General features: G+C 37.6%; 3 protein-coding genes and 2 pseudogenes across 3 annotated transcripts; 1 reads left to right on the top strand and 4 right to left on the bottom strand.

The window, feature by feature from the left end:
- Positions 1 to 15,723: 15,723 nt before the first annotated feature.
- On the bottom strand, positions 15,724 to 17,106 carry LOC116108265 (annotated as a pseudogene).
- Positions 17,107 to 43,171: 26,065 nt separating this feature from the next.
- LOC116108266 lies at positions 43,172 to 44,778 on the bottom strand (annotated as a pseudogene).
- Positions 44,779 to 44,876: 98 nt separating this feature from the next.
- LOC116108278 (UDP-glycosyltransferase 73C3-like) lies at positions 44,877 to 46,783 on the bottom strand. Its single transcript, XM_031394532.1, has one exon. It carries the CDS (start codon positions 46,593 to 46,595, stop codon positions 45,111 to 45,113), a length of 1,485 nt encoding a protein of 494 aa, XP_031250392.1. The 5' UTR covers positions 46,596 to 46,783; the 3' UTR covers positions 44,877 to 45,110.
- A 16,910-nt stretch (positions 46,784 to 63,693) lies between these two features.
- LOC116108267 (protein SHOOT GRAVITROPISM 6-like) lies at positions 63,694 to 105,246 on the bottom strand. Its single transcript, XM_031394521.1, is given in 53 exon segments — positions 63,694 to 64,310; positions 64,399 to 64,506; positions 64,779 to 64,872; positions 64,965 to 65,050; positions 65,126 to 65,197; positions 65,977 to 66,075; positions 67,274 to 67,348; positions 67,480 to 67,593; positions 67,945 to 68,050; positions 69,369 to 69,469; positions 69,593 to 69,688; positions 69,786 to 69,846; positions 69,995 to 70,117; positions 70,204 to 70,385; positions 70,953 to 71,084; positions 71,222 to 71,294; positions 71,412 to 71,545; positions 71,627 to 71,701; positions 71,788 to 71,916; positions 72,046 to 72,155; positions 72,267 to 72,505; positions 73,319 to 73,419; positions 73,519 to 73,599; positions 73,710 to 73,855; positions 79,759 to 79,840; positions 80,884 to 81,019; positions 81,516 to 81,595; positions 81,675 to 81,804; positions 83,848 to 83,857; positions 83,860 to 83,968; positions 84,131 to 84,204; positions 84,207 to 84,219; positions 89,890 to 89,949; positions 90,533 to 90,607; positions 96,250 to 96,296; positions 96,299 to 96,316; positions 96,319 to 96,345; positions 96,619 to 96,659; positions 96,820 to 96,932; positions 98,511 to 98,633; positions 98,732 to 98,831; positions 98,914 to 98,981; positions 99,175 to 99,252; positions 99,403 to 99,492; positions 100,646 to 100,751; positions 101,145 to 101,248; positions 101,678 to 101,741; positions 101,828 to 101,906; positions 102,059 to 102,154; positions 102,270 to 102,360; positions 103,480 to 103,551; positions 105,082 to 105,131; positions 105,219 to 105,246. Coding segments are annotated over 53 exon segments (4,851 nt in total). The 3' UTR covers positions 63,694 to 64,160.
- A 29,902-nt stretch (positions 105,247 to 135,148) lies between these two features.
- Positions 135,149 to 135,944, top strand: LOC116108269 (probable F-box protein At5g04010). The gene has a single exon (XM_031394522.1). The coding sequence runs from the start codon at positions 135,153 to 135,155 to the stop codon at positions 135,942 to 135,944; it is 792 nt and encodes a 263-aa protein (XP_031250382.1). The 5' UTR covers positions 135,149 to 135,152.
- Positions 135,945 to 144,179: the final 8,235 nt, after the last annotated feature.

A 144,179-nucleotide genomic window follows, 5' to 3' on the forward strand; every position in this document is an offset into this window, starting at 1 on the left:
GCGATGCTTCCTAAACGAGTCTCTGTCGCTTAAGCGATATAGGATCGCTTAAGCGATCTTTATCAAGGCAGAATGAACATCTGCCCAGATGGGTATGTATCGCTTAAGCGATGCTTCGTAATAGACTCTTAGTCGTTTAAGCGATTTGAGATCGCTTAAGCGATCATATCTGGAAAAGTCTTGGTCATTTGGGAAACATTTGTACATCACTCATTTCCCTCCCAAATCTGAAAAGAATTTGTATCGCAAAATTAAGTAATTAATATCAATCTAATTCATCACAAATCAAAATATAAGAGACATCAATGTAACCTGTTTATCGAAACACAAAATAAAAAATAGGCATGGGATGCAGCAAATATCGAAATATATGGACAAGCTAACCATTAGCCCTAATTGTGGTGAATCAAATAATCACACCAATACATCACATGTTGAAGTGATACACAAAATGAAACAAAACGCTAAAAAACCATTATCCAACTTGGGTGAAGCAAATGATCACACCATACATAGTAAATTCAAACTGCTAATGAGATATCTTATATGGACAAAAAAAAATATCTCCTAAATATCAGATCCAATTCTTTACAATGATTCTGCAAGCACAAGGCTTTTGGCTGCCGCAAGAAGAGCTACAGCATAAGAATTTTCTATACACTGCCTTTAATTTACTTTTTGATGCCAAAGAGTTTAATGTCACTAACACCTTTTCACAATCCCTTTATTGCAGATGCCTCCTCCTGCCAACCAGCCTTTGAGAAGTTTTCGAATTCTGTTTGCCGGCAACCTCTCTGAGATCATTGTTTGGTACCATGCTTTCCCAGTAGCCTTTATTGTAGATGCCTTCTCTTGCCAACCAGCCTTTGAGAAGTTTCCTCTCATTGTTTGCCAGGAACCTGCAAAATTATCCTGCATACACCTGCAGACACGTAGCTTTTGTAAATAAAAAAAAACACGTAAAAAAGTTACACAGTGGGTAGGTGATGGGAATGCAAAATGTCATATTTACCCCCCTTAATGTTTAGTCTTTTATACGTATTTGTTGCCTAAATGTACTCATTATTATTCTATTTTGATTTAGGATGCAAATGGAGGCGTTAATTGCAAAACGGAACTAATTAAGTGAATTCGGACAGTTTCAACGTTGTTTCGTAATCTGGGCATAACTCTCTCATCCGAGCTTCGATTGAGATGATTCAAAATGATGTGGAACGCTAAGAAATATATCTACAACTTTCATGTTTTGAGTTTGGAGAGATACTCACTGCATCAAGGTTGTATCGAGCTTGAAGTTGACGTATCTGCACTGGACGTCCTGGAGCATTCTGCCTTGTCATGCAAATCAATTGGGCAGTTTATTATTGGAAGATTTGAGGACATGTGGCACGCAAGTTACAGCTCAGAATCACCACTTTCCTATTTTATTTTAGTATTTTATTTTAGGATTTTATCTTATTTTAAATTAATTAAGTCAAATTAGGATTAATGTTATTTTAGGATATTAGAATATCTTTTAGGAGATTGAGTGGGATCAAATACTGAACGGATTTTTGCTAAAGGGATCAGATTAGGTTTTGGGGGGGACGGACGCCTCTCTCTTCTCTCTCTGCAATTTTTCTTTCTTTTTGAGTTTTTGTTATGGCATGAGCGGCTAAACTTTGTAAATTTGGTCGAAGGAAACGGAGAAACTCTGGAATCAACCAACTGTGAGGTTAATCTATTTTATTTTAGTGTTCAATTTTCTGTTTGAGTATTGATGGTATTCTGTGCATATCTTCATGATTGTGCATTTAATTACTAGGAGCCTACTAGTGGATGATTTGTTGCAATCATACTGCTAAGTTTATTCAAATCCGTAATTGTGTTGATCCTCTAATTGTGAACAATTAGCGTTAATAATTGCTGCGCCAGGAGATCTAGTAATCTTATAAGAGAACCATTCAATCTAAATAAATACAAACCGCTTGTGTTTGGTTGTTAGCTTCATCGATTTCTCTAATTTTAAGGTGCCATTAAGATTAAATCTTCAGCGGTCTAGGGTTGTGTTAATGGTAGATTAATTAAGATCGCTTGGTACCAATAATTACCATTAAGGAGAGATAGGAAAATAAGTTCACGGTGAATAATTTACACAAGAATTGGGTGATTTTTGCATCAAGATTAGTTGCTAAGATTCCGATGGTGGAGTTGTTGACGGAGACCAAGTTCGTTATATAATTGATTTTGATTTAAATTGATTTTGATTTAAATGATTTTGTTTTGATTTTTGCCAAGATGTTTTCTGTTTAGCTCAAAAACCACCAGCTGTGTTGCACATTCAGCGAAAAAGTGGCTACGACGCTCTTAGTGGTAGCGAACCTGGCTTATCCTATTTACAGTTTAGTAGTTAGGTTAGAAAAGGTTATTAATCTTGGTACTATGACAAGCACACCCAGTAGGCAGAAAGTTCACTCAAGTCTGTGTTGGTTGGTAAGCTCATTAATGCTGACACCTGCAGCACGCACCATAACCCAAGTATTAGCATCACACACATAAAATAAAAAATTCAAAGTCCAACGTTTCAAACCTTTTATTGGGTTCTGCTCACTCAAAATGGATCCATCTGCCCATGGAAAGCAGTCTATAGCCCAGCCCTCCCGACAGTCTCTCATTGTTCGTCATTCAACCGTCCATCGGGGTGTTGGTCATGTGAACTCAATAAATTTCAGGGCATATGCCCCACCTTCAGCACTACAATAGGAAGAGACATTAGCCTTAGAATAAACTTATAGACAATTGTATATGTAAGTTAGTTTTATACAAAATTACTTGACTCATTTATGGGTGGTTAGAAGCGCTTAATGGCCACTCTTCCGTGTACTGATCACCCAAGTGCCCAAACATCCGCCTGTCACGAACAGCAGCGGAACAACCGGACGTGGCCTCCAACGACCTCCAACTGCTTGTCTCGACAAATAGTGGGGTTGCAGTCAAGGATCTTCAAAACCCTCTTCTCGATTGCAACGACTGCTATCCAGTGCATCTTTGACAAGAGGATGCAGTACACTTTTTAACAAAGGGCCAACCGGGGCCATATTGGGCGATCCCCCGTATATTACGGCATATTTTGTCATCAAAATGAAAATAATCGGGAGGTAGTCCAACTATACTGGGCCAATCTTTTTCGCTTCGGTCCTTTTCTGCACCACTAGCAACGACATTTTTAATTAAAGTGAATATGCCGAAACAGCGTTTTGGCCAAACGAATCGGTGATGCACAATAAGGATACAACAGATCACCATCTGTGTCTGTCGTAGCCTCATCAGTGCCAATATCTATCGATGTGCTGCACACAAATAAAAACACAAGATAAGTATGGAAACATAGGGAAAATAAGGAAAATTAAGCGAAAAAACTCACCGAGTCCTCAAGCCACGTGCCCATCGTCAACAATTCTCAAACCCATTCCCGGATAATCCCCTGTTCTTACACTTTAGATGGCATTACTTCCTGATCCATTGTAATAGGCATAGAAGAGTTTTTTTTTCCTCATTGGCCTATACAAATTGACTTGAGTCAATTTCCCTTGCCCATTCCTCCCCATTCCTCCATTTTTACATCCTCGACCTTGCCCTCCTCCATTATCACCGCCCCACTTCCTCCACCAACCTCCTCTATTTCTGGTTCTTGCTCCATTTGTTTCTTAATTTTCTTATTCTTTCCCCGTGTCACTACCATGTAAGGCGATTTCACAAACTTGCTCTTTTGGCTCTCTCTTTTCAAGCCAGTCTGCACTTCAACCGCCTTTAATTCTCTACCAACTTTCTCCTCCACTGTACCAACTTTCTCTCGTAGCTTATACACTTTCTCCTCTAGCCTTTTCAGGCACTCTTCCATCTTGTCAAACCTTGCATAAACGCTTGTTGTAAAACTCTCAAACCTTGCTTCAATGGCTGTTGTAAAACTCTCAAACAAGCCGTTTATGAGGTCAACAACCTCATTCTCCCGACGCCGATGTCTCGACAAAGCGGTACTTGTTGTACCGGTTTGCTGAGGCATACGAACCTCTTTCTCCATCCCCTCCTCCTCCCTCCCACCGATTGCGCCTTCATCCTCCTCGGCGTCAACCAAATTCTAAAGCAGTGGCCCCGCAACTGCCATCACATGCGTGACCCCTTCTAGGTCCCGCATCAGGCGTTCTATCCCTTCATCGCTTGCATCCTCCAGTGCCTTGAAAGTTTTGACATAGTCCTCTTCCGCTTCAGCCCCAGTAGCGGTGAGAAAGGGACGGACGAGTCCCTGCAATAAGAAACTAAATCAATCAGATTAAAGCGAAATTTTAAAGCAATTGCATATGCAAAAGATTAGTCCTTCAATCTTACCCTAGCTGCTTGAATGTCAACGTCTATTTGGTCGTAATCCAAATGGGTGTACCTCTGGACATGCCACTACAACATCCTAGGAAATTGCTGTTGCACAGCCAAACTGTTGCTCCTCCCCCCCTCTCCCCCTGGTCAGCGAAGACAAGGATGGCCTCATACATCCAAGCCTACATTGAAAAAAAAAAAAAACAGTCCATATCATAATTCAAACACATATGTTACAAAAAATATAATAAAAAGCTATTAATATTTACTGCATTGCCCATGGGAAGCCAAAACAAATTGTACGTGCTTGTTTTATCCTTCCCATCCCATTGGGACTGCTTCAACACCATGTCTAGTTTTGTCAGGCTGCTAATGGTTCACTCATATGATTTCAGTCCCCATGGATAAGAATTAACGAACTTCAAGTTGCTTGCAAACAACAACCAATCTTTCTCAACAACTTTTGTTGAGTCACCAGCCAATAAGATCGAATGTAAAAACAAAACCAAGCACACTTTTATCTTCTCTTTAACAGTATATTCAATTGTTTCTAGACTCTTCTCTAAACCCTGTGCTGTAATAGAGTTAGCCCCCTGCAAAACTTTAGTAAGAAACTGTATGGCTCCCCGACTATTCTTTACTCTCTCTGCCTTCTTTTCTGGCACTTCCCTACATCCTAAGCCTATCACGAGGGCATATTCCATCATGCCAAAACGTAGTGGCTTTCCGCCCACACAAACCACATTTTTTTTTTTTTTCATCTTACTGAGTGCAGCAACATGTAATGCACTCCCTGCCCCCAAAATGCCTTTTTCCAATGATTTCCAAGTCGTAAAAACTGACCGAAACAAGTTTCACTGAAATCTCGTTTACCATTCTTAATTCCATCCAAAATGTCCTGTATTCTGTCAAAAACTTTCCAACTGGACCTGACCGTCACCCTTGCAGGGAAGTAGGGCACCTTATCGCTTATAAGGTCCAACTCGTAGTCTTTGATGTTTACGGCCCGCACAATCTGCACAATCGATATAAACAAAATGTGAGCAACAGAAATAAACTAAACAACTAATAAACAAGATATCAGCAACAAAAGATTACGACTGTGGTCCGTTAAGCGATGTCAGATCAGTTAAGAGATCTTGACTCTGCCTTGTGCAAGATCGCTTAAGCGATTTTTTATATATGATTCTGACTCCAAATGATCGCCTAAGCGATCTTTAATCGCTTAAGCGACCAAGAGTCAACTTAATCAATCGCTTAAGTGATATAAAGGATCGCTTAGCCGATCATGCACCTGGGCAGATGGAGTAACAGAGGTTAATCGCTTAAGCGATACAAATGATCGCTTAAGCGACAGTTAAGAACGTACCCTTTCTTCGGTGGCCTACTCGTTCTCGTCGGCCTCATCCTCGTCGCCTGAATCCTCGGAAGACTCCTCCTCCCCTGAATTGTCGTCGGAATCCTCCTCCTGGCCTGAATGATCACCCGAGTCCTCGTCTTCAGAACTGTTTGACGATTCTTCCCTCTGTTCTTGTGCCGCCGGTGTCTCCTCTCCCTGTCGACTACGTTCACTGATCGGATGATCCACCAGAGCAACCATTGAACTGCTTGTGCCACCGGAATCTAGGATTCGAAGTGGCGTTGGGTTGTCGTCATCATTGTGAGTGTCAGCCATGGTTTTGGATTGAATTTGGTGTGAAAATTTGTAGTTTGGATCGGAAATATGGGCTGTATCACCGAAAATCGCACAGATTCTGTTTACGGTTGAAGAAATCGATTTTAGGGTTCAAGAAATCGATTTTAGGGTTCAAGAAATCGATAGAAAATCGTGAGTTATCACTGGAAATCGCGTCTATATTCCGTTTAGGGTTCAAGAAATTGAGTTTACGATTGAATATGGTGTGGAAATTTGCGAGGTTGGATCGGAAATCGCCTGTCTCCGTTTGCTTCAAGAAATCGATTTTTGCCCCAATGAATTTTGATTAAGCGAGGTGAACAGTTAGTGGGGCTTGTTTTGACCCAAATATGTTTCAATCCTTTCAGTTTAACCCATTTTACGTGTTTAGTTTGTGGGTTGAGCGATCTTTTCCAAGGAAGAACAAAATCTGCCCAGACAGATGATCGCATAAGCGATCCTTTGGTATTGCTTAAGCGATTCGTCGCTTTTACTCTTGGTCGCTTAAGCGATTTAGGATCTCTTAAGCGATCTCTTCCTAGGCAGAATAAAATCTGCCCAGATCTATGATCGCTTAAGCGATTCCTCACTTTGACTCTTGGTCACTTAAGCGATTTAGGATCTCTTAATCAGAATAAAATATGGCCAGATCTATGATCGCTAAAGCGATCTTCTTGTATCGCTCAAGCGATTCCTCGCTTTGACTCTTGGTCGCTTAAGCGATTTAGGATCGATTAAGCGATCTCAACAGAGGCAGAATAAAATATGCACAGATCTATGATCGCTTAATCGATCCTTTTGTATCGTTGAAGCGATTCGTCGCGTTTACTCTTGGTCGCTTAAGAGATTTAAGATAGATTAAGCGATCTCATCCGAGGCAGAATAAAATTTGCCCAGATCTATGATCGCATAAGCGATCCTCTTGTATCGCTTAGGCGATTCGTCGCTTTTACTCTTGGTCGCTTAAGCGATTTAGGATCTCTTAAGCGATCTCTTCAGAGGCAGAATAAAATCGTCCCAGATCTATGATCGCTTAAGTGATCCTTTGGTATCTCATGTGATTCTTTGCTTTTACTCTTGGATCATTTGAGAAAAAATCTTGGTCGCTTAAGAGATATCTGTGGTCGCTCATATATCGCTTAAGCGATCATGAAAAAAAAAAAAAAAGAATCCTACATTTCTCCCGTATTATGTAATAATCTGTCATTTATAACATATTTTACTCCCAAATACGAAAAAAATAAGCAGCAAAATGAAGTCATTTATATCAATCTAATCCATCACAGATCAAAATATAAGAGACATCAATGTAATTGAAAGTTTAAACTTAATATCATTCATAATAGTGCCAAAAATGAATAAATCCTAAGCCAGTTTAACAAGTTTTGGAATTCGGTATAATCACTGTCTGAGATCATTCTTTGGTACCATGGCTTGCCAGTAGCCTTGATTGCAGATGCCACCACTATGAGAAGTTTTCAAATTCGGTATAATCACTGTCTGAGATCATTTCATGGTACCATGGCTTACCAGCAGCCTTGATTGCACATGCCTCCTCCTGGCCACCAGCCTTGATTGCAGATGCCTCCTCCTGGCCACCAGCCTTGATTGCAGATGCCTTACCGGTAGCCTACTCTGATAGCCCAAGCCAGTTTGAGGAGTTCCCTCTCATTGTTTGTCAGCAACCTGCAAAATTATCTGGCACACTTGCAGCCACGTCAGCTTTTCTAAATAAAACACCAAAAAACAAAAAGTTTTTCAGGGCCAATTTGTTAAATAGAAAGTTGGGATGTCCGGACAGTAAAATGTTCTCTCCTCACGAACCGAAGTTATGGAGTGCAAGATTTAAAAGTTCATTGAGTCCGTCTATTTCGGTAAAGCTGTGTATAAGCATGACACCTGTAGCATCAGCACCATAACACAAGTATCAACATCAACATCACATAAACTACAAAATTAAAAGTACAAGTTCCAAACATTTTGATTAGGTTGTGGTCAGTCAAAACGGTTCCATTTCCCCATGGAAGCACTCAACAGCCCAGTGCTCCCGAAAGATGGTCATTGTTTCGTCATTCAATCCATCCATTGGGCTGTTGGTCATGTCGAACTGAATAAATTTCAGGGCATATGCCCCACAATCAGCACTACAATAGGAAGATGCCATTAGCATTAGAATCAGTTTATAGAACAATTGTATTATGTAAGTTAGTTTTATACAAAATTTACCTTGACTCATTTGTTGGGACGGGAATGCGCTTGAGTGGCCACTTTCCCGTCAATGCTTCATCACCGAGGTGCTCAAACATCTCGCTCTCACGCAACAGCCGCGGGAACAACATGGCTAAACCCTCTAACTCGGCCTCCAACTGCTTGTCTCGACAAATTGTTGGGTTGCAGTCAAGGATCTTCAGCAACCTCTCCTCTACGAGCGCGACGACTGCTATCCAGTGCATTTCCTTGACCAGGATGATGCAGTAGACAATTTTAACCTTTGCCCAACTATGGCCATATTTGGGCCTGTCCCCCATTACATACTACATCATCCTATCATCAAACTTAAAATCATTAGGGACGCAGTCCAAGTCTTTTGTGCCCGATCGTTTTCGCTTGGCTCATTTTGCTACAGATGTACCAATGGCCTTTTTCAATAAATTGCGATATGTCGATGCCAGTGTTTGGCCAAAGGCCACATTGGTGATGGCACAATCGAGATACAGTAGATCACCATTGCTGGTTTGTCGTAGCCTCATCAATGCCAATACCTCATCGATGTGCTGCATCAAATAAAAACAACATGATAAGTATACAATACCTCATGGAAAATATAAGCAAAAATAAGAAAAATTAAGCGAAATAACTCACCGAGTCATGAAGCCAGCTGCCCATCGTCAAAATCTTTTCAAACTAATCCCGAGAATAATCCCCAGTCTTACACTTTACAAGGGCATCACTTCCAGATTCATTGTAATAGGCATAGAAGTGTTTTTTCTTTTCCTCCTCTATTGGCCTATACAAATCGACAGTGAACTAATAAACAAGATATCAGCAACAAAAGATTACGACTGTGGTCGGTTAAGCAATGTCAGATCGGTTAAGAGATCTTGACTCTACCTTGTGCAAGATCACTTAAGTGATTTTATATCTATGATTCTGACTCCAAATGATCGCCTTGATCGCCTTAAGCGATCTTAAATCGCTTAAGCGACCAAGAGTCAACTTAATCAATCGCTTAACCGATATAAAGGATTGCTTAGCCGATCTTAAATCTGGGCAGATGGAGTAAAAGAGGTTAATCGCTTAAGCGATACAAATGATCGCTTAAGTGACAGTTAAGAATTTACCTTTCTTCGGCGGCCTGCTCGTTCTCGCCGGCCTCATCCTCGTCGCCTGAATCCTCGGAAGACTCCTTCTGCCCTGAATTATCACCGAAATCCTCCTCCTGGCCTGAATGATTGCCCGACTCCTCGTCTTCAGAACCGTTTGATGATTCTTCCCTCTGTTCTTGTGCTGCCGGCATCTCCTCTCCCTGTCAACCATGTTCACTGATCGGATGATCCACCGGAGCAGCCATTGAACTACTTGCGCCACCGGAATCTAGGATTGGAAGTGGCGTTGGGTTGTCGTCGTCATTGTGAGTGTCAGCCATGGTTTTGGATTGAATTTGGTGTGAAAATTTGTAGTTTGGATCGAAAGAATGGGTTGTATCGTCAAAAATCACGCAGATTCCGTTTACGGTTGAAGAAATCGATTTTAGGGTTCAAGAAATCGATAGAAAATCGTGACTTATCATCGGAAATCGCGTCTATATTCCGTTCAGGGTTCAAGAAATTGAGTTTACGATTGAATATGGTGTGGAAATTTGCGGGGTTGGATCAGAAATCGCCTGTCTCCCTTTGGTTCAAGAAATCGATTTTTGCCCTAATGAATTTCGATTAAGTGAGGTGAACAGTTAGTGGGGCTTGTTTTGAGAATTTTCAAATTTAAAAAAAAAAAAAAATTTGTCTATTCGACCCAAATCTGTTTTAATCCTTTCATTTTAACCCATTTTACGTGTTTAGTTAGTCACGTTTGGTCGGTTGAGCGATCTCTTCCAAGGAAGAACAAAATCTGCCCAGACAGATGATCTCTTAAGCGATCCTTTGGTATCGCTTAAGCGATTCGTCGCTTTTACTCTTGGTTGCTTAAGCGATTTTGGATCTCTTAAGCGATATCTTCCGAGGCAGAATAAAATCTGCCCAGATCTATGATCGCTTAAGCAATTCCTCGCTTTGACTCTTGGTTGCTTAAGTGATTTAGGATCTCTTAATCAGAATAAAATATGGCCAAATCTATGATCGCTAAAGCGATCCTCTTGTATCGCTCAAGCGATTCCTCGCTTTGACTCTTGGTCGCTTAAGTGATTTAGGATCAATTAAGCGATCTCAGCAGAGGCAGAATAAAATCTGCGCAGATCTATGATCACTTAAGCGATCCTTTTGTATCGCTGAAGCGATTCGTCGCTTTTACTCTTGGTCGCTTAAGAGATTTAAGATCGATTAAGCGATCTCATCCGAGGCAGAATAAAATCTGCCCAGATCTATGATCGCTTAAGCGATCCTCTTGTATCGCTTAAGCGATTCCTCGCTTTTACTCTTGGTCACTTAAGCGATTTAGGATCTCTTAAGCGATCTCTTCCGAGGCAGAATAAAATCTGCCCAGATCTATGATCGCTTAAGCGATCCTCTTGTATTGCTTAAGCGATTCCTCACTTTTACTCTTGGTTGCTCAAGCGATTTAGGATCTCTTAAGCGATCTCTTCCGAGGCAGAATAAAATCATCCCAGATCTATGATTGCTTAAGCGATCCTCTGGTATCTCATGCGATTCTTCGCTTTCACTCTTGGTTGCTTAAGCGATCGTAGATCGCTTAAGCGATCATTTGAGAAAAAATCTTGGTCGCTTAAGAGATATCTATGGTCGCTCATATATCGCTTAAGCGATCATGAAAAAAAAAAGAATCCTACATTTCTCCCGTATTATGTAATGATCTGTCATTTATAACACATTTTTCTCCTAAATACGAAAAAAATAAGCAGCAAAATGAAGTCATTTATATCAATCTAATCCATCACAGATCAAAATATAAGAGACATCAATGTAATTGAAAGTTTATACTTAATATCATTTATAATAGTTCCAAAAATGAATAAATCCTAAGCCATTTTGACAAGTTTTGGAATTCGGTATAATCACTGTCTGAGATCATTCTTTGGTACCATGGCTTGCTAGCAGCCTTGATTGCAGATGCCGCCACTATGAGAAGTTTTCAAATTCAGTATAATCACTGTCTGAGATCATTCCATGGTACCATGGCTTGCCAGCAGCCTTGATTGCACATGCCTCCTCCTGGCCACCAGCCTTGATTGCAGATGCCTTGCCGGCAGCCTATTCTGACAGCCCAAGCCAATTTGAGGAGTTCCCTCTCATTGTTTGCCAGCAACCTGCAAAATTATCTGGCACACCTGCAGCCACGTCAGCTTTTCTAAATAAAACACAAAAAAACAAAAAGTTTTTCAGGGCCAATTTGTTAAATGGAAAGTTGGGATGTCCGGACAGTAAAATGTTCTCTCCTCACAAACCGAAGTTATGGAGTGCAAGATTTAAAAGTTCACTGAGTCCGTCTATTTCGGTAAAGCTATGTATAAGCATGACACCTGCAGCATCAGCACCATAACCCAAGTATCAACATCAACATCACATAAACTACAAAATTAAAAGTACAAGTTCCAAACCTTTTGATTGGGTTGTGGTCACTCAAAACAGATCCATTTCCCCATGGAAGCACTCAACAGCCCAACGCTCCCGAAAGATGGTCATTGTTTCGTCATTCAATCCGTCCATTGGGCTGTTGGTCATGTCGAACTGAATAAATTTCAGGGCATATGCCCCACAATCAGCACTGCAATAGGAAGATGCTATTAGCATTAGAATCAGCTTATAGAACAATTGTATTATGTAAGTTAGTTTTATACAAAATTTACCTTGACTCATTTGTTGGGATGGGAACACGCTTGAGTGGCCACTTTCTCATCATTGCTTCATCACCGAGGTGCTCAAACATCCCGCTCTCACGCAACAGCCGCGAGAACAACACGGACAGTGCCTCCAACTCGGCCTCCAACTGCTTGTCAAGACAAATTGTTGGGTTGCAGTCAAAGATCTTCAGCAACCTCTCCTCTAAGAGCGCGATGACTGCTATCCAGTGTATTTCCTTGACTAGGATGATGCAGTAGACACCTTTAACCTTTGCCCAACTGTGGCCATATTTGGGCCTGTCCCCCATTACATATTGCATCATCATGTCATCAAACTTAAAATCATTAAGGACGCAGTCCAAGTCTTCTGTGCCCGATCGTTTTCGCTTGGCTCCTTTTGCTACAGATGTACCAATGGCCTTTTTCAATAAATTGCGATATGTCGATGCCAGTGTTTGGCCAAAGGCCACATCAGTGATGGCACAATCGGGATACAGTAGATCATCATTGCTGGTTTGTCGCAGCCTCATCAGTGCCAATACCTCATCGATGTGCTGCATCAAATAAAAACAACATATAAGTATACAATACCTCATGGAAAATATAAGCAAAAATAAGGAAAATTAAGCGAAAATAACTCACCGAGTCGTGAAGCCAGCTGACCATCGTCAAAATCTTTTCAAACCAATCCCGAGAATAATCTGCAGTCTTACACTTTACAAGGGCATCACTTCTGGATTCATTGTAATAGGCATAGAAGGGCTTTTTCTTTTCCTCCTCTATTGGCCTATACAAATCGACAGTGGACTCCATTTTTGCTTGCCCGCTTCCTCCCCCTTCCTCCATTTGTATATCCCTGCTTCCTTCGCCTCCCACCTCAACCTCCTCCATTATAACTGCCCCACTTCCTCTAGAAACCTCTTTAACCCCCTTAATTTTGGCTTCTTCCTCAATTTGTTTCTTTGTTTTCCTCTTAATTCCACGTGTTAGTACGGTGTAAGGCGATTTCACAAACCTGCTCTTTCGGCTCCCTCTTTTCAACCCAGGTTGCACTTTAACCGCCTTCAATACTCCACCAACTTCCTCCTGCACCCTACCAATTTCCTCCTCCACCCTAACAACTTTCTCTGCCACCTTATCCACTTTCTCCTCCACCCTTTTCAACTGCTCTTCCATCTTATCAAACAAACTCTTTATGAGGTCAACCACCTCACTCTCCCGACCCCGATGCCTCGGCAAAACGGTACTTGTTGTACTGGTTTGCTGAGGCATACGAACCTCTTCCTCCCTCCCCTCCTCCTTCCTCCCACCGATTGCGCCTTCATCCTCCTCGGCGTCCAACACATTCTCAAGCAGTGGCCCTGCAACTGCCCTCACATATGTGACCCCTTCTAGGTCCCGCGTCAGGCGGTCTATCCTTCATCCCTTTGATCCTCTAGTGCTCGGAAAGATGTGACATAGTGTTGTTGTGCTTCACCCCCAGTAGCGGTGAGGAATGGACAGACAACCCCGTGCAATAAGAAACAAAATCAATAAGAAACAAAATCAATCAGAATTAATCGACATTTTAAAGCAAGTTCATGTTCAAGCTTAATCCTTTAATCTTACCCGAGCTGATTGAATTTCAATCTCTATTTGCTCATAATCCGAATAGGTACACTTCTGGTCGTGTCACCACAACATCCTAGGAAATGTCTGTTGCACAACCGAAGCCCTAATCCTCCCCCCTGCCTTAGCCAGGATAGGGATGGCCTCATACATCCAAGCCTACATTTTAAAAAAACAGTCCATATCATAATTCAAACACATATATTAAAAAAAATATAACAAAAAGCTATTAATATTTACCTGCATTGCCCATGGGAAGCCAAACAAATTGTACGTCACCGGTCTTTTCTTCTCGGCCCATTAGGAGTGCTTTAACGCCAGGTCTTTTGCTTGTAGGGACTCCATGGTTCGCTTAAATGATACCTGTCCCCACGGATAAGCATTAAGGAAGTTCAAGTTGCTTACAAACTTCACCCAATCAATATCAATGGCTTTTGTTGAGTCACTAGCCATTAGGATCGAATGTAAGAACAATACCAAGCACAGTTTGAATGTCTTTGAATCGTTAAACTCACCATCTTTTAACCTATCCTCTAATTCCTGTGCCTTAATAGACTTCTTCCCCGCCAAAACCTTGTTAGCCAACCTTTTTGGCTCCCGTACTGTCCGTTATTCTTTTTTCCTCAATCTCATCTGGCAATTCCCCACATCTTAAGCTAGTCACCAACGCATATTCCATCATCCCAAAACGTACTGGCTTTCCATCCACCATGAACCACATTTCATGCTTTTTGTTGCTTTTTGTTGCTTTTTATTGAGTGCAGCAACATATAATGCACTCCCGACACCCAGAATGTCTTTTTCATTTTGTGTCCATATCCCAAAAATGACTGAAACAAGTCTCTTTGAATCTCCTTTAACCATTCCACACTATCCCTAAAATCCCCGTTATTCTCGTTAAAACATCCCAACTTGACCTCACTGTCACCCTCACAGGGAAGTATGGTACCGTATCGCTTACAACCTCCAATCCGTACTCTCTATAGTTTACGCTCTGGAAAATCTGCACAATCTATATAAACAAAATATCAGCAAAAAAATTCAACCAAATCAAATATAAACAAAATACGCTCCGGAAGAATCGCTTAAGTGATGGGCAGATGATTCTGCCTCATACAAGATCTCTTAAGCGATCTGAAATCGCTAAAGCGATACAAAGGATCGCTTAAGAGATTATAGATCTGGGCAGATTTGGTTCTGCCTCGGAAGAGATCGCTTAAGCGATTACAGATCTTGTACGAAACAGAATCAACATCTGCCAGATCTAAGATCGCTTAAGCGATCTTTTATATTGCTTAAGCAATTCATCGATTTTACTCTTAAGCAATCCAAAATAGCTTAAGCGACCAAGAGTAAAAGCCATCAATCGCTTAAGCGATACAAAGGATCGCTTAAGCGATACAAAGGATCGCTTAAGCGATCTTAGGTCTCGGCAAGTACAAATACATTTTCTTCGGCGGCCTCCTCCTTCTCCTCTGAACTCTCGCCGGACTCCTTTTCCTGGCCTGAATTCTGCCCGGCCTCCTCTTCCCCTTCAGAACTGTTTTGCTCCTCTTCTCTCTCTTGTTGTGCCACCATCGTCTCCGCTGCTGGAACACCTTCACTGATCGGAGGATCCACCGGAGCAGCCATTGAACTGCTTGCGCAGCCGGAGTCTACGATTCGAAGAGGCGTTGGGTTTTCCTCCTCATTGTTAAAGTCAGCCATAGTTTTAAGAAAGGAAGAAGCTTTAGGATTGAATTTGGGTGTGAAAATTTGCCGGAATGTGGACTGTTATCGTCGGAATGTGGACTGATATCGCCAAAAATTGCTCAGATGCGTTTAGGGATTGAAGATATCGATTTTTGCCTTAATTGGTTTCGATTAAGCGATTTGAATATTTGGGGCTCTTTTGTAAATTTCAAATTTTAAAAACTTTCATTAATTATGATTTTGTCCTTATATGTTTTAATCATTTCATTTTAACCCATTTTACATGTTTAATGGCTCTTAACTGTGCCACGTCAGCTTCTCTAAATAAAAAAAAATGGTAAACAGTTTAAGGCCATTTTTTTAAATCCAAACTTGGGATAGCCGGTCAGTTAAATTTTCTCATCTCTCCACATTCACTAGCTCTTCTTTTTCCCTCATTTCTTTCCTCCCCTTCATCCATGAGTATGTTTACAGCCTTTTCAATATCTTCTTTCTTTACCAGCACTCCAATCTCCTCTTCCTTCCCCAAGGTTAGTGGAACTTCCACCCCAATCCTCACACCAATCTTCAGAACTTGCACAATTAACTTCTCATTGCAAAACTGCTATGCAAAAATTGGCCACGTAAGCATTGGTACCCCCGCAGATAACCCTTCCGTTAAAGAATTCCAGCCACAATGTGTTAAGAACCCTCCAATTTCAGGATGTGACAATATTAGTATTTGGGGAGCCCAACCTCTTATCAGAAGGCCTCTCCCTTTTATTCTTTCCTCAAACTTCTCTTCTAAAAGCCACTTCTTTAACCCTCTTGATTTGATTACGCCCCTTATAATCCAAATGAAGGGTTTCTTGGAAACTTCTAAGCCCAAGCCAAGTTCTATCAGTTGTGAAGTTGTTAAGTTGCAAATACTTCCAAGACAAATATAAACTACAGAGCTCGGTTGCCGACAATCAAGCCACTTTAAACATTCAGATTCATCAACTGACGCCTTTTTGCCTCTCTCAACTTTGTCGATGTTGTCTTTATTACATACTACAACAGGGCCAATACACCAGACCTTTCCATTTTTGGCTTTCTTGTATTCTTTAACATATGCTGGCTCTAACTCCTCAAATGTATTTATAACAACCCCGTACGATGCCATTTCAGCTGCAAAAAGTTTGTCCCTAAAATCTTTCCCATGTACTGATTGTGGTAGTTGAGCTTTAGTAATTTCAATTCTATCAGGCAAGCCAGGCACGACAAAGTATTCTGAGTCAGAGGAAATATTCTCATCAATCTTGGAGATGCGCAAGTTGTACAAGCACAAGAGTGAACAGCAAGAAAACCCATGGAAAGTAATCCTCGGAATATTGAACTTGCTGGCGGTGCTGGCAGTCCATGGAAAGCAGAAGTCAGAGATTATGCAGCTTGGGCGAGGCTTTAGCTCTTTGAACAAATTTTCAAATGGGAATTCAAGCATGGCAATTGCATTAAAGAAGTTGACGGCCAAGTCAATCGAAGGAACTAATTCAAAACTCTCACAATCTTCTGGTAATCCAACTTCTTGACATGGAAACGGGAGTTCAATCAAGTGTATTTGTAGCCCCGATTGTATGGCACGAGCAAGAAATGTTTGGAATCGAGCTGCATTATTTGGTGTGGTGACAATTGTAACAATTGCACCTTCCCGTGCCAACAATTTAGCAATGCCTACCATGGGAATCATATGGCCCTGAGCAAGAAAAGGTAACAAGATAAAGTGAAGGTGGCTTGGTTGGGAAGCCATGGTAGTATTTGGGAGAAAAGAGAAGAGGAGTGATCAATATAAGAAGCCTGAGAGTTTCAAGTGATGAAACTTGAAAGAGTCGACAAAAGCATGTTTGATTTTATAGAGATAATGTAACGTGGCTCAGATTCAGAGGCAGAACTGTTAACTTGTGGATAATATTTTTCCACAGACGACTGAGACTCAGAGTCAGAGGCAACTGTATTACACTTGTGGAAAATGTTCTGTCACACTGTTTGACAGCAGAATACTTGTCTATTTCTTCCGATTTCTCTTTCTTACATGAGTTTCACTTGCAAATTACTAAACTAAACCAGAGAGCAGAATATTTAGACTAGTCTAAATTCAACTAGAGCAGAAGGTTTAAGGGATACTATTATTATTATGGTGTGAAGTTTAAACTTTAATGTAAGTTATGGATATAAAGAGATTATATATACGCTACAGAATTGTTAAGCATTTATATTTTTGGTGGTTAGATGATGTAAACATTACATGTGAACACTGCAAAATTTAAAGTTGTAGGAGAAGCTTAGATATGCGTGACATATATAGTTATCGGAAATTCAGGGTTTGAAGAGGTTTTAAAAAAATAAAAATAAAAATGATTCCTCGCAAATTGGCAAGTTTTCTGAGCATTATCTTCAGGCAACTAGGCAAATTGCCTTGCAACTCGTTTTGAGTTAAAAGGTCTTATTATAATATATATTTAGTAACTTTATAAATTTATTTTTTTCTTAAATTAAAAAAAATATATTTATAATTCTTTTAAAATAAAATAATGTCTGTCTAATCATAATCACCCTAAAGGTTTAGTGTAAGTTACACTTATATCTAAAGGTTCAAAAATGTGACATTACGAATTCAAATGTTACAAGATAGTCACAATTTCACCCAAAACTAACCGTGTTAGCCCAATTAGTTAAATTCAACAGTAAAATTTGATATTTACAAAAAATTAACCCAACATCACAATCAAAAATAAATAAATAAATAAATAAGAGATATAAAACTAAACACAGTATTTCAAGCCAAAAACTTAAAAACAAAGCCAAAATAATCATGTAACACCGTAAAATAGTAACGTTAAATCAATACAATAGATCACGAAATCCAAAATCACCGCCACCAAGCCTTCTGAAACAACCAACCATGACAACCAACCACCACCAAACCTTACAAACAACCAACCATCGGCAACCAACCACCACCAAATTACAAGAAAAAAAAATTACAACGCCAACCATACCTACCATATAATATAGGGGTTTGTAAAAGAACCAGTTGGACCCGGCCCTCGTAAGGTACATTCCATTTCTAGAAATTAGGAACCGATCGATTCTAGTTTCGGTTCAATCCCTGTAGAAACCGGAATCGGAACCGATCGGTTCCAATTTCGGTTCAATCCTTGTAGGAATTGGGAATCGAAACCGAAACCTATGTTTCAAGTTCCGATTCTTGGCTTCTAAGAACCGGAACCTGTTCTGGTTCCAGTTCGGGTTCTAGTTCCAGTTTCTTTGAATTTGGGAGGGTACCTGGACATGTCCACCCCTATGAGAAAGCTTTTAGTGTTTTCTTTCAATGGCTATATCCTAGCTATCATAGAAACCGGATCACATGGGGTAGTCTCTTTAGTGCATACCCTAAAACCACGAATATTTCCATGCTTAAGGAAAAAACCTTGAAAATAGAAAACAAAAGCCAACCAAACTCTTTGAAGGTTGAGGAACTTGTTAAATCCTTTGAAGAAGAACTTTCTCCATGCTTTGATGATCAACCCTATTATAATATGTCGGGTCCCACCAATGATTCAAAAAGAAAAAACCACCGCAACATTGAAAACCGAAGTTAACTCGTGGAGGGACAACCCTTAATGGGTGGTTAGGGAGGGAGTAAGGCTGCAAACGAACTGAGTTGTTCGTGAACAGGTTGATGTTTGTTCGATAACAACTCAATTCGATTCGATAACAAACAGTTCGCGAACAGTTCAATGTTCATTCGATAAGGTGTTTGATTCGAGTTCGAACAAGGGGTGCTCGTTTGATTATGTTCGCGAACATAATTCTGTTCGAGTGATCCATCCATTCGCGAACACCTTGTTCGCTTATTCGTTCGTTTATGTTCGAAAACATAGTATACAATATTATATATATGTATATGGTGCTAAGTTTATCTATGATTTTCTATAGCTTAGTGTTAAAAACGCAATTCTTTTGACTTTAAGGTCCTTAGTTCAAGTTACATTAATATCATATTTATATTTTTTTCTTTTTTATATTATGTTTGGTTTAGTTTGGATGAATTTTTTTAATGGTAATCAATAATAAAATATCATGATGCTTTATATATATATATAATATGTTTGGATTTTTTTTTTCCGAATATCATCAATAATTAAATATATAAGTATATAGCATTTCAATGAATAAATAATAAATTACTATGATATATAGCATGACAAATTTAACAACATAATAGATTGTATAATAAGGTGATATACAACATAGCAAATCTAATAACATAATAGCTTCATATTTTTCCAAATGTAATCAATAATTAAATATTATAATATAGTATTTCAAGGCTGTTTGGATGGGGTTAATAATAGATAACTGGGGTAATATTTTTTAAATTGAGCAGATGATGATGTTTTGGCTGGTTTGTAAAAAATTAGTCCCAGAATATTTTATGACAAATAGTAGCATTTGGGGGGTATATTACAAGGAATCTTAATACTTGGGGGGGTGGGGGGTTGGCGTTATTAAAACTTACCCCTAGTAATACAATTTTGTTTCCCATGTTGCCCTTAAACAATTGAGTATTTGGTCCAAATTAGCCTTATATTTGTTAACATGTACAGAACATCCAATTCACTCATGCAGAAACTTTTGTCCTCGTTTTTTAAATTTTTCAGATGACATTGCCCTTATTATTGTCATTATTTACAGAAATGTCATTATACCTAGAACTAGCCACCACTGCTAGCCACCGTCAACCGCCGTCGAAGGTTGCCAAAAGTCTCCATAATGGCGTACGACCAGCTATATTGTTGGTCGTGCTCTGGTAAGGCTTATTCTGACCATGGATCTGTGATCCATGGTCGGAAAAGGCCAAATCTGGTTGTTTCAAGGCCAAATCTATGGTTGTTTCACGACTAAAGACCTGGCCATTTCACAGCCATAGATCTGGCCGTGAAACGACCAAATTTGTGGCACTGCCCGTGTCACAGCTAGATCTTTGGCACTACCAACGGCCGCCAACGGTGGTGGTTGGCTACCAGTAGTGGCTTGGGGTGGATAGGGGTGTTTTTGTTAAGTTTAAAACATTTTTGGGTTCTAGGGTGTTTTTGCTAAATCTGAAAAGTAGGGGTTAAAAGAAATTATTCAAAAAAAAAATTTGTTATATTAATATTTAAAAAAGAGGACAATTTAGTAATTTATATGACATACCCACCCATTTATTCTCCCAACCAAACATATTATTCACCAATTTATTCGAACCAACCAAACACATTTTCTAAACATTCACAATGATCTTCAAGGTGATCTTTTATTCCGTTAATATAATATTCCCCTATAATAAAACATTATATTATCCAAACGTCTCCTTCAATTAATAAATAATAAATATAATATGGAAAATTGATGAAGATAACATATTGTATGATCAAGTGATATATAGCATGACAAATTTAATAACATAATAGTTTAATTAAATATAGTATGAAAAATTTATGAACATAACATATTGTATAATCAAGTAATATATAGCATGACAAATTTAATAATATAATAGTTTAATTAAATATAGTTTGGAAAATTTATGAACATAACATATTGTATAATCAAGTGATATATAGCATGACAAATTTAATAATATAATAGTTTAATTAAATATAGTTTGGAAAATTTATGAACATCACTATGGTATATCAAGTGATATATAGCATGACAAATTATTAACATATAGTTTAATTAAAATTATATATAACAAATTAATCATACATATGTATTGATCATATATTACAATAGACTCTCATTTGACTAGAACTTATGGCTGTGATACAAAATACATATATAGACATTTAACATATTTATGATAATTATGTATGATATTAATATATATAATATATTATATATTATATATATATATATATATATATATATATATATATTTGATACTAGAAGGGACACAGGATCGTTGCACACAAAGAGGAGATATGCAGAGATTAACAAAACTTAAATAAACTTAAATAAATAAAACTTAAATAAACTTAAAATAAACTTAAATAAACATTAATTAAATAATCTTACAACTTAATAAGACAACAGCGGCAGAGCCGCAAAGAAACATATTAGAAGTGGAGATTAACACTTAACTAGGTAACGGCGGCAATGCCGTACGGAACCAGATTAAGTGATGAACAAAAATTTAAAGAAACAAAGAACACAAATAAAAACTTAAATAAACATTAATAAAAATTAAATAAACATTAAAATCAAACATGATGAATGATTATTAAAAGAACTAGAACTTGAAAGATTAAAGAGACGATTATTGAAAGAAATTAACTTACAATGAAAGCTTTCTTTTGGAGAGCTTTTGGGAAGTTTACATCAAAAGAAAGTGAAAGAGAAAGTTTAGAAATGGCTTGGCAAAAGCTTGGTCCTAATACACGAATCCTTCTAATTTATAGAAAACCTTATCCACTATAGCATCACATGAATACTATTGAGTGAATATTTAATAATTTTTTTTTTTTAAAGAGCATTAAATGTCTCTTTTGCAGGGAATCTCTGACTCTTAATATTATGCCAGATATTCTCTAAAGCTGATGTCGGTTTTTTGGCCAGTCTTCTTTTTTAGAGAAGCGGTAATTTCGAACTTTGGAATAAGTTAGATGATTCCATAACAGTCATCTCATTGTTGGGCGAGGTTGACCGAGGCACAAGAGCTCTGGTAAGATTCGTCTCCGTCTTCCTATTCTGCTTCCTTTCTTCATCTTGGAGTTGTGAAAGATAGTCTTGAGGTGGTCTTTGAGTTTGTTTTGTCTTGGCTCTGATAGGATACTGATGCCACAGTTTTTTTCTGTAAAAAATTGGCAATTTCAGGGGTAATTGCTGAGTTTGATGAGGTGAACTTGAGAGACAAAGTCGAATTTTTCTTTGGACACGTGGGATGCATCAAATTTATCCCACCACTTGACTTTAAATTTTCGGACAAATTAGGGAGATTGCCAATATTTGGACGATTTCATATTCCCATTGTAAAATCCACGAGAGGTGGAACTTTGCTGAGAAATGAAGTGATGGGGGGAAGTTTGAATTGCTTCGGAAACTTTGAAATTGAGTTTGAACCATTGAATCTTCATGGACAGTTGGGGGTAGGATTCGGGAATTAATCCAAAATGATCCCACCATTGGGAAAACCAATTGGGAAATTGAATAAAGTGTGTCTTTTGAAGTAATAATCCAGGAGTGCCTGTGATGACTATTTTGGAGAAAGAGTGATCTGTTCCAGGCTCTTTGATAGTCCCAGTAATTATACCAGGGGGGTCAAAATTTTGGGAAAATTTTCTGAATTGGTTTGGGTTGGATCCCCAATCAGAAGGACTAAGGATTTTCATAATATGAAAGGTTGAATGAGTGATAAATCCGGTTGGTTTTTATCCTCATAGTGTTTAAACTCACAAGAGTCAGAATCAACAAGAAGAAATTCATAAATTTTTTAGTTTTCCTTCAATTTCAGGGATAAAATGAAAGTTTTTGGAAAAATTGTTGAACTAATTGTTTAGGGTTTTCAAAATCAAACTTCTTCGAAAACCAAAAGATTAGTTGCAATTCCTTTTTGAATATTTTTTGTCCTGGTTTAAGGGCTTTTAAAGGTGTAGCAGCCGAACAAGTTCTTTGTTTTTTGAAAGACAATTTGAGCTGCCTTTTGCAATGTGCTTAGTGAAATTTTTCCATTGGGAAAATTCTTGGGAATTTTTTGGAAGAGTTTGAAGTTCTTTAAATTTCAAAATCTCATTTTTTGGTAAATTTGGTGTTAACCCAATCATAGCAAGGGCTGCTTCTGGACTTTGCTGAAAAGAGCTGATCCAATTCTGGATTTGTTCTATATTTGTTGGGCTCTGAGAAGAGTTTGTTGAGGCTATGCCTTTGCCTTTTGATTGTTGGGCCTTTTCTTGGGCTTCTTCTTCACATACGAGTTCATACCATGATTTGGTGTTTGTGGGCTTTTGGGCATAAGAAGCCTTTGATTGTTTTTGAGTGATTGGAGGGTTGGTCTTTTTGGGAGGCATGATGGTTATCTCCCCTGAAGGAATTCCCTGGTGAGGAAGTCAGGCAGGGAATTAGCTTCTCCTTTGATGTATTAAATGTCAAAATCAAACACACAAAAATTTGATATATAATCTATTATTTTGATAATTTAATAACATATTAAACACATTTATTCTATGATTAATATATGTATGAAAATAGTTTTGTATATACACAATTATACATTTATATATATATATATATATAACAAATTAATCATACTTATGTATTGATCATATATTACAATAGACCCTCATTCTATTATGAATTTATGGGTGTTGATACAAAATATATATGTAGATGACAGGTTGTTTGCAAGTGTATGAAATCGTGCAAGTAACAAAGCTCGAGTAAATGAGTATCGAATCCCAAGAGAACTACCTATCAAGTACCAAACTAGTCTATTTTGTTGCTATTTGATGAAACAGAATTTTAAGAATGAATTTAATGAAAAAGAAAACAAACTAAAAAAACTAAAAAAAAAAAAGCAAAATTTTGTTAATACTTTGGTAAACAGATCAATATGACTAAACCTAGGGCACAAATTTCACACCAATTTAATCATATGCATTGACAATTATTGCTAAACTAATTAAGCTTATTCTAAAGGCCAAATTCCCTAATATTCCACTAACTTTTTCTCGAACAATTAGCGAATTAACCCTTAAGCAACAACCCAAAATATCTCTAAGTTAGATTTAGGAGTTAAGAGATCATTACGTTCTATAGAATTTACCAAAGCCTCATGGATCGCGGTAACCTATCTCTAGCATTCACTCAATATATGGTTTTATTACCTTAGCCAAATTAGGTTTCATCTCTCGATCTCAACCCAACCCATGATATCATTCAACTCTTGGATCCTTAAGAATTGAAAGCATTATACACAATAATAAAACTTAGAATTAATGCTCAATAAGAATTAACAATAATAAAGTCAACACATATTCATAAATTAGGCTACATCTTTAGCCCTAGAAAAGAGATTTAGTTCATAATTGCAGTAATAAAAACAACCATTGTATTCAATAACATGAGTTCAAGAAAGAAAAATATAAAAACTTCTCTAATTGGCGAGCGAGAACTGCAAGAATTCCGATCTCCAAAATAGTAGCCGTCCTTTCTCCTTCTCCAATCTCCCCAAAAACTGCTTAAAGACCCTTATTTATAATGCTAGAGTTTGGAGGTTACTTAGGAAAGAACTAAATGCTTAACCTATTCAGATTCAGACTAGGAGAATGCAATAACCCAAACAGGCCCGTGACCCATCGCTGCGGCGATAAGAATAGTCGTTGTGGCGATCATTCTTTCGATCCAATGAATCTGTGATCTCCATAATTTGGTAAAGTCATCATGAACTTTGTATCTCTCTGAATAAGCTTTCCAACGCCATAAGAATGGTCAAATTCTGATTTCTATAGCTCAAGTTATAATCAAAACATCGAAGCATGCTCATCTTGAAGGATTTCCAGATTTTACGTTATATCTTCGACGCGTCACAACTTTCTCGTTTCAACTCCGATTCTTGTCCCGTTTGTTCCTACACGTCATGAATTCCATTGACATCATTCTTTTTCCTTCAAATATCGGTTTGAACCTGAAAATACTCACAATACACCCGTGATCCCGTAAAAGGTATTTATCAAAGAATTAATTCAAATTCCACAATTTAAATACATTTTTCCATAAATAATTCAATTAAATCACTAACAAAATATATACTTTCAAGCTCTTATCAAAACCCACAACCAGCTTTTTGCTAATCCTAGCAAACTAAGCGATAAAATAAGTCTCTAAGCTCGAAAATAAAACAACCAATTAAAACTTATATCTAACTATCCTAAATCATTTTCGTAGATTGACACGATTACATTTAGCGTATGCAACAAGCCTTTAAACCCCTAGGCGGCCCTAGTTGGATGACTTATAGTCTTGTGAGGGTTTCCAGCAATGATACCCATAAACATCCACAATAAACTTACCCTAAACTCCAAAAATAAAAATAAACATAAAAAGAGCAAAAGCTAACAAAATTTCTTGGATCAATTCATAAAGGTATCTCAAAAATAGCCTATGCACAAAATAGAATAATTAAAAATCACCTAAACTCACAGACAATGCAAACATCCACCCTAGAACATCCATACAACCACAATCCATTAGTCTACAAACCCAGATGATTTTATGCATAACATTCACGAATAGAATTTTGATCTCAGTATTCAAATTATGACTTATATGTGAATCATGGAATCAAACTCCATAGACTCACTTTTCAAACCACTCTCCACTAATGTAGAATTTCACATTACCTTGGATCAATAGGTCTTTGTAAAGGTTGTGACGTTAGGCTAGGGTATGAGTTCATGAAGGAACGAAAAGGGAAATTAGCAAAAATCAAATTGAGAGACTTAATTTTCATTCATTCTTATTACTATCATACAAAAACACTTCCCTTTTTCACTCAGTAGCTTCCCAACCTTTATCGAGCTCTTTTTTTTTTTTGGTTGTTTTTTTTGTTCGACAATTATAAACCCATTTGCATATTTCCAAATCTTCACATGCTTTTCAATGCCCACTTCTCTTTTTTTTTTTTTTTTTTTTTTTTTTTTTTTTTTTTTTTTTTTTTTTTACAACAATAATAAGAAGAAAGTAGAAAACACACACACACACAACCCCACTGATCTGACAAACACTCCACAACCCCCAACCAATTTCTTCGCATAAACCTAGGTTGTGGCAAAACTACACTTCATCACTAATACTCGTACTAAGCTTGAATAATAATTAAGTCTCTTAATGATAAAATGGGTAGGATTTTGTTTTAGGCTCATAATCAGGGTAGGGTAAAAATTAAGTTCAAAGAAAGAAAAACAAGGTTAAGTTGTGTTTAAAAGGCTCAAAGGGTTAACTAGCGATGACAATAAAAAGGGTCAGCTTGAAAGGCTCAATAGTCCAAAAACAGCCTAAATCATTTCCTAAGTGATGTGAACTCTAGGATTTCGCCTTGAGTGGTTGTCAAATGAGTTCTAGAGTTTGTTGAAATCGCAACAATGTTCATAGAAAATTCACACATAAAATGTCTCTAAGTAGGTAAACTAAACCACTTCCAATCCACAAATCACTAGGGTCTCAAACTAAATGTCATTAACATTGACTAACATCCGTAATTAAAGGTAAAAATTAATGCCCTCTACTTGCTAAATGTTATTGCAATCACATTCCTATCATAGACATATAAATTAATCCAATAGAAAAACTCACAAAATAAAACAAAAAAACTTCTCTCTAAATCCATATCCATAAAAATGAATTTTGCTCAAATTAAATTCCTACCCCCAACCATAAAGTCGACATTGTCCTCAATGTTAAGAGTAGGAAAAAAGAAATAAAATGTTGCCTCATTCCTCAATGTAATAAGGTTGTCCAGTTCGTATGCGCCAAATTTGTTCTACAAAAAAAATAAACACACTAAACAGACCTTGTTGGCCATCATTGTTATGTAGAAAAAAAAAATAGCGAATATAAGGAGCATCAACAAACCAGAAATAAAGATGAAATAACAATTCATAGGGACTTAATGAACAAACAATAACAAAATGCAAGTACATAAACACAAAAAAATAAAAATAAAAAAAAAAATAAACTACACTAACAATAGCAAAGAAAACACAACTGAAAATTTTAGGGCTCTAGTAATGGCACACTCCCTACTCCTCCATACTCTCCTCAGAATCATCATCAGGAGCATCGCCATCCTCCTCATCCGATGGGTACACAAAATCAGTCTATTCACACCCCGGCACTGCTATTCCAGCATGAACAAGTTCCAATTTTTGCTTCTTATATTGCACCCTCATTTGCCCACTCATCCACGTCATCTAGGCTTCTTGACGATTCTGTTGCTTTCTCAACTTATCCATATCTTCATTCAACTTCGTCAATTGATCTTTTTGGGATAGCTTCTTCGATGAAAAGGCTTTGGTCTTGGATACTTCCACTCTGCCTCCACTAGTGGAGATTTTGCATAAATTGCATTGTAAGACATACTCCTTGTGGGATTAAAACTTCTTCAGAATTCAAAGGCACCTGAGCTTGCTTACGTAATTCAGTAATCAGTTGAGAGAAGTAAAAACCAGTCTTGTTACGCTTTGCCGAATGGATAATCTCATGAAAAATAATCTCACCCACATTCATCCTCATCTTATGGTGGATAGCATACATCAAAATCGCCCTAACTTTTCTAACAGTGCTCATGTGCTTTGAGGGCATCAATCTAGAGCAAAAAATATATAACCACGTGTGCGAAATTGAGTCCAAGAACTTACTTTCAAAACGAATGTGCTCCCCAGCCGCAATAAACCATGTAGCTTTCCCTTCCATCAGAAAATTAATCACTGCATCATAACTCACTTCTCACTTGTATGCGGCATAGGCATCCTCATCTATCTCAACTTGCGGCAGCCCATAAAACTCATTAATAACGGCTGTAGTAAATACTACTTCCTTGCCTCTTACCATTGTCCTTCCGTCAACGCTATCAAGAACGTTGGCATAAAACTCTTTTACTGCAGAGGCAACAGCAGGAGCCAGGGATTCTTTGCAAAATGTTTGCCAACCCAAAGCTTGAATTACATCAGTGATCCCCCCCAACATCTTCTGTAAACACCAGCCCTCTTTCTTCAATAAATCCACTAGGTTTCTTTGCAAAATTTTAATATCTCTCCTTGGTAGCCTGACTAACAAATCGGACATCATTGGAGGCCTGCCCTTTTCCTTTTTCTCTCCTATCGCTTCCTAGCTTTCTTTTGGGTGCCATTATAACACTTTCCCAATCAACCAATACAATCAATTAAACACAAGTTCAATACCACGAAAATCACCACAAACTCCCTGCTTCAATTTCAATTTCTCTTATTCAATCAACGCAACCAATAAACATCAACAGCACCCAATCTCAATCACAAAGCTCTTCAATCATAACATAATCTCCCACAAAATTCTAATCAAGTTCTCCCAATCTTCAACCACCAAAATCACAATGCAAAATGGGTGAGAAACACTTACTTGAACCTGATTCAGTGCAAATGTGCCTTGAATTGGTATGGATTAGCTCAATTTTGAAAACCCCCAATCTTGGAACCCTAACTTTGATTTTGTGAGAATCCCAAGTTGCCTCCTTAATCTGCGAAATGTGAGTTGAAATTGTGTGTGTTAGTGAGCAATTGAAGAAAATAATGAAGATGGGTTGAAGGAATTAGGAATGGAAATGATGGTTAGAGATTTGTATTGATAGGAAGAGAAAATGGTGGGGAAAAGTTTGTAGAAAGATAAAGAGAAATGTGATGAGAGTGTGGGTTAAAGGAAAAAAAAATTGATATAAATGCGATATCGCGTTGGACTTGTGCACTCGTTGCGGCGATGGTATTTGTCGCTGCGGTGAGCATGCTTTTCGTCATGGGTGTGCGCGACAGTAACGCTCACTGCAGCAATGATGTGTGTTGCTACAACGAGCGTGATGATTTTTCTATTCGTGCGCGAAAATGACGCTCACTGCAGCGATAGTTATGTATTGTCGCGGCGAGCGTGATGATGAAACGGCTGGGTGTCCCCTTAATGAGTTTTGCTAATTAATGACCTGACAAGAAGAACATCAAAACATCTGAATTAATGAAATACGAATAACACAAAAAAAATAAGAATACTAAAAAATAAAAACCAAAACGTAATCAAAATCTTGGGTTGCCTCCCAAAGAGCGCTTGTTTGAAGTCTTAAACTCGACTCCTTTCTGTCGTCAATGAGGATTTTGAAGAAAGATTGAATCCCTCTCGTCTTCATTCCCATTCTCAATATAAGGTTTCAATCTTTCGCCATTGACTTTTGAATGTTGCCTTCGTCGGGTGGTGAACCCATGCGGAAACACGCGATGAATTATGAATGGGCCAGACCATCTTGAGCGCAATTTTCCCGGCAACGATGCCAAAAACTTGACAGGCTGTTCGCAAGTGTACAAAATCGCGCAAGTAATAAAGCTCAAGTAAATGAGTGTCGAATCCCAAAAGAACTACCTACCAAGTACCAAACTAGTCTATTTTGTTGCTATTTGATGAAATATAATTTTAAGAATGAATTTAATGAAAAAGAAAACAAACTAAACAAAAGCAGAATTTTATTAATACTTTGGTAAACATATCAATATGACTAAACCTAGGGCACAAATTTCATACCAATTTAATCCTATGCATTGACAATTATTGCTAATCTAATTAAGCTTATTCTAAAGGCCAAATTCCCTGATATTCCACTAACTTTCTCTCGAACAATTAGTGAATTAACCCTTAAGCAACAACCCAAAATATCTCTAAGTTGGATTTAGGAGTTAAGAGATCATTACATTCTATAGAATTTACTAGAGCCTCATAGATCACGGTAACCTATCTCTAGCGTTCACTCAATCTATGGTTTTATTACCTTAGACAAATCAGGTTTCATCTCTCGATCTCAACCCAACCCATGATATCATTCAACTCTCGGATCCTTAAGAATTAAAAGCATTATACACAATAATAAAACTTAGAATTAATGCTCAATAAGAATTAACAACAATAAAGTCAACACATATTCATAAATTGGGCTACATCTTTAGCCCTAGAAAAAAGATTTAGTTCATAATTGCAGTAATAAAAACAACCATTGTATTCAATAACATGAGTTCAAGAAAGAAAAATATAAAAACTTCTCTAATTGGCGAACGAGAACTGCAAGAATTGCGATCTCCAAAATAGTAGTCGTCCTTTCTCCTTCTCCAATCTCCCCAAAAACTACTTAAAGACCCTTATTTATAGTGCTAGGGTTTGGAGGTTACTTAAGAAATAATTAAATGCTTAACCTATTCAGATTCGGACTAGGAGAATGCAATAACCTAAACAGGCTCGTGACCCATCTCTGCGGCGATAAGAATAGTCACTGTGGTGATCGTTCTTTGTATCAAATGAGTCTGTGATCTCCAGAATTTGGTAAAGTCATCAACACAAACTTTATAGCTCTCTGAATAAGCTTTCCAATGCCATAAGAATCGTTGAATTAGAATTTCTACATCTCAAGTTATGATCAAAACATCGAAGCATGCTCATCCTGAAGGATTTCCAGATTTTACGTTGTATTTTTGACGCGTCACAACTTTCTCGTTTCAACTCCAATTATTGCCCCGTTTGTTCCTGCGGGTCATGAATTCCATCGACATCAGTCTTGTTCCTTCAAATATCGGTTTAAACCTGAAAATACTCACAATATACCCGTGATCCCGTAAAAGGTATTTATGAAGAATTAATTCAAATTCCACAATTTAAACACATTTTTCCATAAATAATCCAATTAAATCACTAACAAAATATATAATTTCAAGCTCTTATCAGTAGACATTTAAAATATTTATGATAATCTATGTAATGATAATATATACATGATAATATATTATTTTGATAATTTAATAACATATTAAACACATTTAATATATGATTAATATATGTATGATAATAATTTTGTACATACACAATTACACATTTATATTGACCTTGACGAAATCGGAACTGATGTGTGCATGATTAAAACAATAAAGAAAATGACAGAAGAGAGTTTTAAAGTGGTTCGGCTAGTTATTATCTTGAGCCTATATCCACTGTTCATTGTATTTGTTGTGAGAGCTTACAAGAGTATTCTTAGAACAATTTGCTGACCCCTTTTCCATCGTTGGAAGGAGTTTATATACAAGTTTTGTACAAAGGAAAGAGCAAAAATAAAGGGATTACAATTAGGACTGAAATGCAACTCCGATATTCTCGCGATTAAGCTCTGAGATTGTGTGATAATTATTGTTGATCTTATCCCTGCTGAAATATCCGAGATCTGAGGTTATCTGTGAGCTGCTTGAACAATCGTTGAGATTGGTCGTGACTAGCTTGTGTTGGGTCAAGCAATATCTCAACGAGCTTATGTTGGGTCAGATAATCGTTTGAACCGAGCTGATTCTGGATAAAGCTATAACCTCGCAGAACTCTAACTTCTCCGAGCTTGATTGGAAAAATCACACATAACATCTGCCCCCTAGTGTTTGGCGCTCATTTCAAGCTTTGAAGACTAATTGCTCGATTTGATGTCAAGCTCTGACTTCGTCGATTGTGTGTTGAATGCAAATTTGGTCGGGCTTCATTAGTCGGGCTCATTTCTAGTCGACATAATCAACACTTGGTCTTTTCTCTGTTGTGATATTCTCAACAAACTCAAAATTTGAAATGAAGGGCATGCAAGTAATTTCCACGTGGTTATGTCTCACTAAATGTAGCAGCCTTTGGCAGTTACTTTTCATCATGCATGGGTAACTACACTATCCACACATGAAGTTGAGGCGACGTGTGGTAACGGTTATGATTACAGTAGTCAATGGTTAATCAACGTTCATGGATGATTGACACGTGACCACGTCAAATGGTCAAGATTGTTTGACGAATGAGGGGCTAAAATTCACTTTAGATCGATGGTTACAGTTGAATCCCGCCTCTTCGTCTCCCATGCACACCACTATAAAAGTGGGCAACTTCATCAGAAACCTACACACTTTGCAAAAATTCTCAGACCTTTTTTGCTTTTGTTCAGTCGATATTCTCTCAACTTCATGGCATTTTTTCGGTGAATATCTTCCACTTTTACACTTCGGTAAGGATTCCTTTTCCTCATTTACTTGTTTTTACGTCTTTTGCTGTTGAGGGTGGCCATTCTTGTGGCCACATTAAGCTTTTTTAGTGTTTTCGTCGATTTTGGGTTTAAGGAGGGTTTATGGTGATGGTCGTTGGAATCCTGGTAGCTCGCTTGTGTCTAATGATCGATGCGAGCTACCCTAGGTGCATAAACTAAAAGCAAAGTGTGGATAGGTTGCCGAATTTTCAAGCTCTGACACTTGGTCGCTTTTGTTTCAGGTATCCAAATGTGAGCTTTCACCATGTCTTCGTCAAGCAGCCACAGTATAGACTGCATGTTTGATTCCCCTGCAACCTCAGCTGTTCATAGGGAAATAATCCCTAAGGTTTCTGAGGACCTCATTGTGTAGAGCTTGGACCTCGATGCAGCAAGCTCTTCTGACCATGCTTTTGTGAAGACTCCTCCACTAAAGAAGTCTCCGATTCATAGGCACCAAAAGAAACCAAGTTCCTCGATTGGGGCCACGGATAGTGAGCACATAAAGGACGTTTATGTGACTCAGCTTCCCTGATAGTCCTAGGAACTTCTCCCAGAAGAATCCCCCATTGGTTAGGCAGCAATTTTAGACACCTCTTGAGGTGTGGGATGTCTATTCCCCCTCACTTTTTCATTGCCAAAGTCCTGATTAAGTGTGACATAGCTCTCCTCAATTAACGGGGAACTCATACATAATTATAGTAGGTATGTAAATAGCTTATATGATTGCTAACTTAGGCGAGTTGTCTGTAGAAGAGCTCGTCCACTTGTATAGGCTGAAGAAAAGTCAAGACCAAATTTATTATCTCTCGACAGCGAGGAAAGTACATTTCAATGGTTGACTAAAGTCCTAAAAAAGATCCCGTACTAGGACTCATAGTATCTTTTCTACAAGTCTGGGGTGACTAACACTTTTGCCTTGGAAGCTAGTAAGACATTGAACTTTATACAAGCTAAAGAATATTTCCTAGTCTAACAAGCGAACTAACTTTACATTCCTTTTTACAGTAAACGTCGAGCAAAACTTCCTCCCCGAGGCGTGCTTATAGAGGCTTCAATGTTTTAGCACTCTTCCTGACAATGAGCACGGCATTACCCAGCTTATCACGCTCTCTCAGTTGACGACGTACCACTTCTGTGTCAACGAAGCAAAGTTTTACACCATCTTCGAAAAAGTAATTGCTTAGTAGCTCATAATTTTTGTTCTTCCTTTGTTAGGTCACTAACCACTTGCTCTTCCTTTGCAAGTATGTGGGCCAAAAAATCCAAAGGCTTAACGAAGAAGGCACCTGCCAGCAGTGCTGCCAAAAAGTAGTCAATTGCTCCAACAAAGAAATAGCTCGCGAGCACTGCCGGGGTGGCTAGGCAAGGCACCTCGCACCCGGTCTTAAAGCATAACAGCGATGAACTTGGGGAAAGCCCAAGCTCTAAGAAGCTTGCACTTGCCTCCAAGGTAGTCAGGGAGAAAAGTGCCTCTGAGCCACCAAGCAAGCTAGAGGCTTAGGGAAGAAGAAAATGTCCGAGCAGCAAGATGGCTCAGGCAAGAAGAAGATGCGAGTAGCAGGAAAGCTTGGGCAAGAAAAAATCGATCGAACCATAGGGAGCTCAGGAAAGCAAAAAGTTGCTGAGCATTAGGACGGCTTAGGCAAGAAGCTTGTTCTACAAGCTGGTGGCCTAAAGAAAACTGCGACCAAAGACTTGGCTAAAAAGAAGTCCATGCCCGTGGGTGAGACCGTCATCCTGGGAAGCAAATCAAGCTCACCTCTGCTAGGAGGCAAAGCGAAGGCGAACGAGGCAGCTTGAGCTATGCTCAACGCAATGATCGATGGGCTCCCAGAGCAAATCAGAATTGGAGCTTTGGCAACCAGGGAGGCCATCTCACCGGGGACTTATGTGGGGCTCAGAGATGTGTCTCCTCATGAGCAACTTGCATGGGCATGTAGCTACGTCACTAAGGTATGAACAGCTCGCCCTTCTTCCTTTCTTAGAGGCTTCTCTCTTACTTTTTGCTAACTTTTTCTTTCTTTATAGGCTTGCATGGCGACCAAGCTTCTCCTCGATGAGAGCTATCCCACATTGGAGGATACCCATCCAGGGTGACAAGAGGCAAAAAATTTGAAGGAGGATGCCTTGGCTAAGGCCCAATTGGTGGAAAATGAGAAAGACTTAAAGCAAACTGAGCTTGAGTGGCTGAAGAAAGAGGTCGAGGCTTTCAAGATCAAAGAAAGGGAGTTCCTTGACAAAACCAAGGTGAGCGAGGCCACTTAAGAAAAGGTTGAGGCAAAGTCAACGAAGTCTAAGAAGAGTCTGGAACCACAGTAAGGTGCCAATAACAAGCTCCAATCTGAACTTACCACAGCTCAAAAGGATGCCTTGGACTGGGAGGCCAAATATGAGAGGGCTTCACACGACCTTTCTACGGAGGTGGAAGACCGCAAAAAGACCAAGTCAAAGGTTGTCTGGCTCCAACTCAATATTAAAGAGCTGAATTCGACCATCAAGAGCCATGCTTGGGACACCTCGATCTTCCTTGTGCAAAAGTTGTGAAAGGCTCATCCTTCACTCGATTTCTCCTTCCATCCAAGGACTTATCAAAAGGAGGTCAATAGGACGAAGACTAAGGCCTAGGGCATAGAGTATGTTTATTCGAACAGTTCCGAGTCTGACGGCGAAGATGAGGAAAAGGTCGAGAGGGAAGAGGAGGAAGTTGAGGTTAAGCAAGAGGTTGAAGATCCGCCTCCTCTAGCTAAACTCCCACCTATCACTGTTGACCTTCCCCCTGTTGAGCCTCAAAAAGATGTCTCAGCTCTTGCCTTCAAAAAAGCTACCAAGAATCCTACCGCCAATGATGCCTCTACTCCTGATATCTAGATTTTTTCCTACTTTTTTTTTTTTTTTTTTTTTTTTGTTTTTCCTCGATCAATGGAAATTTTTTTTTCTCATTTTTTGTCGAGTAATGTTTTCATTTTGCAGAGTCATTTAAGTCGTTCTGATCGAACTTAACATAAAAAATTTGAACTTACTCCAAGTTATGTGTAGCCCGCTTCTTTGGGAACAAAATATTTCTAAGTTATGTATGGCTTGTTTCTTGGGAAACTTTACGAACATATAAGAAGATTAAAACTCCAAGTTTAGACTAGTTGTCCATTTCAAGTTTTAGTCATCGATTTATGAACGATTTTTCTTTGATGTGATTTACTCGAGTTTTCCCCAAGTTTTAACTTCATCGATGCAAGGAGTTTCTCCCTTAATGAGTTGAATTTTGGCCGTAAAAGACCTTACTCCAAATAAGAAAGAAAAACAAGCATAATTGTAACCCGAGCTCTTATTGGTAAAACCTTCGCAAATGCTCGGTGTTCCATGCTCACGACGTAACTTCACCATTAAGGTGTTCCACGTAGAAAGTTCCTGGTGCGAGCTTTTCAGATATCCTAAAAAGACCTTCTCGTTTAGGCCTGAGTGCCTCCAAGTTCAGGTTTTGTGTACCCAAGTTGACTTTTCTAAGTACTAGGCCGCCCATTCCGAAGTTTCTATTTTTGACTTTTGTAACACCTGCTTTCTACTACTATTCAGATAATGCATACTATGCAAATTATAGATATGTATATCATATGAAAGATAGTGGGCTCAAATTTTTCTTTACTCATAAAATATAATTCTTTACAAATACAAAATACTATGTATTAAAAACTTTCTAATTAATACAAAATATCATAGCTGGTGGACAGTAGTGCCAATACTCTCCGCTCCTCAACGTCCATCCGACCGCTGCTCCTTTTTCCTGCAAAACAGAGAAGAACAACGGGGTGAGCACAACAATGCTTAGTAAGTAAATCCTCTACTACCTGTCCCCGCAACTCACTCTTTGGTTCTTTTCTTACTCTACCGTTCTTCTATTTCTATTTCTCACTGTTTTTCTCTTTCTTTCTAATACTTTTATTCTCCTTTAACTCTGTTCTGTTCTTTTTTTTTTTTTTCTCTCTGTTCTTTTTCTCTTATTCTTACTCACCATGAAGGACAATCATGGTTTTCTCTTATTCTCATCATACTTATTGTGAAGGAAAATCATGACTCTCGCCTGTATAAGCTCTACATGCAATTAATACAAAAGAACTACATGTTTCTTTCTTCTACTCTCTATTCTCATTAGCTCAACTTTCTCATTCTTTCTTATACTCTCTCTCTCTCTTTATCTCATTCTTTCTCAAGCTTTCTCAACCTTTCTCATTCTTTAATTCTCTCTATTATCTCATTCTCATTTCTGTTTCTCTTTCTCATAACTCTTTTCTACTAACTCTCTTTAGTAGTCACGGCCTCCTCTTACCGGAGGCACGGCCGGGACTCGCTCCCGCTTTACGTGACTTCTCCTCATTTTAGCCGATCAGACTTGGTTATGCATGGATTCGGAACCTTTGGCCATGTGAGTATACAATCTCTCTCTCGGGTACTCGGGGTATAGCCCTCATCCGCATGCACTCTCATGGGCTACACCACTTCTCTTTCTCATACTCATGCCGCTCTCTCAATGCGGCGTACATGCGGGAATACTCTACCCATTACTCACGGGTTCCCCATCGCATAAGCTACTCTATGCTCTTATCTCTCTCTTATTCTTTCTCATGTTTGCTCATCTCTTTCTCAAGCTAGTACTCATAATATAGCTTAACTCTTAGCTTTTCTCATCTCTGTTCTTTCTCATTCTTACTCATTGGAATGTCACGACCTCATCTGACCGGAGGCACGGCTGGGCGCTACCACTCTACGTGACTTCCGCTCATTTCTCTACCGATCGGATTTAGTCATGCATGGATTCGAAACCTTTGGCCATGTGAGTGTACATGCTTTCTCTCTAGCTCTCTCAAATGTCACGACCCCTTCTTACCGGGGGCACGGTTGGAACCTCATGTTCTACTCTACGTGACGGTCATGGCCTCATCTAACCAGAGACACAGCTGGGGATCACAAAGCACCCACTCTCATGACTTTACTCATCACTCACAGGTTCCCCATCGCACAACTTACTCTATTCTCTTCTTTAACTCTTGTGCACAAGATCTCTACTCTTTCTCTAGCTACTCATTTTAATGTATCTTAACTCTTAGAGTACTTCTCTACTCTTCCTCAACTTTTTCTCAAGTTCTTTCTCAATGCACACTTAATGCATAAGGATGGTTCATGCTCATTAATGTACTTAAGAAATGCCAATATGCAATGTTGCAATAGTTAAGGTTCATAACTCATTCTCATGCTTCTCTTACGCATTTCATCAAACAACTCATGTGCATATAAAAACTCTTCTCTAACTACAACTCTATTTCTCTCTTTAACCATCCAAAATTGGAAGTAAACTCTCTTCCATGGGCATAATCCCTACCATAGAAAACATTCCAAAAATACATACTCAATCTCATCTAACTTCATCTCAAATCATCACACATCTACACTCCTTATAAAGGAGAAGTATCCAACAACTCAACATGAATACTCATCTCAATTTACTTCCTCAACAAGTAAGCATATATCTCTACACAATTTCTCAACAACATACATGTTTATCTCTACTCAATCTCTCAAATACTTACATAAAACATGCATACATCATTTCTACTAAATCTCTACTCAAAAGAATTCTCAAATCTCAACTTGGGTTGGGATTTACTTACCTCATACTTGAGTAATCTCCACTAAAGCTCTTTACTCTTGTTGGATCATAGCTTTCCCTTATTTCCTAAGCATAAACTTAGTAAGAACTTAACCCTTACATAAATAAAACTCATATCTAGAGTAGGGATTCTTACCTCTTCTTGCTTAGGATCACTTCTTTGTCAAATTCCAACTCAAAACTCTCAAAAATCCCTTGGAAGATTGAATGAGAAATTGAGAGAAAATTAGGGATGAAGCGGCGGTGGAAATGGGTGAAATGAATGGGTTTAGAGAACTCAACCCTTATTAGCTCATATAATATACACTCTTTCCCATTTTGCCCTTACTCTTACTTGAAAATTTCACCTTTATCCTTTAATTCTTTATAAATTCACCCCCATTTTACACTATTCTCCATGAAATTTCCTTACATTTTACTCCCCACTTTTCCTGCTAATTAGGGGTAGAAAGGTCATTTTACCCCTATAGAGAATTCTCTAGAAACCTCAAGGAACTTTTCTGCCATCCCGTCGCCGCGGCAAAGAACTTTCTGTCGCCCCAGCGAAACAGTCCAGAACCAACACCGCCAACACAGAACCAACGTCGCCGCGGCGAAGCTTCTCCCTCGCCCTGGCGAAGACTGCAACTCCAAAATCTGCTAAGTCTTGATCAATTCCATGATAAATACTCAACCAAACCCAAAACATAAACTCAACCAAAGGCTAACCAAACAACATGAACAATATGCAAACTCATTTAGGGGCAATTCAGTAACCCTTTAGGCCATACCATAAACAATGGCTACGTATCTCAAGTGGGGCGTTACAACTTTAGAGTTGAAGTATCGTTTGGCTCGCTGTTGATAGGAAGTGAGCCCTAGCTAAGACTTGGCTCAATGTTCTTCGATTAGATCCAGCCTCAGGTAGAGAAGATCTTCGTTTGCTTCTTCACTAAAGACCTCTCTTCGAAACGAACGAATCCCTACTTCAACTAGGGCCATTGTCTTGCATCCATATGAAAGCAAGAATGGGGTTTCTCTTGTCGAGCTTCTAGCAAATGTTCTGTAAAAACCTAGGGCCTTGGGCAATTCCTTAACCCATTTCCCCTTGAGAGCATTGAGCTTTTTTTTTATGATATGCTTGATCACTTTATTTATAGCTTTTACTTGACCATTGGCTTGAGGCCAGTAAATAGCAAAGAAGCTTTTCTTGATCCCAAGCCTTTCACAGAATGATTGGAAGTCATCACAATCGAACTGTTTCCCATTATCCATTATTCTGGTATGGGGGATTCTGAATCTACAAATGATGTTCTTGTAGACAAAATCCTTCAGCTTATTCGAAGTGATGGTAGCCAAAGGCTTGGCTTCTGCCCACTTGGTAAAGTAATCCACTGCGATCATTGCGAATTTAACACCCCTTTTCCTTGAGGCAAAAGGCGAATCAGATCGATCCCCTGGGTTACAAAAGGCCAAGGACTTGTTAGAGTCATCAATTCTTGGGGTGGAGCTCGCGGAACATTTGCGAATCTATGACATTAGTCGCGCTTATGTATGAAGTCTGCCGTATCGTCGAAGACTGTTGGCCAATAATACCCTTGACAGAGTACTTTGTATGCCAGATATCTACCCCTTGCATGTTTTCCAAAAATTCCATCATGGATTTCCTTTAAGACATACTTTGTGTCTTCATGAACAATACACCGCAACAGCAACGAGTTATATCCACGCTTATATAGTTTGTCATTGATAAGCATGTATTGAGCTGACTTTTCTCAAAGATTCTTGGCTTCATTTCTTCCCTCGGGCACTGTCCCATCTCTCAAGTATGTGATTATTGCATCCATCCAGCTATATCTTTGTCTTGTTACCAAAACTAACTCCGAAGAATGCGAGGATGCTAGGACTTCGAAGAAATCTGACTGAAATGGAATCAGTCGCTTCTTTACTCATCATCGAAGCTAGGCAAGCTAGATCGTCGATCACTAAGTTCTTCTCTCTCGGGATCTGAAGAATAGTGGGAAGTTTTTAACTACTCGAGCTCAGATTTTACCTGCCAGAGATAGGACGCCATTATATCCTCCTTTGTTGATATTCCCTAGATATCTGGTGGACCACAAGCTGAGAGTCACTATAGATCTTTATTGACTCTGCCCCCATTTCTTTGGTGAGGCAAATCCCTATGAGCATTGCTGCATACTCTATCTTGTTGTTCAAGGTAGCAAAATCTTACTGTAGCTCGGATTGGGTTCCCTTCAAGACTTTCGAGCAAGAGCCCAACTCTTACCCCTTTTTCATTTGAAGACCCGTCTACATAGAAGGTCCACTACCATAATGTAGTGGACTACTTATAATGCAAAAACCTACATCCACTATTATGTTATAGAGTGCATAATATCAGCATTCTGATTTATAAAGAGTTATCCAATTGATTTTCTCTTTTTTGAGTTCTCTCTCTCGAATCCCCTCAAAACAAATTATAGTTGGTTTATATATTACCCATTACAAGGTTCAGTTGGAGATAAACTCAAATTCGCTTAATCGATAAGTTGCTCGATCATCAGTCTTGATTATGGGATCCATGCCAACTGGGGATATATCCACTCTGGATTTCCCGTACAACAATATTGAATCCCATTATTAATAAAATTGTCTAAAACCATGAGAATAAAAAATTATGATGGACAGAGAAAATATTGCAAAATCATAATTAATTAACTGAGGTAAAGAAATTGGTTGTTTATACCATGAGGTAAAAATAAAGATATGAGATTGAAGGCATAATTTGATTTTTTTTTTTTTTTTTTTTTCATATATAGATTCTAACAAACCAAAAACTCAAAAGATCAAAGGAATTTGCTTGGTTCGGGTAGGGTGCTTTTTTTAAATTATAACAAAATTTATTTGCATAGGATGTTATTTAGAATGATAGGTTTGAAAGTTAAGATAACTGAGGAAGAAGATAAGGTTAACATTGGAATAAAGTGTATATTAAATTTTATTTGACTAATTTAATTTAATATGGGGCTTAGAAAAAAGTTTTGATGGGAGATGGGACTCAAATAACAGATTACTTTTTAAAAAATTCTTAGAATTTTTATTTACTAAGGGGTGCTTGTCTTTCATCTTTGAACATAATTTATAACTTAATCATATTTTTAGTCTTGATTATTAAGGCTTGATTATAAGTGTTAAATTTTTTTTTTTTTTTGAAATAAAAATGAAAAATATTTAAAATCAACCCTTATATAGAGAGAGATGGCTTTCATTTTATAACTTTTGATTTACTCATTTGGTTTAATGTATGTAAACAAAAGTAAGTATAAAACTCAATTTCAAATTTTCTAGCTTTTTAGGAATGTAATTGATTCCGAAACTTAAGTTATAAAACCAAAGAATCAGTAAATGTCCGAATGTAAAATATTCATTTTATTATAAGTCTTCAAATGTGAAAATAAATAGATTTATTCAAGATCGTCCAGAATCAGAGCGTGACAGGTGTTTCTCATAGGAACCTAACTCATTAAATTGGCTTAGACTTCGCGGTAAATATAAATTGCACTATAGATCAAATTGCTCTAAAAAGATTTCCCATCATTTTCATAAACGTTAAACATGGAAAATTCGTATTCAGAATTAGAAAATAAAGTTTACTAACAAAATTTTTATGTGTGAATTCACGCCTCGATTATCATAAATAAGAATCTGATAGGATTTGAACAAATCATTTTTTCTTTCTCTTAACTTGATTAAGAAAAAAAAATTACAACTCTTTCCTTCAATAACTTAACCCATTACTCTTAAATTTGAGGTGTGAATTTAAAAAAAAATAATAATAATAAGAACATTGAAAAAAATAACTATGATATACACTACAAGAAATTTGATGTCTCCCAACATAAGAAATCCGTTAAGATACCATTGTGTCATGTCATTGTGCAGGGGACGTAGCCAAAGTGTACTCAATGGGATCACTTGACCCCACTGAAATTCTGAAATTATTAAAAATAGGTATATATTTTGCAACTAAAATTATATTGACCCGACAATACCTATATTTTATTGGTGCTACGGTGATATTTTCATTGTTTATTGATTCTGGGATTCAAAAATACCCATATTTTTTTTCACGTTTTCTCTCTTCCTCAATTCCTTTCCTCTTCTCTCCTACTTTCTTCTTCCTTTAAAAAATCATTGAAGATAATTATAGAATTGATAATATAACTTTTAAAATTAAATTTTCAGATTACTTTTTTTATATGCTTATTACTTAGCATATATTTTATTATAAATTTATCACCACACTGACTAAAAATTCATGGCTATGCCCCTGACTGTCCCTATGGTATAATGTAATATTCATTGATGCTAAATTGTCGTTTTACTTGCATCATGGAACTACTATTCCAATGCGACCAAAAATTGTAGATACATCCACATTAATCATTGTCAATTATGATGTCGTCTAATTTGACACGCCAAAATTTCACAAGAATATCTGCAATGTTTTAAAACTCGGCCTAACCCAACCACCAGACCCGAGGCCTTCACCAGGGCAGGTTAGCAATTTTACTATCCACAAAAACCCTAGAAATTGGGACGGTGGTCGGCGAATAATTGAAAGCTGATATGTTGAAGCTTTTGAAAAGGAAGGGTCAGTGAGTGCAATGGTGGCGACGGAGGTGATTTCTAGTGAGTGAATCGACTAGAAATCGAAAAAAACCTGCGGCGACAATAGCCTGCTTTTACTGACAATTGGCGAGGCGAACGAGGGTGGGGTGAGATGGGTTTTGGTCAAGAGGTTGAGGGTAGTATTTTTGTGGTGATGGGGAGGGTTGTCACGCCAGCATTGGTGAGATCTAGTCTAGGTTGTCGACGCTGGTGGTGGTGAGATCTGGTCGAAATAGAACCGATTTCGGCTAGATCTTGTGTAGATTTTCTAGGGAATGGCTCAAGGGATGATTAGGATTGCATTTGGTGTATTGCCATCACCAAACAGTCAACCGCCGATTTATATTTGAGGTGTGTTTGCTAAATTTCAAACCTGTAGGAACTTAACGAATTTTAAGGGATGTATTTACTAAATTTTAAACTTTTGGTCATCTAGTTTGACAGGCCGGTTAAACTGGTCAACCCGGGACCCAATAACTTTGTCGGGTTTCACCCCGAATTGGTTATTAAAACATTGTATATCTGAATTACTCTTACGCGTATCGTTGTCATTTAGCATTTTAAAATAGTCGGTACATACCTTTCACATTACTCCTAAATTTGAGGTATGAATTTTAGAAAAATAAGAACACGCCAAAGAATAACTGACATACAAATGTTGGAAGAAGATGCATAATGGAAGTTGCATCTCAATCTCCTATGTTATGTTGGATGCCACAATTTACTTGTTGCGTAATATCTTGGAATAACAATTTGATCCCCTTCTTTTATAGCTCTTTTTGCCATCTCAGCAAATTCTTTTACTCTTATTCTTCTCTCATCTCTTTCCTCTCCTTCATCCATTAGTATGCTTATAGCCTTTTTAATGTCTTCCTTCTTCACCAGCACCCCAATCTTTTCTTCCTGCCCCAAATTCGCTGGAATCTCCACCCCAATATTAACACCAAGTTGTAACACTTGGACAATTAACTTTTCGTCACAAAATTGGTCTCCGAAAAGTGGCCATGTAACCATTGGTACACCGGCAGATATTCCTTCTTGTATTGAATTCCAGCCACAATGTGTTAAGAATCCTCCAATTGCAGGGTGTGACAATATCAGTACTTGGGGAGCCCAACCCTTGATCAAAAGTCCTCTCCCTTTGATCCTTTGCTCATACTTTTCTAACCAATATCAAACTCTGCTGATTTATTTTTTCCATCCTTTATGACCCAAATGAATGGTTTAATTGATGCTTCTAAGCCTAAACCAAGTTCCATCAGTTGTGAAGATGCTAAATTACAAAGGCTGCCGAGACAAACATATAGTACAGAACTCGGTTGACAAATATCAAGCCACTTTAAGCATTGAAATTCATCAATTGAGGCCTTTTTACCTCTCTTACCTTATCTTTGTTGTCATTGCTGCATAATGAAACAGGGCCAATTCACCAGACTTTTCCTCTTTTGGCTTTCTTGAGTTCTTTGACATATGTTGACTCTATCTCTTCAAAGTTATTTATAATAACCCTTATGATGCCATTTCTGCAGCTATCATTTGATCACCAAAACCTCTATTTTCTGGAGGCATCGGTCCTGGTAGTTGAGCTTTTGTAATAGCAATTTTATCAGGCAAGTCAGGCACCAAAAATTATTCTGATTCTGAAGTGACATTCTCAAGAACCTTTTATGTACGCAAGTTGTGCATGCACAAGAGATAGAAGCAAGAAAATACAGGAAAAATAATCCTAGGAGGCAGTGTGGATAGTCCATGGAAAACAAATGTTGGAGATAATGCAACTTGCCCTAATTGTTAATTCTTCCAACAAATTTTCAACTGGGAATTGCAGCATGCTAATTGCATTGAAGAAGTTGTAGGCCAAGTCCATTGAAGGAAGCATGTCAAAATTCTCACAACCTTCTGCTAGTCCTGCTTCTTGACAAGGAAACTTGATCTCAGCTAACTGAATCTGCAGCCTGAATCGCGCAGCGTGAGCAAGAACTGTTTGCAACCGAGCTGCATTAAGCGGTGTGGTGACTATAGCGATGATAGCACCATTAAAGGAAACAAGATAAAGTGAAGATTTCTTACGTGGGAACTCATGGTTCAATTTGAGGAGACTCAACTATTGCCTATGGTGGAGAAATGAGAACATCTGAAATAGCACTTTTTATGTCCATTTATCAGTTTGCAGAACATTGGTTTATCCGTCTCCGTCCAATGATGTGGCTTTGTTATTAGATTTGTCTGTTTCTTCATAACTCGGTTTCTTAAATAAGGATTAGGCAAATAGGCATGCGGCAGACCCTTGTTTCTTTCGCAAGCAACATTTGCTAAAGTTCGAGATGCGGGAAATCATTAATCTACAACTCTTGGTAAATGCATTAACTATAACCAATAAAATAAATAAAACGAAAATGCTTGCCTTTACACATAGAATACTATAATTAATCCTCCTTCGCCGTTGTCATATTCTAGGTGGGTTTCTCTCATTCATTCCATATATAGTCCTCGGTTGGTGGTTGGAGATCACAGATTAATGACTGCCAGATGGCACAGCATATATATAGTTGTTGAAGATTTCTTTGAACAAACAATGAACATTTCGATAAAATGCTAAAAAAAAAATTATTAAGCAAAGTAAATCAATCAATCATTGGAATTACATCGATGGGCTGGGGTTAATTTGTTGTAACACAAATTGGATTAACATTTCCATGTTGAGGTAAGAAGATCCACCTTTTTCAATAGCATTTCTTGCCACCTCCCCAAGCTCTCTTGCTTTATTTCTTCTCTTTTCTCCTTCTTCACCTTTATCCATTACCCTTTCTATAGCTTCTTTTACTTTGTCCCTTTTCATCACTAACCCACTCTTGTCTTCAAGTCCCCATGTCACAGCAACCTCAACTCCCGCACACACCCCAATCCCCAGTACCTGCACAACCAACTTCTCATTATAAAACTGTTCGGCAAACAATGGGCAAGTCACTAATGGCACCCCCGCAGACACGCCTTCTAGTGTCGAATTCCAACCGCAGTGTGTTAAGAATCCTCCAATTGCTGGATGAGATAAGATCAATACTTGAGGGGCCCAACCTCGAACCAAAAGTCCTCTCTCTTTTGTCCTCTCTTCAAATCCTTCCTGTAGGATCCATCTTTCTAACTCTTCTGATTTTTCTCCCCCTCTTATCACCCAAATGAATCCATGATTTGATGCTTCTATGCCTAACCCAAGTTCAATAAGTTGCCAACCAGTGAGGCCACATATGCTGCCAAGGCATGCGTAAATAACTGAGCCACGTTCACACGAGTCAAGCCACTGCAAACATTTTTTCTCATTCATGGAGGCCTTTTCACCTCTCTCAGCCTGATCTAACTTCAACTTGTTGCAGGCTGAAACAGGGCCAATACACCAGACTTTATCACCTTTAACCTTTTTATATTCTTTGACATATTCCGTTTCCAGCTCTTCAAAAGTATTAATCACAATCCCGTCGGCCGTATTGTCAGCTGCTCGGAGTTTGTCACGAACTTCTGTCAAGTCCTCCGAACCCGGATTCAGATTTTCAGGTAACTGCGCTTTGGTTAATTCAATACGATGAGGCAACCCAGGTATCACAAAGGACTCACACTTGGAGACAGTTTCATGTACTTTAGAAACCTCCAATTTGTGTGTGCAGGAAAAAGAAAAGCAACCCATTCCATCGAAAAAAATCCTTGGAATCTTAAACTTGCAAGCAGTATTAACGGTCCATGGAAGATTCTTACCGGATATTATGCAGCTCGGACGGGGCTGTAATTTGTCAAACAACTCCTCAAAAGGTTTTTGCAACAAGTTAGCGGCGTGATAAAAGTTCTTGATCAAGTTACGTGAAGGAAGTTTGTCCATATTTTCACATCCAGGAGGCAAACCAGCCTCAAGTGATGGAAAATCAAGCTGCAGAAGGTGGATGGAGAGGCCAGATTCAACAGCACGTTGGATGATGGAGTTGAAACGAACGGTGTTCAAGGGAGTGCTGACAATTGTAACGATGATGCCATGTTGAGCCAGAAGTTTAGCCATGTCAATCACGGGAATAAGGTGGCCGGGAGACATTAGAGGTATGAGAATAAAATGAAGTTGATGATGGAATGATTGTGAAGCCATGTCAAATGGGTTGAAGTTGAAGGAGAAATTGTGATAAATTATAAGTTATTTGAGGTTTGGATAGTTGTAGTCAAGTTGCTGATCTTCCAAGGATTACCATTCAATTTGATTTTTTTATAAAAATAAAAATAGGGAATTTATGGGCTGGCGACTGCACGCTGGTTGTACCATGCATATACTTAAATTATTTTGCATAATAGTTTGTATGCAGAAAAGAGTTTGGTGCAACTGCCTACTGCTCTTCATTTATAATATTTACTAACTTTTTTAACCATATAATTTTCTTAAAAATTGCCCTTATGATAAACGGATTTTATTTCTGATTCTATAATTCAACAATATCTCTTTATATTAATACTTTTATGATTCAAAAATATATTTTATTTTTTAAAGAAAAATAACTTTTGAAATTGTATTTAAAATACTTCACGTAAGAGTAATTTAATAAATTTCTTGTTTGTCCACAAGAAACCAAGCCATGTGTTTTCACTTGGAAATATGCAAAGCAACAAATTCCCACTGTGCACATATTCTAAATTAACTTTTTTCAACCAATTAAGTGGGTGATGCCAATTTAATTATCATTAAACCAGCACCGCCCTTTTGAATATATATATATATATATATATATATAATAGATGTTTGGGATTATTTGGCATGTGATTGTGATGTGTTAAATAATTTAATAGATGTTTGGGATTATTTGGCATATGATTGTGATGTGTTAAATAATTTAACTCACCAATAGTTAAATAAAGAACATCAACAAGTAAGAGACAAACTCATATGGAAGGAGGGATGAATTCTTTTTATGCTGATGCTCTTTTCATGGTGATATCTTCTTTTCTTTATGTTTAGATTTTTATTTTTATTTTTCATTAATTATATTCTGCACTTGGATGGTCAACTCTAGAGGTGGAAAAAATGGGTGGGTTAGGCGGGTCAACCCTAACCCGGCCCGTAATGAAGAGGGTTCAGCTCAACCCGCTAATGGCGTCGGGTTGTGCCCAACCCGCCAGAACCCCGGGCGGGCCGAGTTGCAAAATGGCAACCCGCGGCCCGCGAGTTGCATTTTGTCCTCTCTGCAGGAGGACCGCAACCCGGTGCGTGGGTATGCCAACCGCCAGGTGGCCAAAAAAAAATTAAGAAAAAAATGCAAATTTTTAGTGTTTTAAATTATACTTTTACCCTTGAAATATAGCCGTTGGAGGGGTCTTTTTCGTCATTTTCTTTCCCCATTTTTTTCTATAAATTGGCCCTAAACTCTCATATTTTTTCACAACTCAAATTCTCTCATTCTATACTCTATCTCTATTCTCTCAATATTCATTTATTCTCTTAATCTTTTTGTTATCAATTTGCTCTATTTTAATTTTTATAGTTTTTGCAATTTTCAATTCATTTCAATTTTCCAAAACTAATTTCCATATTTCAATTCTCTTTCTTTAATTTTTATTTTCTACATCAATTTTTTTTTAAACTACAATGGATAGATATTTCTCTCCCTCAATTTCAATGATGAGAAAACTACTATCCTAGTTAGTCCCGCTGATTTACTATGAATGCAGGAGATTAAATAGTCCCGTTGTCCTAATCCCAGTCTCAGAATCCGATACACCTCCAATATGCCGTCGATTCCCACAGCTCCGGTGGTTCTAAAAGCGTCCTCGTATCGTCGTCCTCGTCCAACTTCATCTCAAGCTGAGGCGGGATCATCAACTGCCGTCGAAAGCGAAGACAGACACACATCAGACGTTTGGGGCATTTCGACAAGTTTTACGAGACAGAAAATGGCGTTCAAGTCAAGAAAGCAAGATGTAAATATTGTGCAAATGTTTAAAAGCTGATTCAGGTAATGGTACTAGTACTTAAAAAGGCATGCTAATAACACTATTAATCAACATGGAAATAGAGAAAGCAATCAAACTCAAATAACTAATATGAATAAACTTGGCGTTATAATTCTGATGTTATAAGGAACAGTTAGCTTTATATATTGCTGCAGTGATCAACCTATTAATATGGCTGAAGATAAATATTTTGAAAGATTTGTTCAAAATTCATTTTTTCCAGGATTTAAAGTTATTCTAAAACTACAACTAGAAATGATTTAATAAAATTGTTTAAAAAATGAAATTAGAATTAAAAAATAAATTTCATGCTTATCATATTAGTGTGGCTCTAACTGCCGATATTTGGAGTGGTAAAGAAACAAGATTTTTGTGTTACTAGTCATTATTTTGATAATGAATTTAAATTAAATAAATCTTTATTGGATTTAGATTAATGGATGTGGATCATAGTGGTTTAGAAATCTATAATAAAATGTTGAAGTTTTAAAGATTATGATTATTGTAAAGTGAAAGTTTAACTAGATAATGCAAGGTAATAGTAAAGTATAGATTTTTTTCAAACTAATTATCCTTTAATAACAATTGAAGTTTTTTCACCAACGTTGGGTCATGTATGATTAATTTAATTGTGAAAAGTGGTATGAAAACAATTAAAAAAAAATATTGATAGAATTAGGGAATCTTTAGCTTGGGTTACTGGTAGTAATAAAAGAAATGCTGAGATTCAAGAAGTTTGTATAAAATCAAATATGTCTCCTAGAACTTTTGCATTAGATATGTCTGTTAGATGGAATGTACTATTTAATGCTTGATTCATGTTTACCTTGCTAATATATTAGTTATTTTGTAGCAAATAATAGAGGTCCTCATTATTTGGTTGAAAATGATTGGAAGATAGCTAAAGTATTTCATTCTTTTCTCAAAGTTTTTATCAATCCACTTTACAACTTTTGGTGTGTATTATCCTAGTTATTGGTATAAATATAATATAAAAATTTCCGAGTTATTTACAAAAAACAGAGACAATGAAATTTTAAATGCACCAATAAAGGCAATGGAAAAAGATTTTTGAAATATTAGAAACCCATTCCTTTTCTTTAGTTGGTGTTATATTTGATCCTAGAATTAAATTAGCACGTTAGAAAATGGTTTTGACAATTTAAGTGAAAATTTACAAACCGAATCATTTGTCAATCAAATAGGAGAGGTAAAAAATAGTCTTTTCGAAGTATATTTCCAATATGAAAACAGGTATGGGAACCCGCAGTCGCAAAGAAGCGAAATATCCAGAGAAGTTGTAGCAGAGAAACAACAATGAGACATTATACTCTTAGAATGCACTGAATAGGCCGAAGAGGACCCAAATCCGAAGCACAGCCGCAACCTCCTCTTCAGAAGCAACCAACAAGAACAACAACAACAACAACTAATATACTGTCCTCCATGGAGGCCAGAGTAATGAACTTCAACAATATTTGGAACCCCCGAAATGTTTTCAACAGGTCACTTTGATATCTTAGAGTATTGGAGAGCCAGAAAATGATTTTTCCGGTATTATCAAGACTTGCCTTGGTGTTTTCGCTATTCGTCTCACCGTCTCATCCGAACAAACATTTAGTGCAAGTGGAAGGATTTTAAATGAAAGGAGGACTAAACTTGCTCCAAAAATGATTGAAGCCTCACAGTCTTCGAGATTGGGAACGATGTGCCATCAAGATCAATATGAGGTTATCGACAATACTTAGTAGAATCGTTTCAATTTTGTATATAGATGAGGGGGAGGGGTTTTTTTTTTTTTTTGGGGGGGTTTTTTTGGGGGGGGGGGGGGGGGGGGGGGGGGGGGGGGGGGGGGGGGGGGGGGGGGGGGTGGGGGGGGGGGGGGGGGGGGGGGGGGGGGGGGGGCAGGGTTACAGATGAGGGAGGTCCTAGTGAACCACCCCCAAATTAGTTGTTTTGTAAAATGTAATTTGTAAATTAATTGTCAATTATTGCACTCTTTTTTCTTTACCAAGTTTTTCTCCCATTGAGTTTTTCTTGGTGAGGTTTTTAACAAGGCAATAATTGTTGTAATTTCTTATTTTATTTTTTTATAAATGAATAATTTTTCTTATATTATAATTTTATTGTATCAAAATTGAATTAATATTTGAAATGTTAACAAACAAAAAAATTGAATTGAATTATTGATATTTGAAAAGTTAATTAAAAACAATTATATTTATAATTATTTATTTGAAAAGTTAAATAAAAACCAAAAAACAAAAAAAAAAGTAAAATCGGGCTAACCCGGTCCAGCCCGCCACCTAACCCGGCGGGTTAGGGCTGGCGGGCCGGGCTGGGCAAGCCATTTTGGAGAAAATGGCGGGCCTAACCCGGCCTGCCTTTGCTGGTGAGCGGGTTAGGCTCGACCCGCCAAACAAAGTAACCTGCCGCGGGACGGGCCGAGCGGATTACTTTTCCACCTTTAGTCAACTCTTATGTCTCTTTCCTGGTAATATTGTAACTTCTCATATTCACAAACCTGGTCGGTGGTAATATTCTATTATATATTTTAAGCATGACTTATTTAATTACCAAATATTTGGATAATGATCTGCCGTACCACTTACATTTATTGCAAATTCTTACTTTCGGCATGTCTATGAGATATGATCGTATTCCATTGAAAATAACTTTCAAAATGTAATAAATATTCATTACATTTAAACTAAAGAGGCATTTTCATATCGAGATTATTGGATTATAGTTTATGTTGTTGTCAAATTTTGCACCAAACACGAGATTATTGTTCCTTTGTAACATATTGCCTTCACATGTCCTTGGAGTTTTAGAAGAATAAATGATTGTTTTCCCTTTTTAGACCGTATCTACTCCTTATTTATCAACTTAACTCACTTTCCTCTCTTCGTAGATTCTTTATTTAATTTAAATTTTGTTTCCTATTTTGGAGTGATATCCATTAGATTGCTTACTTAGTGGGCAAACAAATCAATTTGGAATTTTATTATTTTGGCCCTAGAGAATTACGGATAATACAATTCATATTATTTAATTAATTAAATTGATAGACATACAAATTCTAAATTTTAATAATATCTGATTTCAATAGATTTCATATTTATGCCATTCAATAATTTAATTTTGTTTCTTATATAGTAAAAACACACACAAGAAGCGCATGGAAACGACCTAATCAATGAAACAAATGAATTATAAATGTTGTCATTTGGTGAATTATTATTATTTGATAACTAACGATTAAGAGTTAGGTTGGGATTGTTGCAGCTTTAAATTTAATCAGTTTTTTTTTTTTTTTTTTCTAACTTTGGAAATCATCAGCTTTGAATTTCAAAAGAGTGATGTTATTGGCCCCCATGTTTTATCTTTTTAGATCCCAATTTTTATTAAATTTTTAATTACAATTTTATCCCACTTAAATTTACTAAACAGATATAAAAGAATTACACGTATCTAAACATTTTTCTTTCTCTTTCAATTATTAACCCCAATTCAATAAACACTAATTTTATTTTCATACAACGGAGACAAAATAAATGCAATTGAAGGAGTTTGATCCAAAAATTTATTAGTTTTGTTGATGCTTGATTTTGACACCAACGACTCGCACGTGAGAAACGCTGAGTTGACTCAGGAGACACACGTGAATGGGGAGTTGAAAGTGTAAGAGTAGACAACGTTTAAAGTGGTTTGGATGCTCAAAAGCGAATCCTACGTCCACTTATATAATATTTATATTTTGGGGGGTCAGGTCGCGGCTAGCGAGCTGACTTTACAGTTGTGAATACAAATGTGAGAGAGAGAGAGAGAGAGAGAGAGAGAGAGAGAGAGAGAGAGAGAGAGAGAGAGAATGACTATTACAGAGTAAATTGAGCTAATAAAGAGTAGAATGAGCGAATCCCACAAACGGGAGTGAAGCTCCCTATTTATAGTGGGATACATTGAGGTAATGATTACTGAATCCGTAGAAAGGGGGACTGATACCGTGCAGATCTTTCCCTGTGTCCCATCGTTTACCTACTTCGAGGGATTTATGCGACGTGTGCAGGGATTTTGACAAGTGGGCATCTTTCAGCCTTCCATCAGTCTGGCGCGCACCCACTACACTGGCAAGAGTGTACTGCTCACGTCACCACACGATGTGGCTGCACCAAAACGTCAGTGGGACCTGCCCGAGGTTTGACTACTTGCGCTAATAGGACACTATGTCAGCCCTATTTTCCCAGGCATAATAGAAGTCCCCGAGTTTTTAAGATTTAAGAATCGAACCTTGGAAACTATAAATGCCTTGATCTGACGTGTTTGAAGAGGTGATGGCCAAACCGACCTGATTGCAAAGGAAAGACGTTCTCTCACAAGCGACCTGGGATAGTTTGCGACCTCTGGGTCAGTGACCCAGTCACAGGTGCCCAGTGCTAGTGATGATTCCGACTTGAGTGGAATCATCGACTTGTTTACACTAGCTTTCAAGAGGACAGATGGTCACGCTGCTTCGCAGCCGATGTCACATCGCTTCGCAACTAATGCGAGATGAGGTCGAATAATCACGTCGTTTTGCGATCGATGAAAAGTTCGAAGAGTAATGTCTTTGCACGACTGATGGTGAAGAGTGTTTTGGGTAACAACCTCTTCAGATGTTATCCATTGCACTTTTTACAGCAGGTGCATTAAATGAAATGCCTTTTGCTCTGACAGACATGTCTTATGCACAATAAGTGCCAGCCATGTGCATTAAATGCGAGCCACGCTGAAACGACATTCCCTATTAGATCATTAAATGCGGGTGTGGGCACATTAAATGTGGAGGGAAAACGTGTCGTTGCTTGAGCGTTTCAACGGAGGGGGGTGACGATCTGGTTTCTCGGGGCGTGACGGTCACTATTCCTCATTGATTCATGACACGTGGTCGCGACCAACGGTCAGATGCGTTTTCTGCCCAAATGTCGTTTGATTTCGGGAAACTAAAGCGTCACTTCCTTCACTATAAAACCCCAAGTTCTCTTTAGGCAAAGTCATAGTATTTTCATTCTGAGAGAGCAAGAAACTTTTGCAAGCCTTGATTCTTAGCCTTCCATAGTGGTGTTTGTTCGATATTCGGAGTAGAAGAGTCAATCTTTCTCATTCCCAGAGGTAAAGACGATTCCCTTCTCTTATCTTCAATGTTTTTTGCTTTCGACAGTCACCATGCGATGACTGTCCGTCGGTAGCTCGTCGGAGAAGAAATACTCTCCGTTGGGTCAGAGCCATCGATGGTGGCTCGTTAAGTATTCTGTTAGGGTTTTTCTAGGGTTTAAGGGAGGAAATATTTCTCCTCCACGTCATCATATGAAACAATGTACGAAGACTGAATGGTACCCTGCTTGTCGCTTTTGCATACTGCAGAATGGACCCCCCAACGACCAGAACTGAGGAAGAGGCCGGTTCACCCGCACAGGATGCCCCTGTGGGTCCCCCTCGAGAGATTTACTCGGTGCTCACTAACAACGAGCTGCAAAAGGTGGTAAACCAGTACGTTATCAGCATTGAGGTCTTCCGTGATAGGGTGCATACAGCTCAAAATCTGCGATGTGGGTTGGCCGTGATTTCCAAAGATATTTTCAAGGGTGGGGGGTTGATCCCTTTCCACCCTTTCACTAGGTCAGTCCTCGATCATTTCGGGATCGCACCAATGCAGCTCACTCCGAATGCGTACATGATCGCCATTGCCATGTACATCGCGTGTCGTGAGAATGGAATGGGCAAGCTGATCGCAGTGGAACTCGGTTGCTCATACGTTATGAAGAAAAGTAAGGAAAAAGATTCTTACTACCTTTCTAGGTGGACCACCATCGAAGCGGGTATACATAGTTACCCGAGCAATGTGGGGGCGTATGAGACAAAATTCTTCTTCTGTCACCACGACGGCATCTGCCGCTTCCAGGAGCTGAGTAGGTTCTCCTTTCTTTTGAATTCGTTTAACTTGATTCTTGCTTTTTTTCTAACGAGCTGTTTTTTTTTTTTTTTTTTTTTTTTTTGGCAATTAACAAAACGACCAACTTAAACCTACTCGTGGACCCGAACAGGATTACAGCCTTCGGTTTCCTACCCGAACAAGCCGAGACACGAGACTGCTCGTGACAGCCGCAAATTTGCGAAAGTACGGCTTCTTTAACTCTCGCGCAGCCTTAGAAACCCTAACAAGTAAGTTTTCCAACCTATTTTTTAGACTTTTCGCGCAGCCAACTATTTTACTAGCGGTGTTCACGTGCAGCGACCATGTCACCTAGAATACCCCGAGTGTCGCGACCGAGGCAATTCTCTTTCCCAAGGGTCACCCCCGCCCGCCCGACCGACAGGGGCTACTTCTAGCGGTTCTTCCAAGGGAATGACTCCGGCGGGTCCCCAAGCATAGCCTGTTGGGGTTCTTCAACCTCCGACTGCTCGACCGAAGCAGAAGACCAGGGCCTAAAAGTCCAAGAAGCGGAAGCAAATTCTGGTCGAAGAGTCAAAGTCCGAGCCGGAGGTCTTGGTTGTCCAGCCAGGAGGGTCGCAGATGAGGCCACAGACGATTGCAGTCCCCGAGAGGAAGTCGGCTAAAGCACCCGTGGGGGAAGCTCTACCTACCGAAGGCACTGGCACACCAGTGCTGGACACGATGGGCCAACTCCTGAAACATTTGTAGCACTGGTACTGGCCCTACTAGAATGCAACCTCGCTGGAACATTTGATGAGTTCATGGCCTCTGAGTCTGTGGAACTGATGACCACGTCCATTCAGCATTTAAGCAAGGTAGAACAAACTGTCCTCAGCGAGGGTTGTTTATATGTAGAAACAAAAACTAACTTTACTTTCCTTGTTGGCAGGCCCTGCTTTTCATGCACTTATCCCTGCAAAAGGTTCAGTTGAAAGCTGACGTGGGATCAGTAGAGCTGAGAAAGGAAAACGCATGACTCAAACGGGACTTGTCAGCCGTCGAAGCAAAGAGAGACTTGTCTATCTCCTCGATGAATCAGTACCTGAATAAGAGGAACGCCTCTCTTCGCACAGTGGACTTTCAGAAGGCCGGGCTAGAGAGGCAGGGGGAGGAGATGAATGAGCTCCAAAGGACAGCGGCCCGTCTCATCAGGGAGGCCGGTGAGAAAGATCAAGAGTTGGCGACGGCTACCCAGCGGGCCTTGCAAGCGGAATGGGGAAGGAGCGAGCTGTGGGAGGCCTCCGAGAGGCAAAAGCAGGCACTCGAGGCCGAACTCCACACTACTCAAGGAAGGGTCGCTGCTCTGACCGAAGAATGCAACGACAAGAAACGGAGATCGAGAGCAAGGTCGCTGAATGGGCAATTCAGTCCATTTATGCCCTTAGGCCAAGGAATCCTGAGATGGATATATCCGACCTTCTGCTAGACTACTAGGACATCCTTGAACGTATGGCCCAGCTCAAAGAACAGGATGCAGCGACAGCCGCCCAAGGTTCAGGTCCAGGGGAGATTTCAGGACATGTCTCGGAAGAGCCTACGCCTGACCAGGAGATCAGCGATCAGCGATCAACCCGGGGGTGATGAGGCCGAGCCTTCGGGAACTGGGGGCGAAGGCCATTGATCTCCTTTTGTTGTCTTTTTCCTTTCCTGCATATGTACCCTTTTTTTATTATAAATAAAGACATTGCTTTCTTAATCTTTCGAGTATTTACAATTTTCGCATTATATTTACATGGGATCGCATTCTAATTGTACAGTTACATTGGAACAAGCCTGTACGAATAGGATTTTACATTCTATGCAAACAGAATCATAAATGTAAAATGATTACAAAAGAATTGAATTACATTCATTATTTACAAAGGTTACGAAAAATAAAAGTTTTACAAGGAAAAATTGAGTTCGGAATTACTGATAGTAAGGTCGGAGATGTTCAGCATTCTAAGCTCGCGGTACTACTGAACCATTCAGCCTTTTGAGGTGGTAAGTCCCCAGTCTTATCATTTTGGCGATGCGGTATGGGCCCTCCTAGTTTGGTCCCAAAACTCCCGCACTTGGTTCTCTAGCACCGAGAAGAACTTCCTTTAAAACGAGGTCGCCGACCTAGAAGTCTCTTCGTCTGACCTTAAAGTCGAAGAACTTTTTCGCGCGTTGCTGATAGGCTGCTATTCTTAGCTGAGTCTTGCTGCGATGTTCTTCAACAATATCCAGACTTGCGCGCATAAGCACTTCATTGTCGGCTTCATTGTGCAAGTCCCTCCGAAGTGAACTAGTTCCTACCTCCACAGGGATCATCGCTTGCTAGCGAAAAAGGAGTTTCTAAGGTAGAGGTTCTTGGAGTTGTCCTGTATGCCCATAGGACTTCGGGAAGGTCGTCGGCCCAACTCCCTTTGGCTGCTCCAAGTTTGGCCTTCAGAGTGTACTTGATGGTTTTGTTAACAGCTTCAACTTGACCATTTGCTTGTGGTCTCGCGACTGAGGCAAATTTTTTATGAATACCCAGCTCGTCGCAAAATTGTTTGAACTCCTCGTTATCGAACTGTTTACCATTATTTGAGATGAGGGTATGAGGAATCCCGTAGCGGCACACAATGTTCTTGAAAACGAAGTCCTCGAGCTTTTTGGTCATGATCGCGGCTAATGGCCCGGCTTCTACCCATTTGGTGAAGTAATCTACTGCGATCACAGCATACTTGACTCCACCTTTACCAACTGGCATGGGACCAATGAGATCAATTCCCCATATGGAGAATGGCCAGGGGCTGATCATAGTTATCAGCTGGTGGAAAGGAGCTCGCGGTATATTCGTGAACCGTTGGTACTTGTCACACCTTTTGACAAAGTTGTAGGTGGCTTCTTGGATTAAGGGCCAGTAGTACCCTTGACGAACATTTTTGTTGGTGAGGGACCGTGCAGGGTGTGATTACCACAGGTCCCTTCATGTATCTCTCTCATAATGTAATCTACTTCTTCATCTGTTACACATTGGAGGAGAGAGGCGTTGAACCCTCACTTGTATAGTTGGTCCCTGATGAATTTGTAACGAGCTGCTCTTGTTCGTAGGATCCTTGCTTCGACCTTGTCGTTGGGCAAGGTCCCATCTTGGAGATACTGAATGATAAGGGTCATCCAGGAGACTGATTTTGTTACATTCACGGCCTGTTCGATTAGGCTAATACTAGGGGTCTCGATGAATCGAACAGGAATGCTTTCCGGTGTATCCGAATCCAACGATGAGGCTATCCTTGCCAAGGCATCTGCCACAGAGTTGCTATCTTTAGGAATCTGTGTGATCGTGAAGTGCTTGAACGGCTCGAGTGCAGCCTTAGCTTTCTTCATATAGCTGATCATATTTTCTTCTTTGGCCTGGTATTCCCCCAAGATCTAGTTAACAACCAACATGAAGTCGCTATGGACGTTGATCAAGGTCGAACCCATTTTCTGGGCCAATCGCAATCTAACGAGCAGAGCTTCATACTCGGCCTCATTGTTGGTTGCCTTGAAACCAAACCGAAGGATGCCATGAATGCGAGTCCCTTCGGGACTCAAAAAGAGAAGACATGTCCCTGCCCTCTTCTTGTTCGATGATCCATCGACGTAGAGGCTCCAAGTCGATAGGTTTTAGGCAGTTTCCTGAATGACTTTGCTGGGCTGTTGCTCTGACTCAGTCGGATGGTATGAGAATTCTGATATGAAGTCGGCAACAGCTTGCCCTTTGATGGTTGCTTTTGGTCTGTACTTCAGATCAAACTGACTTAGTTCCATGGCCCATTTAAGTAATTTACCTGATGCCTTCAGCTTCTGAAGGACCTGTGTGAGCGGGTAATTGGTCATTACATGGATTGTATGGGCGTGGAAGTAAGGTTGCAACCTTCTGGAGCAATCAGCAAGGCATAAGCTAATCATTCTATTTTCGGATACCGCATCTCGGCATCCAACAGACGCTTGCTCGTGTAATACACTGGCCATTGGACCCTGTTCTCTTCCCAAACTAAGGCTGCATTGACCGCGAATTGAGAGACGGATAGATATAAGAGAAGGATCTCTTGTGGGAGAGGTTTGGACAGAAGATACGGCTTTTTGAGGTGTTCTTTAATGCTCTGGAATGCATGTTCACACTCGAAAGTCCACTCAAACCTTTTATTGGCCCTTAGCACATTGAAGAACGGTAAGTAACGATCTGTAGCTCTTGATATGAAGCGACTTAGTGTCGCGATTCGCCCATTGAGGCTCTGAACCTGTTTCTTGGTGGTCGAGCTCTTCATATCGAGGAGAGCTTGGATTTTCTCGGGGTTAATCTCTATTCCTCTCTGGTTAACCATATACCCCAAAAATTTCCCTAACGAAACCCCGAAAGAACATTTAAGGGGATTGAGCTTCATTATCTACTGTTGGAGGATCTCGAACATCCCAGCGAGATGCGCTATGTGATCTGAAACGATATGCGACTTGACCAGCATGTCATCTACATAGACCTCTATCGATTTTCCAATCTGTTCGGAAAACATACGGTTAACCAACCGCTGGTAGATTGCACCAGCATTCCTTAGGCCGAAGGGCATAACTCTGTAGCAATATAGCCCCCGATCTGTAACAAATGAGGTATGTTCTTCGTCTAGCGCATACATCAGAATTTGATTATATCCCGAGTATGCGTCCATAAAACTCAGTAGCTCGTGCCTAGAAGTGGTATCCACGAGCTGGTCGATTCTTGGTAGGGGAAAACTATCCTTTGGGTATGCTTTGTTGAGGTCGGTGAAGTCGACGTAGGTCCGCCACTTGCCATTGGGTTTCTTTACCAGAACCGGGTTAGCAACCTAGCTCGGGTAGAGCACTTCCCCGACGGACCCGTTTCAAAAGAGGTTATCCACCTCGGCTTTTAAGGCAGCATATCGCTCCAAATCCATTGCTCTTCTCTTTTAGTGGACTGGCTTGGCTTCACTGTCGATGTTTAAGGTATGGCAAATCACATTCGGGCTGATCCCGACCATGTCTGTGTGCGACCATGCGAACACATCGACATTCTCTTTGAGGAAGCTGGTCAGTTCGATGGCGAGCTGGGGGTTGAGATTGCTCCCAATCCTCAATCCTCAACACTTGGCTTGGCTCGGCTCGTTCTGGTCGACTGACACTTCGGATAAGTCCTCAACTAGCCCATTGGAAGGGCATTCCTAAATACGGGGATCTAAGTTGTTCTAGGCCAGGTCAGGCTGTGGTTCGATCCGACTGATTGCCATTGCTTGCTCGGGAATACCCCGCGAGATGCCCTTTCCTTTGCACGCCATCTGCACTGCTCTTACATAGCAATCGCGAGATGCGCGCTGAGATCCGCTCATTTCCCCTATCCCCGTCGGGATGGGGAACTTCATCTTCAGATGGTAAATCGAGGTGACCGCTTTGAAGTTTCTTAGTAGAGGTCTCCCCAGGATGCCATTGAATGTCGAGGGGCAATCTGCCACCAAGAATTCAATAACCTTGGTCACCTCGTCAAAGTCACCCAACATGATCGGAAGCAAGATCGTTCCTTTGGGGATAAAATGATCCCCGGTAAAGCCGTACAAAGGGATGGAGGCAGGCTTCAGGTCAGCCTCATCCAATTTCATTCTATCGAAAGCTTGCTGGAACAGGATGTTCACAACGCTTCCGTTGTCCACCAACACTCTGTGGAGGTTGTAGCGCCCGATCAAAGGCGTGATGATGAGAGCATCATCATGAGTGTAATGCAATCACGCTACATCTTTCTCGAAGAAGGAAATTTCCTCCTCTTTGCAAATCTTAGGTGGTCGTTGCGTCATGTTTATCACACGGATTGGGTCGTGATAAGCTGCGCAAGCATATCTTTCCTGGGTACCTCGCGAATTCCCTGTGAGGTGCGGTCCTCCAAATATGACTCTGACGCTATAAATACCCTTGCGATCACGATGCTTCTTACTCGGTTCTCCATGTTCATTCTCCCGCATGGGAGTGGAGTCATCAATATACTCCTTGAAATGCCCCTACTTGATGAGGTCTTCGATTGCCTGTTTAAGAGCTCGGCACTCATCGGTGTGATGCCCATTATCCCGATGAAAGTAGCAGTATTTCTTGCTATTTTTAGCTGATGGGGGGTTTTTCATGGGCTCAGGCTCTCTGAGCAGGCCAGCCTCTTCTAACTTGTCAAGAATAGCCGATACAAATGCATTCAAAGGTGTATATTGATTCCTATCACGATCGTGACAAGGAACCGGATCATAAGACTTGGGCTCAAACCGTGGTTTCTTTCCTTTTCGCTGATCATCATTAGCCCAGCAACGATCAGTCCTCCTGTTCTCCCCTCGACCAGGTGCACTGCCTGAAGGGCCAGGGTTGTGGCGGTGGAGTGCTGCCACGGAGTTTTCAATACGGAGATATTTCTCCGTGAGGCTGTAGAAGCGGGTGAGGAAAACATCATCCTCAGCCTGTAGCTCTTTCCATAAATCGGTTTGTGGGCAAACTCCCGTGATGATGAGAGTCCGAATAGACTCTTCGGGAGTATGAGCTACTTTATGGAGCTCTCTGTGGAATTTGTTGATGTAAGATTGGAGAGACTCGTCCCTTCCTTGCCTTATGTTGCTGAGATAACTCAAAGGCATTTAGAACTTTTTGTTTGCTTGGAAATGTCTCAGGAATTTCGAGCTCATCTAATTCCACGAGCTGATCGATCCTGGTGGAAGTGATCTAAACTATCGCTTAGCATGTGAGGTTAGAGTTACTGCCAAACAACGGCACTTTGCCAGGTTTGAAACCTGGTGAAGTTCCATCAAGTCGTTGAATTCATACAAGTTATCCTCCGGATCAGAATTTCCATCGAACGCCCGCATATCAGGCATTCTAAATCTTAATGGAAGAGAGGCAGCTAACACCGCCGGAGAAAAGAGGGACGACTCTGCGACCTGCCCTTACTCATTTTGCTGAGCCTTTAATTGATCAAGAGCTCGTTACAGCTCTTCGATTTGAGGTAGCAGTGCTACCTGGGGATTACTTTTCGCAACATGGGTTTGACCCTCACAGTTACGATTGAGGAATGATCATAGGTCAGATTCCTCCTCACCTCTGCCGGCTGTCCCGGCTAATCTTAACACACGTTGGCTAGCGCCATCTGATGGCGTTGTCTGATTCGGGGAATTTTCACGACCTCCATGGTGGTGCGAACCGACCCGCGGAGTGTGGTAGCTTCCCGTATGACTATTAAAGTCGTCATTTCGGCGGTGATGAAAATCGCCCCGCCTCGCGCTTTTGTGGGAGTGCTCGTGCGATGTCGCATGGGATAGCTCTGGTAGCACATGTCACCGAGCCGCAACTTCATGGGTATTCTACCCGGGGCACGGTCGGTGTTCGCTGGCCCTTCGGAGCCTCTAGGCCTATTGTTCGCCACTTGTTTTCCCTTCCTTTGAAGCACTGTAGTGCTCGTGGAACGGGCTATTGCCTGTCTTTGCGCTTTCACTCGACTTGCAGGCGTTTTTTGCAGTGGCACCGCATCATTTACTTCAAGTGGTGTAACCCGATCTAATCGGTCCAACCTGCGGTTGACCGTTTGAAGAGTATTGTTGAACCTCTTCAGGTAACTCATGACGGCTGGGTCAAGCCGTGAGCTTGAAGGGATGTCCCCCACAGTATTTGGTGGGATTGAGGGCACCTCGGGAGAAGTGTCCTCTTGTACCTGGGGGGTCTCTTCATTCTCATTGTTGGTTCGCTCAGATTCGAATCTGCGAGCCATTTGCTGTTGTAGGACCGTTTAGACAGAGATTCTCTTGATGAAGGACGAATACTAAATCAGGCCCTCCTTCTAGCGCCAAACTGTTGATGCTTGACTTTGACACCAATGACTCACACGTGGGAAACGCTGAGTTGACTCAGGAGACACATGTGAATGGAGAGTTGAAAGTGTAAGAGTAGACAACGTTTAAAGTGGTTCGGATACTCAAAAGCAAATCCTACGTTCACTGATATAATATTTATATTTTGGGGGGTCAGGTCGCGGCTAGCGAGCTGACTTTACAGTTGTGAATACAAATGAGAGAGAGAGAGAGAGAGAGAATGAACTATTACAGAGTAAATTGAGCTAATAAAGAGTAGAATGAGCGAATCCCACAAACGGGAGTGAAGCTCCCTATTTATGTGGGATACATTGAGGTAATGATTACTGAATCCGTAGAAAGGGGGACTGATACCGTGCAGATCTTTCCCTGTGTCCCGTCGTTTACCTACTTCGAGGGATTTATGCGATGTGTGCAGGGATTTTGACAAGTGGGCATCTTCCAGCCTTCCATCAGTCTGGCGCGCACCCACTGCACTGGCAGGAGTGTACTGCTCATGTCACCACACGATGTGGATGCGCCAGAACGTCAGCGAGACCTGCCCGAGGTTTGACTACTTGCGCTAACAAGGCACTGTGTCAGCCCTATTTTCCCAGGCATAACAAGTTTGATGTGTTTAAATATCTTAATTATCATTCTTACAATTTTGGAAGTAAAAAGAAAATGTATATGGATTTCATTTCTAAATATTACAATCAAAACAAAAAAGCATAAAAAAAATTAAAAACATATATAAAATAGTATTTTTTATAGTAGATGGGGTTCATAAAGACATTTGCAAATGTTAAAAACATTTTAATAGGGTAAACTTAGAAGTGGGGTCTCGAAAGATAAAATACGGAGTGCCCGTATAGCTCACTCTTTTCAAACTCTATAATCTTGTTTTTGGCAAAATAAAATTTAAAATTGTTCGTGTACTTATAATGACTAAAATAGGCATTTTATTTTATTTCTTCAAGCATCTAATAAAAATGTAATAAAAATTGTCAAATAAATTATTAATTAAAGAATTAAAAAAGATTGGATCTGTCCAACCGTTGGTCAACGATGGAGCATTAACATTTAACAGCATAGCTGGTCTTGTCCAGATCAGCTCATGCGATTCTGATAAGACCGACGATGAGAAGCAACTCGCGTCACTGGCATCCGATTCCGACTGCCTCCGTTGACATCCACTGTCAATCTGTCACTAGTCATTTCAATTTTATTAATTTCATTAAAAAAGGATATATTTAATAAATTAAATTTTTTATTTAAATTCTTTGTAAATAAAACTATAATGTAAATGTGTGTATATCATTGTAAAATCAGCTTTGAGAATAATAATTGTTAAAACTGATTTTTATTGTTAATTGATTATTTCTAAAGCAAATACACCCTTAGACCGTTGAAATGAAACATTTTTTCCAATATAATAAATTTTAGTGAAAACAAAAGTGGAAGTGAAGTGCGCTTTATATTATAACAAAGAAAGAAGAAATTACATACAAAATTAATGTACAACATAGTTATTATTACAAGCTTTACAACAAATAACTCAACCCGGCCATCTGTATCAGAAACTGTAACTGTACATCTTTCATTGTTACATACACCACCATCAAACTTCATCAAGATATGTAGCAGATCGACGCAATTTTTTACCAGAGATTCACCAAATTGTTTCTGTTCAATTAGCATCAAAGAAAGGGTCATAAAACACCATCAACAAAACTTTTTCTACCCTGATTCGCCATTTTGTTCTGTTCAAATACCATCAAAGAAAGGGCCATAGATCACCATCAACACAATTTTTCCCTGTTTCACCAATCAAAGAAAGGGTCATAGATCAGAGCTTAGTGATCAACACTGTCACATTCACATCTCATTCACGTTGCTACTTCTTAGTAGGGTCAGAATCATAAACTCAGCAATATGAGTCCACACGATCAAGTGTAGCTGTTCTCCATGAAGCTGAGTTAGTTGATTTAAGTAGCAAGCCCAGTGATGAAGAACATGTTGCTCTAACAATTGCCTCCGTTGAGCGACTCATCTTACTAACCAACATCCCAAACACCTAAATGAAGATAAAACTTTTTCTTTTTAATATATTACATTTAAATATAACATCCAACTGACAGTAAGTAAGAACATCAGAGATTGACCTGTGTATAATACATAGCTAATATGCGTTGATCATCAGAAAAAGAGACCATGCTACTGGAGAAGTAAACAGCATTTGCCTGAATCGTAGGCCATGGTGCTTCAAAAGCCTGATTCATCAAGAATGTAACCAAGATTTGTCATCATTTTTATAGTATTTGAAAGTGATGTAATGTCAATAATACTTAGAGAGAAGATGGCAATGCTTTGGTCGAACAGAAAATATGAAATAGAGCAGAGCAGCAAAAAAGGATTTAGGGTTGCCAACCCAATGCAAAAGGGCTGGTTGCATAGGCTTCTAAACTGCATCGCAATCAATTAAGAAGTATACAACAAGGAGCAGTTCCCAATCAAAATCTAAATTGATCAGTAAAATTAACACCTGTATTGTTGATGCAACACAATTATCAACTCTGGAGGAAGCATGCAGCAATAACAGCCTAGAGAGATCTCTTAAAAATCCTTCATAGTCACCACTGAAAATATCCAAAGAAATATTTGCCACGATGAGGGACATGAAACCATAAAGTTTATCATAATTTGCTCATTTAAGATTCATAATGCATACCGATGGTCAGAACTAAAACCATGTAAGTTGAACAAGCCAATCAATCCTTCCATTTCCATCAAAGGGGCGATTCGTTTGAGGGTATTCTATTCATTAAACATGTCAAAATTTTGTCAAATAAGTCTCATGCAGAGAAGTAAAAGAGGGTAAGAATCACTTACTCGACAAGCCTGTCTAACACTAAGATCGTCATCATAAAGGTGCAGAATCACGTGTGGGAAGGCACCATGAATCTGAGAAAAATCAGGTTGTATTAGCTAACTTGTTATATTGTCCACTGCACCATAAATTATTAAACAATAAAAATCAAAAAACACATAAATTACAATGACATTTTACTTGTAAGAAAGGGGGAGAGAAGAGGGGAAGCAAAATGAAGAATAACGAATGAAATTTAGGCATGTTATGTTAACAATCTTAAAAACTTAAACATATATGAAATGTTGATTGAGAACTTATCATGTCTGTTAATTGTTTTAACTAAAAGTTAAAGCTACGAGGTAGAACCCCACAATATTATTTCAGCTCTAACATGCCCCCACTCACATGCACTTGCACATGTATTTAGCAGAGCAGCAACCATGAATTCAACCATAACTACAAATGCAACTTATGATAATTTAATTAATAGGCCAATTCCAACACAAGACTATCTGGTCATACAGGCTTTATACCACGTTAAGGAACCATTTTGACTAAAAAGCTTTAAGTTAATAGATAAAGGCTCAATAGTAGTAATCAAACCATAACAGTGCTCACAATTTTTTAAAACCATGTGAATCCAAACACAAGGCTCTCTTGCTCTTTATAGCAATTTAACTAACTGAATGAGAGAATTTTTCAAGATCTAAATACAAGATCTCTAGGTGAAACATGTTTTAATACAATACTGTATAACTGTCAATCCCAAAATTAAACTAGTAAGACAAGAGTCACTCAAATCCCAAAATTATAAACAAAAACACTGATGTGCTAAATGACTCCCATAGGAAAATAGGAGTAAACAAAGGACCTGTTCAAGAAATGCCTCCCGTTGTTCCCCAACGCCAAAGTTGCTTAGAATCCCAAATGCTGCAAAGGCGTTTGCTCGTATTTTCGCATTCATACACGCCTTTTCCAAATAAGAACATTAAATAATGTATTAGCTCAATTAAATGAGCACCATCAAAAAGAATACGCAGCTTTATATCCAGAACAAAGTAATCTAAAAACCTCATATATGCTTGAATATTCAGCACTATATTCTTACTAAGCGTAGTCTTAACACCTCATTGAAGCATGAATATAAAACTTATTAATTACCGAAGTACAGACCAACTCTGAGGTCTGGAGCTGGATGCAAAGACACACAGATCATCACAGAGAAAAGGGTGTTTCATTTGTTTTATACAGATTCTGCCATGACTCTAATTAGTCAAGGAAGTAACCGTACAAAAATCAGGTTCTAATCAATCGCATGAATAATTAATCCACACTCACAATAAAATATTTCCATTTTATGTCAAATTATCATTCACATAAATGTTATATGCCACTCTTACATATATGACTGAAAAATTTTAGAGCTATGATCAAGATTACAACATTTTCTTTCATTAACCTTACAAAAATCAGGTTGTAATCAGTCACATGAATAATGGATCCACTCTCACAATAAAATATTTCCATTTTATTTCAAATTATCATTAAGATAAGCATTATATGCCTACTCTTACATGTCTGACTGAAAAATTTTAAAGCTATGACCAAGATTATAACATTTTCTTTGATTATGTACTTTTCCACCAGGTCTTTTGATTGGGTGACGAAATTTCTTTGGCAAGCAGTTTTCTCATGATAAGAGGTACAGTGCTGTGATTAAGCATCATAAACTGATTTTTGAAGTCAGCGCCTGTTATTAGTTAGCCAACTGCAGTATTCTTGAAAAATTATGAGTTTGCAGCTAACAGGTTGAATAATTTCACCTCAATTGTAGATGGAATTCTTGGATCTCCAAGAGCATTATCCTTTTCATCATGCATCTTTGCCTAATATATTCTATTCTGTCTTTTCATCACCTTTCAAACAACACCAACATACAAATTCCAAAAATTTCTCTATAAAAATTATATGAAACAGCAACATGTATAATATAAAAGATGGAACTTTCTCTGTTTCTAAACAACAAATTTAAACAGATAATTTGCCATCCTGATTGCATGCATTTGGGATCATATTAATATATAGATTATAATACAATGACAACAATGTGAATGCAGAAAATCATGTAAAAGTTTTTGAGAAAAACCATAGAATGTAAATAAACGCACTTGCAGATTCCGGAGCCGCATAGAAAGATTCAGCAAAATAGGTTCCACAGCATCATTGGATGACGACTCGAGAATCTATGATGAACAGAAAAAATGGAAACCACAAAGCAAATGAATCCAGATATCCATGACTAGAAACATAAGAAATTATAAAAAAAATAAAAATAAAAAAAAATAAAAAGACACACAAAAGTAGAGTGAATCACCATTAGCAAGCACGATACTGCAGTCAGTTGCACTGACTCATCCAAATCATCAAGCAATGCCAATATCACACCAAGAACTTGAGTAGTGTACTGATAAATATTATTGGATGGTATCTGCAACAGCAAGTCAAGAAAGCTCATTTTTTAAAACAAATAAAAAGAAAGTAAATACCATATATACAAATGTTCATGTAAGCCTTGAGAGAGAGAAATTATGACCAGACACCCATCTCCACCAAATCAAACATAAAATTTATCTAGAAACTTCTGGTCTCCATAATGTGGTTGTATGAACATCTGCATGCATGTGTACATTGGCAAAACATTCCAACATGAACAATCTAGCAAATCAATATTATAACTGAAAGAGAAGGAAATATCATGTGTACCAATGTTTCAATACTAATAGCTAGTATAATTAAAATATTATTACTTAGATATATAGTGCTTCCGCAGGTACTTTACCTGCACCAGTCCCCTTAAACAAAGGCATCTAACGGTTGGAGATTCATCTGATACGTATCGACAAAGGGCTTCAACCATCTCTTCCAGTAGGGAATTAAATGCAGCACTGGAACATTGAGAATATTTATAATTGATATCAAAGTAAAATTCAACATATGGAACTATAACAAGAGAAAAGGGACAAGTTCTGAGTTCGCCATGAAAGAGGAGTGATAACAAGCAGAGATCACATGTGAAAAAAAAAAAAAAAATCATCTGAAGATTCTGAACTACAGTAACAGACTACATGTGGCCAGTACAATAAATCAAACAAAACCAAAACTATATGGACCCATCAAAGAACGCAAAGTACCTCCAAATTGAAGAGAGAATAATTATTGATTAGCTCTAGTAACTTCAAGACAAACGCAAGAACAGAAGAACTGGTGGTCGAAAACAAGGCTAACATGACAGCCCAACCAGTATCCCATAATCAAAAAAGCCACATTGTAATACCTTGTAAACCAAAAACCCAACAATCCTGAGATATAGCATAGAGTGACCAAGTTGGATAAGGTGGGAGCATGTTTCAGAATCCCACATTGTCAAGATGGATGAGGTGAGAGTCAATTTCAGAATCTCAAATTTCCTGGTTATATAGGGTCACTGGGACTAAGGCCTTTTGGGGGAACCCTAAACGCAAATATGTGCAACCTAGGTCTCAAGTGGACAATATCATAAAGTAGGAGCATGTCGATTAATATCAGAGCCAAACCTACCTCACGGCGTGGGCCAAAGAGAGCCAATAATCCAGGCTTAGTTCCGACACAAGGACGTGTTATCCTTTAACAGGGTAGATTTTTAACACTCAAGACCCAATACTCTTTGACATATAGCATAGAGTGGCCAAGATGGATTAGGTGAAGTGAGTTTCGAAATACCATATTACCTAGCTAGAGAGTTAGAAAGAAGTAAAAGATTTTCTCATGGGTATGAGGCCTTTAGACATACTACAGAAAAATACAAACTATAGTAAACTTAAATTAAGTCAACAAACTAAATCCTCGAGAATATCATTCTCTGGAAAGCACAGAGTTTGGTATGTCTTGTTTTAGTTAGTCTGGTTAAATCTAATTTTCACTGATATAATAACTGATTGAAAATGAAGAGAAGAGAAATAGAAACTGAAGTAGAGGAAAGAGAAAATGGACAAAAAGATTGCAAGAAGAGTAACATGAAACAAAGGAATACATAGTCAGCCCTCCAACCCCACCAGTCAAAAGAAACTGCATCTTCAATCTACCCAATATCTTTTTCCAAGTAACTTTGGCAAAATAATAAATATAGATATGCTATTAAGACGTTCAATACATGCATGAAACATTAAAAACAAATAAAGCAAATACATACAGAAAATCTATCAAGAGTAGATTATTTACACAAACCTATAGCGGATAAACTCTGACAGTGCAGCAGCTGCAGCTTCTCTTTGAAACCTTTGTTGACGGTTTAAGGATTTGGTCAAAATTAAACAAATAGTTTGAACCTGGACAGGTTGACCATAAAATAACAAACATCAATGCCTCAAATAGTTTTGGCCAAACCAGCACAAGAGGACTAGGTAATAGTGCAATGACTGAACAACAAAAGAATTAACTTAACGTGCTACCTCTTTTGGCCTCTTTATAGAGATGCATCCAGCTACATCTCCAATAAGATTTATCCACTTCTCTTTTTCATGTTGCTCTCCACCTCTAGCCAAAATCTGCAGATTAAATTTTAAGCTAATTTTATCTTTAATTTAAAATACATTAAGTATCCATTATTGCAGTGGAAAGTGGTTCACGTATATTATCATGTACCTTTCCCATTTCAAGGTCTCCAACACATTCACAGAAAGCCTGAAATGCAGCTAACAGAGCTCTGCAGAGACAGGGCAAAAGCATTCATTTGAAGAAAGAAAAGTAAGATTTAAGGATGAAAATAAAGAAAGGAGATTTATGAGCTTAACGTTCACACAGCAAATATAGAATGTCATATTCAAATAGGAATAGAATTATACAATGCATACCGTAATGGTTCATGCTGACCAGAACTAGCTAGACCATGACAACTTCCCAGTTGGATTATAAGAGCAGCAAGAACAGGAGCATAACTTTGTTCGACAGCTTTCTTTCCAATCTTACCACCACCTCTGTAATTTAAAATGTATATAAAAAATCCAGAAAAAGTAAGATCACACAAAGATAAAAATGGATGAATGCGATTGATCATAGAAACCTGAAAAAGGCAGTGATAGCCAAAATAGCAGCTTGCAAAATGTCATCATCTATCTGAGTATCAGCAAAATGACTTGAAATTTCTCCTTTCTCCTTATCACCCTTAAGAACAGGACTCTCATTGAGGGCAGATATAAGATGCTCCAGGAATAAATAAGAAAGAACAGCATGTTGGGAGAAGGCCTATGCAAGAATAAAGAAGAACATAATCATTGAACTGTTAAAATTCATTTACATGACTATAGTATCCTAATCCTTAAAGGGGAAAACACGAAAGAGGGAGAAAAAAGACTTCCATATTTTGTAAACAAGAGGACAACATTCATCTTAAGGCAGTATTTTATGTCTCATGCATGAAATTTGACATTTGAAAAGACAATTTAAAGTTTCCAGCGAATCAATTCTTGGATTTACTCTTCACTGCTCATTCTAACCTGCCAGGAACTGAAGGAATCAGACTTGAAAAGGAAAGAGAAAAGCCATTGTACATGCCAATGAGAATATCCATTCAACTTCACTAAATTCCCCATCCCATGAAGTAGAAGATTCTCACCAATTGGTACTCTAAATAATTTATTTACAAATTCAATAAGCATCATCTAATTTGTAGTAGCAGAAAATTAAATAAGCATCATTCAAATACTATCAAATAGTATTACAACTCAATTATACTAAAATTGAGAATAAAAAATATGAAACTATCCAAGATTACACAAATGGTCTTCCAATTTAATATCTAATGGGACTCACATAGAAGGCATCCTGCATGGGCCAGCCACCACGTAGTCTAGATATGTCCTTTGTGACTATATCCCTTCCAGCAGTAGCCAATACTTCATTGAAAACAATTTTTGAATTGGTGTTCTCTGCTAGAGAGGAAATCTGCTTATAGTTAAGGATTTAAACAAAAATACAATACACAACGAAGGCAACTCCACAGTTGAATCAAGCTACAAGCAGAAATAAAAACACACACTTAAGCACCAATTATTCTAACTACAATATACATATAAAGATACAGCCCCAAGAGTTTCCAACCGTAAATGTTTCTCGGTCACATGAGCTGCAGCGGAGAGCAAAGATTGAGTAGTCCTGGTGACACAGATGCAATCAGCTTTACTAATAAATTTTTAACTCCCTCTCTCCCATATGCGTTCAGCAATTTAAAAGATTCAGTTCAGAACTCAATCAAATATTTTTAAGAAAAACCTTGAAACATCAGTTTCACTCAGCTCAGCTCCCCTCTTTGTAACAAACTCAATGACAGCTTGAATAGCCCCTTCCGCAGACTGCTTAATCCTATCGCATATAGCTGTGGTACAATTATGCAAGGTGCCTACAAGCTTCAAGAAATCACACAAGTAACTTGAAGCTGCCAGTGTCTTAAAAGAAATTGTAAAATATATCTACGAAATAAACCATACCTCGTCCTTTGTCAATAGAGTACAGGCAGAGGAAACAATTCTGTTGAAAACCTCAGATGGATCAATAGAAGCATCCTGAATATACAGAAGGGGGAACAAAAAATTACAGGGTAAACCGCAGATATAAACAGACATGAATTATGCAGTAATAAGAAACTTACACTTCTCAAGATGGCTATAACATCCTCAAGGGAGGACAAAGTGCTGTAGGACAATTCTATATCCACACCAGAATTTGAACCAACAGGCCTTGGAAGTGAAAGAGAGATGCTAAAGAGTTGATCAAGAATCTACCAAAATAAAAATTGAGGGACAATAAATTTCTGAGTAAAATATTTGGAGAGCTACTAAACTTTATGTAAAAGACTTGCAAGTATTCAACCATAGGAGAAACTACCAACTGCCTATAAAATTCATACCTGAGCAGAAAGTTTTCTAACTTCAGAATTAGTGTCTGCACAACGTGGAAGATACATTATGACCCTATCTCCTAAACACAGGGCTTCACGACTGGGCAATACATATGCCGCTGAAAGATGAGCAGAAAAACATGTTGTACTGTAAGCAAAAGAACTAGAGATAAAAGGCATACTTGGTGGAAAGCACAGAAGAGTTAATTTGTTTCAAGAAACACAATTACATGGTAAGTTTGAAAAATTCCCATGCACAGTACGGTCAATCTGCTTGTTGTGCGTGCAACTCCCATGGCAGCCCAGTGCACAATAGCCACTAGCACAAAGTGTCCGAAACTTCAGAAGCATCTCATGCACTGCAAGAGAACCCCTTCTCCTTTGATATTCCATAGGTGAAGAAACATATTGATCAAGTTGTCGCAAAATATGCAATAGTTGGTCTGCTCGACTTCTTCCATCCTCTCCACTTAATGTTACACATATATAGAGAGAAGATGGGTCATGAAGTGCTTTTCAGTACATGATTTTACATATGCAAGAACTTAAAATTAAAAAAACACATGCTTCACCTATTTCTTTGTGGGATTTTTTCTAAAGCAAACCTTGACATTACAACTAGACTAGGGGATGTAATGAGTCTTACCCCGCAAAGAAATGTAACTACAAAAAGAAAATGGATATGCATGTAAAAGAATCCAGCTACGATGGCATTTCTAGTAAAACTGATATTTTGAGAATCTCATAGAATCTTGAAAAAGCATACATTAACAAAGACTCTAGTGAGAAATGCCAAGATTGACTCTAGTTGACTGATGCACCTACTTCAATCTCTTCATTTATAGTTTTATCGTTTCTTATCCCAAAGAAAAAATGCCAAGATTGGCTGACTTATATGTTTGATTCATGGGAAAATGCAGAGGAATCAATAATTTTTTTTAAAAGGTAGTTGAGGGTATAAGTGATATTTCAAGAGGTAACAAAACCTCTTTTGGATGGAAATTAACATGAGATTTCTGATTTTTTTTAAAACATGAGATGTCAATGATGTTTCACAAAAGCTCAGGGGTTCCTTGAAATTTGCACTAAATATTATTTATTAATTGCTTTAGATATACTCAGGAGTACAACACTATTAAGAGTCTACAATAAGCTCAAAGGGAACAGCTAGTCACTCTCAAAGCAGATGCAGCTGATTCAAACTTGTAACACAAAGAAACATGTGATGTTTCCCAAGAAGTAAGTCATACACAAAAGCGTAGACCTCCTAATTAAACAGTACCTCGTAAGAAGAATCGCACATAAAAGAGTAATAAGGTTGTCAATAAGTGGATTGATAACTTCTATCGGGTCATTTGGTAAAGCAAAGAACCCTAAGGTGGCCTGTCAAATTTTTCAGAGCACTTCCATAAGACTGGGAACAAGATGATTAATGAAATAAGTAATACGTTGTTAAAGATAAATAATCAAAATAAAATGTACCTTCATAACATGATTTCTTGTCTCAATTGTCAGCTTTGGCTCCACAGAAACCAAGGTAGTACATGCACTTAGAGCAAGGGCCTGAAGAAATGACCACAAATAGAAAAAGGGTCAAAAGAAGTTCAGATATGATTTTCTAGGACAGGACATTGATGCTCAAAAACATAATCGTTCCAATGCAATTAACACACCTGAGTGCGTAGGAGTTCAAGACTTGAATCTGCAAAATCATCATTTTCATCTACTCCCATCAAAGTTAATATGTAGTCGAGCAATTGGTCTCTCCTTTTCAGAGGGAAAGATGCACCATTTTCCGCAGCATTAATGACAGCACGACCTGCATGAAAACCGTTCCCAACTGTGATATTTTCTTATATCTTCACAATATTGAGTACAGAAAAAACAATAGAAACAGAACTATTTGCCAATTCACACATCTTCACAATATTGAGTAATAGAAAAAATAATAGAAACAGAATTATTTGCCAATTAAGAGGTTTTATGCCATGCATTCAAATTTAAGAATGATGTAAGAAACTATACAATTTCAAGTAAGGGATTTTCCCCTTCACTTCTAAAATAACATAACTATTCTTCACAGTGTTCCTCATGCTATGAGAAGCGAATCTTCCACTACCAGGAAGATAATACATACATTTTTTAAGTTTGAAAGGACTGAAAGTCTTATCTTGATAAATATATTGACAGACCAAAAATCAATTTCCCATTTCTACTCTATAAGATAAAAGTTGTACTTGGTCAACTACATTATTCTTTAATTTCTCCAACTAAGTTGATTTTGTTCCTCCGTTGTTCTGCTTTCTAGCAATGATTGAAAATTAAAAACTAACTTCACTAAAGCACAGCCGTCCACCTCTAGTGTTTGGGTCTAAAGAGAAAAGGGAATCCACCAACCCAGTCATGTGTTATCCTCTTAGCTATAAGGAAGAAAAACTTTGGAGTAGGAAGAGAATAAAACTAAAATTAAAGCATATATTATTTTTAATAAGAAACTCAATGTGTTAAAATGGAAAAAAACAAAATGAAGTTGCTACATGTGTCAAGGGGACCAACTATCCACAAAGAGTACAAAAAATAAATAAATAAATAAGGGGCAACCCTCTGCAACCAAATATATGCCAACAGGCACAAAACCCCTCTCTATACAACCCCAACCCAAGCTAAACACTTCAAAACCCTTCCCTATTGAGATGAATGAAAAAGAAAGAGCACTTTTGGTTATTAAAGCATTTTATTAATAATAAAAAAAATAAAAGCTTCCAAAGACGAGGAAGTTGTTCTAACTTCACCAACTAAATTAACCACCATCAAGCACGCAAAAGGTATATGACTCCACAACATTCAATTGGATTAACTAATATGAATCACAGAAAACTTTCTTCAGCTCTTGAGCAGTGTTTTTGCCTCTCCCGTTACATATGCACCTAGAACAAAACTTTGACAGCCCAAAACTCTGTTGCATCTCCATAAAACTATGCACACCCAATCTTTCACTATTGACGTTATACAACATACTCATCCAAAAACAAGCACTTAATGGAGACGGGAAAATTAAAATCCCATGCCAACTCAAAACTAATCTGGACAATCCCCAAATTCATCTACTAGAAATGACCTTACAGAATATTGTCAACTTCTTCAACATGTCATTAATTTTGTTTGACTGCAGGCTCATAAGTGCAATATATCAGGAATTAAGAAAATGAAACCACTGGTAAGTCCATATAAATAACAATTCTCATTGCAATATGCGTAAAACACAAGTATACAAAAATTCCTAACAAACCATAACATGAATAACAGCAACTATTTAAACAAACCTAGTAAATCAATAGCAGTTATAACAGCCTGCTTTGCTGTTGGGTGGCGTACATGAAGAAGCCGTGAAAGCATATTTGTCCCCTGCAGGCAAGAGAAACATATAACTGACTTATCTATTATATGAAAAGGTCACAGAAATAATAACACAATAAAACAGCAGTGCATGCACATTTAACTATAATCCGCCAGAAAGCATCAACTTAAGAACTCCCTAAGGCACTGAGGGGAATCCTATTGGCTCCAACTGGCTGAAATAACTTTTTTTTTCTCTTATTTTACTTAAGACAGTTTATATACGGTGTAAAAATAACTTTCCCTTGAGCTTGAAATGCAGCTCATCAAAACTAACACAATTATACACTCAATGACAATTAACATTGTGAATACATATCTTGTGTAGTGGTGTCCACACAAGAAAGAGACTATTACATTTCTGGAAAACACAAATAATGAAATATGGATGTGTATACGTTTAGGAACTACTAACATAGAATTATTTTATTGCCTTTTTACTTAAGTAAATCCTTGATATTAACCTAATCAAGATGATTCCAAGTAAAACATCTCTATTTCATATTCCTACTGATTGTAGAGGAAGAGAAAACGCCTTATAGAACAGGAAGATAAGTAAATTGTAAGTCTACTTTGGCTCAACTAATCATCTTCTGTTTATTGTAATTTGTAAAATGGAATCCCAGGACTCCACTGTGGAAGCTAAATGCCTCCTATAGTTCCATCATGAGATAACACTGCACAATGTTGTATCTGCAAAATTATAAAATAGAAAAGGATAACATCATCTAACAGAGTGTTTCTAACTCATATCTCAAGCAGGGATATCAGGCTCTCCTGTTTACTCGGTCGATATTTTTAATTTCTCATATTTGCCAATCTCAGAAATAAAGGCTATAAAAAAACCCAGTGGGAAAACCATTAGATTTAGTAGTAGTCAGAAATTAAAGAAGCAAAAACATAATGTTAGAGAAGCCAACCCAACAGCTTAAGCAAGGTGGAAGAGCCCAACAAATATATGTAGCAAATTCCAACTCCAAACCCAAATACTATGGCACTCGCCAAATGAAAGTCTATCTTTAAATAAAAAACACAAATGAAAGGTGACATACAACAAGTGCTTCAATTCTGGCTTCAATAACTGTTGATGGGGCATATCTTGCAGCATATCCATACATTAGAGCCAAAGCAGCATGTATATCATCTGATTCTTCCATTCTACTACCATCTGAGAAGATAGATAATAATCTGCAAGAGGTGAAGGCGCAAACTCTTCAGATTGACCCTCATACATTTTTGGCAAACTCACAATGAATTGCACATTAAAGCCCAATCTCAGCAAGCATTTTTCATCAACTAAAATCCAAAAAACACAATTCAAGTTTCTCTCGAATCTGCAAGAATAGCTTTTATAAAATGATCTAGAAAATTAAGTATTTGTATGTATGGTACTTTGCTAATCATTAATTTTTTAAATCCAAGATATTTAAAAGAACCATTGTGTAACATCTGATAGCCAAAACAGAAAGGGAAAAAAAAATGCATCAAGTATGAGTTGTAAACGGTTTGAACATCAAGATTCAACCTGAAACAAAAGGAGAGGACAGACGAGGGGAGAGATCTTTCTGAAACCAAAAGAAAATAATAACACTCAAGGCATAATGTATGGGAAAACATTTTCTAAAACATTTTCAGTGATGCTGTTGGTGAAGTGCATCATTATCATTAAAGTAAGGGCACACACCTCTGAAAAATACTTAGCCCAACATTATCCAGAATAGCTTTTAGCTTATCCAACACAGTGTCCAAGTGGGATGCTGCAACCTGGTAGCGATTCAAAGGACAAATGATAAACATTGAGAAAGAGAAGACTGCAATTATAAAAATTAAACTCTTGAGTTACCAATCCCATAGCTTTTGCCAAACCAAGCCTGTTAGTTGGAATAGCAATATTGGCTTGTTTGTACATCCAATCAATCTTATCACGAACATAAGCCCTGTCATCAACTTTCTGAAGAAGCATACCCAGGCAACTGCAAAAGAAAAGATGCAATGACAATAACAAAGAAGACTCCAATAACATAGACTTCTGAAAACAAGAATCCAAAACTTTTTCCAAAACGGTCAATAAATTGAAACCAGAAACCTATGTGAACAAAGCATCTTCAGATAAATACTAAATTTGTCAAAACTGCACACCTTGAAAGGTACTCAAGCAAATTGCATATAATAATATATAATAAAAATACAACCTCTATCTTCCTCCCAATCTAGTAAAAAGAAATCTATCCACCTGCAACAGAATGGAATAGTTCCGACATTAGACCAGGTAAACGAAGCCCCATATAAAGCTTGTTTAGAAGCTAAGATGCCTTGGGCTATCCCAGAATCTTGTGATTCACTTCTCATAGACAATGTAGTTGCCTTTGGAAGAGGAAGAAAACCAAAACCTTTTTGAGATATGCCATTTCAGCTCTTTCTTAGGTGATTTGGATGAAAGAAATAACCAGATTTTTTATGACAAAAGAGCAGAAAACAGTAGCGAGTTACAGGTAAAAGTCCACCTTTCCTCTTCACTTTGCCTTTAATTGGTAAGGAGTATCAGGATTCTTCTTTTTTGTCTTGATTCATCTCAATTGGGAAGGGGTTCTAGGTTAATTGTATAGTTTGTGGTCTATTTTGTAAAGGAACAGGATGGTTACTCACTACACATAGGTGTGTAGATTTCTTAGCCCTCTCATGGCTTTTTTATAGTTTCTTATACGTATAAACAAGAGCAGGATCAATAGCCCTATATTCTATTCGCAACTTTTTGAGTCTTAATGCATTTGAATGATTGAGATTAAAACTACCAAATATAGTGTTTAATTTGTATCAAAAAATGATGCCTTCAAACCTACTTGTATGTATACAGATAACACATACAAACATCAATTCTGTCAAATTGTTGTTCTATAATTGTACCTTCTTATATGTCAAGTAGGCATTGCTACTTTATTCGTGAAAAATGAAGTTGCACAATGCATACCACATGGAGACAGAACATTCCTTATTTTAGTTTTAATTTTCTTCACATTTCTATTTTTATAAGTTCCCCATAAAAAGATAGTGTCCTAGCATAAAGGTATTTGACATAAGACAAACAGATTGAAAAACAAAAGAGAGAAAAGAAATTGGAGACAAATCAAATTAGGAATGAGAGAAAATGCGAGAGAAAGGGAAGAAAATCAAAGAGAAAGGGGAAGAAAATTGAAGAGACACAGGAGGGGAAACAGATAGAATCCAGGGAGAAAATCAATGTTCAATAATCCATCAAGTCTATTTCCAAAACAACATTAGGCTCTACTTATAATAGTGTTATCAAGCCCTAGCTAAAAGAACCTTGGAAATAACAAAAATCTAATTATTAAAATTATATATAACTTAAACAAGTAATAATACGACTCAGCTACCAACCCAGTCATGTGTTATCCTCTTAGCTATAAGGAAGAAAAACTTTGGAGTAGGAAGAGAATAAAACTAAAATTAAAGCATATATTATTTTTAATAAGAAACTCAATGTGTTAAAATGGAAAAAAACAAAATGAAGTTGCTACATGTGTCAAGGGGACCAACTATCCACAAAGAGTACAAAAAATAAATAAATAAATAAGGGGCAACCCTCTGCAACCAAATATATACCAACAGGCACAAAACCCCTTTCTCTATACAACCCCAACCCAAGCTAAACACTTCAAAACCTTTCCCTACTGGGATGAATGAAAAAGAAAGAGCACTTTTGGTTATTAAAGCATTTTATTAATAATAAAAAAAAAATAGAAGCTTCCAAAGACGAGGAAGTTGTTCTAACTTCACCAATTAAATTAACCACCATCAAGCACGCAAAAGGTATATGACTCTACAACATTCAATTGGATTAATTAATATGAATCACAGAAAACTTTCTTCAGCTCTTGAGCAGTGTTTTTGCCTCTCCCGTTACATATGCACCTAGAACAAAACTTTGACAGCCCAAAACTCTGTTGCATCTCCATAAAACTATGCACACCCAATCTTTCACTATTGACGTTATACAACATACTCATCCAAAAACAAGCACTTAATGGAGACGGGAAAATTAAAATCCCATGCCAACTCAAAACTAATCTGGACAATCCCCAAATTCATCTACTAGAAATGACCTTACAGAATATTGTCAACTTCTTCAACATGTCATTAATTTTGTTTGACTGCAGGCTCATAAGTGCAATATATCAGGAATTAAGAAAATGAAACCACTGGTAAGTCCATATAAATAACAATTCTCATTGCAATATGCGTAAAACACAAGTATACAAAAATTCCTAACAAACCATAACATGAATAACAGCAACTATTTAAACAAACCTAGTAAATCAATAGCAGTTATAACAGCCTGCTTTGCTGTTGGGTGGCGTACATGAAGAAGCCGTGAAAGCATATTTGTCCCCTGCAGGCAAGAGAAACATATAACTGACTTATCTATTATATGAAAAGGTCACAGAAATAATAAAACAATAAAACAGCAGTGCATGCACATTTAACTATAATCCGCCAGAAAGCATCAACTTAAGAACTCCCTCAGGCACTGAGGGGAATCCTATTGGCTCCAACTGGCTGAAATAACTTTTTTTTTCTCTTATTTTACTTAAGACAGTTTATATACGGTGTAAAAATAACTTTCCCTTGAGCTTGAAATGCAGCTCATCAAAACTAACACAATTATACACTCAATGACAGTTAACATTGTGAATACATATCTTGTGTAGTGGTGTCCACACAAGAAAGAGACTATTACATTTCTGGAAAACACAAATAATGAAATATGGATGTGTATACGTTTAGGAACTACTAACATAGAATTATTTTATTGCCTTTTTACTTAAGTAAATCCTTGATATTAACCTAATCAAGATGATTCCAAGTAAAACATCTCTATTTCATATTCCTACTGATTGTAGAGGAAGAGAAAACGCCTTATAGAACAGGAAGATAAGTAAATTGTAAGTCTACTTTGGCTCAACTAATCATCTTCTGTTTATTGTAATTTGTAAAATGGAATCCCAGGACTCCACTGTGGAAGCTAAATGCCTCCTATAGTTCCATCATGAGATAACACTGCACAATGTTGTATCTGCAAAATTATAAAATAGAAAAGGATAACATCATCTAACAGAGTGTTTCTAACTCATATCTCAAGCAGGGATACCAGGCTCTCCTGTTTACTCGGTCGATATTTTTAATTTCTCATATTTGCCAATCTCAGAAATAAAAGCTATAAAAAAACCCAGTGGGAAAACCATTAGATTTAGTAGTAGTCAGAAATTAAAGAAGCAAAAACATAATGTTAGAGAAGCCAACCCAACAGCTTAAGCAAGGTGGAAGAGCCCAACAAATATACGTAGCAAATTCCAACTCCAAACCCAAATACTATGGCACTCGCCAAATGAAAGTCTATCTTTAAATAAAAAACACAAATGAAAGGTGACATACAACAAGTGCATCAATTCTGGCTTCAATAACTGTTGATGGGGCATATCTTGCAGCATATCCATACATTAGAGCCAAAGCAGCATGTATATCATCTGATTCTTCCATTCTACTACCATCTGAGAAGATAGATAATAATCTGCAAGAGGTGAAGGCGCAAACTCTTCAGATTGACCCTCATACATTTTTGGCAAACTCACAATGAATTGCACACTAAAGCCCAATCTCAGCAAGCATTTTTCATCAACTAAAATCCAAAAAACACAATTCAAGTTTCTCTCGAATCTGCAAGAATAGCTTTTATAAAATGATCTAGAAAATTAAGTATTTGTATGTATGGTACTTTGCTAATCATTAATTTTTTAAATCCAAGATATTTAAAAGAACCATTGTGTAACATCTGATAGCCAAAACAGAAAGGGAAAAAAAAATGCATCAAGTATGAGTTGTAAACGGTTTGAACATCAAGATTCAACCTGAAACAAAAGGAGAGGACAGACGAGGGGAAAGATCTTTCTGAAACCAAAAGAAAATAATAACACTCAAGGCATAATGTATGGGAAAACATTTTCTAAAACATTTTCAGTGATGCTGTTGGTGAAGTGCATCATTATCATTAAAGTAAGGGCACACACCTCTGAAAAATACTTAGCCCAACATTATCCAGAATAGCTTTTAGCTTATCCAACACAGTGTCCAAGTGGGATGCTGCAACCTGGTAGCGATTCAAAGGACAAATGATAAACATTGAGAAAGAGAAGACTGCAATTATAAAAATTAAACTCTTGAGTTACCAATCCCATAGCTTTTGCCAAACCAAGCCTGTTAGTTGGAATAGCAATATTGGCTTGTTTGTACATCCAATCAATCTTATCACGAACATAAGCCCTGTCATCAACTTTCTGAAGAAGCATACCCAGGCAACTGCAAAAGAAAAGATGCAATGACAATAACAAAGAAGACTCCAATAACATAGACTTCTGAAAACAAGAATCCAAAACTTTTTCCAAAACGGTCAATAAATTGAAACCAGAAACCTATGTGAACAAAGCATCTTCAGATAAATACTAAATTTGTCAAAACTGCACACCTTGAAAGGTACTCAAGCAAATTGCATATAATAATATATAATAAAAATACAACCTCTATCTTCCTCCCAATCTAGTAAAAAGAAATCTATCCACCTGCAACAGAATGGAATAGTTCCGACATTAGACCAGGTAAACGAAGCCCCATATAAAGCTTGTTTAGAAGCTAAGATGCCTTGGGCTATCCCAGAATCTTGTGATTCACTTCTCATAGACAATGTAGTTGCCTTTGGAAGAGGAAGAAAACCAAAACCTTTTTGAGATATGCCATTTCAGCTCTTTCTTAGGTGATTTGGATGAAAGAAATAACCAGATTTTTTATGACAAAAGAGCAGAAAACAGTAGCGAGTTACAGGTAAAAGTCCACCTTTCCTCTTCACTTTGCCTTTAATTGGTAAGGAGTATCAGGATTCTTCTTTTTTGTCTTGATTCATCTCAATTGGGAAGGGGTTCTAGGTTAATTGTATAGTTTGTGGTCTATTTTGTAAAGGAACAGGATGGTTACTCACTACATATAGGTGTGTAGATTTCTTAGCCCTCTCATGGCTTTTTTATAGTTTCTTATACGTATAAACAAGAGCAGGATCAATAGCCCTATATTCTATTCGCAACTTTTTGAGTCTTAATGCATTTGAATGATTGAGATTAAAACTACCAAATATAGTGTTTAATTTGTATCAAAAAATGATGCCTTCAAACCTACTTGTATGTATACAGATAACACATACAAACATCAATTCTGTCAAATTGTTGTTCTATAATTGTACCTTCTTATATGTCAAGTAGGCATTGCTACTTTATTCGTGAAAAATGAAGTTGCACAATGCATACCACATGGAGACAGAACATTCCTTATTTTAGTTTTAATTTTCTTCACATTTCTATTTTTATAAGTTCCCCATAAAAAGATAGTGTCCTAGCATAAAGGTATTTGACATAAGACACACAGATTGAAAAACAAAAGAGAGAAAAGAAATTGGAGACAAATCAAATTAGGAATGAGAGAAAATGCGAGAGAAAGGGAAGAAAATCAAAGAGAAAGGGGAAGAAAATTGAAGAGACACAGGAGGGGAAACAGATAGAATCCAGGGAGAAAATCAATGTTCAATAATCCATCAAGTCTATTTCCAAAACAACATTAGGCTCTACTTATAATAGTGTTATCAAGCCCTAGCTAAAAGAACCTTGGAAATAACAAAAATCTAATTATTAAAATTATATATAACTTAAACAAGTAATAATACGACTCAGATCTCTAAAATAAAATATTCCCTCTAATAACCACTAAATTCAAATTTAAACTATTTTTAATCAGTGTGCTAACAAGTATTATCAAGAAGCATCCAAGTAGTGAATGCTTTCTACTACAAGTTTATCTTCAAATTTTGACATCACTTAGTCATCCAAGACTGGTCAAGTCTTACCACCATCCAATAGAAACACAGCCCACTACTAGAAATAATCAAGCTGGTTATAACTGACTATTGAGGTATAGGTAAACTAGATTTACAGAAGAATAGAATCTTATTTTTTGCATAAATCTGAATGTTGATATAACAATTGTGCTCAAGAATTTCAGTCATTTTTCCAGAAAAGCATGATAAGTAGATGCAAGTGACCAAATTTTGTGGGATTTTTTAGAAACAACTTATTTCAAGAACCTTACTGATTTAACCACCTTTCATGTGATCAAATAAATACCCTTTATTTGTCAATTAACCGAACCTACATACATGTCATGCTCAAAAGTAGCAAGTACTAAGATATTCAAAAGAATATGCAACTCTAAAGTCCAAGAGTTATTTTTGTGCCCAAAATAATAAGCAATGATTCATCCAATGTTTCATTAATTCAAGAAAGCAAATTCAAAAACTAATACCGGTGAAGAATGCCGAATGTTCATCATCAGGCGTATAAAGTACATATTGTTCAGTAAATGCATTTCCAAGAAAATCACCCCAAGCAGGGTCTTGAATTACATCCAAAGATTCTGCAAGAAACTGTCACCAGATACCAAAAAACATCAGCATACCTATTGTTGCAAAGGGCCTTGACTTTGTCGCTTTCTTATATTGATAACAGAAGCAAATTATATACGGTGTTTCAGACTTTAAGAACCTCTCTCTCAAATAAAAATGGATTGATAAGCTAAAGCTTCTTACATTGATGATCATGTCATCCCAAGTCTCCTGGTATGAAGGATCCAGCTTTAGGTCTTCTGTATCACTAACATATCCTTCATTTTTGGAATCTAGAGCTTACAAGGATGACAACCAATTAAATTCTGTTGTAGATTGTTGTAGATAATCATGCAAAATCTTACAGATATTGCATGATTAAGTGAATAAATCTATAATAGGATATTAGAATTGTAATCAATACATAATAGAACAAATCTGTAAAATAGGAAGTTAGTTTTTTATTTCCTAGATTAGATTATTTATTTCCTAGATTAGTTCTTTATTTTCCTATATATTGATGTATAATTTTCAATGCATCATAAGAAAATTACAATCAGTTCTCTGTTTATATCAGAGCAATACAAGCAATTCTAGGTTGTTTTATTTTTTTCAGTTTGTTTTTTTTTTTTTTTCTATTCTGCCCAAGTGAGCATTTTTCGTGAGTCACCCTGGAGAGTGGCTATTTTTCTCAGCGACTGCCTAGGAAGTTCCTCAGTTTCTCAGCCAGGTCAGAACAGTTTTGTTGATTTCTGTTGATATCAGTTTTGTTTCGTTATAGAGTTCGTTCGTTGAAGAGTTTTGTTGGCTATTTTCGTCTTCTTACCATGACTGATAAGTCTATAATTGATATGGTTCCTGTAATGTCAAAAATACGAAACATAGCTTAATGGTCTGATAACTATTTTGATTGGAGTAAGACAATTCGTCTTTATCTGCGAAGCATTGGTAAAATGATCATCTCACCAAAGATTCATCTGAAGACGATTCAAAACAAACATAGTTAGAGAGGATGCCGGTTGTTCTTGCAAATACGGAACTCCATCAACTGAGGTACTTGGTTTATTAATCATTGTGAATATGTGAAGGAATTGATGGACTATCTAGATTTTTTTTATCTGGGAAAGGGAATGGTTCTCGTATTTTTGATGTATGCAAAGCTTTTTATCGAGCTGAGAAACAAGATAGGTCTTTACGGCCTATTTTTATGGATTTTAAAAAGACATATGAAGAACTTAACATTTCTTCTACCGTGAGTGCTGATGTGAAAGTTCAACAAGCTCAACGAGAGAAAATGGCGTTATGAGTTTCCTAGCTGGACTCCCTTCTGAGTTTGAATCTGCTAAACTCAGGTTCTTGCTAGTTCTGAGATCACCTCCCTCCAAGACATATTTCTAGGTTCTTCGTACAGAAAAGCACTCCATCTGTTCATCGAGTAGTGCTCTTGTAAGTCAGAATCATGACACTCGGCCTTCATATAACAGGAGCATAATAGAGGAGGGGTTTCGAATATCGTGAGAATCGGAGTCAGGAGTCAGGAGGGATTGTGTGCTACTATTCATGAACCCGGTCATACAAAGCGCACGTGTAGAAAGTTGCAAAATAAGACCCAGAAACCTCAGTCGCTCATGTTCCGCTACTGATACTTCTGAGAAGAAGTTATGATTTCAGCTGATGAGTTTGCCAAGTTTTCTCAGTATCAAGAATCATTGAAGTCCTCATCTACTTCCATCATGCTCTCGCCGAGTCAGGTAACCAAACACATGTCTTATTTCCTCATCCTCCAAATGGGTCATTGATTCTGGTGCCACAGATCATATGACAGGTAATCCTAGTCTCTTTTCATCATATCAGTCACATAATTCCTCGTCTAATGTTACTTGTTGATGGGTCAACTTCTTGTGTTCTTGGGTCTGGGTCTGTTACCCCTACTCCGTTATTTCCCTCCTCTATATTGAGTCACCACAGTTCGCTTTATTTAATTTCTGTGAGTAAACCACTCGCGCTCTTAAATGTTGCATCTCATTTTTCCTTGATCATTGCCTGTTTCAGGATCTTACGACGAGGCAGATTATTGGTAAAGGACATGAATCTGGAGGACTTTACATCCTTGACACACAGGTGCCCAGAACCATTGCATGTTCCAGTATTTCGACCCCTTTTAGGAGCATTGTCGGTTAGGACATCCTTCTTTCACATTGTTAAAGAAACTATGTCCTCAGTTTAATAATTATCTTCGTTAGATTGTGAGTCATGTCAATTTGCCAAACACCACCGTCTTTCTTCAAGTCCAAGAGTCAATAAACGGGCTAGTGTCCCTTTTGAATTAGTTCATTCAGATGTTTGGGGTCCGTGTTCTATTGTGTCTAAACCTGGATTTAAATATTTTGTTACCTTTGTGATGACAACTCTCGTGTAACTTGGCTTTTTTAATGAAGAATCGTTCTGAGTTGTTTTCTCATTTTTGTGCCTTTTGTGCTGAAGTTAAAACTCAATTTAATACTTCTGTCCAGACATTAAGAAGCGCTAATGCCAAAGAGTATTTCTCGAGTTCTTTCAGTCTTATATGCGCCAGCATGGCATTCTATCAATCCTCTTGTGTTGACACACCATCCCAAAATGGAGTAGCCGAGAGGAAAAATAGGCACCTTCTTGAAACCGCTCGAGCCCTATTATTTCAAATGCAAGTTCCTAAACGTTTTGGGCCGATGCAGTTTCCACGGCCTGTTTTCTAATTAACCGCATGCCTTCCTCTATTTGAATGGTTCCACTCCTTACAGTGTTCTCTTCCCGTCTAAGTCTTTGTTTCCTATTGCCCCAAAGATATTTGGTAGTACTTGTTTGTTCGTGATGTTCGACCCCAAGTAACCAAGTTGATCCCAAATCTCTTAAATGTGTTTTTCTAGGTTACTCTCGTCTTCAGAAGGGATATCGATGTTATTGTCCTGGTCTTAATAGATATCTGGTGTCACCTGATGTACTTCTTAGAAAACACCCCTTTTTTTTCCCACTTCGTCTACATACCTTCAGGGGGAGGACGATGACTTACTAATCTTACTGTCACGTCCACACCTGAGTCTTCCCCACATACTGTTTCCTCCTCCGGCACCATCACTTGTCCGTCACTACCTCCAATTCGCATTGTCTATTCTCGTCGACAAGAACCTCTTGTACCAGTCCCTTCGTCGTTAGACCCAGTCCCCAGTGACCGGATACTTGTTCCTCGTCAAGAAGACACTCAGACTTCATGTCCTACCCAAGACTCTTCGTCGTTGGATCCAACCTTGAGTGATCTTGATCTTCCTATTGCTCTTCGGAAAGGTAACACAGTGTACTTATCCTATATCTTCATTTGTTTCTATGATCACCTATCATCTTCTTCTTGTTCTTTTTTGGCATCACTAGACTCTTGTCTCCTTCCTGCACGTCCATGAAGCCTTATCTCATCCTGGTTGGCGTGATGCTATGATAGAAGAGATGACTGCCTTAGATGTTTAATGGTACTTGGAACTTGGTTACTTACCTACTGGAAAGAAACCATTGGATGCAAATGGGTGTTTGCTGTTAAGTAAATCCGGATGGTCAGTGGCTCGGCTTAAAGCTCGTCTTTAGCTAAAGGCTATGCTCAAACTTATAGTGGATTATTCGACACTTTTTCCCCTATGGCTAAATTGACTTCTGTTCGCTTATTTATCTCAATGCGGCTACTCATTCTGGCCATTACATCAGTTGACATAAAAAATGCTTTTTTTACATGGTGACCTTCAGGAAGAAGTCTATATGGAGCAACCACCTGGATTTGTTGCTCAGGGAGTATGGGAAAGTTTGTCATCTTCGCAAATCGTTGTATGGTTTGAAACAGAGTCCACGTGCTTGGTTTGAAAGTTCAGTGAGGTGTTGCAAAGTTCGAATGACAAAGAGCAAGTCTGATCACTCAGTCTTTTACAAACAATCGGCAGTTGCATTATTCTTCTTGTTGTATATGTTGACGAAATTATCATCACTCGGAGTGACACTACAGGATTGCATTACTTAAGTCATTTCTTCACACTCAGTTTCATACAAAAGATTTAGGAGTGTTGAAGTATTTCTTAGGGTTGAGGTACCAAGGAGCAAGAAAGGCATCTTCCTCTCTCAGAGGAAATATGTACTTGACTTATTAACTGAGACAGGAAAATTGAGTGCTAACCATGTAGTACGCCAATGTTTCCTAATTTGCAACTTACCAAAGATGGTGAACTATTTGAAGATCCTGAGAGGTATAGAGGACTGGTTGAAAAGTTGAACTATCTACGTCCCTCGTCCGATATTGCGTACTCTGTTGTGTAGTAAGTCAATTCATGTCTTCTCCTACTGTTGATCATTGGGCAGCGTTAGAACATATTCTGTGTTATCTAAAGGAGCTCCAAGACGTGGTATTTTGTACGGAAATCATGACAATAATAATTGAGTGCTTCTCTGATGCAGATTGGGCGGGTTCCAAGATAGATAGGAGATCCACTACGGGCTACTGTTTTTTTATTGGTGGAAATTTGGTCTCATGAAAAGTAAGAAGCAAACTGTTGTCCCGATCTAGTGCAAATCGGAATATAGAGCTATGGCCCAGTCTGTGTGAAGTAATATGGATATATCAGTTTTTGACTGAAGTTTGTCTTATGGCCTCTTTGCCAGCAAATTGTGGTGTGATACCAAGCCGCTCGGCATATTGCTTCTAATCCCGTATTTCATGAACGAACTAAGCACATTGAAATTGACTGTCATTTCTTTCGTGAGAAAATACTTAAGGTTTAATTTCTACAGGATATGTGAAGACTGGAGAGCAACTAGAGATGTTTTCACTAAAGCTTTGAATGGGGTTCGGATTGATTATATTTGAAACAAGCTGGCATGATTAACATCTATGCTCCATTTGAGGGGATATTATAGATTGTTGAGATAATCATGCAATCTTACAGATATTGCATGATTAATGAATAATCTATATTATGGAGTATTAGGATTGTAATCAATACATAATAGGAACAAATTGTAAAATAGGAAGTTAGATTTTTTATTTCCTAGATTAGATTATTTATTTCCTATTAGTTCTTATTTTCCTATATATTGATGTTAATTTGTCAATGCATACATAAGAAAATTACAATCAGTTCTCTGTTTATAACAAATTCTATAACAAAACATTTATTTCACAAGTACAAGGATGAGGGCAAAAGAGAGATGATTGAAATAAATTGCTTCATGCATAGCATCATAGACTATATCTTTTTAATTAAACAAAAAAGTATTGAAGTAAATAAAGCAATGATATTATTAGCAATTGCAGCATCAGCAGTAGTAGTAGAAAAATAGAAGTTTATCCCAGATTTCAACATGTGGCGACTAAATGACAACTGCTTATAAATCCACTCTTCTGGGTGGATTCAGCTGTTACTTCCCTTTCAGATTGCCCAAAGATAATTTTTCTTATATCATCTAAAATAATGTTCACATTATTCTCTGATCGTATATATTATCTTCATAGTTTTATTAGTTTTATACTCTAAGTTTAGTTTTTGGAAGGAGAATGTTTTAGTCAGTTTTCGTTTGGCCATGTTTTGGGCATCACTAGTGACATGTCTATTGATCTTCTTGCTTTGTCAGGCTTGTCCTTTTACAGTTTGTCAAGCACCTTTATGTTAATGCATTTTTTCATACCACTAAACGAGAAATAACAGATCCTAGTTTCATCTGGATCTGTTAAATTTTTTCAAGGAAATTGAATATAAATAAAAATTACCAACTTTGTGCATTTACATAATCATTGTTGTCTGGCGGGCACATACTCCAAATACCATATAGTTTCTCAATATCTATAAAACCAACATAAGTGCCTGTGCTCAATAGAAAACACCATTGCAAACATGAACTTCAATTTCTAATGAATTTTTTTACCAAATACATGAAAGAAAAAAAAAATGGTTTACCTCATCTTGCCAAAATAAGTTAATGTTCTTCGGGAAGAGAGGTGCCAAATAATAGAGGACCTGCAAGTACACAAAGGGGTTCCTCTTGTTATTCAAATATAATCTATCCATTCCAGTAACTGTTATATGGAGCTTCATTATTTCCTCAACCTGGTATGTGGAGCTTCATAATGAAACATAATCAAATATTTTGGACAATTTTGGTTTAATTTAAACATTCTGATGGCTGCACATTAACCACAGAAAACACAGTGGATCTAAAATCCCTTTATCTTTGGCTTTACATGCCCTCTTAATTCCTTATTAGCCTTTTCCATCTTTCTTTTCAAGTTACCTCAGCAAGAAACTGCAAAAACACATTACTCACTTGCAGTATAGAAATGAAGGAAGGAGGAACAAGAGAACTCAAACCTCTTTGTCCGTATTCATAAGAGAAGAGAAAAGCCCGATATAATTCAGAAATCTGAAACCTAATAAATATTCAAAACAAACCCCTCTCTTCCATTATCTGATAATTTTGTAAAACATGGTGATAGCGCACCTCTTAGATTTATCTTTTACATACATCAATGCCCAGCAATATCGACATTACATTTAAGTCTTGTAATAACTACCTATAATAATCAAACTAAGAGAAGCTTACCGTCAAAATATGAGTTGCCAGTTGCTCCCTTGCTAGAGGATCATGCAAAACCACCACCAATCGGGCAAACAACTCCTGAAAACACCATGCACGTAGATGATTGACAAGAAAGTGAAATATAGATGATTGACAATAATTTCATGCGGTTGATAAGTGTTACAGATGTACATGACTTCCTAGATGATAGAGATCACATTAAAATCCTTGATTATAGGGATCACTTCTATCCTAATTTAGATTGATCACCTACCTAGTTTAGAACACTACAAGTGTATATAAATATGTATCCTTTTAAGTTAATAATGAGAAGTGCGAATATTCATTACGTTTATTTTCCATGGTATCAGAGCCTTAAAAGATAATTAGGGTTTGGGTCTTAAATTTGGGAAATTAGGGTTTAGGTTTCAAAATTGGAAAATTAGGATTTGGGTTTCAAATTGGGAAAACCTGTTTAGGTTGGGAGTTGTTCAACACCGCCACCCAAGGGAGATTCAGACGCCTCCGATCGGCAAAACCCTAAGTTTTGGCCTTCAGAATCACCGCGCGTGAGCTCCACGCGCCACCCGAAACTTTGGTGAACAGTAACACGGGCCGGCGCGTGAGAGCGCGTGCAAAGTTGACTTCTCCTCCGATTCTCTTCGTCTGCTTCGTCGGTACTTTTACAGCACATTTTCGTGCTGAATTGGGTAATCTCTTACTGGTTCATTGTTGTTCTTTGTTTGGATATTTTTGAGGACTTAGTTGTGATCTTTCGGCACTTTGTTTTCGTTTGGTTATTGGTTTTTTGCTTGTTGTGGCCTCTGGTTGGTGGTGACTGTTGATTGATTTGGTGTGTCACTGAAATTTAGTTAGTTTGCTTTGTTTTAACCGTTTGGTGGTGTGCATTGGGGATTAACATCTGTTTAAGACATGTCTGATACAAAGCCAGTGATGGAAATGATACCGACGATGTCAAAAATTACAGAACATAAGCTCATTGGTATAACTAATTACCATGATTGGCGTAAAACTATTATACTGTATTTGCGGAGTATTGATAAAGATGATCATATGACTGATGATCCACCTGAGGATGATTCGAAAAAGACATGGCTCCGGGATGATGCTCGGTTGATTCTACAAATACGGAACTCTATTGACGGTGAGGTACTTGGCCTAATTAATCATTGTGAGTTTATTCAAGAACTGATGGATTATTAGAGTTTCTGTATTCTGGAAAAGGAATGTTTCTCATATTTATGAAGTGTGTAAGGCATTCTACCATGCAGAGAAATAAGATAAGTCTTACAGCTTATTTATGGAGGTTAAGAAGACTTATGAAGTGTTGAGCATGTTGTTACCCTTCAGTGCTGATGTCAAAGTTCAACAAAAACAACAGGAGCAAATGGCAGTCAGAGTTTTCTTGCAGGTCTTCCTTCTGAATTTGAGACTGCTAAATCTCGAGTTCTAGCCAGTCCAAAGATCTCTTCATTGCAGGATGTCTTTAGTAGGGTACTTCGCACAGAGGTACCCCACGGTTCAGTTTAGTAGTGTTCCGCGCAGTCAAAAGAATGACTATGAATCTGGGCGATCAAAATTTGGAAGTGGCAACAAAGGAGGAGGGTCAAATAGTAATATGGGAGGAATTGTGTGTCACTATTGCCATAAGCCAGGACACATGAAGCGTGATTGTAGAAAGAGTCAGAACAGAAATAGAGAAATCCCTCTGCCATGTTGCATCCACCAATGATACTTCGGATCAGTCAGTTCTTATCTCTACAGATGAATTTGCCAAGTTTTCATTGTACCAGGAATCATTAAAGGCTTCACCTACTCCTGTCATGGCTATGGCTGACTCAGGTAAGTCAAATACATGTCTCTTTCCTCATCCTCCAAATTCGTCATTGACTCTGGTGCAACAGATCATGTCAGGTAATCCCAGTCTTTTGTACTTATCAATCAAAAACTTTCAAATGTGACTTTAGCAGATGGGTCACCATCCTACATTCTGGGTCTGGCACAGTTACCCTTATCCACAGCTTCCCTTGTCACATGTCTTACATTTACCAGATTTTTCTTCAATTTGATTTCTGTTAACCAACTTACTCGTGCTTTTAACTGTTGTGTTATTTTCTCGATTATTGCTTGTTTCAAGATCTTACGACGAGAAGATTATTGGTAAAGGACATGAATCTAGAGGTTTTACATTCTCGACAGACCAAAATCTACACCTGTCGTTTGTTAGTGGTGCATCCCCGTTTCAAGCACATTGTCTTTTGAGCCATCCATCTCTCCTTCACTGAAGAGATTAGTCCTCAGTTTAATAAAGTGTCTACATTAGAGTGTGAGTCATGTAGTTTGCTAAACATCATCGCTGCAATTTTAATCCAGAGTCAATGAAAGAGTTAATTCTCCCTTTGAGTTAGTTCACTTGATGTTTGGGGTCCCTGTCCAGTTCTGTCTAAAATGGTTTTAGATATTTTGTTACATTTGTGGGCGATTACTTCGTATGACTTGGTTATTCTTTATGAAAAATGTTCTGATTTGTTTCTTATTTCTGTGCTTTTTGTACTGAGATTAAAACCAATTCAATGTTCTATTCATACATTGCGCGGTGATAATGCAAAAGATATTTGTCAGTTCTTTTCAAAATTACAGACCAGAATGGCATTCTTCATCAAACTTCATGTGTTAATACTCCATCTCAAAACGGAATAGCAGAACGGAAAAACAGACATCTTCTTGAAACTGTCAGGCCTATTATTCCAAATTAATGTTCCTAAACCATTCTGGGCTGATGCCGTTTCCACAGCCTGTTTTTTGATTAACCGCATGCCGTCTTCTGTCCTTCATGGTGAGACCCGTACAGTATTCTTTTTCCTCACAAAGCATTATTTCCTCTTGAACCTAGGGTATTTGTAGCACTTGCTTTGTTCGGGATGTTCAACCATCAGTCACTAAATTAGATCCCAAGTCATTAAAATGTGTCTTTCTTGGTTATTCTCGACTTCATAAAGGATATCGGTGTTATTGTCTAATCTAATAAGTATCTTGTTTCCATTGATGTTACCTTTTAGAAGAACACCCATACTTTCCCTCTTTCTGCCGATCGCCCGAAGGATGATGTAATGATGATTTGTTAGTTATACCTTCACTTTCCCTGCACAATATCTGAATCAGCATCTGTCTCTGACCATGTCACTATTCCTACGCTTCCTACATCGGCTCCTATCTCTGATCCTGCTTCTGCTCCTGTCAAAGTTTACTCCGTCGTCCACTCCTCTGTTTCAGTCCGGCACCAACTCTTCGTCATCCGATCCAGTTTCAAGTGATGATCTCCTATTGCATTGCGAAAAGGTAAACGACAATATACTTATCTGTTCTTCTTTGTGTTCTTATGATCATTTGTCACATTCATCATGTTCCTTTATTGCTTCCCTTGATTCTATTGCTATCCCTAAAACTGTTCATGAAGCCCTTCTCATCCTGGTTGGCGTAAATGCAATGATAGAGGAAATGAATGTTAGAGACAATGGTACTTGGAATTGGTAGATTTACCTTCAGGGAAACAGGCAATTGGATGCAAAGAGGGTTTACAGTTAAGTTAATCCAGATGGGTCAGTTGCTCGACTAAAGCTTGTCTAGTTGCTAAAGGATATGCTCAGACTTACGGAGTTGATTATTCTGATACTTTTTCCTCTGTGGCTAAGTTTACCTCTATTTAGCTGTTTATCTCTATAGCAGCTACTTATGATTGGCCTTTGCATCAGCTAGACACAAGAATGCTTTTCTTCACGGCGATCTTCAGGAAGAGGTATATATGGAGCAACCTCCTGGGTTGTTGCTCAGGGGGAGTATGGGAAAGTATGTTATCTTCGCAACTCTGTATGGTTTAAAACAGAGTCCTCGTGCTTGGTTTGGAAAGTTTAGTCAGGCTGTTGAGAGATTTGGTAGCTGAAATGTAAAACTAAACCATTTGTTTTACAAACGGTCTGAAACTGGCATTATTCTTCTAGTTGTGTATGTGGATGATATTGTTATTACTGGGAGTGACAGTGTGGGCATCATCTCTTAAGTCTTTCTCCATACCTAGTTTACACAAAAGATCTAGGGATATTGAAGTATTTCTTGGGGGTTGAAGTTACAAGGAGAAACGAGGTATGTACCTCTCTCAGAGGAAAATGTGCTCGACTTATAATTGAGACAGGGAATTGGAGGCAAAGTCATGTAGGTTCCGATGGTTCCTAATGTGCAGCTTACGAAAGATGGTGAACTATTTGGAGATCCTGAGAAATATAGAAGATTGGTGGGAAGTTGACATATTCTTACGGTGACTCGTCAGATATGCATATTCGTAAGTGTTGTCAGTAAGTTTATGGCCTCCCCAACACATCATGGTCGACCTTGAGCAGATCTTGTGTTATTTGAAAAGAGCCCCTGGACGCGGTTTATTATATGCCAATCATAGTCACTTCATATTGAATGTTTCTCAGATGCAAATTGGGCAGGTTCCAAGGTAGATAGAAGATCCACATCAGGCTATTGTGTCTTTGTCGGAGGAAATTTATATCATGGAAGAACAAGAAGCAGAATGTTATGTCACGATCAAGTGCAGAGTCGAAATATAGGCTATGGCACAAGCTATTTGTGAAATAATGTGGATATATCAGTTACTGACTGAATAGGCCTTGAAACTTCAGTACCAGCGAAATTATGGTGTGATAACCAAGCGGCTCTTCATATTGCGATCTAATCCAGTGTTCCATGAACGAACAAAACACATTGAGATCGATTGCCATTTCGTCCGTGAGAAACTACAAGGTCGGATTTCCACTGGGTATGTAAAGACTAGAGAACAATTAGGAGATATCTTCACAAAGGCTCTAAATGAGATTCGAGTTGATTATCTTTGTAACAAGCTGGGTATGATTGAATCTATACTCTAACTTGAAGGGGGTGTTCAAATGTACATGACTTCCTAGATGATAGGGATCACATTAAAATCCTTGATATAGGGATCACTTCTATCCTAATTAGATTGATCACCTACCTAGTTAGAACACTACAAGTGTATATAAATATGTATCCTTTTAAGCTAATAATGAAAAGTGTGAAATTCATTACGTTTATTTACAATAAGAAAGTGAAATATGAATATGTCATTAAGAGATATTGTCCACTGTGGGAGTAGCCTATACAAATTGTTTTTTAAAAGCCTAAAAAAAATTGTTTTAAAGCTTCACACAAGCTTCCTTCACCCAAGATGTCTCTATTTGTAAAGGTTGACTAAGGCTTATAAATTCACTCAAGCCCTCATTTGTTGGCAATGTGGGATGTGATAAACTCACCACTTATGGATCACATCCTTGTGAGGTCGCCACACCCTACCATTGGGTCACGATCATCTAACACAACCCACTCTATACCAATTATAACAACCTGGTTCAACTATGCAGATATTCTCCGCTTTGCACCTTAGCCCGCATGGATTATTTTTAAGATTACAAGCAAGCGTCCTTCACCCAAAATGCGTGTACTTGGTGATTGAGACCTAGGCTTATAAACTGACCTAGGCTTCATTCACTAGCGATGTGGATGTGGGAAACTCTCCATCTATGGATCTGGAGTCCTCCATGCTCACAAGACGTCACACCATGATGTGAGATGTGACAATCATAGACATTAAAAAAAAATTCTATTTTGTGTTGACTTTTTATAAGGGGCATATGATGTTCTACCTCAGGATTTGGAATATCAGCACGATCTTTGCACTCATCTAGCAGGCATTGCTATAAGATCTATGTTACATAATTCTGAGATGCATCTGCAAACCGAAAAAGCACATACATAAACAAAATAATAAGGCCAAATCCAATTCACTTTCCAATAAAACTTGTTCACATGATCAAACACACAAATAGCCAAACAACAAGATACGACAAAATTGAGGATAAAAGCAAACCCCGTATAATAACTAAGCACGCAAGAAAGAGAGTCAATATCTGAGAACTAACATTTATTTTCTTGCTCCTATAAAAAAAATTAAAAAAAAATATTTGCTTGCACAATTAAGAAAATAAAAATAGTTGACACAAAACATCTTACAGTAGCAGATGCACCAGTGTAAACCCGTGGAATGATCATCTTAGTAGAAAAGGCCAAAGAATGGTGGCATAAAGTTTTAGATATCAAACGAGATGATTTTATGAGTGAAAAGTTAAGGGTTTCGGTAAGCATGGTGAACGTGCTTGAAACATGGAGACTGCTCTCACCAATGGGAATAAAGTAACCAATAGATTATAATGAATGTAAAAAAACAATTGAGGTCTACCTCCATCTCAGGAATTGTGAAAGTTATTAAAAGAAGGCCTTTTTCACATATTGCTCTTAGCTCTGTTGGACCAAATATCCCTAACTTCACCTGGAAAAACAAATACTTAGCATTAAATTGCAATATTTTATCAAAAATGAATGGATTTTAAGTACTTATTATAATATTTCAAGGTGATATAGGGCATCCCAACACCAAACTTGACCCTTGAAGAATGATGCACCACAATTAGTTGATTCTCACTGTCATAGTAACATAGTTTCATGCTATTCCTTTGGTAAACGTGATTGCATCATATGGACAGTCAAACGAATGTCTTTGTTCCAACCAATTGATGTAGGACAGATAGGAACGATGCAAAGGACATTATCCTTCTGTTGGAGTCCCACACCGACCAGACACACTCAAGCTTACTGGTTTATAAGAGAAGGTAATTCTCTCATTCAACAAGACCTTATTAAGTGAGGAGTCAAACCCACCTCAAATTCTATTATAGTATCAGAGCTAGACCCAGTTGAACTAAGTGTTTGACTAACAGCTGAGGAGTTAGGGCCAGCAACTATCTCCATCAACAGGCATGACCCAACATATGGGCTTGAGCTTGACCACGAGGGGGAGTTTTGGAGTCTCACACCGACTAGACAGGCTCAAGCCTATTGGTTTAGCAGAGGGAGTAATCCTCATATTCAACAAAGCCTTATTGGGTGAGGAGTCAGGCCCACCTCAAATTCTATCACCTTCCGTATTTTAGGATTGAGTTGTCTTAGTGAAATTAAACTTTTACTTCATTGTTTCAATAGGATTAAAATTATTAGAATTATATTTTGATTAGGATTTAGTTTCTTAAACCCATAAACAAAAGCTTCTATCACAATTGTAAACTTGCTTGGTTTATGAATAAATTTGACTATTATTTTTCTCCCTATTGATTATTTATTCCTCCTCCAATTCTTCTAGTTTTCTCCCCTTTGTTGTTCTTTGATAGGAACCCACTCCAACAACTAACAACTCAAACAATTAGGTTGGGCAATGCGTCCTTCATGGGCTTAGGGAGACCTCTTCTTGGAAAACCGGCTTGGCAAGGGTGGGTGCCCAAGCCCTTTATAACCCAAATGCCCACCCTTTTTCTTTCTAATGTGGGATCCTACCGTTCCACCATGCTTCCGCAACTGACATCCATATCGGTCTCTTTGCCCCTTGGGTGACTATATGGATCCCCTTACCTTGGGCCAGTCCGCCCTTCTTCAAGGTAGCAGCCTAAGACACGGGGCAACCTGCCACGCCTGCACTGTCACGTAGGCGCAAGATCATACTCTAATACCAATTGATAGAAACCCACTCCAACAACTTACAACTCAAACAATTGGTCTGGGCAATGGGTCTTTCATGGGCTTGGGTAGAACTCTCCTTGAAAAACCGGCTTACCAAAAGAGGGTCCCCAAGCTCTTTATTACCCACATGCTCACCCTTTTCCTTTCCAATGAGGGAACCTAACATTCTCCCAAATCTATCCTTCTTTATTTTCTTCCAATTTCTCTGTTCTTTCTCTCTGTCTTCTTCCACTTCCCTATCACTATCACTAACTCCAACCCATGCGTATAATCTCTTTCACCCTACTAAAGTTGGATGTAAGCCTTCAATAGTTTTTACAGCGAAAACAAACCCTACCTTAGAGCTCTCATGGTCATGTTGATCCTGATCTGACAAAGCACAATGGCGTACAAGATATTCAACAAACAACTCCCCAGAAGGACCAACCAAATAGCAATGTGAAGCCATGACCACGATCAACTGCCAACAAAGCAAGGATTACAAAATTGAGAAGAAAGAGGGAGTGCCTCACGAACAATTTAAGAAATATAAAGACTGACCAGTCCATAATCACATACCTCAGAAAGAGCCTTTCGAACACCTAAATTTTGTTCATCAAGTAAGGACTTTACTGCATCAACAAGTAAAGGTCGTTTACTATGCCAAGCTTCAGACGACCTCCAAATGGAAATGCAAGTAAGTCAGGTCATGTAATCAAACAGAGAATAATGATTATTGACAGACCAGATAGGGAAAATACCTTGGCAAGAGGTGCTTTAGAACACAAAGTGCACCGAAAGTCAAAGGTTCTTCCTTTAGCCGGCATTTCTGGTAGCACAACATGTAGAAGCATAATAGGCAATACACCAAATAACTAGGTCATATTTTTATAACAAGAAACAGAAAGCCTCCAAAATTTTTAATTATTCAGACAAAAAAAATAACGATGATTAACATCGTGCTTGCAAGAAATGACACTGCTCTTAAAGTGTAACCAAGCTACCCTAGAAACCATACTCACATTCAGAAGGAACAAAAATAAATCATCAGGGTACACCAAGCCAACAGTCAGAAAACAACGCTGAACTTCATTATATGCCTGCAACACACAAAGATATAATAAAGTAGAAAGAAAAAACCTGACAAGAGAGGTGCAAAAGAGATCTTGAGGCAGATATAAAAAATAGAATTTGTAATATTCAAATGATGAAAATTTACATAAAGACTGGCACCAACTAGTGGAACTTACCTTTAGTCCCACTGGAAAAGATGAACGCTCTTTACAGTCATTATAAATGCAAACCACAGGAAGCAGTGTTGATAAAATAACTGTAAGGTCCTGTGAATTAATATATGATCTATAAGAACAGAGGCTAGAAATTAATTGTGTATCTATATTTCCAAATTCAAATAAAACTTGTAAAATGAAATTTTTTTAACTTTAAAAAAGAAAACCAGAAATGGAAGTAAATTAGCCATAGAAAAAGAAAAGAGGAACATGGTACTCTAAGCATTCACATAAAATGACTACTTTAGTTGAACAATCAACCTTTTAGCTTGGATTCCAGAGAAATAACAAAGCTTTACTATATTTTCTTCTCTTATCAATTTTCAGCGCTAATTTCTAAAATAAAAAATAAAAAAAGAAGAAGAAGAAATTAAGATACACCACTTAATGGATTTCTTGTTGTCTACAATCCCAAAACCCATCTCAGTAAGAAACAACACTTCAATTTCAATCCCCTTACCCCTGAAGAAGGCGAACTCAGATATTTATTGTTACTTTTTAATGTTTCTTCATGATCTGATTGCCATTCTTCCTTTTTGGTTGTCTCTGAAAGACTTAACGTCCTCCTTTCTCTTACCTATTTTCATACTATGAATATAGTCTGTTTGTGTCATAAAATTGCACCTTGCTTACAATGATCTCACAGCCACCAAACCATTTAACTCATGCTTTTTCTCCAAGAGTTCTTTATCAACCACAGAAATGTTCCTTTTTTCCTTTCTAATTTACTTTGTTATTTATTGACCAATAATTTTAAATACACAAAAATAGAAAATTATATGCAACATACAGAATTATCTCAACGCTAACAAGAATGAAAGAGACAGACTGATAAGCAATTTTGCTGTTTGGATGTAGCCTTATCTTGTCAATTTGTAGATAATCACACATAAGCTTTGATTTATCAGTACAGAGTATGTCAAATTTTAGAAGATGGAACTTCCACTGACTGGCTAAACAAACACCAATGATCTGATGAAAACAAAACATGATTTCATATAAATCAAAATGAGAAATTAAGAAAATGAACTCAATCTTCCTCCACAGTACATTAATAAAACATTGTCGTTTGTCTTCACAACACAAACAAATTTGACTTATAGAAGTTAAACTTAATTAGCAACTGCAAAAAAAAATAATGATGATGATGATAATTAAAACTAAAACAAATATTACTTGGGATGATTGAAAACATATGCAGTACCTCAAAATCAAGCAAGGGAGGACCTGTTTCTGAAAGTAATGATGCATTTAACAGATTGTGGAGACTGCTTGTTGCGAGAAGTGCAGTATCTTGATCTCTTTTATACCTATTAACAGACAATAAAAAATGAAATGTAAACTGCAAGTCTCTATTTGATGCTCATGACTAAGACAACATATGATGGCTGTGCATGTTTGTTGTGTTTGAAAAAAAAAAAAATTGGATAATAGTAATTCAACAATACCATTATAGATAACAGTAGCACTCAAAACACAGAACACATAAATCCATGGAACAATAAAGCATCTGGTTTGAACCACTTGAGATTATATAATATAATATGACATACAGATGGTCCAGAGGAAGTGGAGCCCCTAGCCTCTTGGTTAAAACCAAAGTCCTTAGCCACTCAACCCAACCCTTAGGGTTAGATAACATGTATATGCAGTGCAACATCTTAGTGTCTAGTTTGAAACACTGGAGATAAAATTAATCTTACAATTCCAATATAGTGGGAACAAGTCTTGGCAAAGCACCCTTTAATTGAGTCCGCGCAATAAGACCAACCATTTGACCCAGCGCATCCACAGTTAATGTGCGAACCTATTACAAATAAGAATTAAGTTAACAAGAAGCAAAAATTTACTTCAAATGCAAGAAATTAATAATAATAATGTTCTTCACTTTTTGACTTTTTTTATTTACTTCAATTCTTTTTACTCCAAACATGTATACAATGAGCAGCACCATTCATATAATATGCAATTCCATCCAGAGTACAGACTGGAAGAAGCAAGATGTTACTTATTAAATTCCAGTTATTTTCTGCCAACAATCTTAGCAATCACATAAAGAAGTCCTAAGAAACCCATAACATCATATATTTAGTCTAGTTTAAAAAACAATCCGAGGAAAGATAAATGAACGAACAAATGATGGAAAAACATCCAATAACAATATAATTGTAGTAAAGCAAAAAATGATAAAGAAAAGGACACATAAAAGAAAGGACAAAAAAAAATTCAAGCAAACCTTAAAATCCCGTGATGTTGCCCAAGCTCTCAATAAAAGCTCAAAAGCAGAATTCAGAAATGACCTGCACCACATGAAATATTAATTAGATTTATGTGATTGTAATATGGGGCACTTGAGAAGTAAAACAAAACCAAATATTGAGCTCACATGATATCACCATCCAGAACGGAATGTGAAGGGAAATCAAGACTATATTGCCAAGCAGCCTGACACCAACATTTAAATGCTGGAAAACCACAACATTATGTCACCGAAAATGAGAGTTAGGTTTGCTAACTGAATTGAACCAGCTTTCATGCTCAGGCTGACCCGATATGTAATCACACCTATATCAAATTGCAAATGTCCAACAATGGAGGGAAAAATCATTCAACATACCATTTGCGAATATTGGCCGGTGGACATCCCGCACATTTCCAAGTACGGGTAGAACTCGTGACAGCACACCTTTCAGTCGTGGAGTGAACTGTAAAGCTTCAATTGAATTAAAAAATACAAATGACCATTTAGTTTTAGCAAACAAAGAGAGCATAGAAAAAAAATCCAAGCTAAAGACAAAACATGAAGAAAAGGGAGGTCAGATGATAACCATCAGCAGAAGCAAAGTCTGCAAGTATTTGAACCATAGCTGGCAAAGCTGAATTTGCCCCAGAAAAATAGAGAAATATTTCTTCCATCATCTGCCAAAAGCAGGAGCAATTAAGAGAAAGATAGAGAGATTCAACAAAAGCAGTAGAAAGAATGACCAAGCCAATGCTTAATGTCATGATGTTAAGAATGTCAAATAAAGAATACATTAAGAAAGTGAACATTCCAAAAGTTATAAGCCATTTTACAGAATCAGAAGACACTAATTCAAGCAACAATTTCATTGTAAATAAATGAAAATTCAGTATCACTTCCTTCCCAAAATCACACTCTTAGTAGCTATCCAGTTTTTGACAAAGATGGTGAGTATAATAAATCCAACACATTCATAAAAAAAATACATTATCAGATGCCAATAGAACTATTAAACACTAAACAAACCATACTACCATTTAGCTTTATCAAATTATACCATCAATTGCTCACCCTGGAGTTGAAATAATATGATAATATGATTTCAAATTCAACTATTCATTCATAAAATGGGAAGATAATGGTATGCTGCAGACAGCGGCAAAGCCATATGAAGTTCAGTGTGGCCAAACTTAAACCAATCCTTTTCCTAGTTCTTGGTGGCACAAATATGCCTTAGAGAGTTGATCCACTGCTACCCCACACATCTTTTCTTATAACAAATGAATTTTGTCTTGTAAGAGTAGCAACCAATTCATGTTTTTTCTTTCTTAAACTTATCTACACTTTTATTGTTAAATTCTCTGTTAGAGCTCTTTACTTATCAATTTATCTTCTCTTTCTTAGTGTATCTCTTCTTGTCTTACTCTCATGGTGTCCCTCTACTCTCCAGTTGAATACTTTCTAATTTGCTCTTAAATTTGAAAATTTTACTTCACAGTATCAACTGTTTTACTTTTTTATCAGTTATGTGATTCATGATAATATATTCTAGCATGCATTCAGTTTTTTTGAATTAAAAAAGAGAAGTGATCTGGAAGGAAAAATGGCAGGAAATAAAGGACATTTCCTCATTCTAAGATAACATATATCTGAAGAGACACAAACCAGTAAAGAGCCACCTCAAGTCGTCCTTAGGTACCAGGGCATGCAGAGTAACTTGGCAAGGGTTATATTTATATATACTAAGCTATTATAAGAAAAAAAGAAAAAAGAAAAAAGCAAAGGCAAATACTTACAAGGTCAGGCAAATGTGAGCCTATCGCAACAAGTAGCCCAGAAGCAGCTCTTTGCCAATCAGCATTTAGTTCCTACATCAATGAAAAGTCAAATGAATTAAAACAAGGTGATCCATAAATAGATTGGTTAAGCGCTGCAAGATGCACATAAAATCAGATAAACATGACAAATAAAATCCCAAAGTAAAAGCTGGGGTGCCAGACAGTAATTCAATACTAGAACATCACTTACCACTGTTCAGAGGATGAAAACCAATAAACTGAACCCAAGAAAGAGACTCTTGCAGGCTAAAACAATTAAAATTTCAACTTCAACCAAACAGCAGAAGTAAGTTGGTCAAACCAATTTCTGTATATAACAATGAATAACTTTTAACCATTACATCAGTCTTATTTCAAGTAAAAAATTTTGTTAGTTCATTCTACTTTGTATTTTTAACAACGAACATCCTTCATTTCAAATTTTTTTCTTCAAATCCCAAAATCTATTATAAGTTTGCCCTTTTTCTCTCTTCAGATTGAATATAGAATACATCAACAAAGCAACCACTATACTTTATGATTTCCAAATTATTCCCTCTTTTAACTAAATTATCTTCATCTATTCAAATAGTAGTATTAATCGATGCCACATTTTTTTAATTAATATGGCCAATTTTTTGCATTTCAAACCTATAGTATTTTGATGTTCCAATTATTTTCTGGTAAGTTGGCCCCACTGAAACAAAAATGTGGCTCCATCACTGCCCTTAACCTGTACATAAGCTGTTAATCAAATGCAGCAAGGCCACTCCACCGATACCAAATTTGGACAGCTCATAGAACATGTCCAAAGAATGCAATGTCGAATAAAGGGATTTCAGCCTCCCTCATCAAAAACAGTTAGTTTTCAATTAAGATGGCACAGCTTGATCCTCACAAGTTGCATTAAAGCCAAGGTAATGTAAGACATCCTCAATGCGACATCCAACAATTAAGTTCAAATTTTGGAATTTCATGTTGGAGGATGGATTTTGGCATGATGCAACAAGGCCTCTCTGCTCAAGTGAACGGCACTTAGAAGTTAGAACACGGCTGAAGAATGCAGTGTCAAATGCCATAAAAAGCTTTAGCCTCCATCATCGGTCACCAATCAGTTTTCAATTGAGAGAGAAAAGGTCAATCCTAAAATAGTCAACAATGGCATAGTTTGCATGGCCATATCCATTTAAAATATCTACTTTTCTCTCAATCTAATAATTATCTCCTCTATTAACTAATTTAGCCTTCAAAAGTCTTAGCATCTAAAATTGCTAAAAAGGAAGTGTAATGAGGTCAAACAAGAACAACATAGTAACTGATTTATTCACAAAGTGCAGTCCAAAATTAATAAAGAAGGTTATAAATCTCCCACCAATTGAAACTTATAAGAATGTAAAATCTTAGTAAACTAACAATCAAGAACTTACCCAAAAAAAAAAAACATTGGAAATAATTAAAACCCTCTAGATATAGTCTATGACTAGAGCATACACATACTAAAGCAAGAAAGCATGTTATTGCTTGGAAGAGATCATTAAATGTAACAAAGTATGAAATGATGAAAAAGAGTAAGTAAAGAACCTTGGACGAGATGATCTCAGCAGTGGCAATCTNTGATGCAGATGTACATACTGTAATTATAGATAAATTTATAAAAGCTGGTAAATGTCATAGAGCCATTAGATTGTTTAGAAGAGCCATAGTAGAGAACTACCCACTAGATGTGGTATCATATGCAGTTGCCATTTGTGGACTTCTCATGGGTGGGAGGATTGGAGAAGCATATACCTTGTATAGTCAGATGAAAGAGATTGGTTTATCTCCTAATGCTCACATTTATAATGTAATGCTTTCTAGTTTTTGTAGGGAAAGAGATATTAAAATGGTCAAAGAATTGTTACAAGAAATCATCAAGGCAAGAATTGAGCTAAACTATAGGACTTTCATGAGGGTAACTAGTTTTATATTTCAATTTCGTTCGTCTTCTTCAACCTTAAATCAGTTAATAAAAATTTGGAATATTGGATTGATTCTGATAGATCACATGCAATGCAAGTCTACAATAGGCAAAGGAAGCATAGCAGAGGATCACAAGCTGGGCTGGCAAAACAGTACAGGACAAATGGCAACAGGATAGAGGACAGTCAGCATAAGACAAATGGCAATATGGGAGAGGAGCAGTACAACATTCTGTTATTGGACTACTAGACAGATGGCAATATGGGAGAGGAGCAGTACAACATTCTGTTATTGGACTACTAGACAGATGGCAATATGGGAGAGGAGTAGTACAACATTCTGTTATTGGACTACTAGACAGATAGCAATATGGGAGAGGAGCAGTACAACATTCTGTTATTGGACTACTAGACAGATGGCAATATGGGAGAGGAGTAGTACAACATTCTGTTATTGGACTACTAGACAGATAGCAATATGGGAGAGGAGCAGTACAACATTCTGTTATTGGACTACTAGATAGATGGCAATATGGGAGAGGAGCAATACAACATTCTATTATACTGGGCATTACAAAAAGAGAGCAGATCTAAGAAAAGGGGGAGGAGAGGACAAGGAATTTTGGAAGGCAGCTAGCCCTCGAAGCACAGCAGTGTTATCTTTTGTTCTTTGAATTTGTTTGAGTATTTTGAGTTCTTGATTTTGAGTACGTTGTAAGCTTTTATTCTGGTTTTTGTTTGCATTTCCAAAAGTGTAATACACAGTCTGAATCATTCCAATACAAGCTTCAGTTCTTGAATTTTCTATTACATGTCTCTTTTTTAACTATTACATTTCATTGTTGGGTTTCTTGAGTTGCTGAATCCTATCAATTGCTATCAGAGTGAGGTTGCTCGCTAGGGTATGGTCGGTACTCGAATTGAAAATAGAATGGATGTTGTTGAGAAGGAACTTACTGGGGTGAAGAGAGACATTTCCAAGTTGACAGAAACAGTGGCATCCATAAGGGAAATAATGATGGATGTGCAAAACTGGATGAGGCGTAAGGATGAACAAGATGAAGCTCACCATAGGGCAGAAGAAGAAAGACGACGAAAGGCTGAGGAAGAGACTCATTAGAGGATGGCGGGGCAAGAAGAAGACAACAACTTAGGCACGGGGAACCACCGCGATAAACCACCACCACCACCACCACCACCTCTTCCTTACCACGGAGGCTATCACCACCACGAATGAGGAAACCGACAAAAGTGGGGTGGCAGAAAATTAGAGCTCCTACTTTTTTCCAGCGAAGATCAGTATGGTTGGGTTTTTCATGTGGAAAGGTACTTCGCCCTTAACCAAGTTGTCGACAAGAGCAAGGTCCTCTCCACGGCGTTGTGCATGGAAGGAGAGGCCTTCCATTGGTATCAATGGAACAAATCCAGGACATCAGGACTGACATGTGCTGCGTTCAAGGTAGCTTTCCTGTAGAGATTCAGCGGCGCACAAGAAATCAGCCCACTGGAACTGCTTATGTCGACGAGGTAGATGGGAACTGTGCTGGATTATCGCTGGCGGTTTGAAGAAATTGCGGCAATGACAGTAGGAGAAAGGGAAGATGTGCTTTCTGCAGCGTTTTTGAATGGGTTACGACCTGAGATCAGAGCTGAAGTGAAGCTCCAACAACCAGGAATTTTGGGTCAGCCAAATTCTTTAACTCAAATTTCAGTTCTAGCCCAAAGAGTGGAAGAAAGAAATTCAATCTTGGAAGAGGCCAAAGAAGGGTTGGGCCGATAAGGAAAATTTGGGGGAATTAGTGATGGCCCACGTTTTAACTTAAACCCAACTGGAATGGAAGAACAAAAAAGAGCCCAAACACACATAACCCAAACCCATATAACCCAACCCAGCACCACCCAAACACATTCAATTTACAATACAAAGATTCAGCCCCAAAACACAAATTTCAGGCGTGCTTCCACCGAGAACAACTCCAGTTACGCGTCAACTCCAGTTGACACCTTCAGATCTTCCAACTTTCAACGAGATTTTCCTTTCCGAAGGTTGATAGAATCCGAGATCCAGAGAAACAGAGAAAAGGGGTTATGTTATAGATGTGATGCAAAATTTTCACTTGGGCATAGATGCAGTGAGAAACAGTTTCAGATTGTTTTACTTAAGGGAGAAGATGATGATCCAGAGCTGCAGGAAGAAGAGGAAAAAGAGGAAGTTGCAGCTAAACAAAATCAAAGCCATGTGGAGCTATCCATCAGCTCGGTGGTGGGAATACAGGGGCCAAAAACGATGAAGCTTAAAGGAAGTGTCCACGGTAAGGAATTAATTGTGTTGATTAATAGTGGGGCTTCCCACAATTTCGTTGGTTTGGAGGTAGTGGGTAGGTTGGAATTACCAGTGGTTACGACCCCATCCTTTAGAGTCAGAGTGGGAGATGGTTATCGGGTGACATGTTAAGGGGAATGTAAAGCAGTTCCGCTGGAATTACAAGGAATGGTTGTAGTTCAAGATTTTTTTCCATTTGAAATGGGAAGCGCTGATGTAGTACTCGGGATGGAGTGGTTGGAGACTTTAGGGGAAACAGTAATTAATTGGAAGAAGCAAACTATGCAGTTCAGATCAGGAGAGCGAATGGTACAACTACGAGGGGATCTTTCCTTAAGCAAAACACTAGTGTCTCTGAAGGCCATGATTAAGACTGTATAGAGGGAAGGACAAGGAGTGTTAATCAAGTTTGGGGAGACTCAGAGACAAACGGGAAACAAAGAGAGAATTGACGAAAAATTGGTGGAGGTGCTGGATAAGTTTGGACAGGTGTTCGAACCCTTGGCCGGATTACCACCCATCAGAACTCAAGACCATTCAATTCCATTAGTGCCAGGAACCTAACCCCCAAATCTTCGATCGTATAAATACCCATACTATCAAAAGAATGAGATAGAGTGTATTGTTAAAGAGATGATGGCTTCCGAGATCATCAAACCCAGTGTGAGTCCGTTTTCAAGTCCTGTGCTACTAGTGAAAAAGAAAGATGGTGGATGGAGGTTTTGTGTTGACTACAGGGCCGTGAATAAAATTATAGTACCAGATAAGTTTCCAATTCCAGCAATTGATGAATTGTTTGATGAACTAGGAGGAGCATTGGGATTCTCTAAACTGGACTTGAAGTCAGGTTACCACCAGATACGAGTCCTCCCTAAAGACACCCATAAGACGACATTCCGGACTCACGAAGGACATTATGAATTTTTGGTTATGCCTTTCGGATTAACAAACACACCTTCCACTTTCCAAGCATTGATGAATGAAATTTTCAGGTCGCACTTGCGCAGGTTTATACTTGTTTTCTTCGACGACATACTCGTCTATAGTAAGGGGATGAATGAGCATTCGGGACATTTGGCAACCGTCCTTCAGATTCTACAGGAACATCAGTTGACAGTGAAGAGAAAAAAATGTTTGTTCGGGCAGCGACAGATAGAGTATTTGGGGCATATCATCTTAGCTGAAGGCATAGCCGTTGACCCATCCAAGATAGAGAGCATCATCAAGTGATCGGTACCAAAGAATGTGAGAGCACTCCGAGGGTTTCTCGGTTTAACAGGCTCGGCGTTTTGTCCAAGATTACGGTAAGATCGCAGCACCCCTAACAACTTTACTTAAAAAATTGCTTTCGGATGGAACGAAGCAGCCCAAACCGCGTTCGAAGAGTTGAAGAGGATTATGACTAGCATTCTGGTTCTAGCTATGCCTGATTTTTCCAAAAAGTTTGTGATAGAAACAGATGCTTCGGGTAACGGATTAAAGGCAGTTTTGAGGCATGAAGGACGGCCACTTGCGTACATAAGTAAAGGGTTGTCGATGAAGTCTCAGTTAAAGTCCGTCTATGAATGGGAACTCATGGCCGTGGTGCTAGCCACTCAAAAGTGGCATCATTATCTCCTAAGATAGCAGTTTGTTATCCGAACAGACCAACGAAGTTGCACTTCCTGATTGACCAAAAATTGTTGAGTGAAAGTCAACAGAAATGGGTCATCAAGCTGCTGGGATAGAATTTTGTCATATAGTATCGATCAGGAGCAGAAAATAAGGCTGCTGATGCACTGTCTCGCAGAAAAGAAAAGGCGAAACATAGTGCCATAACCGTGGTTGTTTTGCAGGTATAAAGGACTTAGAAGAAGCTATTCAGAAGGATGAGAAAATGCGTCACATTATTCAACAACTTCTAATTGATCCAAAGGGCCGACCTCCCTTCCAACTGGCGGGCCATCACTTACTCTATTAGGGCAGGTTAGTAGTCCCTAAAATAGGCCCTCACATACAAAACCTTCTACATGAGTTTCATTCTTCACCTATGGGGGGACATTCCGGGTTTTTTAGAACCTATAAATGCATTAGCAATGTGGTTTATTGGGAGGGGATGAGAAAGGATATCAAGAATTTTGTGGAAGCTTGCGTGGTTTGCCAACAAAACAAATACGAGGCCTTGAGTCCTTCGGGATTGTTGCAACCACTACCCATTCCGAATCAAGTTTGGGAGGATATATCTATGGACTTCATTTCAGGGCTTCCGAAGGCCAAAGAGGTAGATACTATCCTAGTGGTGGTCGATCGTCTCTTGAAATATAGCCATTTTGTCACATTGCAACATCCCTACACCGTTAAGGAAGTCGCTAAGGTATTTATTGAGTAGATAGTCCGCCTACATGGGTTTCCACGATCAATCGTTTTTTATCGAGATCGAATCTTTGTGAGTCATTTCTGGGGCGAGTTATTTCGCCAATCGAGGACCCAGCTCCACATGAGTTTTGCCTATCATCCATAAACAGACGGGCAAACAGAGGTGGTAAACCGTTGCTAGGAAACTTATCTTAGGTGCTTTGTCAATGGCCAGCCGCAACAATGGCCGAAATGGATACCTTGGGCAGAATTTTGGTTCAACACCACATTCAGTGTATCGGCAAGTATGTGTCCCTTTAAAGCATTGTATGGCTGTGATCCTCCAACGATATTAAAATACACAGATCATTCCTCCCGAGTTGATGAAGTCCACCACCAACTCCAGGACCGCAACTACATGCTCCAAGACTTAAAGAACAACCTGGTTCAAGCCCAAAATCACATGAAAATGTATGCGGATAAAAAGAGAAGAGAAGTCGATTTTAAGGTAGGGGACTCAGCCTATTTGAAACTTCAACCATACAGGCTACGCTCTCTAGCAAGGCTCCACAATGAAAAGCTTAGCCCACGATTTTATGGTCCATTTGTAATCAAAAACAAAATCAGAGCAGCAGCTTACCAATTAGATCTTCCTCTTTCAGCTCGCATACACGATGTTTTTCATGTGTCTAAATTGAAGAAAGCCATTTTTCCAATTCCCAACAGCCAGCCCCTTCCGAATAACCTCAACGAAAACTTAGTTTTGAATGTGGAAACCCAATCAGTTCTTAAAAAATGAAAACTACTGAATGGGCAATGGGAAGTTTCATTCACTGGAAAGGACTGCCGGAATTCGAGAGCACTTGGGAGGACTTCCACACCCTCAATACTCAATTTTCCTCTTTCCACCTTGAGGACAAGGTGGCTCTTCTTAGGGAGGGTAATGATAGATCACATGCAATGCAGGTCTACAATAAGCAAAGGAAGCATAGCAGAGGATCACAAGCTGGGCTGGCAAAACAGTACAGGACAGATGGCAACAGGACAGAGGACAGTCAGCACAAGACAAATGACAATATGGGAGAGGAGCAGTACAACATTCTGTTATACTGGGCATTACAAAAAGAGAGCAGATCTGAGAAAAGGGGGAGGAGAGGCCAAGGAATTTTGGGAGGCAGCAGGCCCTCGAAGCACAGCAGTGTTATCTTTTGTTCTTTGAATTTGTTTGAGTATTTGGAGTCCTTGATTTTGAGTACGTTGTAAGCTTTTATTCTGGTTTTTGTTTGCATTTCCAAAAGTGTAATACACAGTCTGAATCATTCCAATACAAGCTTCAGTTCTTGAATTTTCTGTTACATTTATCTTTTTTAACTGTTACATTCATTGTTGGGTTTCTTGAGTTGCTGAATCCTATCAGATTCGTGATGAGGCAATTTGTGTTCCATTGTCTGATGGTGTTGACCTTCATGTGAAAAACGTTGATTCCAATCACTCGTTGTTGCAAAGCTGCTTGGAAGACAATCAATTTCTAAACTCTTCTAGCTCTGATGACCTTTCTGATGTGTCTGCTTCCATGGTTGAATTATAGTCAATAAAGAAATAAATCTTTATTTGGAAAGACTCTGCAGTTCCATCCTATGGAACTTGGCATGCCTGCAGATTTTGATGCATGATAAATGTATAATTGATGATTTCTCTTTCATACCACTTCTATTTGAAGTCAGACAATATTTTGCAGTTTTATTCTTTTTCCTGAATCACTTCATTTTTTTTTTTGGATTTTTGTTCAAGGTGCATTCTTAAAGATTTGACCAGCTTATTCTGTGCTTTTATGAATGCTTGTAGATTTAATATGGTTTATTATGGCCTTTATACGGGAGTATTATAGGGTAAAGTCACTTTCACAATTAGAACAATACCCTGGAGACTTTGTTATCTTTTTTTTTTTTTTTTTACGATTTTGAATTAATATGGTGGACCTTCTACCTGGTCAGATTCATTTCTGATTGGAGTTACAGAATACTGAGACATGGCTCAAAAAATCACCTTCAACTCAATCTTAAGTGACCTAATTCTTAGCCTATAGAAACCCTAACATCTGTTAGTATAAGTATTTTTCTTTACCTATTTGAATTCAAACCAACCAAAATCTTGCATTGTTGGAGGTCATCATTGCCTCCCTATATTCCATGTTTTAAGGTAGCTGAAATTCACGGGTTAGGCATTTACTGGACATTGAGCATTGGTTGCAGCCTCTGACATGAAACTACATTCTTCGATATATAAGTTTAGGGTTTAAAATAAAAATGAATAGCAATAACAATAAGAACTTGGTTAACTGATTAAAACCGTGGATGATGGCATTGTATGTTAGAATGCTGTGTCTATTGATGCTGATGAAAACAGGAACTTAATTGTTTTGGTGAAACAGATTGAATTTATTTTATTCGTAAATTTCATTACAGATGGGGAATTGAGGCCTTCAGGCTAGGTTTGGCAGATAGCTTGGAATTGCAGTCTACATTAAGGTTCTCTCTACTCTTGAATTATGAGTGTTTTCTGTTTTACATATGTTTCAATTCTATGGAATTTGTACTTGCCATTCAGAATTAAATTTGTTGTCTTATTTTGAGACCTATTTGCTTGTATATAAAATGGTTTTACTTAATAAGATGAAAGACAACTAATCTTATTGTTTTGCTAATACATGATTTATGTAGAATTGCTTTTTTTTTTCTTACTGACATATCTAATGTCTTGCATGAGAAGTTCAATGCAGATCTTCGGACTCTGACAGTGGTAATTTATCAGGGATGGTGTTTCTACACAAATTAGAAACTGATCACTAAGATATCAGATTGCAGCTTTGTTAGGTAGATAAAATCTGCAAGCCGCGATACTTTTCAATAATATATACATAATTTGTGTCTTATTTATACCCTTTTTTAGGAGCCAACAAAGAAACCTCAGTAAATCAGACATTGCCAAAGAGAACCAACTGATTTCTAATAACTAATATTTTGTGTGTGCATGTTGAACTATAGCACAACCGTTGCCAGACAATTGGCTCAGCATTGAAGTGCATTTATAGCAGTATCAAATGCTTGCTATTGTATTTCTTAGTCAAGTTTGCGCCAAAGTTTTTTTGTAGATTCATAGTATGTACAGCTCCAGATGAGTTGGGTTATCTTTTTACACTGAACTGATCATGAAGATTGTATCTGGAAGAGTGCCGGTAGATTGCAGTCAACCCCAGGTACAGATTCCTAATTTTAGATAATTTCTTTGCTTGATTTAAAACCTTCTTCCATAACTGGATTCTTGCTAATCAATGTACCTGAATTGAACTGTAATTGCAGGCTTATTTGATTGACTGGTTGAAGTCCATGGTTGCAAAGCAGAAAGTTTCATTTATTAGGGATCCTATTTGACAGAAATGCCTTCTACGAAAGAAGTAAAACGGATTATTTTAATTGCTCTGCGATGCTTTGATCCTGAAGTCAACATAAGCCAAGGATGAAGATGTAATTCACATGCTTGAGCCACACGACTTGCTTTTTAATGTTGTCAGAAGTAAGAACAATGATTTTTTTTTTTTTCCTGAGCTGCCGTATCTTCTTAAGCACGCTTATGGGCTAACCCTACCTATTCAAATTCTGTCGTTTCAACATTGCAGGGACCTCAGGTTAAGAAAGCGGCTTCTTATCATAACTATCTACTAGAGAGTCGGCCTGTTATCAAGTTGGGGAAAGATGATTCTAACACATGACGATGAAAACAACAGTAATCGCTATCAAATGAAAATATAAGCTCATGATACTTTGCTCATAAAATTCTTTGAGTTGGAAGAAGTTTTAGAGACTATTTTCAACACCAATATGTAATAAATGCTACAGTTTTTTTTTTTTTTTTTTTTTTCACTAATTTCCGGAAATAAGCAGTAACATAAAGAGCAGAAACCTTGCAAGGCTTATTGTTTATTCAAGTCTGTATCATCTAGGAAGCATGGTTGATACGAGGAGCTGAATAAATTAGGTTCTCAAACTAAGATTTTGTATAACAAATCTTCATTTGAACATTATCAAAGGGCAATTTATCATCAGGAAAAGAGCAATGAGAAACTTACTTTTTCTTGGGCAATAGATCGCACGCCAATTGCGCTTGAATATGAGTGCAGTTCCATTGTAGTTTTTTGGGTTTCCTCATCAGTCTAATACTTCCATTACATTAGAAATGCAAATTCCAGTACATGGATCATTTTGAATCCCCTCAACTCTTGTTGAATAGGTGACATTATCAGCTACTAGGTCTATATTGTTTAATTTTGAAAATTTAGAATTGTTTTTGGATGAAAGCCAGGGTTCGGATGTGACCCACAAGAATCTGTTGTACAAAAACATACTTTATGATCATTCTCACACCTCTGAGCAACGCAAGTTTAACTTTCTTGTGTTGCCATTCTATGTTCTAACTTTAATTCTATATTCGTCCCAACAACTTTTAACTGCAATACGGTCATATCCTTTGAGATTATGTAACATTCTTTAGTTTTGGTGTTTATACATGAATTTGACATAATCATATGATAATTATAAATTAAAGAGAATTGCAAGTATATTTCTGTAAAAGAAACAAACTTGGTTTGATCCCACCTGTGTTAGGAGATTTTATTGGTGCAAGAATTGTGAGACCTTGGACCAATACATTACTGCAATTTCAATTATAATATGAAAAGGAAAGGTTGATATCATATGGTTATGGGAATCAATTTATATTGTTATGATAATAAATAAATAATAGTGAAAATTTACAAAAATGGATCGATTTGCTTAATGAAACCTGCATTTATAGGGTTAACGTTCCATGATGGAGAATTTATTAAATTTATGTTTGATATTTGGATATGATCTCTATAAGTTAAGGACGAGTTGCATTCAAATTTCTGCTTACGAAATTTTTTCCACCAACAAGCACCTTGGCCATATATCGTGCCATTACCATCTAAAAATGCAATCATCAACTGAGTGCATTAGTAATACCTTAAAAAAAAAAAAAAAAACATTATCTTTGCTAATTAATTGCTTATATCTTTCATAATTAGTAATGTGGTGAAAATTTTATTTTAGAGGTGATCGAAAAATGACAATGGCAGAGTCAAAATATTGGTTTAGAGATGATTGAAATATAGTAATGTTAATTGTCGATGCTGAAAACTCAGAGACTTGGGCCTATGGTATTTTCGCGCCCGACATCATCAATTCTTGGAGCCTTCTTGCCAACGTAACTAGCAAGATATCTTCCTACAAACAGAAACAGAGGTCAAAGGGGTCGGTGGGTGTGCCACTGGTGTTAACCCTCCGATGCTTAAGTTACACACGTTGTATTTAGGGTCTTGCGATTGGCCAAGTCACAAGAGGGTAAAACTGTAAACTTGACATGCACACGTAGACCTATTAGGCTTATCAAATGCTTGTGGAATGTATTTAATATATCTATACAATGATAGACTTATCAATAGGTGTTTGTTAATAACGGAAAAATATGGAATTCAATGCCAATAATAGATTTCTCAGATTCAAACAAAACAAAAAATGTTTATTTGCAACAAGAGCTCATTAATGTATATAGTGCACTCTCTTACTTACCTTGTTTCTCTCTTGTTATGTTTATTTTTCTTATATCTAAAAGAGTAAATAACATGATCCCACCCAAGGTTTGGCGAATTTGCAAGTTCCCACCCTGGCTTCATAAATTCCAGATTCTCACCCTTAAATTAATAGAAAATGATTTAATGTAATGGTTAAAGGGTAAATTAGTCATTTTCACTGCATTAAATTTGAAATAAAAATAAAAATGTCAAAATAGTCCTCCACATCTCAAATTTCTCTCACAAGCGCCCTCCACATCTCAAGTTTGAAATATTACGATCGAACCCCTACAATAGAAATGCCACTTGGCAACTAGTAGGGCTGTCAAGCCACTCGACTCAGCTCGTCTGAAGCTTGTTTATGACTCAGCTCGTCTGAAGCTTGTTTATGACTCAGCTCGTGATTAGCCAAGTCAACTCGGCTCGAGCTCGCTATATAAAACGAGTCGAGTTTGAACATGGGGAGGCTTGGCTCGTAGGCTCGCGAACCTGATGTGGCTCGGTTAAGCAGGGTTCCATTTGTTATATTTTATAAACTGTGGGGACTGAAGTGTTATCTTTATTCTTTAGTCTTAAAAATGTGTAAAAATGACATTTAACCTCCCAATGTAATTAGTTCTAAAACACAAAATTAAACCCCCAAATCAGATTCCCCAAATCGACAAACCCTAACCCCTAAATTTGTTCTTACAAATATTCATAATCAAAAATCAAAATCAAAATCAAAATCAAAATCAAAATCAAAATAAGGTTGTGTTGAGGAAGAAGATGAAGAAGATGAAGATGGAAGTAGCGTAAATCGTGATGTTCTACAAGATGAAGATGAGATAGAGACGAAGATGAAGATGAAGATGAGATGAAGACAAAGACAAAGATGAAGATGAAGACGAAGATGAAGATGAAGATGAAGATGGAGATAAAGACGAAGAAAAGGATGAAGATGAAGATGATGAAGATAAAGATATGCAGATGATGAAGATGATGGAGATAAAGATGCAGATGATGAAGATGAAGATGAAGTCTAGTCAATCGAGTTGGCTCGAACTTGATCAAGCTCGAGTTCGAGTCCCTTTTCTCTAACTCGACAAGCTCGAGCTTGATCCTGTAGCAAACGAGCCGAGCTCTATAAGTTGAAAACTCGACTTGACTCGATTCAGCTTGTTTACAGCCCTGGGCAGCTAGTGGATGACAAACGATGAGTGGGGAGGCTAGTAAAGGTGTGGGTTTTGCTAAGGGGAGGATGAGGGTTCGAATGGTTGTGAAAGGGAGTATTTCTGGAGTCAAAACCAACCTTAATATTGCTGTAAACTTGAAGAATCACGCGAGATTGCAGGGGCTGTTGGCCGGCAATTTGTGGGGGCATCGGGGTGGGAGCATGAGGGTTTTGGTGATTGCGAAGTGGGGGTTCTCATGGTGGTGACGGGGAGCTTGGTGATGTTGGAATCGACCAGAAATGGCTTAGGAGCGGCGGTGGGTGAGAGGAAAAGTCATGGAAATTGTGCAATGAAATTGCGCAATCCGGCATCCCTAGTGGGCGGCAGTCAGGTGAGGGTGAGGGTGTTGCTCCTAGTCTCCTTCACGTTGCTATTACCATCATTTTGGCCGATCTATGGTGCTAATTGCAGTGGCTGGGGTTTGCCCAGCTCGTAGGGGTGCGATGGATAAGCTTCAATCTTTTAGGGAGGTTTATGATATTTAGCTACACAATCAAAAGTAAAAGTTAAAGGGTAGTTTGGTAATAACACATTCTATATTGTGTCAGACCCTAACAGTGTAAATTTAAGGGTGGAAATCTGGAATTTATGAAACCAAGGATAAGAACTTGCAGATTTGCCAAACCTTTTTTGGGAACTTATGGTTTCTTGTATCTAAAATTCACCAAAGCCTTTAATTTGTACTCACCTTGAGCTACGCCACTTGACACTCATGTAGGCATGCTTGTTACATGCCTTGTGACCTTGCTGAGGTGGCATTCGTACAAAACCTTATCTTGTCGATGCCACTTTAGTTACTTAACTTTTTAAAAACAATAAATGCATTGTCTAAAACTTTACAAAGGTTGTGTGTGCCTCTATCCTTCATATCCCAATCACAGGGGAGCTTGGTGATGTTGGAATCGATCGAAAGTGGCTTAGGAGCGGCGGTGGGTGAGAGGAAAAGTCATGGAAATTGTGTAATGAAATTGTGCAATCCGGCATCCCTAGTGGGCGGCAGTTAGGTGAGGGTGATGGTGTCGCTCCTAGTCTCCTTCGCGCTGCTATTACCATCATTTTGGCCGATCTATGGTGCTAATTGCAGTGGCTGGGGTTTGCGTAGCTCGTAGGGGTGCGATGGATAAGCTTCAATCTTCTAGGGAGGTTTATGATATTTAGCTACACAATCAAAAGTAAAAGTTAAAGGGTAGTTTGGTAATAACACATTCTATATTGTGTCAAACCCTAACAGTGTAAATTTAAGGGTGAAAATCTGGAATTTATGAAACCAAGGATGAGAACTTTCAGATTTGCCAAACCTTTTTTGGGAACTTATGGTTTCCTGTATCTAAAATTCACCAAAGCCTTTAATTTGTACTCACCTTGAGCTATGCCACGTGACACTCGTGTAGGCATGCTTGTTACATGCCTTGTGACCTTGCTGAGGTGGCATTCGTACAACACCTTATCTTGTCGATGCCACTTTAGTTACTTAACTTTTTACAAACAATAAATGCATTGTCTAAAACTTTACAAAGGTTATGTGTGCCTCTATCCTTCATATCCCAATCATGGATGGGCCCCCAGCTCGTAGAGATCTGGCCTAACCTGCCCCGAATGGGGTGGAGAATCCCCAAAAATATCAAGGATAGGGCCGAGGACGGTCCTCAAAAAATTTCCCGCCCTCGTGGAGCCCCACTTTCTTTTATTGAGAATTTTTTTTCTTTGCGAGATTGTATATAAAGTTAGGTTTTAAATCATAGTTTTAAGTAATGCATCTGAATTTATGATATTTACTTTTATAAATTTTCTAATGTTTGTATTAAATTTATAGAAAAAAATAATTTAAAAGAGGGAGTCTAATAAATAAATATATGTATTATTACTTTGTGCATTTCACAAAATAATAATACATGGCACAAAAATAAATTTGATTAGATTATTACAATTTACCAAACCAATATAAGAATATACACAATTGCTTAATGACTTAAAAATTACACAAATTCAATTATCCTTGTAATTAATTAATGGGTCAATTAAATATGATGTTAAACTTAATCAATGTTGGGAACTTGGGATAATGTGATTTGTCTCTTTCACAAATAGACTAATTTTATTAGTTGTAGTGGAGATAATATTTTATGAATTAATTCATCAATTTACCTAGTAAATTGTGTTAAGATTGAATTTAGTTATATTAATTTTACGAAAAATTAATTAATTAACAAGACTAACTAAGTCTAAGCTTCCATACAATTGAATAATTAATCAGGTTACCTAATAAATTATGTTAAGATTAGATATAGATATATTTATTTTATGAAAAATTAATTAATTAATAGGGTTGTTTAAGCCTAATCGGCTAAGCCTTTATATAATTATATAAGTAATCAACTTACCTAGTAAATTATGTTAAGATTGAATTTAGTTATATTAATTTTATAAAAAATTAATTAATTGACAGGGTTAACTAAGCCTAAGCCTCTATACAATCGAATAATTAATCAATTTACCTAATAAATTATGTTAAGATATATATATATATATATGTTAAGGGGAAAAATCCCCACAGGGCGAATTTCCCCGTGATGCCCCATTCATCAGGCTAGTCTAGGACGAGGATGGGAGTGATTCCAAATCCCCACAGGCTGGGGACAGTCATAGGAGTGGATATCGGGGTCTGGAAAGAGGAATGGGGTCCCCGACCTTGACCCGGCCCGTGCCCATCCCTAATGCCAATTGTCAACTATACATGCTATGGGATTGGGCAATCACTCTTCACCATGGCTACTAAGCCATGATTTGGGCTAACCTTTCTTGACTAATCTTATCTCATTAGCTAGGCTGCACAGAACGGCTCTTGCGAGCCCACTTTCTAAGGTCCTTCATCATTGGACCTATTTTAGGCTTCATAGGCCCACTTGTGGATCAATGTTGGATTCACCATCCCTTGGGCTTACCATGGGCCTTGTTTTGGGCTTATCTCTATGCCTTGTCCAAAGTGTTATTGGGCCTATATGTGGTTTGACTATTTTGCCTTTTTGCATAGTGACTCCCATTAATATATGTTCATATATAGGGGGCATTTGGATCATATAATGTTTTATTATAGGGGTATATTATATTAACGGAAAAAAATATTACCTTAAAGATTGCAAGGAATGTTTAGAAAATGTGCTTGGTTGGTTCGAATAAATTGGTGAATAATATGTTTGGCTGGGAGAATAAATGGGTGGGTATGTTATATAGATTACTAAATTGCCCTCCTTTTTAAATATTGATAATAGTATTTTTTATTATTATTTTTATTATAATTTCTTTTAACCCCCTACATTTGAAATTTTGCTAAAACATCCTAGCCATATAAAACTTTAATTTATAGCAAAATCAACCCCACCCACCCCAAGCCACTGTTGGCAGCCAACCACCACCGCCAGCCGCTACTAACAGTTTATGGAATGGTGCACGACTGGCCGAAAAGGGCCATGGATCATGGATTACAACAATCGATGTAGGTGATCAGTGGTGGTGAATCACGGTCGGTGGTGATCTTGGATGACTTGGGGTATTTTGTTAACTTTTAAACTTTTTTATAGCTGGGGACGTGTTTTAGCTAATTTCTCAAATGTAAGGGGGCTGGGCAATTTTTGTTTGGTAGACATTTGAGGGCAATTGTGTTCGAAATGGTTTTTAATTAAGAGCAAAATGGGTAGAAAACTCAGATTACTCGGGTAATGTTTTAATAACACCCCTTAACAAGGTAATAAGATTACCTCCTACATTATCAACAATAAACACTATTTGCAATAAAAGATTACTGTAATATTTTATTACTTGCAAACCAAACACTGGAATCTTGCAAAATAAATGAAGATTAATCCCGTTATCTTATTTACCCCGATCCAAATGGCCACATTGTGTTAAAGAATAATTTTTTCGAGGTTGTTATAAAGAAGAAATTCACGAAAGTACACAAAACTTACAAATCTTATCTTTATCAATATTTATTGATTTGATTTCTATTTTTATCTATTAAATAATAAAAATATTAGAGAAAACAAATGAGCTTGAAGTTTATACATAAATATTTAATTGACAATATCTTTCTAAATAAATTCAAAAGGTAATATTTTAGAGTAAATGACTTTTTCCCACCCAACGTTTGCCTTAATGACACTTTCCCACCTAAAAAGTTTCAAAATACAACTTTTCCACCCAAAGTTACTATTCCGATACTACCCAAAGTCGATTTTGGTGGCGAAAATTCTCTCCGTCACTACCCTTCGAATCTCTGGTCTCCTCTATACAAAACCCCTCTCACTCCGGTACTTGATTTCTCGCCGATTACCGGCCCACACAAAGCTAGACTTCTTGTTCTTAGATGACTTCCGATTGATTCCAGTAGCAAATATTCAATCAGTTACCACCAGTCGATCCATTGGCCTCCACACTACAAAAACCCTTTTTCCTTGTCTCCTAGTAACTCGTCAAATGCTGGTTGAGAAAGTAAAGTGTATTTTGGATATTAACAGAATATAAACATTGGGTGGGAAAGTGGTATTTTGAAACTTTTGGGGTGGAAAGTGTCATTAAGAAAAACCCTTGGGTGGGAAAAGGTTGTTTACTCTTTTTTTAAATACAAAAGTACCAATATAACAAAGGTAAAGGTAACATTATATTTGGTTTCTTGAAAAATCAACCAACAAGCGTTGAAAATAAAGTTGAAACATTGATTCCTGAACATTGTATAAAATAGGAAAAAATGTGTAAACTTGAGCAAGAGAAGAGAAAAAAGAACTATTGTATAAGAAAAAGAATTTGGCACTTTAATAAAAGAAAAAAGAAACAAATAACATAAAAATATAAATAAATTTTAGGATAAAAACCAATAAAGATTTGAATTTTTTCAGACTAAAGACATATTGTAATTCACAGATCCTTTTTTATGCTTTGTTATAGTGAAATTGGCAACCAATGGGAACTAGAGAAACATATAGTTATCAAAGCGAGAATAAAAACTAGATGATCATTCGATCTAAGGCTTAATTCATTATTTTCATAAATTTATTTATATATTTTTAGGTTGAAATTACCAATCTATTTTTGAAGGATCTTTATCTGAGTATCAACGGAGGCATCTTACAATCCTGAAAATGCAATCCACACACCCCAAGGCAAGCACACATACATGATATTGAACAAAGCCTAGCCTAAATTTCAGATCACCAGAAGAATTACCTTGATCTCAATCAAGTGAGAAGCATCACCAAGAAGTTTGCATCGACCGAAAAGGTGAAAACATTTGGGTAGGGCAACCGGATTGTCCAAGAAAATCACAAACTGCTCCAAAGTCAAGTTGCCAAATCTACATCTGGAGCAACTGGTTGGACAAAAGTTGTATCTGGCGGTGTCAAAGCACAACAATGGCAGGTCAAAGTAGAAAAGGCAACGAATGCAATCAAACAACAAAAGATAGATGGAAAGAGTTAATTACCTCCTCTAGTAGTGATTTCTTCATTGATGACGCCGATTCCATGTGGCTGAAGGCCTCAATTTAAGCAATATCATTAATTTATAAATAAAAGCGGAAGCCCAAGAACATAACCGCCTTAGTAATCAAATTCAAGTACCGAGAGACTCTTGTAAATTGGGATTAATTTAGTCTATTCAAAACCTTATTCCATGTATTGATGGAGAATCCACAAACTTTCTTGTAGACTAGTGACCGCGATTCTTTCTCTGTAATTTGGTTTATGCAAAATTTTTAAGCAGTCTATTTTTCTCTTTTTCCATCAAAGAAGAAGTTATATGAAGGATGGCTACCACTAGTAACCAATGGGAAGTTACAAAGGTTAATGTTAGAACCTGTCAATTAACACAAACAAACTCCAGATTCAACAAGCAAGCATCCACACAAATATCAACACAAGAACACAAGATTTACTGTGGTTCGATTATTCTTATTGGATAATCTACATCCACGTTGAGCTCCGAAAAAGGAGAGCTCACAGCACTACTAATTAGAGCAAAGATCAACCAGTAAAAACCAAACAAACCAGATCAATCCCTCTCTAATCTCACACAAGAATCAACCCGTAACTAACCTAAGAACTCTCACCTGGAACCCTTAAGCACACAAGAGTAAAACCACCCTCAGATTAACTAACAATTGCTAATCAATCTCCCAAGTTACAATGATTCTTTACAGAAGTACAAAAACTGTCAGAACTGATAACCCGATTAGAAGAGAATAAACCTAAAATAAGATCTGATGCAAATGAACTATTCCCTTCTTTTATACCATTGACCCTTTGACATGCCTCAGCCGTTGGATCTAGACAGATTGGATGGAAAGGATTGCACAACTTATTCAGTCAAAACTCTGCGTTTCACTTTAACTATAAAGTGGCATTGTTTTTAGTCTTCACTTCAACAATCTCCACCTTGAAGACTTGAAAACGTAATTAGTAGTGCAGTAGGCTCTACCTATTTCCCTCATAGCTCTGGTTAATGTTTGTATTACTCCATGGACTCAGCTTCAAGTAGTGCGTGAAATTTTGCGGTGTGATGATCGTGGTCCCCATATCAGCTGGATTTTCCTCAGTGGGAACTTTCTTTAGCTCAATTAATCCTTGGGCTACCACATCTCTCACAAAGTGAAACCTTACATCTACATGTTTGGTCCTCTCATGATATATTAGGTTTTTACTCAAATGTATAGCACTTTGACTATCTGAGAAATTAAGACCTTTCCTTCGTCAAGTTTGCTTCTGACATCATCCCTTGTAACCACACAACCTAAACACATCAGCAATCGCTATGTACTCAGCATCTATGGATGAAAGTGCAACTATGGGCTGCAACTGTGATTTCCAGCATATGTAGTTTCCACCAAGTGTAAAGCAGTAGGCAGTTGTGGATTTTCTGGTGTCTCTATCACCTGCAAAATCTGAATCTACGACCTAACAAGATCAAGCATAGAATGGTTCTTACAGAATTTCAAACCAACATTTAATGTGCTGTTAATATATCTTAGAACCCATTCAGGGAGTCCAATGTTCACTGCCAGGGTTAGACATGAATCTACTCAATAGTGATATAGCAAAAGACAGATTAGGTCGTGTGTTTATCATTGCAACATTATGGAGCCAATCACATTTGGGTATGGGATATCATTCATCTTATCATCTCAGCTTCAGTTTTAGGACAGTTTCTTTACTAAGTATGAAGTGATTTGCCAAGGGCATTATGACTGGTTTTGAGTCAGTCATACAAAATTTGTTTATTACTTTCTGCAAATAAGCACCCTGATCTAGTTTTAAGTGGTTATTCCTCCTACCTCTAGATATCACCATCCCTAATAATTTTTTGGCATTTCCCAAATCTTTCATGTCAAATTCTGAATTTAATTTCTTTTCAGTTTTGTATCCTAGACTTGGATCTACTGATTAACAGCATATCGTCAACAACAACAAAAGATAAATGGGCAGATTTTTATCCAGATCAAAGTAGAAGCAATTGTCTAATTGCTTCTCCTAAATCCCATGCCTGTTATAAAGGTGTCAAACCTTTGTACCACTGCCTAGAGGCCTGTTTAAGGCCATATAGGGACTTATGGAGGAGGCATACTGGTCAGGGGCCCTAACATCATGAATCCTCTAGGTTGACTCATATAAATTTTCTCATCCAAGTTTCCATGCAGAAAAGCAGTAGTTACATCTAGTTGTTCTAATTCTAGATTCTGGTGGTGCAGCAATGGCTAACATTAATCTGATGGTTTTAATTTCACCATTGGGGAAAAGACTTCATTGAAGTCTATTCCCTCTCTGGTGTGTAGCCTTTGGCAACTAACCTAGCTTTATACCTAGGTGGGTCAGAATTGAAATACCATCCTTAAGTTTTTAGAGCCACTTACATTGGATCAACTTCTGATCTTTGGGTTTGGGTACCAAAGTCCAAGTTCTGTTTACCTTTAATGAGTTCATCTCAGCCCTCATTGCTGCTTCCCACTTTTCTTTATCCGGATTTCAAAGCCTCCTCATATGTTTCAGGTTCTGTGCTCTGAACTTCTGTACTTGTAAGCAAAGCAGAAAATATCAATTTAGCATAAGATAACCGGCAGGGGCCTTACTCTCTCGATTCTGTCTCTAGTCAGCTGGTACTATTGTAGGTCAGCTGGTTAGGGTTCTAAGATCTCATCAATGTTTTCTTCTGCTGATTGTTTAGGTTCAGTTTCAGATTCTGTTTGGGTTTCAGTTTCAGTTTTGGTGGAGTGAGGCTGATGTGAAGGTTGCTCCACCTCAATGATGTACACTCAGTTGGGTAGGATCTAGTTTAGTGTTTTGGTGTTTCCTTGATCAGTGGCAGATCCTTTGTAAGGAAATTCACACTCATTGAATACAACATCTCAACTTACAATGATCTTTCCCCTAGAGTCTCCCTATCCCACAACTTATACCCCTTTGGCCTTCTTAGTAACCTAGAAATATGCACTTGGTAGACCTAGGTTCAAGTTTTCCTCCTACAGTGTGTGCATAGGCAGCACACCCAAAAATCCTCAAATGGCTTAAGTCTGGTCTTCTACCAGACCGTTTCTTCAAGACATTTTCCATTAATAGTAGTAGAAGGACTTCTATTCATAAGGTAGGCAGTGGTGGCTAAGGTTCCCCCCAGAAAGTGTTTGGTAACCCTGAAGGGACAAGAACACCAGCTTTTCTAGTAAGGTACGGTTTATCCTTTCTGCCACTCCATTTGTTAGGGGGTCCTAGCTATAGTTCTATGTCTCAAAATACCATGCTCTTTATAAAGTTGTCAAACTCAGAATTGCAGAATTCCATACCATTGTCTGTGCGAAGTGCCTTAACTTTCTTTCCTGACTGATTCCTTACCAGTGTTTTCCAATCGTAAACTTGGTCAAAGCCTGGTCTTTGGTCTTTAGGAGAAAAGTCCAAACCTTTCTACTGTGGTCATCTACAATGGATAAGAATAGTTGTTTCCCACCATGGGATTTAATTTTTTCAGGTCCCCAAAGGTCAGAGTGTCAGTACTCTAAGCAGTTCTTGGCTAGGTGAGTCTCTTTGAAAACTATGTCTATGTTGTTTTCCTAACACACAAGTTTCACAGAATTCTAGGTTACTGATGGTGTCCTTTCCAAAACCTCCCTAACTACTAAGGATAGCATACCCTTCTGACTCATGTGTCCTAGCCTAAGGTGCCATTTAATTGCTGTTTGTTTGGTGGAGACGTGCAGTACTAAAGCATTCAGGGTTAGAGTCACCACATAAGAGATAGCCATTCCTTTTTTCCCCTTTGAGAACCAAGTCTGGTTTTTGTACACATATACAACTATTGTTAGCCTTATAGGAACATCTAGCCTCATTAAGTGTTCCTAAGGAAATGAGATTCCTTTTTAACTCAGGAATATACCTAACATTGGTTAACCTTACAATCTTTCCATTTGTAGTCTAAGGGATACTGCTTATGCCTTCACCTACATGCTTGATTATTTCCCATATAACAGTTTCAGTTTCCTGAGATTCTAGATTCTGGAACCAGTTTTTGTGTGGGCTCATATGAAAGGAGCAGCCTGAGTCCAGGACCCATTCCTTAGCAGTATCAGATGTTGATACTGTCAGACCTCAAGCTGCTCCCATTGCTTACTGCTAGAAGCTAGATACTCTCAGTATTACCCTGTTTATTTTTCTTCAACCAATCAAAACAATTTTTCTTGATATGACCAGGTTCTTGCAAAAGAAGCACTTCTAGTGTCTGATTTGGTCTTATTATTCCCCTTCAACTTTTTCTTGTTTTTAACCCATGTTGATACTGATTGGACTTTCCTGTTTGACTAGATTCAAGTCTACCCTTTACAAAAAGGTTACCCATATCTTTTTTGAACCTTAAGTTCTAGTTCCCTAGCTTTAAGACAACAACAATTAAATCTAGCTAGATACTGTCCCGAATACTGAAGGACATTCTTTACAACTATGTAGTCTTCAGTTAAGGAATTTAATAGGATCAGACTAAACTTGTGTCCTCTAGTTACTAGTCAGTTCCTTAAGAATTAAAGTATCTTAAGGAATTCATCTAGTTATCCTCAACAAATTTAGAACCATCCATTTTGTATGAAAATAAGCACCCTTTAAAAACGCAAGGTTAGGTGCTGACTGTAAAGAGTATAAGGTTTCGAGTTACCCCATGGGCTAGAGGAGTTTCTAACCCATCTACCTTCCGTAGGACGTTGTTGACAGATTCATTATTATGAGGTGTAGGCTTCCTCATTGATTTCATCCTTCTTCTTCAGCTTCTCTTCTGGCCATTTGGTTTCGTCTTTCTCTAGGGCAATTCCTACCTTGTTATGGACAGTAGCGCTTCATCTTCTTTTTCCAACTCCCAAATCTATCTTCCGTGTATTGAGTGATTTCTAATCATGTGGTTAACATTTTGTGTTTGGACAATTGACTCTGTTTCAAGAACCCTAATTTGAAACCCTAGACCGAATTGACAATGTAATTCTTGAACGAATCGATAAGACTCAGACCAGAATCTTCAACAAGATTTCCTTAATAATGAATTACTACTCGAAACTGTAAACTAGGGCTCAAGATTGCTAAGGGAAGCCTCAATTTAGAAAACCCCCAAATTCTAGACAAACCCTAATTTTTCAAAAACCCTAAATCACTGAGTAATCTCAAATCGATCAAGCCTATTGTCTAATAGCTCTAATACCACTATAGAACCTGTCAATTAACACAAACTAAACTCCAGATTCAACCAAGCAAGCACAAATCATCAACACAAGAAACACAAGATTTACCGTGGTTTGATTATCCTTATTGGATAATCTACATCCACATTGAGCTCCAGAGAAGAAGAGCTCACGGCACTACTAATTAGAGCAAAGATCACACAGTACAAAACCAAACAAACTAGATCAATCCCTCTTAATCTTACACAAGAACAACCCATAACTAACCTAAGAACTCTCACCTGGAACCCTTAAGCCAAGAGTAAAACCACCCTCAGATTAACTAACAATTGCTAATCAATCTCCCAAGTTACAATGATTCTTTACAGAAGTCAGAAAACTATCAAGAACTGATAACCTGATTAGAAGAGAATTGTAATACCCAAGATGTCAAAGGTATGTCCTCAACTCAAAATAGTCCTTTAGATGTTAATTTATGTTAAAAAGCATAAAATGTAACTAAGGGCAAAATAGTCAATTCATTTGGAACGGTATGAATCAATTATCCATAGAAAGGCTTAGGGGCAAAATGGTTATTTTTCTATGGATAAGCATTGAAAAAGTCAAGCATGAGTAGGCTTCATTGCATTTAATGGCATTAATTAAGTAATAATTATGTCTAGTGTGAAATGACCAAAAGCCCTTATATGAAGAATTGGACTATAAGTTATACAATTAAAAAAATTGGGCCAATTGCATAATTTTGGAAAATAAATGAATATTTTCAAAATGAGATGAAATTGTTCAAGGCCAAAGGAGAGAGCCTTTCTTCAACATTTCTTCCATTTTCTCCAAATCTTCCATGAAACAAGCTTTCTTTCTAAGTTTTAAGGAGTTTTGCTTAATTTTTCAAAGAGAACAAGATAGGAGCCGGATCTTCAATTTGAAGGGTTAAGGATTAAGGTGTAAAAGAAGTCAAAGGCAAAGGATTTGTTGGAGGAAGTCTTTAAAAAGGTAAGGAAGAACCTCCCATGACTTCAGGGTTTATACTAGGGTTTGTAGATTTTTTATAAACCTTAAATTAAGGCTTTAAGGCATAGAATTAGTTGATGGCAAGTGTAGTTGAACTATTATTCTACTTATTGCTTTGAATTCATTATACATGAAGTTATGGATTTATGTATGATGAGTGTATGTTTGATTGAAGAAAATGAAGTGTGGATGCTGGTTGTGGCAAAACTTGTAGTATGGAGGCCACATGATGTTGAATGGTTGCTATTAGAGTGTTGATGTGTTGTTTTGCATTAGCTTCCAATGTTATAGCAATATTGGATGATTATGGGAATGAGATTTTACATCCTTTAAGATGGTAAAGACTATTAAGGGGAGGTTTATTTGATCCATAAGTTGACCTATGGTTAAGTGTAATAGGAATTGATGTGGCATAGTTAATATGAAAATTCGGATTTAGTGGGCTTAGGGGTTTTGTTAACCCTGCTTCAGTATTTCGACCATAACTTGAGTTATAAAAATCGAAATGAGATGATTCTTGAAGCATTAGAAAGCTAAGACACAGACCTATAACTTTTATGTTTATGCCAAGAGCCAATTCGTTTGAGAAAAGGATGGAAAATGGCCTGAAGCATAAACTGGTTATTAAAGTTTAAGATTTAACATAATCAATTCTTATGATTATGAATTGATTATTAATGTATTATTGTAATTATGCCATGTACTAATGTTTACCCATTAGTTAGATGATCTTTGAAAGATATACATGGTCATGATGTCAATGCATGATTAATGTTATGAAATGGCATGAAGATGCAATATAATACATGTTTTAAGATGATGTATGTGAGCAAGAGGTAATGTAAATGGATTGATAATCCATAGATGAATTAAAAGTATTAAGCTCACCAAAATATGTATTTACGTGCCATAAGATGTTAGAGATGCAAATAGACATGATAGAGATGCATATAGACATGATGGAAAACGCGTAAGCATATCCTCATATACCGGTTGAGGAAAGATGAATATATGCTTTAGATGCTAAATAACGCGTAAGCACGTCTCCCAATGATATGAGCTCTAGATGAAATTTGAGGCTAGATGATATGAAGTGCTTAAGATGCTAAGAAAGGTCCGGTCGGTTAGACGTTAAATGTTTCATATGCATTTAGTTGCATTACATGAGTTATGATGTTGTTTACATCGTGAGATGATTTATACTCATGTTAGATGATTTTAGATGTTATGTCATGACATGTGATGTTCGTGTACTATGTTTACATACTTATTTGTATGTGAACACATTGATGTTTATATAGCCATGGGATAAAATGATGAAAAGCATATGAATTAATAATAAAAGGGGAAGTATCCCTAGATGTAAAAGATAAGTGATGTGTTAATAAATATATTTAAATAAAATCAAATAGTACATTTAGAATGAAACGGATCATTCCTTACTGAGCGATTAGCACTCACCCTTTCATTGTTGATTGCTTTGCAGGTAGACTAGAAGCGAGGGATGCTAAAGACAGCGGGACTACACGTGAGGGGAGATGATTTATTGTCATCTCGATGTTTTTATCTTGATGTAAATAATGTAAATGATAAATATTTGTCAAATACCTTTGGAAGCTTCCACCCTATTAATATTTTTTGATTGTTTAATTTCTTAAAGTTTGTAAATTATAAGTTTGGATCCTGCGTGACATTTTATATGCATGTTTTGGATATTATTATTATTATCCTTACACGGATTTTTCTAAATACAACTTGTTCTCTAGACATGTATCCTCGGGATTCTCATTGAGGGATATTCAGAGGATACCTCACTGGAGTGGGGTTTTACAAGAATAAATCCTAAAAACAGATCTGATGCAAATGAACTATTTCCCTTCTTTAATACCATTGACCCTTTGACATGCCTCAGCCGTTGGATCTGGACAGATTGGATGGACAGGATTGCACAGCTTGTTTAGTCCAAAACTTTGCGTTTCACTTTGACTGTAAAGTGGCGTTGTTTTCAGTCTTCACTTCAACAATTAATGTGCCACAAAATAAAACCATAATGTAAAGGGGAAGTTGTAAATAAACCATAACTTACATTCTCCTACTTAGCCCATTCAACACTTAATATGTACCAATTCAATACTAATACTTCCTCAAAATATTTCCCATAGATATATAAAATATCCTCGTTTTAAATTGTATGAATCATGGCGGTAAGTCCTTTAGAGCAAATATTACGTTCCATGAATTACATTGCAACTTTCTCTTTTGAATGATAACCATATGTGGCACATAACTTTATGAATGAAATTCTAAATATTCATTCAAGATCAACAAACAAAATTAAAACATGCATTGCCATTCTCCAAACTTCATGTATACAACTAAATAAGAGAAGACACTTATGAAATTAATGAAGTCTTTCAAATCAACAAAATGTGATACAAACATAAAGGGTATCTTAATCACATAGAAACTACATAATAAAACTAAGCCACGTTTGCTCAACATGTGCCTTATATGGAATAGGCGGTAAACCTTTTGTCAACGGATCAACAATCATCAATCTAGTACTGATGTGCTGAATAACCACTTTGTTTGCTTTGACATTTTCTCAAATTGCGAGATACTTGATAAGCTATTCGCAAGTGTACGAAATCATGCAAGTAATAAAGCTCGAGTAAACGAGTGTCGAATCCCAAGAGAACTACATACCAAGTACCAAACTAGTCTATTTTATTGCTATTTGATGAAATAGAATTTTATGAATGAATTTAATGAAAAGGAAAATAAATTAAAAACTAAACAAAATCAGAATTTTATAAATACTTGGATATAAAGATCAATATGGCTAAACCCTAGGGCACAGATTTCACACTAATTTAATCCTATGTATTGATAATTATTGTTAACCCAATAAAGCTTATTCTAAAGGCCAAACTCCCTAATATTCCACTAACTTTCTCTCGAACAATTAGCGAATTAACCCTTAAACAAAAACCCAAAATATCTCTAAGTTGGATTTAGAAGCTAAGAGATCATTAAGTTACATGGAATTTACTAGAGCCTCATAGATCGCGGTAACCTATCTCTAGCGTTCGCTCAATCTATGGTTTTATTACCTTAAACAAATCAGGTTTCATCTCTCGATCTCAACCCAATCCCATGATATCATTCAACCCTCATATCCTTAAGAATTGAAAGCATTACACACAATAATAAAACTTAGAATTTATGCTCAATAAGAAATCAATAAAGATAACATCAACACATATTCATAAATTGGGCTACATCTTTAGCCCTAGAAAAGAGATTTAGTTCATAGTTGCAATAATAAAAACCATCATTGTATTCAATAACATGAGTTCAAGAAAGACAAATATAAACACTTCTCTAATTGGTGAACGAGAACTTCAAGAATTCCGATCTCCAAAATAGTAGCCGTCCTTTCTCCTCCTCTAATCTCCCTTAAAACTACTTAAAGACCCTTATTTATAGTACTAGGGTTGGAGGTTACTTAGGAAAGAATTAAATTCCTTCACCCATTCAGATTCGGACTAGGAGAATGTAATAACTTAAACAGGCCCGTGACCCATCGCTGCGGCGATAAGAATCGTCGCTACGGCGATTGTTCTTTCTGTCCAATGAGTCCGTGATCTTTAGAATTTGGTAAAGTCATCAACACAAACTTTATAGCTCTCTGAATAAGCTTTCCAACGCCATAAGAATTGTCTAATGCTGATTTCTACAGCTCAAGTTATGATTCAAATAGCGAAGCATGCTCATCTTGAAGAATTTCCAGATTTTACGTTGTATCTTCGACCCGTCACAATTTTGTCGTTTCAACTCTAATTCTTGCACTGTTTGTTCCTACTCGTCATGAATTCCATCAACATCATTATTTTTCCTTCACATATTGGTTTGAACCTGAAAATACTCAAAATACACCCGTGATCCCGTAAAAGTTATTTATGAAATAATTAATTCAAATTCCACAATTTAAACACATTTTTCCACAGATAATCCAATTAAATCACTAACAAAATATATACTTTCAAGCTCTTATCAATACTTAATGTCGATGTGCTTATACGACTTCCTCTTTTATTGTTCTTGGCCAAAAACACTACAGCAGAATTATCGTAGTAGTAAGTCCTCAATGGCTTGGAAATTGTATCAACAACTCCAAGCCCCGAAATAAGACTCCTTAACCATATAGCATGCGATGTTGCTTCAAAGCATGATACAAACTCTACTTCAATGGTAGAAATAGCAACTGAAGATTGTTTTGCACTTCTCCAAGAAATGACCCTTTTTGCTAATAAGAAGACATATCTCAATTTCGACTTTCTCAAGTTGAGGCAACCAACAAAGTCATAATCTAAATATCTAATCACTTCTAGATGATCAGGTCGATTGTATGTAAGCTTGTAGTCCTTAGTTCCTTGAAGGTATCACATGACTTTCTTTGCAACTCTCCAATAGTCTAAACTTGGGTTACTTTGATATTTGCCCAACATTCCAATTGCATATGTAACGTCAGGTCTTGTGTAAACCTGAGCATACATTAAACTCCCTGTGGCAAAAGCATAAGGAATTTCTTCATTTGTTCTCTTTTTAAATTATTTCTTGGGCTTTGTTCCAAATTGAATTTGTCACCTTTGACAAGAAGTGCAACACTAGATGATCAGTCCTTTATACGAAATCTCTCTAAAACTTTATTAATATAGGCTTCTTGAGACAACCCTAATGTCTCTCAAGATTTGTGTCTCTCAATCTTTATGCCTATGACCTATGAAGCTTTGCCCATAATTCATTTAGAACGCTCATAATTCATTTTGAGGAATCATAATTGGGTTAAGTTTATAAGATAAACTTACTCCCACTATTCTCCATGTATATACAATGGTTATATGTATATTTTACTCTTGTAGCCAAGAACCTCTAGCCTTCGCTAGAGATCCATGACTCAACTCTTGGCTTGGAACCAGCGAGAAAGTCAAGAGCCAGACTAAGCCGAACTCAAATGATTCAACCAATGCAATCATCTGTACTTGGGTTACAAGCTCACATTACTAGTCATATACCATATATATGACTCCTTAAATACCTGAAATTACTTTATATATTAAAAATTTAAAGTAACATCGTTTAAAATATAACTTACACCATAAAAATATTTTTATAGGTTGCAAACCAACACAAGTGAAACCACGTGTCATATTATAAAATATATTTACAACAACATGAGAATTGACAATATGTAGATCAATTAAATCTCAAGCATCCGTATGACTCAAAACATCATAGTCCTTAGAGGTCAAGATTGGTATTTTGTGAAAAATTCTTGGTTATAGGAGTCCTTTTTCATTTTTAGCTTTCAAAAGATCTATATATATATTTAACAAAATAACAAGATTATAGAATTAAAAAGGCTTCCAAGGAAATTCTCTAATCGTTTAAAGAAAGGGACGAAAAAGCTTACCCTTTAATGTTCTCATGTTTGAGACCAATGATCTTTGGTAAAACTGAAATCAATAACAAATTTAATACCAAATTTGAAAATGCAATTTTGACACACTATAAAAATTGCATTCCTTTAATAAAACAAAAATCACTTATAAGAAAAATCATAAGATCATAAATAAATTATTTCGGAAACTAAACAAAATTCTTTTAAAAAAAAGCATTTCGAAAGTAGATCAAAATTTATGTTGTTTGCCTTCTTATTGAATCGAGAATCGGCATCTAATTAATAATGAAAGCAATGGGAGTTTATATAGTGTTTGGCTGCCCATTATAGCAAATAAAACTCAGCCATCACATTACCACATGTTACATAATAAGCTTAAAGATGATGATGATGTTATGTACTTTGCCACAAGTGCAGGAAAACAATATAATGAAAGCAGCTCATAGTTATTTAAGGGATTGGTTTGGCGGTCAAAGAAGTTTGTTCCCTTTTTTAAGTTTTTGGGTTCTAATTTTGTGAACATCTACTACAATAATATTATAGCTTATCCGGTTCTTTGAACTTATAGAATATTTAATGGAATCCGAAAATTAGTTAAAGTGTATACAAATTGCCCCATATACTTTGATTATTAAAAAAAAAAAAAAAAATCACCTCATAGTTACATGAAGTCACTTCACAACAAAAGCATTTTTATTTTTATTTTTTTTTTAATTCTTTCAATCTTAATTCAAAGTAGGCAAATTAAAGAAAATTTTCCCCGTGGCTCCATCATTGAGCTCAAACTCAAAAGAATACATTTAAGTAGTGCACGTGTGCATTGGACTAGCATGCACGTGTACCCCACACGAGGTGCTCAACCGCACACCGTTTGATCTTACGTGTCAATCTGAAACCATGCAACTCACCACATCATTCCACGTGCCACACACAATTATTCCTCAACCTGACAACAATCTCTACACATAGAAAACCAACACAAAACTTCTCTTGAATTAACCAATCAACCAAATGTCTCCACTTTCCTCCACTAATCCCCCGCCGTGGGAGGTCCTCAACCTCCTTGCTCACCACCTTGACCCCAAATCCCTGGCCATAGCTTCTTGCGTCTCCAAGTCTTGGCTCATTTCCTTCTCCTCTGACCAAATTTGGCAACCCATATGCACCACTCATTACCCTTCTCTCTCTAACCTCAAACTCACTCATTTATCAATCCCCTATCACCGCATCTACGCAGTCGCCTACTCCGCCACCAAACGCCGCCAAAAACCCCCTTCTAGACCTCGTCTTTTCCTCCACGACCTCATCTTCGCCATCGACTTACGTACTAAGAACAATGTCCCACTCCTTACCATCGCAAAGCCTGTGAATGAACTTTGTTCTGACGCCAATGGCGTGTTCAAGTTTGATGTTAATGTTGACGATTGTGAAGGTTTAGAGATGGTTGAGTTATCAGAAGAGGTGAAAATCGCTTGGAATGTGGTGTTAAAGGGGTGGGGCGGTGCTTTTACGATGATGGATTGCGAAGGGAAGTTAAGTTTTATTCCAGGAGCTGAAGGGTGGTTCTCGGAGGAGCTGCCGTCGCCAAGGTGTTGTTCGAGTGATGTGGCAAGTGGGATCGTGGCAGATATGAAGTTAGGGATTTGTAGCAGAAGAGGAAATGGTGGGAAAGTAAGGGTTGAGAAAGTGAGCGTAGGAATGTTGAGTATTGTAAATTGGAGATATGTTAATGTTGATGACGGACTCAGATACTTGCAACATTTTCTTTTACCAAACGACGAGTGTTGGTGTCATGGTGTGTAAAATATTTTTGTTTATCACTTAATGAAAATTTTGTTCCATAGCTGAAGAAGGTCTTTTATTCAAGATATAATCAGTTCCGTAGTACACTTCAGTCAGCTCAGCGCACAACATGATTTAAGAAATCACTTAGTCCATCTTTGGACTGTTTGCGCCTTTCAAGCCAACGTTTTATGCTATTATCCTTAGTCACCCAGTTGAGTCTTACTATATATATTTAGCCTCAATTTTCTTTCTTTCACCCGTAATAACTTGTCCCATTTAACCCTTAAACACATTTCCTATCCATGACTTTCTTTTAAGAGGAATCAATCTGCATTTTTGAATGTGAAATGTGCGTGGCTTCAAGATTTGTGTAAGACTTTGTGAGGATGTTTGAAGGAACCGGTTGGGGGTTGTTGTGTGGGAAAAAGACGGAAGTTGGGTGATATCCATGCTTCTTAAATTTCTATAAGTTAATGTTTAATTGATCCAAATAATAATAATAATAATAATAATAATAATAAAAAAGCAATTCAATAAGGAAGTATGAAAAGGGTACAGATTCAATTGGGGTTGGGGAGAGTGATACAATAAAAATAAAAAATAAAAAAACAAAGGATTTCGGGTTTGAGAGAGTAAGTTGTATTGAGTAACTGTGTTCTATGAAATGTAAGATTATTCCTCTTAATTGCTTGAATCCCTTATGTTCTTTCATAACCCAATACCTTAGCCTAACATTACAATCTGAAGTTGTGTGTTGCTCTAACATTACAATCTGAAGTTGTGTGTTGCTCTACGTTAGTGGAGAGTGATCTGAAAAGTAGGCCATGGAGTTGTGTTTTTAATGTTTTCTATTTTATAGGATAAAAAATGTTGTTTTCTTTTGGAGATTGCTATGAAACCACCTCTAAGGCTAGGATTAACAGTATTGGATTGACTGTGATGGAAAGTTGAGAATGAAGGTGAAATTGATTTTTAGGATGTTCTTGGATGTGGTTGATCATTGCTTATTCTTGTTGTTATATGTGCATGCAATGTATAAGCCATATTTATTGATGTATCCAGGAAACCCATGTTTTGTATATATGTGTGTTAGGAATTTGTAGGATGTTTGTGGGTAGCATCGCTGAAAACTCTCACGAGATTATAACTCGTCCACTATGGGGACCTAGGGGTTTAAAGGCTTATTGCATATGCTAAATGCAATCTGTCAACTTACGGAAATGGTTTAGGTAGGATAGATTAGTTAGGATTAGATTTTATTGCTTTCATTGCTAGGGACTAGCAATAAGCTAGTTGGGGGTTGTGTTGAGTGGTGAAAATACAGATTTATTTTTATGATTTGGGGGTGAAATTATAAGGAATTCAAGGTTTAACGCATTATTTAGGATGAGTTTCCTTACTTGTTTTATTATCTTCTAGAATCATAGGTTTTGTTGTGTTTTCAGGTACTAAGGTGCAAAAAGATGGACTATTCGTGCTTGTGTTGGTGTTCGGACATTTGGGACCCATTGAGTGTAAATAAATCAAGGTGAGTAGAAAAAGAGTGAAATTCCGCAAGTGCGTTGTAGCACGCTTTTCTAAGCTGGGTGTGAAAACGACGAAATTGATATTGTGCCCCAACGAAGAATCATCGCTCTGCGGCAAAAAGTCGATGAATTCCAAATTGCACCGTGGCGCACTTCATCTATGCCACAGCATGATCGCGTTCTTGTTGAAAGAAAAATCACCTGGAGTCATGCCGCAGCGCAATTTAAGTGCACCGTGGCACAAATCGCGATATTTGAAAAAACTCTGCATTTTCAACCCTAATTTTGGCGACCAGTATTTACAATTTTCCATTTTTCCTAAAAACTATATGAAGGAAACTTTAGTGCGACTTTCATAATTATTAAGTTATATAAAACACTTTTTAAACTTTTGAGGCTTGGGAGCGAGTGATTGATTGTGTAAAGCTAAACCTTGATCATCTTGAGTGCATTTTGCATCGAAATGTGTAAGGGTGAGTAGAAAAACGAAGATAAAGTGGGAAGCTTCCAAAAATGAATTTCTTCTATTCAGATTAAGAATGGAGTTTTTACAGCTTTTAATGTATGAGTACAGAGAAAGAGTAGAGTTGCTCTTTAAGAAGACGAGCAACTAATCTTAACAAGAAAAAAGACTACTAACACTAAAACTACACCGTTTAACATAAAAACAAGCTACACCTTATTGATTCAACAAATGACAGATTGACCCTTAATCTTTAATATATTAACATTCCCCCTTAAACTGGAGTAGGTAACTTTCTTGTTTAATATATCAACATTCCCCTTTAAACTGGAATAGGTAACTTTCTAGTTTAGCTTTTACTAGCAGGAGCTTTAAAAATTCTCATTCTGAATCAGTTTAGCTGTTCATTCTGAATTAGTTCAGCTGTAGCAATATCTTGCACGCATTTTTCAGTTGGGAAAGAAAAATCTTGCAGACTTCATTCTGAATCAATTCAGTTGTAGCAATCTCTTGCATTCTTGAAAGAAGTTCTGCCATGCTTCTTTTTGCTTTTTGATTACTTCAATTAATTACACTTTGTAATCATACACCAATCAGTTACACTTTAGTTCAATTATTACACTTGTCTTAACTTCAGTTCAGCTGCCATGTGAGCTTAAACTTCAAACTTAGTACATTCAATTCTTCTATGTCTCAAGTCAGTAGTAGGAGCACAAATATAGTACCTCAAAAATTTGAATTTACTTCATGTTATATTGCTACACCTCAGTTCATCAGTGACAAAAAAAGGGAAAATGCAGTACACAAAAATGTTTCCAGTTCTCAAGATACTTCCAGCGGCAGAGTGCAGAGCAATCATAAGAAATTTCCAGCAGTAGAATGTAAAGCATACAGAAAATATTTCCAGCACCAGAATGCAAAGCAATCATAAGACATTTCTAGCAGTAGAATGCAGAGCATACAAAAAGTATTTTCAGCAGCGAGATAGTAGCAAAATGTAAAATACAAAATGCAAATTGTATTCAAAGTACTATAAAGGATAATTGATTTACTAACAACATTCAACTTACTTCGTAATTTAGCAAATTGTGCTACTGTTAAGGCTTTGGTCAAAAGATCAGCTATTTGGAGCTTAGAAGGCACATATTGAATTATTAGCCTTTTTGCTAACACCTGCTCCCTTATTTAATGAGCATCAATCTCTATTTGTTTAGTACGAGCAAGAAACATAGGATTGGAGGCTAGAGCTCCGACACTAACATTATCACACCAAATTACATTTGTGTCATTAAGCTGTAGGCCTAACTCTGTAAACAAACTCTGAAGCCCAGCAACTTTAGTTGCTGTTTGAGCCAAGGATCTATACTCTACTTCGGTAGAGGAAAGTGCAACCACCTTCAGCTTTCTTGAGCTCCCCTGGACTAAGTTAGGTCCCATGTAAACACAACACCCAATTGTGGACCTCCTATCCTCTAAATTACTACCCAAACCAGCATCAACATAAGACTCCACGTTCAAGGTGCTGGCTGGCTTAAAAATTAGACCATAGTCAAATGTACCATTGATATTGTTAGTAAACGACCCAGTTACATAGCGGAAAACAAAAAACATAAACTACATAGATCGTTCCTTAGAACCAAGATCAAGTTACGCAGCAGAAAACATAAACATAAACTACCGACCCAAGTGTAGGATCGAACCAATGTAGTCCACACAAAGATAATCACAAGGAACTAAAGAGGGATTTGCTAGATCCTCTTTAGCCTTAAGAACAAAGAAGAAATGAGGAGTATTTGATTTTTCAATCAAAACTAAAAGTGGCATGGGAGAGAGTGAAATAAGGGGTGTGTGTTTTCTTTCTTTCAATAAATGAATGAAATGAATTTCTTAACTTGTTTCTCAATTAAACTTTTGTTTAAATAGTTAAGTTTAATTGCCCTATTCTCATATGTAATAGGCTTGGGCTTCAACCCAAACACCCCTTGTTTCCAAACACTCCCAATTAGATATTTATTTTAATTCATCACTATCTCAATTAAAATCAATTAATATATATTTAATGTATATATATTAACATTTAACAATAATGATAATTTATCTAAATATATGCGAATACATATTTAAACGTAATTTCACTTATTTAATTTTTCTAATAAATTAAATAAAGGCTACTACCTTAACAAATTTAATTGTACTGTGAAATTACCAAAATACCATTTCGCCTAAAAAGACAAAAACGCCCTTCTAACTTCCTGGCTCTTAAATTATCTTCTATGTGTGTGACTCAAGCCTCCTCATCATACCGATAATGTATAGTATCGCGATTAACACCAATTAATCGTCTCACTATACACAGACCAAGATTGGCCCCTAGCAAGGCATCATGGCCACCCGATAGATTCGGATTCAACAAAGTAGCTACCTATCAAAGATATGGTTACTGTACAATTCAATCCTTTCACCATATGTTATCTCGACGAGACGAAGGCATAGAAATAGTGTCAATCTTCGGTTACTCTTGATATTATGTATTCAGTTTCTGGACCAATGACCTGTATTATAAACTGGATAGAGCAACAACTCAATCCCACTGTGGCTACAGTTTTAGTGTCATTGCCATATACTAAATTGCGCCGTGAGATAACTTCTCTCGTACCCAGGAGTGATGAATCATCTGTCTATCCACCATAGTCTTGATACACTCCTTGATGCAGCCAATCACCACCGTATTGACAATTCTGAAAAGAACTGCGTTAGGCTAATGTCAAACTATACCAATCGGTGCACAAGACGCTCCAGTGATCTCAAGTCTAAGGATCACATGCATCACCATTTGTTAGAGGATTTGTTCCATAGACACTTGGGTTACCATCCATATGAAATCTGTTAGAGTAGATGCCTTAGAGCCAATCAATTATTGTAGAATTGACTCTTTGTAATAATGTTCATTAATCAATAAAAGGCATTTTATTCTATATCGCATAAATCATTATTATTGCAATATGTATTGATATATGTCCTTAGAATGGTAGAACCGTGATGAGGGTATCAAGTATTTCAAATCTTGATAGTGAGAACCCTATGAGCACATATGGTGGCCATTCTAGAAATGTTCGTAGCCCCAGTATTATTCTGAAGTAAGGGCACGGATAATACGGTAAGGCTATCATAGTGTTGAACGACCCTGTCGAAAGGCAGTGACTGATCTCACTTGTTAAGGTTGTTTGGTGACAACCTGGTGCAACACATGGGTGTTTGTTGTAGGCGATTACACCACAGCAAGTTCACTGGACTGACCCACCAGAGGATTCCATATGGATGGTAACCCCAGTGTCTATGGAACAAATCCTCTAACGAATGGTGGTGCATGTGATCCTTAGACTTGAGATCACCGGAGCGCCTTGTGCACCGATTGGTGTAGTTTGACACTAGCCTAACGCAGTTCTTTTCAGAGCTGTCAATACGGTGGTGATTGGCTGCATCAAGGAGTGTATCAAGACTATGGTGGATTGACAGAGGATTTATCACTCCCGGGTACGGGAGAAAGTTATCTCACGGCGCAATTCAGTATATGGCAATGACACTAAAACTGTGGCCACAGTGGGATTGAGTTGTTGCTCTATCCAGTTTATAATACGGGTCATTGGTCCAGAAACTGAATACATAATATCGAGAGTAACCGAAGGTTGACACTATTTCTATGCCTTCGTCTCGTCGAGATAACGGATGATGAAAGGATCGAATTGCACGGTAACCATATCGTTGACAGGTAGCTACTTTGCTGAATCCGAATCTATCGGGTGGCCATGATGCCTTGCTAGGGGCCAATCTTGGTCTGTGTATTAGTGAGACGATTAATTGCTGTTAATCGCGATACTATACACTGCCGATATGATGAGGAGCCTATGGGTCACACACATAGAAGATAATTTAAGAGCCAAGAAGAAAGAAGGGTGTTTTTGTCTTTTTAGGCGAAAGGGTATTTTGGTAATTTCATCATGCAATTAAATTTGCTGAGGTAGTAGCCTTTATTTAATTTTTTAGAAAAAATAAATAAGTGAAATTACGTTTAAATATGTGTTCGCACATATTTAAATATATTATCATTATTGTTAAATGTTAATATATATTAATTGATTTTAATTGAGATAATGATGGAAAATAAAATATCAAATTGGGAGTGTTTGATAACATGGGGTGTTTGGGTTGGAGCCCAAGCCTATTTCATATGGGAATATGGCAACTTGATTTACTATAAAAGAAAAGTGTGTTAATTGAAAAAAAGATTGATTTCTCTTTAAAAATAAAAACACACAGCAGCCCCTCTCATTCTCTCCCATGGCAGAAACACTTTTTGCCTAAAATCAGTACAATTTGATTTCTTTTCTTCTTAATCTTAAAGCCAAAGAGGATCTAGCAAATCCCTCTTTGGTTCTTTTGTGATTGTCTTCGTGTGGACTACGTGGGTTCGATCCTATGCTTAGGTCGGTAGTAAAATGTTCAAAGACAAACGTGGTGGAGCCTCCAAACGTGTGTATGGTTCTAAACTCATGAATAACCTTTTGTGTAGATTTTACTTTAATATAAATTGTAAAAATTATACCCTTAATCTCGGCTCATGTAAACGATCATTATATTATATTTTTTTGTTTCCGCTGCGTATATGGGACCGTTTATTAACAGAATCCTCTGGTAGGTCTGTCCAATGAACTTGCTGCGGTAAAATCGCCTACAGCAAGCACCCATGTGTTGCACCAGGTTGTCACCAAACAACATTGACAAGTGAGATCAGTCACTGTCTTTCGACAGGGTCATTCAACACCATGATAGCCTTACCGTATTATTTGTGCCCTCACTTCAGAATAATACTAGGGCTATGGATGTTTCTAGAATGGCCACCATATGTGCTCATAGGGTTCTCACTATCAAGATTTGAAACACTTGATACCCTCATCACGGTTCTACCATTCTAAGGACATATATTAATACATATTGCAATAATAATGATTTACACGATATAGAATAAAATGCCTTTTATTATTGATTAATGAACATTATTACAAAGAGTCAATTCTACAATAATTGATTGGCTTTAGGGCATCTACTCTAACAGATATATCTGTTAGTGTATGCCTTAGGAACCAATCGTGTTGTCAGTTTCAGGACATTATATCTTGTAAATGTATTATGAATAAAAGAAAGTATTCTTATTTCACATGTTGATTTTCTGCTTCATTTATATTATATTATATTTAATATTGCATGTGAAATGTTCGGATGACACGGATCTTCAGAAGATCAAATCATCAAAGAATTCCCTATGCAAGTAATGTTAATTAGGCAATAATATTGCATAGTAGGCATGCTGAATGTCTCCATTGAATATCATGTGATGCTATTAGTGTGGATGATTATAAGAGGTATGTCACTAAGGCATTAGCATGGATAAACGGTTAGTGAACTATTTATCGAATACGACCGATTACGATGAATCACATGGATATGGTCAATGATGCATCGTAGGATCGTGCTAGTGTACCACTGATCCTTAGACCTGAGACATCACGTTTGCGTAATTCAACATAGGATGCATAAGGTTCATATGGTGTATAAGCATGAGACTAGTCATGTCTTGTGTGATAAGCTGGTTTGGTCATATGTTATTCATGTGCGAGGACAAGTGATAGTCAAGATGGGATCCGTTAACTCAAAATAGTCCAATCTCAAGTTCCCAGAAGAATGTCAATAAACATTGGAAAAGGGAAATCTCTGGCCAGAGTATAATGAATGTCAGATGAAAAGTAGTTTCATGTTGATGAGTTCCATTGTATCGATTTGACAATTCGATTAAAGATTAAGTTTAATGTTTTGACATACCATGAACCATTCTTAATCGGGATTAGATAACGGAGGGATTTGACTACACGGTAGGTATGATCAGAATAGGTTCATTGGAATTTACGCTTCATTGTGGTTTAGGGGTTATGGAACATTGCTAGACATCTACCATAATCAATAGGAGTTTCGATTATAAAGAATTATAACGAAACATATCAAAATCAGATATTGGGCCCACAGCTTGATAAGAGCTTGAAAATACACATTTAGTTAGCAGTTTATGGGGATTAATTGTGGGAAATTAGGCTTAATTTGGTAAAGTTGCTTAATATTTTCATATTTGCCTTTTACGGGATCACAGGTGTTTTTTAGTTTTTTTCAGGCTACTAGTGCTTAAATGTTATGAGCAGATGAAGAATCATATTG

The sequence above is a fragment of the Pistacia vera genome, unplaced genomic scaffold, assembly GCF_008641045.1.
Source record: "Pistacia vera cultivar Batoury unplaced genomic scaffold, PisVer_v2 Contig560, whole genome shotgun sequence".
In the NCBI taxonomy this organism is placed as follows: Eukaryota; Viridiplantae; Streptophyta; class Magnoliopsida; order Sapindales; family Anacardiaceae; genus Pistacia; species Pistacia vera.

Bases quoted from the DNA above. Each gene is read 5' to 3' on its own strand.
- LOC116108269 (XM_031394522.1), top strand. From the start codon at position 135,153: ATGTCTCCACTTTCCTCCACTAATCCCCCGCCGTGGGAGGTCCTCAAC.
- LOC116108278 (XM_031394532.1), bottom strand. From the start codon at position 46,595: ATGGCTTCACAATCATTCCATCATCAACTTCATTTTATTCTCATACCT.